Raw genomic sequence first — 104,571 nt, 5'->3', positions numbered from 1 at the left:
TTTTTGTCTTTCCTAAAGCTACCCCACTTCCTAGTTCACACCCATCGGTGGGCCTGTAGCGACGTCTGACGTCGCAGCTTGTCATTGGTTAAAAATTAATTTCTAATCAATGATACGCTGCGACTTCACGACACACCCATCGATGGGTGTGAACTTGAGCTTATCTTGGTTTTTATTGTAGTATAATCAACTGCTTTACCTTTATTTATTTTTTGAAGTGCTTGACCACTGCTGTTACTGCCTCCGTTAGTTGAAATGGTTTTCTGTCAAACTCTTTATTTAATAAACCATCATAGTACTTTTTACCTCTTTGACACCCTTTTCGTTAACTAGTATTTTATTATTTTTGTCCCGTTTATATGGAATCTAATTAAAATCTTTTGCTTTCTTTGCACTATGTTAGGCTATTTTACATACAGTACGCTAAGTTTTCAATTAGATATACACCCTATATACGCTCTAAGGAAGGCACAGAAGAACTGTCAAGTTAAGCAAACAAGGAAAAATGAAAAACTTACAGAAGACACAAGGAACCTAATGCAAAAAAGAAGGGAAATGAAAGATAAGCACACAGTGAACATCGAAGAGCTAAGGAATTTAAATAAAACCATTTCAAAAGCTGTTAGGAAAGACATAAGGGATTTTAACACTAAAGAAACAACTAATACCATAGAACAAAATAAAAGCCTTAAAGTTCTAAAACGAAAGTTGAAGACAGGAACCAGGAACATTTATAAGCTAAAACATAGACAAGGACATGCTGTATATGAACAACAAGAAATTATGAAAATTATCGAAGAGTACTATAGAACATTATATCGTCGAGATGCTCACATTCCAGAGGTGGAAATCCCAGTCATACAAAATCAAGGATCAGAGGAACTTCCAGATATAACCGAAGAGGAAATCGAATCATCGTTGAAAGGTATGAAGAACAGCAAATCACCTGGAGAAGATGGCATTGTAAGTGAAATGCTTAAATTAGGAGGCGAATGCGTCATGAAAGCTTTAAAAACCCTTTATAATGCCTGCCTCTTTGAAGTAGTTACACTAGAAAAATGGAATACTGCCATTATCTCATTTATATAAGCTCTTTATGAGAATAATTACTAACAGACTGGAACCTAAGCTGGATTTTCACCAACCATTAGAGCAAGCCGGATTTAGGAGTGGCTTTGGAACGAATGACTACCTACAAGTAATAAAATCCGTAATAGAGAAAGTTACAGAATACAACAAGCCATTGATATTAATATTTGTAGATTTTGAGAAAGCGTTTGACTCAGTCCAGCATAGGTTAAGAGCTCTTACAGAGTGCAGTATTAATCATAGGTACACAACTTTTCTTCGAAATATATATAATAGCGCAACAGCTGCAGTTAGAATGTATTATGGCAACACTAATACATGTCCCTACGAGAGGGGTATTAGGCAAGGAGATACCATCTCTCCTAAGCTATTCACCGCTTTGTTGCAGAGTGCTATGAGAAACAATAATTGGGAGAATATTGGAGTCAACATAAATGGAGAATTTCTGAACAACTTGAGATTTGCAGACGACATAGTTCTTATTGCAGACCGGGTAGATAATGCCTGCCAGCTTCTTCAAGACCTTCAGAGCTCGTGTACACGAGTTGGACTTAAAATTAATTTCTCCAAAACACAATATATGACCAAGTCTTTAGATCAGATATTCCCATGTGCTTGAAAAGGAAGGTCTTTGATCAATGTGTACTCCCAGTTCTAACGTATGGAGCAAAAACATTGACCCTTACCAGAAAAGTAATCAATAAAATACAAGTGGCACAGAGAGCGATGGAGAGGTCAATCCCTCAGAGACAGAGTATCAAATACAATAATTAGGAGAAAAACTGGTGTTACTGACGTAGTTCAAAGGATTACAACATTGAAATGGAACTGGGCGAGGCATGTTGTCAGATTAAAAGATGGAAGGTGGACGAAGAAAATTCTGGAATGGAGATGCTTATCGTAATCGAGAACGTCCTCCAACAAGGTGGTCAGATGACATCAAGCCCAGTCAGCACTACTGGATTCAGGGTGTTCAAGATAGAATGCATTGGAATTATTTACGGGATGCCTATGTCTAACAGTGGACTCAAAACGGCTGATGATGATACACCCTATAAATGACAACACTGCACGCCGTCGACTTTCTAAGAACCTGTTTCGTTGACCCGTCGCCAATAATTTGTTATTATACAGTGGTTGTTTAAAAACTTGAGTGGTGGTAATTCTGGACAAAAGTGTGCAGATTTATTTTCTGTGTTTTTTTAAGGGAAGACCAATTCCTTGCGTACACTTAATTCATAATAGTGTTAAAAATTTTGTGAGTTCTTATTTCCTCAAAAATTGCAGAAAATGTCACACGCAAGAAGTATCTCTAGAAAAGTGACAGATTTTATGACAGATTGGGATACTGTTCAGTCGTAGGTCAAATATTTCAATCAATCATTTCTCTAGGGCATAAAAATTATTTCTTCTCTTATTGGGAATTATTTTTTATTTTCAATAAGAGTATATTTTTTGTTTTATCTTTTTAAAGAAATGCGCTTTTATTTTTAATTTAATCAGAAAAAATTGTTCTCATTATTAAAATCCGATACAAATGCACCGCTTTATAAAGGCCAGTGTATTTTTATCGAGTTTTGGTACTCTAAGAAATGAACCGGGCATACATAATAAAAACAAACATCAGTTCGAATGACGGGGATGTGCACCCCATCCGTTGTTACGTGCTACTAAATGATTTTCAATTATTTTCTGTCGTGGTGTCGGAGGAGATCGACAATTACCTCGTACGAGGCAATGTTGCCGATTTTAGCGCTTTATGTAGTGTACAATATCTAATCCAAAACTTAAAGCACTGTATCTTTGCGGTACCCTTTCTGGTATCAAGTTGTTCGTATACGTTAGTATACGCCTCTGCTTTAGCTTTTGCTACTGCTACTTTTGCTTTCTTTTTGACTTCCTTATAGTTTTGAAGATCTCTGTCAGGACTCCAAATATTATTAGGACTTCCTTACGTGTTCCAGTTCAGTTTTTCTACAGTTTTTGCCCTGAGTATATCTCTTTTCTCACCACCCCCACTGGTGGAAATTTTGTTTTAATATCCGCTAATTTTTGAAAAAAGCTTATTGAATTCCTTTCCTCAGAGGGTACAGTACCAAATATTTTAGGACCATGACACTGTTAAAAGAGGTAGTTCCTTTGATATAATTTAGCAGACCTCCAAAAGCTTCACTATTCAGTATGTGTTTGGTTTTATCAGGTTGTACTTAAAAGGAGAATAAATAGTAATCTATTGATATAGCACATTTTAATAACAAAAGAATAATTTACAAAAACACTATTACGAAATAAAAGAGTTTTGTTTTACAAAATTGTTCATTTATACCGGGTTTTTAATATCGTGCGAAATATAATACTGTTCACTGCATTTTAGAGAAGGCGTCATATAAACTTTGCTTAGCGACTTGAGACCAACTGTCATTATTTTTTTGGGCTAGACCCAATTTAAGCGCGATTTTACCTAAGGGTCCGACTTAGTGGCGTCAGTGTTTATAAAACAACGAGCTTATATAGCACTTTAAGACGAATATTTTTGTAGACATGAGGTACAGTCTGTCCCATAAGATTCACACCAATATTTATAAACGAAAAGTCAACTAAAATGAATTTACATTGTTGTTTTTACAACACCCACATTTCTATTTTGACATAATTTTCTTTGTATTCTTTGAATATTACATTTATTTTCTAGCTGACATCGATATGGGCGCTTTAATGACGGTTTGTACGTTATCCATTACTCTTCTTATGGTCTATGGAACAATTAAAGGAAAACCGACACATGTTCTGCCTTTCTTCTGCCTACAACTTTTTGATTTTGCCATTACAGCGTAAGTAACACTGATTTTTTTGTTGGGTAAGAGGACCGTTTAATAGTAGATTATTTTATATTTCAGTCTAACTGCAACTGGATACTTTTGCTATTTGAGATCTGCTCATCGCCTTATCGCAGAAAACTGGAACCTTCCTCTGCGCCAAGAACTACTTCAGTTGAGTCCGCAAGTTTTGACGCTCATAGTATTATTGGCCTTCTTGTTTTCAATGCTATGGAAAGTAAGTATTACCTCGTATTATTAACCTCGTAAAAACAGGAGGTTGACACTTCAAGAAGTATTAGTAGTTAAGTGTTTGAATAGTTCTGTCATTCACTTAGAGTTGTTAACAAGTATTGTAAGAAATGGATAGGTCCGGACCACCGGCATGATTTTAAAAATGGAAGAGCAAAAGGAAAAAAATAGTCAAGAAGATCAAGAGCTGAGGAGGAAGCGTAGCAAGAGCTGAGAGGGAAGCGTAGGCAAGAGGAGGAAGAGGTAAAGAAGCGCAGACAAGAGGAAGAGAAAAAGGCGGAAGATGCCTAGGAAAATAGAGATAGAAATCATAAATCGTTTATCTCAAATTCATGAAAAATATAAAAAGTCAAATTAGAACAACAAAACAATATAAAAACCGATTTAAAAAACAAATTAGAAAAAACAACAAAACTATTTAGAAAATAAAGTAGAACAACAACAAAATGATTTAAAATCTAATTTAGAAAGAAAAATAGTAGTAGAAAGAAAAATTTGTACCCAATCTTCCATATCTAATATTGCTTCAGTAAGTAATATCGAATCTGAACAAACAGCGTCTTTTTTCTTCTTTGTACATGGTTTAAGGTTTATGAGCATTTCTTGGTGCTTCTGCAAATACGTTCCTTAATTAGAAACCTGTTTTTTTAATTGTTCACTTAAATCCATAAATTCCCTTTCTCCTTGGTACCTTAGTAATGTTTTTTCTTTTTTCTATCGCATTTGTAGGATAATGTTTCTGTGCCTTTGTGAAAAGTATTCTTACTTTTATCTGAAGAGTTGTCGTAATTTAAGTTTACAAGTTCAAAGTACAAAGGGATCTTCAAATTCTATCTATAAGAGCAGAAGTCACAAGTGACGTCAGCTCTTATAGATGGAATTTGAAGATCCCTTTCTATTATATTGTCTGTAGAGTTGTCGTAGGAACGCAGCGACTCTAAACAAATTATTTATCACCATTTTTAAGGGTATGCATTTTATACTTCATGCCAGGTGCCAGTTTTTTTTTACGGCAGGTTTCCTTGTTACCCTCTGGATATCGGTGCTATTTAGCCATACGGCTCACACTCTCTCTGACACCTACGGTATCAAAAGGATTGAGCTCTGGTGGGACTCTTTCCGTGTTATCGAAGCCTAGGTAGGTGACTTGGTATGCTGAAGTATCTCCCAAAAATTTTCGTACACATCTGGACGTCCCGAGGAGTACAGCTTTATTCATGGCCTTATAGAGATGTTCTTTTAGATCCAGCTGTTTTATGTTCTCTATGTGGTTTTTTGGAATAACACCAGTAGTAGATAGAGTAATAGGTACTGTCTCGGTAATTTCCATTCTCCATTGTTTCCTGATTTCTATTTCTAGATCTGTGTACTTGGCGATATTTTTGTTGTATTTAACACGCAAATTATTGGTACTGCGTATCGCCACAGCAATAAGGATTAAGATCTATTAGTAATAAGGTTATTAAGGTCTATTATGTGCCACTGGTTGGTCTGATCTTATTGTGATCTCGCCCATGAAGAGGTTTACTTATCCAGGTGCGCATTTTTTCTTGTCAGGTGATTTATGCGCAAATTGCTCGATGTAAAGTAGATGTCTTAGTCTGAAGTCTGACCTGAAAATAAGTTCTTAAATTAGCAACCTAAAAAAAATCTGTTTATCCAGTTGCTCAATTGTTTCCATAAGTCCTTTTCCCCCTTGATATCGCGGTAATGATGTTCTCTCTACTGCACTGCTTGGATGGTGTTTTTGCGCCTTTGTGAGAAGTGTTCTTACTTTCCACTGAAGACTCTCTATATCCGTTTTTGATCACTTTATAATACCAAATGAGTAGCTCAGAGCGAAACAGGCGTACGTATTTAATGCCTTAAACAAATTTTTTCTATTAAGATATGACCGATTTAGTTTTGTTACTCTTCGTACGGAAGTTAGTTCGGTTTTCATGTGTTTATGTTCAATTCTCCACGCTTGCTTTACTCCGAAATATTTGTACATATCATTTTCACCCATTGCCTCAATGTTTTGCCAATCTTGCATATCGAAACATCCGGGCTGAACCTTCCCTCTGACTATATTTAGTATACTGCACTTGTCTAGTCCAAAATGCATACTGATATTATTTGAGACAGTTTCTACAGTTGTTAGCATCTGATCTACGTTGTTTCGAGTGGAAGCCATTAATTTCAAATCACCCATAAACAACACATGATTAAGCTTCGCCATACTAGTATTGTTATTTTTAATGCTAAAGCCTGTGTCAGTGGAGTTCAGTAGATGAGGTAGTGGGTTCATCGCTAAACAGAACCAAAGTGAACTCAACTAGTCCCTCTGGAAAAGGACCGGGTTGTTTTCACCGGGTATTTGAAAGTGAATTTTAGTCTTCCACTCCGTCCTTATATTCTTCAAAAAGGCCACTATATTGTCATGGACTTTATATATTTTTAATATATCTATAAGCCATTTTTGCGGTACTCAATCAAAGGCCTTCTTGTAGTCAATGAAAGCGGTAAAAAGGTTCCTTTTTTTGGTGTACGCCTGGTTGGAAATGACTGAGTCGATTATAAGTTGTTCTTTGCAACCCATGGAACCCTTAGCGCATCCTTTCTGTTGAGGCTGTATGATATTATTTAGAGAACAGTGTTGGTAGATACGCTGGACTACACAGGATGTGACCAATTTGTTCAAAGTTGGAAGACAAGTAATTGGTCGGTACTTGACTGGATCTTGGGTGTTATTTTGATCCTTCGGTATTAGATAAGTGATTCCCTGAGTAACAAATGGTGGTATTTCCTGTGGATTAGAAATAACATGATTAATTACTACTGTTAAAAACTCATGGACGTTCCAAAACTTCTCTAGCCAGAAGTTTTGAACTCCGTCTGGTCCAGGAGATTTCCAGTTATGAAGCTCTTTGATAATGTTCTAGACTTCTTCAGTGGTGAAAGGTGCATAGGTCCACAGGCTATTATTATTATGTTATTATCCAGGTTTAAAGCATACATCTTTCACCCCTTTAAGGAACAAATTCATTCATCCTAGGCATAAAAAGGATTGAGCTCTGGTGGGACTCTTTCCGTATTATCGAGACCTAGTTGATATGACAAATGGTTATACGCATCTGTCTGTCGAAAGTAGTACGGCTTTCTGCATGGTCTTATAAAAATTTTCATACCAGTAGTAGAGAGAATAATACTAATTTCTGTACTCAAGATCTTTGTACTTAGCGTTTTTTTTGTTTGTATTTAACACACTGATTATTGTTGTTAGGTATCGTCAATTAGTGTTGTTTGTGTACTTAATTTAATATACTCTAGGAGCGTGTTGATAATATGGGAGATGATTGGATTGAAGGAGTCACAGTTTATTAGCTATCTCTTGATGAAGGATACTGAGTCATGGCGTTCCTTATATTCAGTTGCTTGGCAGGCCTCGGTAAGATGTTGGATGTTTCTTGGGCTTGACATCCATATCGGAATTTGTCATTTTGGACCTGAGGGTATTTGGCGATATATTTCAGGTAATTTTTGGTTGGTATAACCTGATCCTGAATGGCGAGTCTGAAACCTTCTGTTTCAGGGAATATCTTTCCTAATATCAACTAATAGTTCGACGCTATATTGTCGATATAGTCTTGGTTGACTTCATAGGGATGTCGCTTATCCTGAGGTTTACCCATTCAGTTGCGCATATGTCGCTCCTTAGAAAGGTAGTTCATGTGCATTTCTGGTTCTCTAAGTTTAAGCGGTGTCGTGTCATCTACTGCACAGATTGTGCCATGTAAAGTAGGTCTCTCAGCCTGCTTCCGAAAATAAGTTCTTAAATTAGCAATCTGTATTTCTAATTGCTTACCTATATCCACAAGTCCTCTTCACCCTAAATACTGACAGACGGTAATGTCGTTCTTTCTAATGCGCTACGAGGATGATATTTTTCTGCACTTGTGAGAAGTGTTCGCACTTTTCGCTGAAGGTATTCCATGTCCGTTTTTACATGAACTTTTAAGTTAGCTTAGTTAGTTAGATGTTTTGACCATTTTGCATATCGACTCCTTCGGGTCGAACCTTTCCCTTAACTATATTATCTAATCCGAAGTGCATACTAATATAAATAGAGAAAGTTTTTAGCATCTGATCTACGTGGCTTCGAGTGGAAGCTATTTATTTCAAAACCGCAACTACAGGCAGTATGGTTATTTTTGATGCTAGTGGTGGCAGTGGAGTTCAGTAACTGGGCTAGAGATTATTACTATTATTAAACATATACTTACACGTACTTAACACGTTTTTCACTAATGGTCATATATTGTGTAGAGTTGTGGATTCTTAATATTAGTTGTAAATAAAAATTACATTTTTCATGCGAACATGAACACAAGAATATAAATACTATCTTTCTTAAGGCATACTGGATTAGTGTAGTTTGGAGATGTTACAAGTACCTAACCTTCCGCCAACAAACAAACCGAAACGCCATTCGATACATCATTCCTGAATCGGACCACCGTGGTATCACCGATCCAGATTACCCTAATCTGTTCCGCGATCAGGAGGCTGTCTTTGGTGTTTTGAAACAGACTCCACCACCATCATATCAAGATGTTATGGACGAACAACCGCCACCATATCCTTGCACTACGCAAGTCGTACAGGAGACGCCAAACAGATTTAGGATTATACAGAATTCTACAGAAAACCAGGTAAGTTTGTATGGGTCTTTTTTAATTTGAATATATTTATACTCGAACTAAACATACAGCAGATATATATTGTAACTTTGCAAAGCATTCAGTTCGTTTCTCGTGTCACATTTTATAGTCCTAGAACTAGACGCCAGGTCGGCAATGCTACTTTTCCAAATTTCATCATTAGCAATGTTTAAAAACAAAATCTAAGACCTAACTAAATGATACTATACTGCGTTTCTATACTTGATACTATATTTTAAGCAATTGATATTTTTCTTTTCTAAGAAGTAAACATCAGCGTTTGTTAGCGTAATACCTTTTGTTTATCGTTTAGCTTATGAGCAGTACTCGAAAATTTGAAACACCCGTTTAATTTAATTATAAAATAGATTCAATAGTAAATTGTTAGAATGTAAAGCTTAAGAACAATAAAAAATTGATACTGGTAGCACGAAAAATAATTCATTGTGGACCTAATTATAGAAAATAAGGTAGAATTGTAAATATGTATGTATGTATGTAATTACGAACATATCTACGTTATAAATCTTAAGAATAACGTTAATTAGCCAGAACCACATTATATTAAGTTAAATACATATAATTTAAATTACTTATGCTTCAGTAAATTAAAATGTTTTTTTACAGTTCACTTTCACTGTCATCACTCTCACTACTGTTAATATTGTCGTCACATTGTTAATGTGAATTGAAACACTGGATCTATTTCTTCCATTAAATTATCGATTTCCTACATACTTTGTTCCACTTTAATCACGTGATTCACGTAGTTGTTCCACTTTTCTGGAGTAACTTGATTATAACCTTCACAGATTAAGTTACTCACTTCAGACTCTTTAAAGTTGGGAGTTTTTGCCTGCTGCATATCATTTTACTTTACTTCATACCAGTTCAATTGGATTCAATTCGTAGTAATATGGAGGTAGTCGTAACAATTTAACATTGTTCTGTTTTGAAATATCAACTGTAATATAACTGCCATACTGTGACTTAAAAGTAACAATTCATATTTCATGTAATCTTCTTCAAAATACAAATCTTTTTTCAGTAACCATTTCTTTATTTCCTCTTTGTTAGTACTTGTATTGGGAATTTTTTCGAATTTCCTCGAATGATAGGATGCATTATCCATTACCACAACCGTTTTTTCCGGGAGGTTTGGTATCTTTTTTTATAGAAGTTAGGTCTTAAACTAACTTTCAAAAACAGGGTCATCCATTTCTTCTTGGTAATATGCGGTGTTCTTTTTTGCGAAAAAAGTGTATTCGGCTCCGTCGACAAATCCATCTTTAGTTCCTGCGTGCACTGATCGTGGACCACGAGCAGTAGGAGCTTTTAATCCTGTAGTGAAACCACGAATAAATACGTCCTGGTGTGATTTTACAATACTTTTCACCTAGACACTACCAATGCTGTGTCCGATATTTACCCCCGATTCGTTACTATAAATTATGTTGTAACTTTATTCGCAACACCTGCGAATTTGACGAAAATACTGATGGCGCCAAGATATAATCTCAGGTTTTTCTATTGATTGACTTTCACCTCCTTTTGCAAATACAAATCCCATATCCTTCATCAATCTATACAGCGTTGTTCTTAAAAAATGGGCTAAATACTCATCCTCATTTACTGTAGCTACCACAGGAGACAACGTAGGATGTTTTTCAAGAAAAATCCGTGGATTTTTATACGGATATAACGCTTCTAGTTCCTTCGTCGTAGGTTTTATCTTGCGATGTAGAAATCTCACTACTTGTTCATTTCTTTGCTGGTTGCAATCTAATAGCCGAAGAATTTTCTTTTCGTACAGCATAAATTGTACTTTTGGAAATGCCTGTTTCTTCAGATATCTATTTGAAAGTGAATGATTTCCTTGGTTTATTCGGTAATTCACCAGATTTGTCAACATCTGTTTTTCCCCAACGTGTAATGCCTTCCCCTGCGAATGTTTCACAATATTCTCCATGGCAAAATAACAAAAAACAAATAAATACGGACTAACAATTTTCTAAACATGATCTCTTTTAGTTAAACAATCGTCTGTATCATTGAAAACAGAATATTGATATTATCGCGAGAGGTCCGAAACCCTATCCGTAGGCGCAATGCCATTTTATTTAATTAATTAATGCCTGGACCTAATGAAAACGACCACCAGGTTATATCAAACTGTTAATTGAAGAATAATTAATTAAATAAAATGGCATTGCGCCTACGGATAGGGTTTCGGAACTCTCGCGATAATATCAATATTCTGTTTTCAATGATACAGACGATTGTTTAACAAAAAGTCCAAAGTGGTTAGTCTCGGCCGACAATAAATCAATAAACTGATTAAACTTAATTAAATGATCTCTTTTAAATGTAATTTTTCTTGTCCCCACTAACTAATATTCTCTCCGATAAACTGTATAAACGTAGTTACACTAATAGTCGTAATAATTAAACAGCAATTTAGGTGAAAACAACAGATGCACTTAAATCGTACTAATTATCAGAGGAATTTATGTGAATAAGCAAAGACAATTAGAAAATGGATATTTAGTTAAATATTAATAACAGGCTAATTATAATATTCAAATGCTATATCGTTAATATCGTATAGTATCTATAAATTAGTTTAAAGTAATAAAACCCAAACACAGATTTTAAAATCAATGTGTTTGGGACTTCTGGAATATTCTATTTAGACGGACTTCAAGTATTTCCGCCTACTTAAAACCGGCAACACTGAGCTCCAAGGTTCCATAAGATTTACATAGCCACAGCCACCTAAAGTTTACAAGCCGTGAAATAAAAATGGCAACGCCGCATCAGCTGTTAGAAGTAGTCCGACTGTAAAGAGCCCAACAAAATAATAAATAAAAGAGGAACATCATAATATTCGCTATAAAGTTAGAATTAAGTAAAAAAATCGTACAAAATAGTCTGATAAGGTACATATATATCACATCTATTAAAACTGCAAAACATTGAATACAATGAGGTGTAATATTAATAGAATTTAAAAGTAATACAAGTGCATTCAGCTTACATTATTTACATAATTTATGTTAAAAAAAAGAAAATAATCTTTTAATATTTTTGTAAACAACTTGCAGTTTATTGAATTCTAGTATCCCTTGAGCGAATATTATATGTATTAAGAGTGGCTTAAAAAAATGTTATTGAAATTCCAGGTATTTATTTTTTTAAAGTTGAAAGCTTGCGCTTTTTAGATAAACTTTTAGTTAGTTTCTTTGTCATAATTTCATTATTCTTGTTTTTTGTGAAGTTATTTAACAAAGTATTGGAGAAAATCACAGAAATTTTAAAATATAGTTCTCTAACAGCTGTTCCACAAACATCTGTTTATGTCCTTCACATAAACAGATACAAGTAATTCCTTCATAATGTTAATGTTTGAAATAACTTTTATACACTCATCACTGCACTGATTGTCAATATTTAATAAATAAAAACAAATCCTTTCTTCTACAACTTTTATTTGCCAGTTTTTTAACTCAACCCTCTCACTAACACTTTGTAAAAATTTCTTGAAATCCACGATAAGGTCTTTGTTTTCGAGTTATTTTATATTATTTTCTTCCCGGAGACTTATTTCTGCTCGTCTAGTTTCAGGATTTTTTCTTGTTGGTGGTTTTGGGTTAGATAAATATGACGGTTGGTTTTCAAAAATTCTTGGTATCGCATTCTCTTTCAACTTGGGAAAAACCAAATTTCGTTGAAGAACCCTACCATTTTTATCAATGAATGACTCACTTTCAATAATATCCCTTGCATCAAAATGTTTTTTACATACTACCGAACTAGAAGTTACTGTGAAATCTTCACGGTTAATAGATCTAACCCACTGAGTACGAAGGTGATCGTTTTTGGGAAAAGAGAATGTACTTTGGGCCTTTTCATACTTTAAAGTAGTTGCATAATTTGATTTGCAATTTGGTACACTGCAGTGTCTCGGCATCTGCAATTAAAAAAATAAATTAGAATATCATATTACTACTCCCTGTACCAATAAATTAACATCGACTTGGGGTTTGTAATTACTAAAGCAGTGTCTGAATTTGTGAATTTAACAGTTTGTACGTATTATTTGTCTGAATAATATATATATATCTAAATGCTTCATACAATTATTACAATATACTTAAAAAATACATACCTTTTTTTTAATCGAATAATTTACCAATAATACAAGAAATACAACCAAAATTAGCATAATCTCTCCAAGTAAACACAGGGCTATCGGACCACTATCGGACTACCTCCAACGTTGCCAATTTTCTCACTTCACGGCTTGTAAGCTTTAGGTGGCTGTGACATAGCCCTATGCTGCTCCTTCTGCAAAGTGACTGCGAAACGCGCTATAGACTCAGAACTTTCCACATTGCGACCTATAGATACTTTTTTTATACCCTACATATACGTTTATGGTTTTTGGATTTGCTTTAGTCCCCGTTGTTGAGCCTCTTAAGTATCTAGGTCTTACTAAAACAAGTACCTTTCTTTAACTTTTTCTCCAATCCTAGAGAAAGCTAATAAGCCATTCTTTCCGCTCGGTTGTGCTTACCTTTTATAATTATTTATCACTACTGAACATAAAAATCCCACTACGACAAAGTTATTGGAAATTAAATACATTCAATTATATGTATTATATCAGTAAAATGGGGCTGTAGTGGCTAGTTTGGGTAACATGGTGGGAAATAAATTACGCAAAATGGTTAAAGTATGAATTTAAGATAATTATATATTAGTCTATATCTATTCGCCGCGCAGGTAGCTTCTCGAAGGCACACCGCTGTTGATAACGCCTTTGATCGTATATTCTGGAGCAATTTTTCTGAGAATTGTGACACGTGATCAGTCGGTACGCTATTTCATTACAATATTTTCAACATTAATTGAAAAATGTTATAAATGACATCTTCCTCCTGTGTATGGCAGAGTTTCCTTCAGTTCTGGTCCAGTCATTATATTCCAGTGCCACTATTTCTTCTTTCTTCCTATTCACGTTTTTTTTTTCAATTTTTCCCTATATGAGATATGAGGTTTTCCTAACTTTGTCGATCGTGATGTGGCGAGTATTCATCCTTGACAATACTTCTACGTTGGTGATTTTTGAGGTCCAATTTATTCGCAACATTCTTCTGTACAGCCACATTTTCATAAATACGTTTGACTTAATGATTAAATAACGCCTTGTTTGAGTGTCCATGTTTCGCAGCCATGTAAAAGTCGGGACCATATATAACATTTGAATGTTCTCAGTCTTATTGGTATGGCCCATTTTTGGGTTGCAAAGAATGTTTCTCATGTTCATGAATCTTGTTCTGGCTATTTCAATTCTTCTTCGAATTTCCTTTAAGTGGTTCTGGTTGGAAATTTATTTATTTTTGAACGGTTTGCAGATTAATGCCATGAACGTTTTTCTATTTTATTGTATTAATTGCAACCCCATTCTGGTACATGTGATATATGATCACATATGGCTTCTTGGCTTCTTTCGTTTTATCTTTCTTGTTTGGTGCACCATAGAAACTTTTCAATTTTGACTACCACGATGCCCTAACACAAATTTATATGCTGGTTATCTTCGTCAATTAAATTACAAGATGAGGTACTTGTGGCCGCGATATGAGTATACATATGTACCGCTGAACTTAAAAACTTTGTTGATAGTCCAGTGTATATATATACTGGCGGGCTAACAATTTTAGATCACATTCAAATGTGTTTTGAGGTAGTAATTTGTTGAGTTGTATCGGTTTCTTTATTGCTTTCCGAGAATTGTTATTGCAAGAATGGGGTAACATCGACCAGAATGTGATCCGTAATTTAATTGAAAGTATGCCTCGTCGCCTACAAGGTGTTATTAATGCAAGAGGGGGAAATCCACGCTATTGATGAAGATTTTAATAATTTTTTTTGTTTTAACCTGTTTTGTTTTAGCTCAAAAACCAAAATATTGCTATTAATTCAATATTGAAAATTAAAGTTAGTTTACAAAATACAGTAACAATGGTTTACAACCGAAAATGTCAACGAGACATCACAATTTTCGACGTTGATAACAACGTCGTTTCGAGAAAAAATAGTGTAGCACTGTTGCCGATATTAAATATACATTGTGCCTGTCCCAGTTTAAAGATAGGCATCAAATCCAATGTTAAATAATACATGTTCATGTCTTTAGCTTCCGACGTGTATAGAGTTGCAATTTTTAATAATTGTATTTCTTTTATTATAGGAACCTAGCACCTCCGCCGAAGCTGTCAACGTCACACCCGTAATCGAAACTAGTGCTGAAGTATTACCTGCTGTAGTACCAGAATCTCCCGTGTCCCAACAACCCGAAGAGTCTGAATTAAAAGTAGAAGTTGGTAAGGCTGAAGCAGTAGAACCCGTAGTTGAAGCTGATGAGCTAAAGAAGGAGAACGAGGAAGACCTAAAAGTTGAGTCACCCACTAAGAATGTTGCTGTCGTCCCACAAAACGAAAACTAGATCTAACATCTTCAAAATTTAATTCACTTTTTGGGATTTTGTATATCACCCAATTTGCTCCAATTTTTAGCTAGTTCTCATAAATAAATTAAAAAAAAATGTTTTAACTTTTAATCACTTTTGCAATGTGATTTTTATTTTGGGTATACATGTTAAATAAGAGTCCGTTAATGACAGTTGATTAGTGTTAAACTATGAGCTGTCGTTGAGTCACTCTATAATTCGTACAGAATCATATTCTGTCGTGCACTGTTATTATATGTAGAGATATTTATTTGGTTACTTAATGTTATGATAGTGTAAATGAAAAGCCTGTACTTTAAATATATAATAATATCTTCTAGAGTTAATATAATTGATCTTAGTTATTATCGTGGGTATTTTAGAGTGAAATAAATAATGTAGTTTAAGTGTTATTGTTTTTTGTTTCTTTTATCGTATTCTTCCAACTAAAAACTTACGAAAAAAAAAAACGAATGTAAAAGAAGCGTATGCAATTTGTTCATCATATCCTTACCCAAGCATGACATTATTCATGAAAAGTTTTTGAATCTAAAACCATGTAATTAAGTCGCTTGATAGCAGAATACATCAAAAGACAACAAGATGGAGATGGATGCTGTTGGTTGGTTCACATACTGAAAATTTCGAGTTTTATAACAGTTAAATGTAGCGCATTTTGTACTGAGTTTACAAATGATTTTCGTATTATTTAAATGTTTAATCCATTTTCGTGCTTTGACTTTATAAATGTAGATGTAAAGGAAAACTATCGCAACCTATCAAATATGAAACTGGCATTAGACAAGGAGATTCGCGGAGCCTATTAATATTTAATCTGAGAATGGATGAAATCATAAAGAAAGTTAAAAAAAGAAGAGAATATTTAATGGGAGAAAAGGAAATAAGGATAATATGCTACGCCGACGACGCCATAATAACAGCCGAAAATGAAGATGACCTACAAAGATTAATTAAAGAATTCGAAGATACGGCGCTCATATACAACATGGAGATCTCAACAGAGAAAACTAAAGCGATAATGATATCAGCGGAACCGAGAAGATGTAAACTAGTCGTAAATAACAAAATAATAGAACAAGTGATGGAAACTGAATACTTGGGAATAAAATTGTCATGCTACGGAAAAGTGGAAGAAGAAGTACAAAAACAAGTGAACATGGCCAACAGAGCAGCAGGATGTCTCAATAACACAATCTGGAGAAACAAATACCTCACAACGGAAACGAAAACCAGGATATATAAATCAACAATAAGACCGATAATGACGTACACAGCGGAAACAAGAGCAGATACGGCGAAAACACAAAGACTACTGGAAACAACAGAAATGAAAGTCTTACGAAAAATAACAAACCAAACTCAAGAGACAGAGTAAGAAGTGAGGAAATACGAGCGAGATGTGGTATAGAGGAAATAAACGCGTGGACCAAAAGAAGAAAAGTGGAATGGAATCAACACATCGAAAGAATGCCAGAAAATAGAATAGTACAAATAGCAAGAGACAAATCGCCAAATGTAAGAAGATCATTGGGACGACCGAGGAAAAGATGGTCAGACAACGTCAATTGAGGCTAAAAACCGAAGTAAAACAGGCATTTTGCCTATTTATAAAGTAGGAAGAAGAAGAAGACTTTATAAATGTTTTCAAAAAGAATGGTTATAACGACTATTACCTCAGTGTCCAATTGATATATATATATATATATATATATATATATATATATATATATATATATATATATATATATATATTTATATACTTACCCAATAACTGGACATCTAATGCCACAATACAACATTGAAGACCTTACAAAGGTAGATGAATGTGTGTCAACCTTACAAATTATATGTTGCTCGGGATAGAGATAGATGGGAAGGCTTGGGAGAAAACCTGTCTCTTCGAAAAATTTGAAAAAAAAAACATTTTGTAATAATATGACCACATTTCTGGTATATATAATAGGCTCCTCAATAAGTTTTGCCGTTCGATAAGAAAAACACTATTTTATGGTATGAAATACACTTTATTATTTAGTATAGTCTCCCTGGACGTCAATACACTTTTTCCAACGAGATTACAATTTATGAATTCCACTCCTGAAATGAGAATCTGAAAGGGCTGCAATATACACTTCTACAACTGTTATGACCTATTCATTTGATGAAAACGCTTTACACGCATAAATTTTTTTAGGTATTGAAACAGATGAAAGTCGCCACTGGCCAAATCTGATGACTATGATGGATGTTCCTCCAATAATTCGAACTCTAATTCATGGATTATCATTATCAAAATGCTCATGTGACAAGATGCATTGTCCTGATGAAAAAGAATTTTTTTCTTCCGCAAACCGAGGTCATTTTTCTTAATTTTTTCCTTACAGTAGAAAGATGGGTTGCTGAATTTAAATGTTGTACAAGTTTTGAAGACAATCCACGTCAAGGACGTCCAAAAACATCACCAACACCCAAAATGGTAGAAAAAATACAGGATATCTTATCGGAAAATTGTCGAGTGATGAATATTTAGTAGAAACCCTAGGCATCTCACTGGACGATGTACGCAATATTTTGACTGAAGTATTGGGTTTCAGAAAGCTTGTTCACAATGGATGCCGCATTCGCTAATAATAGAACAAAAACACATTCGAATGCTACTTTCTCAGTAACATTTGGAGCATTTTCGAAAGGATAAAGTGGACTTTTTACATCTATTCATCACTATGGATGAGACTTGGGTCCATCATCATGATCTTGAAACTTTTTAAACCTACATGTAGACCACGTTACAACATCAGAGAATGACATTTTGGTCCACTGAGCCTTAGTCGTTTATGTCTTCCATTGGCTTTACCACAATTGGAGTATATGTGATCTTAGTTCAGACTTTAAGTGTCCACTTTCTCAATTATATAGAATTTCTTTCTCTTTGGCTAGGAGATGAACAGGGAGCGTACCTTTTATAACCTGTAGGACAATCGTTAAAGTAGTCTTGTTGCTTGTACGTAAAAGAGACTTTCTCTGTGGTTTTGTAAGCATATTATTATATTGGTAACACCATTATACTAAGGTATGTCCTAAAAGTTTTGGCAGAAAATCCATCGGCTTTAATATTAATAAAAACAAAATAATATCAAGTTGAATTTGGAAACAACAGTATGTTTATCATCAGTGTAAATTTACTTATTTTGAAGGTTTCGCTTTAAGATGTCGTATAAATTAAAGATAAGAACAAGTATCTACAAGTTGGTTGAGCGCGCAGTCAAAGCTGAAATCTGTCGAATATCCCAGAATAAAAACATTTCACGTAGAACCATTTATAGAACAATAGCGGAGTGAGAGCAGGGAATACCATGTATGAATCCCCCAAAAAGTGGAAGACCATGTTCACTTATTGCACAGAGGTCAGAGACATGGGTGAGAAGAGCAAAAAACCAGATTGGAATGTCAACGAGGAGACTGACTCGTCAATATAGCTCTTCTAAGAGTACGATATCGTTGGAATGGTCTTTAATATCGAAAGCCATGTAAGTGCCGAATTCTTGCAAAAAACAAGTTATTTCTAAATTCGTTGTAAGTATCTTGTATCCGTAGCTAGAGTTGTGCACGATTTTGTATCGGAACGAAATAAACAAATGCTTGTATGTATTATCAAACACAATAATCGCAAGGATTAAGGCCAAGCAACTGGACCCCCTCTTCCAATCCAATGGTCTTTGTAGTTATTATCAAGAAAGTCTCGTACATTTCTGCTAAAGTGGACCGGACAGCCGTCATGTAGAAACCATAAGTTTTGTCGAATCCACACCATCTAACTCGTTCACTGCTCATGACTCGGATCCGAGTCAGCTGTGTTTATCTCTGTATGCTCGTGACTCGGATCCGAGTCGTCGGGAGTCCCAAATTAAAACGCGTCAGTATTCTTTTAGCGCTTGAATAAGAACGTTGTATTCGGACGAGCGTGTTTGTATACCCTTTTATAATTGAAAAGTGCTTTTCGTTTTTGAATCGTAGTATAAAGTGTACGAATATGGATGAACAACAACCGGGCCCTTCGGGAATTAAAAAACCTAAATTACAAAGTGCAAAATTCACACAAGACGAATTATTTAAAATTCTAAATTAATCATTTAGTGATCACGACATAGAGATTAGCGACAAAGAGTCTGAGCCTTCTGAAAATGACTATTCTGATAAGCTATGAGTGAGCGATTACACGAAATCCACTTTAACTTAAGAATATCCGTCAGAATTTAATTTCAAACCTAAATTGTGGCTTTATTCCAAAATAAAATAGTAAATTATTTTATTGTCGTACAGATGATGAAATATTTACTGAAATGTAGGATATCAAAATATGGCTGATATAGGAGAAGAAAACACTGCTGAAGTTTCGACAGATGGGGTTTCGGAAATGCAGAGATTTCCTTTTATCAGAAATAACGGACTTTTGATAGATCTTCCAAAAAACTCTTAACCAAGACTATCTTCGAATGATATTCGATGATGAGTTTTTGAATATGGTGGTAGATGAAACCAATTATTATGCTGAACAAACATTCTTGTCCTAAGTTGGTGCTCTGGAACATAGCCGGATTTCTAGATCTAAACCACTTTCCATACTAGAATTTTTGGTGTTTATTGGATTAATTTTCCATACTGGTAACATACGCATGTCAAAATTGGAAGATTACTGGAAAACAGATCCAATATTTAAGCTGAAATATGTTTTCAAAACATGAGCAGAGATCGTTTTCTGCTAATCTTGAGATGCTTACACTTCGCTCACAATCCGATAACACTAAATGATGTGCCTGCATATCGGCTGTATAAAATTAGACCAGTCATTAATTTTTTTAATAATATAATGGCTGCTCTATATTATCCAGCTAGGGACTTATCTCTAGACGAATCCATGGCACTATGGAAGGGCAGACTTAGTTTCAAGCAGTATATTAAGCAGAAAAAAAAATAAATTTGGCATCAAACTGTATATTATAACAGAACCTTTTGGTATTATCCAAAACATCGTACTCATAATAGGCGCCTCGGACCCGGCGATAGGAGGAAAATGACATTCTCCACCAAGGTATTATTGGAAGTAGCGAAAAGATTTCTCGACTCGGGACATGCCATCTACATGGATAACTTTTATAATAGTTATTTATTGGCCATGGACTGGTACATTCCAGGTCGAATTAGAAACCCCTCAGAAGTAACCAATGCTAAACTATCCAAAGAAGAAACCACAGTATAATATTAAAATGGAGTAATGATTGGTAAATGGCATGACAAAAGATGTGGTTATACATATATTCTGAATTTCCCAATACTTTGACTGAACATACAACCAGGAGAGGATGGAATGTTGTCAGACTATTACCAATATTGAAATATAACCAGTACATGGCAGGTATAAATAAACAAGATCAAATGTTGTCGTACTACCCATGTTCCAGAAAAACGTTACAGTGGTACAAACAACTTGGGCTCCACTTTTTCCAGTTAATGTTGCTTGACGCCTTTTTTCTATATAACAGATATTCTGGAACAAAATTCCCCCTCTCAGATTTTCGCTTAGAAGTCATTTGCGAATTACTCTATAAAACAAATAAAAGTAAAGAACGTAATCTTGCTCACGAACATTTGCCTCAAGTAATTGCTAGTAAATCTAAAAAGGGAGAAACAAAAATGAAATAAGGTAGAATATCTTCCATCGATAAAATTAGAAAAAACACAATTTACGAGTGTGCAGATTGTGACGAAAAACCTGGCCTATGCATAGATTGTTTTCGCAAATACCATTTAAACAACAGATATATTGCTTTCAGTATATTAGTTTAGATAAAATTTTCATTTTCTAAAGACCTTTTAATTGTTACCTGATTTCATACATTATAGTCTGAAAATATAAATATCTAGAAAACTTTCACAAGTGTTATGGGTAATAAATTGAAATCCCTCAATAAAAGACTACAATAGATAGGTACCTTATACTTTGAATAAGTTTGTTTTGCCGATACAGTAAAACCTCGGTATAACGGATCTCTATTTAACGGACTTAGGATATAACGGACAAAAAATCCGGTCAAATGTAAAAAAATAAAAACATACTGTTAATATTACACATGCGTCTCATATATGTAATCAATATGACATAAAAAAGCAAACTTTCGGACATAAAAAAAACAAATACAAAATAAATAAATTTGCATTCATGTGTGATGTAGGAGAGCATAGCAATCTTGGAAAACGAATGAAATTGGCTCGTGAAACTTCACTGGAAGAAGCAATCTTAAAATGGTATGGGTAACAACGTTCTAGTGGGATCCTGGTCCGAGCAGTCGAATTGAAATTTTCTGCAATTAAATTAGCAAATCATATGGACATACCATTCAGAGCAAGCTTCAACTGCACCAAAAGAAGAAACAGAAGCTTTTAGGCAAAAATGAGTAGCAAATATAGCAAGTAAGTAACGAAATGCTATTAGAATATCAGATTTACAATGTTGACGAAACTGGTTTGTTATGGCGTACTTTGCCTGAAAGCGCACAGGCCTCCAAATATGAAAAATCGGATTCTGATAGAAAAATCAGCAAGGACAGGATCTTGGCACTGCTTTGTGCTAACGCTGATGGATCGCATAGATTGACACCTGTAGTGGTTGACAAATCTCTTAAACCTAGAGTTTTAAAAGACATAATGCATCATATGCCCCTTTCATACTATACCTCTAAGAAGGCATGGTTCACCTCAGATATTTTCAAAAATTGGTTTTTCAAAGAAATTGTACCTTCAGTGAGAAAATTTCAAGAGAAGAAATTGGGAATACCGTCAGAAGAGGTGAAATGTTTCTTGCTTTTAAACAACGCTCCTGCTCACCCATCTGAAAATATTCTACGTTCAGAAGATGGAAACTTCAGGTGTATGTTTTTGCCAAAAAATACAACATCGCTTATTTAACCCATGGATCAGGGAATAATTTTGGCAGCCAAACGAATATATCGCAGAAAGTTTTTAGACGAAGTAATGGTTGTATTGTACGATGGAGATAATGCAGAAGATACAAGAGCGCAACGTACCTTGCAAAACTTAAGGTCTTACAATTTAAAATCAACAATTTTTAATTTTGCTGCAGCATGGGAGGAGGTGAAAGAGCAAACATTAAAAATGGTTGGTAGAATTTGTTTGATGGCCTAGATGAACACAGATTTAGAAGGGTTGAAAGTTACTAATTTCTGTAGGACAATACATAATAATGCCGGAGAACATGTAGCTGAGGAAGATGTTTTACAATCGCTAGAAGTAGATGAAGGTGACCCTGGGTATAACATCATAACTAAAAGTGAAATAGCAGATGAAGATATGAACCTTAAAAATGAGGACGGAAGTAAATATAGCAAACAAGGCGACAAAACAAGACTGTTAAAAATGAAGTTATCAGAGGTAAGATCGCATATCGACGATCTAACAACATTTATTGATTATTCATCCAACTGTTTTTAGGGAGTTGATCATAGAAAAACAGCAAACATGGAAAGTGCAAACGAAACTTGTTCAAAACGGGATTACCAACAGCAAGCGCGTCAATATCTACAGCAACATCACTTCACTACGAATGACCGAAGACAATTACTTAAATAGAATTTTGTTTGTATGTTGTATTTTTTATATATATCTAATTACAGTGTACATATATATTTAAAAAAAAAGTATTTTGATTTATTTTAACCATATTTTTATATAACGGACTTTCGGCTTTAACGGACACCCCCTCCCCCCAAGTAGTCCGTTATATCGAGGTTTTACTGTATTGTCTTTCTGATTACTAATTTGCATAACAGTCAGATATTGTACCTGGTTACAATGTTGTTGAATATTAGAATTTTCATTTCGCTTGTTGAAACTCCATACAATATTTACAAAATTGCCTGTACTCTCGTTCCAGATCGTATTTTATTTTCGAGATAAATTTAAATTTGGGAATTTTTTATTATTTTTCCACTTTTTTTATGTTCTTTTTTAATTTAATTTACCATTAAATAGTAACCAGTAAAGTAAAGTACCATTAAATTTTATTTGGAAGTTTTGATCTTAAGTGTTCATAAACAATTTGCTAGGAAATGAAAATTTGTTTTTTTCCTTAGTTCTCGATTTGTTACATTTCTCATTTGATTTAATAAAAAATTATTGTAAATTAATTTTTTTGAATAATTATATCAACGACTCACATCCGAGTCGCTTAGCACAAATAAAGAACATATAAGGAATATGGTCACGACTCGGATCCGAGTCTTTTCTTCTTTTCGCATAAAATATTACAAATTTATTTAAAATACCCTTTATTTATTCATAAATATTTTTTAAAAAATACTAGTCAGCACGGCGGTTGATTTCCATGAAAATGCGCTGAGCAGTAAATCAGGTAAAACATGTTGCAGGAAATGCAAGTAATCAGCACCATTTAAACGGACAGGCAATTCCACAGATCCAAGTAGAAAACCGTAAACTACTCCTATTCAAACTTTTATGCTAAACATACGAATTATTTTGTGCATTATGCACACTAAAAATTCTATTTTTTGTGAATGTAGCTTTGTCGAAAACAAAATGTACCTGAAAAAAATTATCATTTTGATTTTTCTGATTTTTTTATCCATCTAGCGAATTCTTCACGAGCAGGAAAATATCCTTGTAGCAGTACTTATCTATCTTAGGTATGTTTGTAAAATGAGAAGGATATAAATTTTCGTTGTGTAAAATATTTCCTACGGAAGATTTTAAAATTGTGAGATACAATACATATGGCAGATAGTCTTCGAACGCTAGTTTCTGGATTTTCCTCAACTTCCATTTAAATAACATCTTCATGTGCTGCTGTTGTATAATCATTTCGTCCTCTTTCATTATTTTTTTGGGACCACTGAATCTGTTTCTCTTAATCGTTGATAAAGAGCTATAAATATGGAGATAGTGGGATCACGATTGGGAAATTTTTCAGGGTATCTACGTTGTGCTGCTCGAGCTTTACACCCCATTTCGCCATAAACTAAAGCATATTAGTGAATTCCTTATTAGTAAAAGCCATTTTTGTTGAATTGAAATTGTTATATTTGAATGGCACAAAGTAAAAAACTAAAAGATAAACTTCGAATCGACCACAATTTGACAATTAAAACGTATAGTTCTGTTGACAGGTCAAAGCCAACTACTGCAAAACATATTAATTTAAAAAAGAGGTTAAATCTTTGTAAATGGGTATATTTTTAAAAAACCCTTAAAAGGGCTACATCAAAAACACGAACGTTTTCGGAACAACAGTTCCATCATCAGGTTAAAAATACAGGTTACCATGCCTGAGCCACCAAAATATTAGGGTAATTTTGCCACCAAAATATTAGGGTGGCCTGAGCCACCATTTTGGTGGCTCAGGCATGGTAACCTGTATTTTTAACCTGATGATGGAACTGTTGTTCCGAAAACGTTCGTGTTTTTGATGTAGCCCTTTTAAGGGTTTTTTTTTTTTAAATATACCCATTTACAAAGATTTAACCTCTTTTTTGTGATACGTGGTATACAGCCAGCTGCAGGAATTATTTTCCTTGTGGATTATATTAATTTAACTTTCCTGACTAAAAAACGAAAAATTTTCAAATCGACTTTTCTGAACAACGGTGAATCCTATCGACTTGGAGTAAGAGTACCTTTTAGTACTAGAATACCTGCAAATTTATACCTGCTTATAATCGGTACTAGAAATTAGCAATTTATAAAATCGATTCAACTCTGGAGGATAAATAATAGGACCAGTTTTCGTTTTTCTAAATGGAAGCGTTCTGGAGGCATTAAAAAAAACTAATTACAAGCAGCCATTTTCAAAGTGTTCTAGCTCCATTAGGAAGTATTTTTGGACTAGGTAAATTGGGTTAAATTATCTTAAAATTATCTGGGGATTCTCCGGTCTTCGTTTGTCAAGAGTGTTTCTAGACACCCTGTATACGTTTTCTGAATTATTTTTCATAATTTCGAAGTTTGGATAAATCGAATTGTTTTTTGTTCCCTTAGCTTCGAATTATCCATGTTACACTAATGAGGATTTTCTTGACTAATACGAGTAGTAAAGGTTTCATTGCCAACCACCCGAACTATTTTAAGTGATTGACAAAAATGACAGTTTACGCCATGATGGGTTAAAAAGAAAGGATACTTGAAAAAAAAAACAACTACTATTCAGTTCTTTATTGTTTGGAATGAAACACAAATCTTATACTACTTAAAATAGTTTGTACTAAACAAGTATCCCGTACATGTCATTCATTCATAATTACTTCATTCTACAGGATACAATACTGTTCTATAAAGTCTATATTATTGACAAAATAATGCTGTAAACAATAAACGAAAAATATAAACAAAACTGAGAATCATTTCCTAACATAATATTATACGAAATAAAATTTTAAAATACAAAATTGAAACGTATATTGCAAACCTAATATCACACGACCAAAAATTGCCACGAAATTAAAAAAATACATTATAATCAGCTGAAAAAACAAAAAACTGCATGGAAATGAAGTTAGATACAAGCATAGCAGTATCTTACATAATGAGCATAATAAAGAGTTATTACCCAAGACTGAAAAAAACTAATAGGTTCACCATAAGAGTTGTCCCAGATTACTCAAATAAAAAATATATCTGAGCCGAGATTTGAACTCACCTTCGGGCTACTAGACCGGAAGGCTATTATTCCAATTTTCCAAGAGTTCATTCGTTGGTTGTTTATTTCCCGTACTTTGGGAGATTCTTGCAGACGTTTCGTCAATATCGCATTTGACATTCTCGATCCCTTTTTCGGTAATTACTTACATTAGTAAGGCTAGTCGGATTAGTCTGAAATTTGAACAGTGGATTGTGGTTAATTTTTTATTAACTTTACAATCTATACATTTCTTCACGCTGAGTTATATTTTCCGTATTTCCCATTCAAAAAACTGATATTTTGACATAAATTTCAAACTGCATCCACCATTACATCTGCTGTCAATGATATGCGTAGTGCATACTTTTGGAACCAATGTTGCCACACTTTTCAAATATATTGTTTATTGCGAAAATACTAATTCTCGAGTACGCTCATCAAGGAATAAAGATAATGAATATGATTTTAGTTTACTGTTTCTAAGGGATGCATATAACTGTATTTTATGTGTTATTAACTTATGTTATTATACATAGATTAGATTTAATTTCTTTAGTTTAGGTTTTAAATTGATTATGATAAATGAGTTTTTGCGAAATACTTTCAATTTCCATTTGCTCTTTGCGCCGTTGCTATTAAACTGGTGAATATTTCGTTTTCTGTTGTATTTCATTGGATGCATTGGTTATTCACTCCTTTTTGGAAGCAGAGCTTTCTTATCGCGGGCTAGGTGTGAAAAAATAAAAACAAAAGAAACGCAATGTAACGAGAGATCACGCGACCAAACACTACGTGGAGCAGTAGTGAACGCAGTCCCATGCGCGTTCCTTAATAAAATAAAATAATATAATACGAATCCTATTCCAAATCCGATCGAATAGAAAGGAATTGAATGGAACTGACTTTAATTAAAAACCATAAAAAAGCTATGCTTCCCTTCCTCAGTCACTCCCGGAGTGCCACACCCCGTTTTTAATTTAAATTTTTAGATGTGATTGGATTAGGTTAGGTTAGGTTTTATTTTGTTGTTAAAAAAATTACATTCAATATATTTACTCCGCAAAAAACAATAGTAACTCATATGTAGTATACTCATTAAAATTTGGTTAATTTAATTTAAAATAACATTGGTTATTAACTTCTTTATTAATTTAAATTTTTTAGATGTGATTCAACTAGGTTAGATTTTATTTTGTTATTAAAAATTTAAACTGAACATATTTACGCAAAAAACAATAGTAACTCATATGAAGTATACTCTTATTAAAATTTAACTTCAACATATTTACTTAAAACACAAAAGTATATGTGGCAACATTTTACATTTTTGTATAATTTAACAGGGAAAAAAATTGGTATTTACAATTGGTTTATGCATTTTATATAACTAAGGCTATTTCGTATTTTGATAACATTTTCCTCTTCTTAATTTTCGATTTCACATTTTTTAAAACTTTTTGTATGTTTCCGTAATAAAAAACACGAAAATTTTGCCTTTTTTCCATTTTTCAGGCTAAGTAAGAAAAATCGCAGTTTTAGCGACCCTTACTAATGTAAACAAATATACAGGCAAAGGTAAAGGCATTCTAAATCCTTCCAAAATAAAAAAAAATGTTGCAAATTAAAAAAGATATGACTATCTTCCACCTTGAGAAGAGATGAAATGTAAAAACACAGTGATTATATTTCTCATAATAAAATCTGATTCTTATAGATTTGAAGTAGTAACTAACGTTTTGAATAAAAACAAAACAATAAATAATCAATAAAAATCATTTCTCTTAACGATATTACAAATTAGCCTGTTCAAATGTGCCCGTTTCGCTTTAATTTTATTGATATATTTTTTTAAGTAATCGACTAAGATAATCACGTGAGGGTATTAAAGACAGTTGCCGCGACAGCTGTAACGTTTCCATCTGAACAAACTGTTCTTCCTTCTTTTGTAGTGGATAGCCTTCAAACTTGCATTCTGTCTGAATTATTATGTATAATGGTGGGCCTCATTTTCCGTAACATTTAGGCAAAACGTGTAGAAATGTCTTAACAAAAATTAATAATTTATTGTTTTCATTAACAGTTCCGGTGTGACCTAATGAGCCTAATATTTTTTCATTTCCCATTATGTGGTAAAAATTGATGTGCACACTCATATTTGATATACATACTATGTCTGTTATTTGGTGTACTTCTAAGTGACCATCATTAAATAGAATACGCTGTAAACTCTGGATGATATCCAGGACCGTGTAAAAGACTTTCCATTTTTTGTTATAATAGGAGCACGTTTAAATTCGCCAACTCAGTTTGACAAAAAACAACATATTCCAATGGTTTTAAGCTTAAACAATGTAAGTAACATATGACTGTTATCAATTCAGTTTTTCCCGTGGTTACAAAATCACATGAGATTTTCACTTTGGCGTACTGCCAAAAGTATAGTAATTGGCAGACTGCTATTTAACATTTTAAGATTGCAAAGATTCTTCCATTCAATTCGCACCATATCTGAGACAGGCATATAGAAAAATCATAACAGTTCTAGTTAAGAACACTTATTTTATTACTGCCACGATTAGCCTACCATATGTCACTAAAACTAAGGAAACGTGCAAAAGAAATCATGATTTCTAAACTTACACTTAAAAATCTTTGTAGGACTAATATTATCACTACTTATAAAATTCAAAATAGCAATAAAATAGCTCCAAAACAATATCAATCCTCTTTTAGATCATCTATAAATATAACCCGTATATATGATAATTTGTTTATAAATAAATCTTTTCGTCCATTTCCATAATAGCTTTTTCTTTATTGCAACTCTTCTAAACTAATTTTAAAATAGGATATGTATCAGATTACTGCATATTAGAAATAAATATTTGATATAAGTTAACCAAAGAAAAAAAAACAAGCATACATTATTTCCTCTAAGTCCGCTGCACCTCATTAATACGGCATTTTTATGTCGTTGTAGTACACCAAATTATAGAAATTCTCTAACGATAATTTTAGAATTACTTTTCAAGTAATCACCAGTTGGTAAAAATGATGAAGACTATGCATGTATAATGTATATCCATGATACGTGCTGTGCAAGAGGATTCGCGGATTTCTTCACAAAAATTAATGAGATAAATCCTGGCAATAGGTTTGTTTTGTATTTAAATTTAAAGTGAAATAGAAATCTGAACACCCATTATAAATTATTATATTTTGAAAATATTTTGTACAATTATACAGGGTAGGAAAATAAACAAATTTCAACACTATTACAAAGGTAAATCAATTAATAATGTGTTGATGCATCTCGGTGGACAAAATACTCTTGGATGCGCCTAGGCTCGCTTCTGATTAGGAGGTCAATATCCGCATGGGATATCTCGTTTAAATTCGCTAATTAACGTCTCCCGAAGTGCTCCAAAAGTTTGAGAAGGATGCTCTAAATTAATAAGTCTCCGACCCCTAATATTTCACACGTGTTCAATTGGTGATAAATCTAGGGATCTCAGGAAACAAGATTGACTAACCTATTTAAAGTAATCCATCATAAGATATGAGATGAGATTTCAGAATTTTCTAGATCTTCTAACTCAGCCATCATGCATCCCTAAACAGGATCGACATTCACCACTACTAAAGACAGCCCTATTCTATTCCTGGTTCCAAGCTAACCCTTCCTTGTGTTGCTATTACAATTCTATATTGTATATTTTTTATTTGTTAAGTGTTAGCACCACCTGTTAGTGATACTAGTGTCAACGTCAACAAGTAAAACCTAGAGAGATTGTAATCAGGAATTTGTGTTAAAATAAAAACGTTTATTTTTGTCAACGTATCGTTTAGTATTCCATCTATAAGCAGACTTTTTCCATCACGTATTCCTAAACTCTGCACCATTTAAGACGATTACGTCGACGTTCAGGGGTAAGAGGCATAAGAGGAGTGTGATCGAAATGAAAAAATGCCACAGCTGCCAATTCCACAATAAATTGTTCGCATCTACCTGGTAGCAGAGAAGCGGTCTCTTAGAGACATCAACCTCAGGCGAAGATACTGAAGCTCTGTTGTTCTTCGGCGCTGCTTCTGCCCCTCGATCTTCGTGACCGACGTGCTTGATGTCATGCCAGATAAGCCTGTACGCCAAATTTTATTACAATAAAATAATTTCTAATGTGTTCGGATTTCTATGTCACTTAACATAATTACTGATCATGTTCCTATAAACAGATGAATTAATAGTAATAATAATTTTACACTTTTAGTATTTATTAATTCTCTACTTTTTCTACCAACTCGACAACAAACTGACAACGCCAAACTAGATAGCGTGCAACGGATTCACGAGGAAATTACCAATACTAAATCTTTTATTGAACTGTTTTCCTTTATATCTTAGTCTTAACTATATATAGTATTCCAAATTAATTATTTACCTAAAAATATTTTTATCAGACTTAAACATACAATAGTACTGGTTCTTAAAAAATATTACAAAATATATTCATCACAGTTAGTTTTAGAGTTGATTACAATCATTACTGGAAGCTCATGGTTAAAAGTAATAGAAAAAGAAAATTTTACTTCTCTAATTAGAAAAAACGCTATATTTAAGTGTTTAGGGTGTAACAGAAATGAATTATTACTTCTGATCAATCCAACAAAATGAGTGAATAATTGTAACAACTCTAAATTTTATAAATTTTCTGTTCTGTACTACGATTATATTTACAATGTATATTTGATATAAAAATATGTGCTTTCCACAAAAATGTGCTATATTTGGAAGACACTTGAACGAATATTGTTTTAATATCAAAGATATAACACACATTACGTTGTCCTAATCGAACTCTACTGTTCTAATCGAAATATATTTTAGTAATGACTAAAAAATTTCAACTTATACTAACAGACGTTAATACCTCATGAATAAAAATTGATTTGAGAACAGCTAAGTTGATTCTGATGTTATCATTTTATACAAATTTCATTATATATGGCCTGCAAAAAACCGACCTTACCTCTTATTTTCTTCCTCTACAATGCCTAATGCTTCGAGCTCTCTAATCACATTATTTAAATAATTCGGATCGGGATAACTGTGGCTATTCGTGCTAGGACCCATTTCAGTCTTGTGCGGAATGTTCCACGATACTACATCTTCGCAACCGGTGGTATGGGATCTACTTACTGTGAAGATGAGTTTCCGTTGCCACGCAGTGTACAATAGCCTGAGAACTTTTTTACCTTTGGGGTTATCCGGAAGATATGCCACTCTGGGGAAGCCCACGGCGTAGTACTCACGGCCTGGGTTGGGATGATCAGGTCCTTGTATACCAGACTGTATACTGAAAAAAATATAAGTAGAACATAAAGAAGTGACAATATTAACATTTAAAGAACGTTGGAGTTCTCACATAAATTCCATGTATTAAAATTGAAATAGAAGAAAAGGCAGTAATTATCTGGGTATTAGTATTACATCGTCCATTAGGAAAGTTTTACCAAAGACTTAAAAACGGATAATTCCTGGGAGTTGGCTGTATACCATATTAGTTAAAAAACTCGAACATCGAAGTAAAAAACTTCTGTTGTAAGTGGTATATTTGATTAAAAAATTAAGTTAAAAAATCCAAATGGATTAAAAAGTTCAGACCAATTTTGGACTAATCAGTCCATCTTTAGTGTACTTTGGAGTACTTGCATCAATAACCGCAAAACCAAACAATGGTTGGGTTTACATTCATCAAAACACGCTTGAAAGTATTTCGGCTCCTTCCCTTTACAGCAACTATGGATAGTAATAAAAGAAGCAGGTATAAATTGTGTATATATAAACGCCGTCAAAGTATACAGAGATAACCAAACGGTTGTTAAAGTTGGAAATCAAATTTCTGGGATTTTCATACAAACAAAAGGTCTTAAACAAAGCTCCTGCCTCTCTCCAGCTCTGTTTAAAATTTATCTATGCAGCGGTTTAAAACAGTGGATAAGAATAAATGTAGGCCCATGGAGATCCTAACAGAAGACATTTGTGTACAATCCTCTTTCTGATGATCAAGTATTTCTTGCCGAAGGCATGCACGACATGACATAGATGATGAACAAATTCATAGACGATTTTACAAAATGGAGTTTAGATATAAATATACAGAAGACACAATACATGACTATAGGAGGCACAGAAAAAGATATCAAACCGGAAAATGGAATAAAAAAAATTTTGGACAGTATGAATACTTGTAATAAATGAAGACAGAAAAAATAATAAAGATATACTACACAAAATAAGAAAAGGGAAAAACATAAAAGCACTACATCCAATCTTATAAAAAAAACCCTAACAAAAAGAAATTGAAATAGAGGCTTTTTTATTCATTTCCTGGATTTGTTGGTCTGTTATACATAAAATACTTAACTATTGCTTAAACTTTTCGGCTATTTGCCATTCTCAATAAGCACTTTCATTACTTAAACATTACATAATACACAATTATATATTATCAAAGAATATAGACGCTTAGGTTAGGTTTTATAGTGTTTCAACTTCCATACATTTCTCCGTACTCTTTGATTGCGTACTTCTCCGTTTTTCCTTATGGATGGATGAAATGGTAGTTTGGAAGTTTCGGCGAAATGGAAAATTTCATAATTTAGTAAAAAGTTTCATTGAATACTTTTTCGAACAGGACAATTGTTCAATGAAATAATTTGGAAAATTTTCTAAAAAGTTTGATGAAAAGTCCTAGAAAAATTAAATTTTTGGTTGAAAAATTTTGAAATTTTTTAAAAATGTTTCGTTAATTTTTGGACAGAAAAACAGTATAATAAAAAGTTATGTGACGGTTTTTCGTTGTGTTGGAACAAACCTATTTTTAATTCAAAGTTATAAAATTAAAAAAATAAATTGTTTGAATATTGTAAATATCATACATTTTTAAGTTTTAAAATTAAAAATTTAACAATTTAATATATTAAAAATAAAGATTTTATTGTGAAAAAACAAAAAAAAAAGACAGTTTGCAAATCAACGGCATCGAAATTTGTTTAGGCGTATATGCAAAGTTACCCGTTCGTACTCCTTTCCCACTTCCCCCTAACTACATATTTCATCATGAAATTTTCATGATAGTTTTAAGCCGACGGCCACGGCGCCACGCTTTGAGTTTATGCAGGCACCCTCTAAAGGTGGGTACACATATGCGAGCCGAACGGTATACGTACCGTACGCGTACAGATACTTGAAAAATATTCTACATCGTACTGATCGCATACTTATCTCGATCCACGGAAAGCGACAAACCAACAACGAAAACACATGTGCGAAATGATTCATTTTATTTATAATTTGGGTACTGATTTATGTTCCTGTTTTTGCTTGTTTAACAAAAATAAAAATATGTACAATAATCAGTTTACTGTTTTCTCACGTCTCTCTAGGAAGGAACACGTCACTCACACAATGTCGATTTGATGACACAATAAAAATGTTCGCTGCGTCTAGTAAGCGCCGTCCAAACTGAAAGACAAGCTTCCTTTGAAGTCGTGAAATAAACCGCAACAATTTGGTTCGCGACGAGTCACGATGAAACAGTACGCAAGCGGTTTTTTCTGCCGTACACATTACCGAATATAGCGTTCGCATACCGTATGCATACCGTTTGGCTCATATATGTGTACCGACCTAAAGGTGGGTATGCATACAGTATGCGAACGCTATATTCGGTAATTTGTACGGCAGAAAAAACCGCTTGCGTACTGTTTCATCGTGACTCGTCGCGAACCAAATTGTTGCGGTTTATTTCACGACTTCAAAGGAAGCTCGTCTTTCAGTTTGGACGGCGCTTACTAGACGCAGCGAACATTTTTATTGTGTCATCAAATCGATATTGTGTGAATGACGTGTTCCTTCCTAGAGAGAAAACTGAGAAAACAATAAACTGATTATTGTACATATTTTTATTTTTGTTAAACAAGCAAAAACAGAAACATAAATCAGTACCCAAATTATAAATAAAATGAATCATTTCGCACATGTGTGTTCGTTGTTGGTTTGTCGCTTTCCATGGATCGAGATAAGTATGCGATCAGTACGATGTAGAATATTTTTCAAGGATCTGTACGCGTACGGTACGTATACCGTTCGGCTCGCATATGTGTACCCACCTTTAAGGAGTGTTTTGAAGTATAAACCCTAACCAAATCGCCCATTTGAACTGCTCTTCTATAAGCGTCTATATTCTTTGATATTATGTCTGCACTTTTTGATAGTTTAACATGGAATGCGAAAGTGGTATCTGACCCTAAAAATATATGGCAGGTACTTCAAAATACCAGTGGTTCAGGGTCGTATTTTAAATATCGCTAATGGTGCATTTAAAAAACAACTCAATTTAATAAATTATGATACATATTGGAAAGATCTTCGATATCAGTCTTATTATTAATATAATTTTGATCTTTTTTTATGCAAATCATCTCCAATATGCATCTTGTGTTGTAGTTTTGTTCTTTTTCCAAAATTTGTACATTTTCAAAATCAAAGAACGGCTACTTTCTAGAGAATACTTGGCTAAGGCTACAGTGTTTCATTTGTTCGTTTTACACTATATTTGTGTACAACAACCCTTCTATGTATATATTTATGTGTTTGCCCAATATATGTTAAATTACAGTCTTTACAATTTATTTTATAAATAGCATCCGACTGATGATCTATATTAACATTGGGTTTAAATTTTCAAAAATATTTTCCGGATGTTTTTGACGATTTATGTCCAACATTGATGCCATATTTGCCAAAAAGAATGCCAAAAAGAATTTGCCATTTATTAAGTGAATCCATTAATGTATGGTAATGATATATAATGTGGTTTAATTTAGTAACATTACTATTATTATTCCTAGGTATGGGTTGGGTTTGTTTTGGATTGGTATTGGAATTAGATTGATTTCTGTTAATGTAACTTTTAAATGCACTCTTCTTCTTGATGTGCCTATCCGTTACGAATGCTGGCGATCATCATGGCAATCTTTATCTTATCTGCAGCAGCGCGGAAAAGCTGCACATATGTTGTATTGAACCAGATTCTGAGGTTCTTTAACCAAGATGTTCTTCTTCCTGGACCTCGTTTTCCAAATATTTTTCCTTGCAGCATGGCTTGAAGGAGAGCATATCTGGATTCATTTCGCATAATATATGCAAAGAACTGTAACTTTCGAGATTTGGTGGTGGTCAGTACTTCTCGATTCTTATGCATTCTGAGGACCTCCTCGTTTGTGACTTGGTCAGTCCACGGGATCTTAAGCATTCTCCGATATAGGCACATCTCAAATGCTTCCAGTTTTCTGCACATATCTTCGTTCAAGGTCCACGATTCAACACCATAAAAAAGGACAGAGAAGACGTAGCATCGCAGCATTCTTACTTTTGTATCAAGAGAGAGGTTGTGACTCTTGAAAAAGGCCCCCATCCGATTGAAGGTGGATCTAGCTTTTCCGATGCGTGCTTTAATCTCCTGGTTGTTGGTCCATTCTTCATTTATTATGGTGCCGAGGTAGTTGTAGCGCGTCACTCTTTCTACAGGGGATTGGTTGACGTAGAGTTGACCTTCTGTTATTCTTTTCTTGCTAATTATCATAAGCTTTAACGTTTATATTGAGCCCATATTGTTGACTGTAATACGTGATTTTGTTCATAAGAACTTGTAGGTCTTCTAAGTTGTCCGCAAATACTATGGTGTCATCTGCATATCTGATGTTGTTTAGCCGGTAACCATTTAGTAGAATACCTTTTCCAGTTTCGTGCAAAGCTTCGATAAATATTCTTTCAGAGTACAGATTGAAGATTAGAGGAGACAAAATACAGCCTTGCCTCACTCCACGCATGATTTTCACATAGTCAGTGTGTTCACCTTCAACTCTGAGATTTGCTGTCTGATTCCAGTAGAGACTTCTAATTATTTTCAGATCCTGGTTGTTAATTCCTGTTTCTAAACAGGAAAACTTCTTGGTGTTAAATGCACCATTGGCAGGTATTTAAAATGGCGCTCCTCTTCCTAAATTTTGCAGCAGTAATTGGAAGCTAACCTCTATATTTCTGTTAGAATCATTAAAGTGTTTGCTATTTTGTGATTTTTATATTATTTATCATTTTTTTAACTTTTATTGTTGAAAGCGTAAGTACTGATAATGTTTATTTAAACAGTAAAAGAATTTTTTTATTATTGTTGTTTTTATGTTACAAAATAGACATGTACTCATTTGAGTACAGTGGATTTATATGAGGTCAAATGCGTTTATTTGGTTTTTTTATTCTTTCAGGTTCAATATTTCTATTGGAATGGATTTTCAAGAATTGCCGCCTATGAGTCCCATTGGATTTTATGGAAAATCTTATAAAACACTCGCTTTAGCTTCAGCTAACATAGCGAGTCCGACCTTCCTTGGAGGTTGGACTAAAGATTCATATGAACAAGACGCAAATAGTGACTAATCTGGTGCTAAATCGAAATATTGCTGTTGATGGAAGTGATATTGTGCAGACTACATCGTATAAGTACCTAGGACATGAAATTCGGTTGGGCAGAGATAACCAGACATGTGAGCTCCCACGTCGCATAGGATTAGCCTGGACAGCGTTTAGTAAATTAAACTATGTATTCAAATCGGATCTACTCATATGCCTCAAAACGAAAATCTTTGACCAATGTGTATTACCTGTACTCACTTCTGGAGCGTAAACATTAACACTCACAAAAAAGGTAGTTAATAAGATTCGCGTGACTCAGGTGGCTATGGAGCGATGTCTCTCTGAGAGACCGAATCCCAAACGAAGAAATACGTCTTAGAACAAAAACAACAGACGCTATCGAAAAAATCGCGTCGTTAAAATGGAATTGGACAGGACACCTCGCCAGATTATCAGACAACCGATGGACAAAACGTATTTTAGAGTGGAGACCAACACAAGAAGCAATACGGAGCAGAGGACGCCCACCAACTAGATGGACTGACGACCTGAAGCGTGTTAGCAATAACTGGATGCAAGCCGCACAAGACAGAGACAGATGGAAAGAGCTGAAGGAAACCTTTGTAAAGCAGTGGACGCATACAGGTTGATGATGATGATGAACATAGCGAGTTCCACTCATAAAGATGTATCGGTGGTGGTTATTCCTTCTGAGGTCGACTATCAAACTCACGATGAAGATATAGATACGGATGATCTTTAAACCCAAAGCTTTAAAAATGAAGTTGCCGTAGAAATAGAGGTTCATTACATAAGTGATGACTCTGGCAACGACGAAGAAGACAATCTTCACCTTGCCATTACAAAACGTGTCCACACAATTACCATCAGCTTCCCCTCATATACCTTTTAGAAAGTTTAGATACCTGTATAAGATAATTTTTTTCAGATTTTTTTTTCATTACTTGGGTAGACAAGTCTAATTTGAAAAACTGTGAAAAGATCACATAAAAATCTTATACAGATATTTAAAGGTTCTAAAAGCTATATGAAGGGTAGCGGATCAGAAATCCGTGAAGACGTACAACTGGTTTTGCTTTGTTTTTTTTTAACATAAAAAATTAAAAAATGTATTTTTTGTCTATAAAACGTTTCTTATACATATTAGCGTAAAATGGTTCAAATAAAAGTTGTAGATCATAAAAAGTTATGTAATATTGAGGGTATCTCTATCAAATTAAAATACACACACAATTGACCGAAACAATTTGCAAAAACCATTATTTTTGCAGTAATTTATAAACTTTGTTTTTTGAATAATGACAAGTAATATAACTACTTGAAATTGTTGCAATTAATGAGTTATTAAAGTTATTCAATTTGTTTATCCCTGAGTCATTATTTGAAAAACTGTACTTCCCCAAACAGTAACTAAATACATAAGTTAAATAGCTTACTTGTAAATAATCTGTATTGTCCTGCAATTTTGATGTCCAGGTAAGCTCCTGTCAACTCTTCTCCACTCCATTGTACCAGGTGGCTGATTTCCATGTTTCTCTCCATATATACATCCACAAACAGCACACTGTATATGTAAGTGTGTGCCAAGTTCCTGTTGTTCCGTCAGAGCATAGTTCAGGCAATCCAAATGTAGAACATGATTGCATGGAAGAGCAATCACTACTATAGAAGGTTTGAGAGGTTGTCGACAAACAGGACATGGTTGTCTTGGAGCCCATTCACTCGATTTTGAGATTCTTACAAATCGTGATATAGTTGCACTAGCTGGATCTAAACCTATACAGAAACATTTTAATTATTATAGTACTATTTATAAAACTTCTCTGTCTACAGTATCTACAATGTTGTATAGTGTCATCATAACTTACCAACAATAGCTGGCAAATCTTCTACAATTCCATCATCACTACCACTACAATTAATCAAATCCGCCGTGGAAGCTGTAGCTTGACTATCTCTACTCTCTTGACTCAGATAGGTTGAAACAGTGTCCAAACTTGGCCTTCTACCTGATTTGGTACTGCTGCTATCTGCGTCCAATAATGTTTTATTTTCTGTACTTTGGAATAATGGTGTTACATTTGATTTGTGACCTTAAATAACAAGAGAAAATTATTTACTACTTTTAACAGCGGAAGAGAATAATATATAGCTATACACAGATAAAATATAATGTATCGTACCATCACATGTTCTCACACACAAAGCGAAAATCATACCCCTATACCACTGAGTAGGTACATTTTGTTTATTTACTTTATAGTTAAAAATAAACCTTCATATATTATAAATATTTTTTTATATTTGCATTGTATTGACAACAATTTCAATAAAGTCCTTGGACCAAGACTTGGATCTTTAAGAGAATTCCTAAACACAGATAAACACAATTTGTATCATTAGGTCAGGGCGAATATGTGAAAAAACGACTACATTTGGATGTGAGGTAGCATTCGGACTTTTGTAGAAAAAGTGGTGTGATGACTTCAGTAATAATAATTAACTCATCCTCCCTCTCAAATAGATAGGGAATATTAATAAAATATTTTAATTATTTAACAATTACTACAAACATCACTTTTTTCTACTTTCCTTGGATATAACTTTAAAACAATTCATTTTGGAGCAGGTTGTAATGAAATAAAATAACATTAAAAATGTTTTAATGTATTGCCCTTGCTGCAAAATAGCAATAAATACAACAAAAGGTTGCGAAACAAGCCTTTTGTTATTCCCCTACACCACTGAGTAGGAACATCCTCTACACCAGCGTTTCCCAAAAGGCGGGTCGCGACCCGGTACCGAAAGTTCGGGTCATGAAAGCAAAATTCCGGGTCGCCTCGCCGTTTCACATCTTGTTTTTTAAGGCCGCGCTATGACTGATGCCACCACTTTTATTTTAACCTCCCACTACCACATTCACAAAATCCCAAATTTCGGTCAGCTGCTTTTTTTATTCTATTCAGTTTAAGCTTAGTGTCAAGACAGAGAGAGCGTATTTTTCGTGCATATTGATAACGTTGAATTTGGCGATGGATAAATTTGTTACAAGACCAAGTACAAGTTCTAAGACTTGCACAAACAGACCGTCGAGTGATCTGCAGCCGGGTACAAGTTCAAAGAGCGACGAAATAGGAAGTGAACATGAACATTTTCTTTTACACTGCGAAGTGAGTTGGCTATCAAAAGGGAATGTTTTAAAAAGACTTATTGAATTGAAGGAAGAAATTTCAATATTCTGAGAACAACATCTACCAACGGCTAGGGATGCAATATTTTAATTTAAAGAGTTTTCATGATGTCAATTGGTTAATCAAGGTAGCCTATCTTTGTAATATTTTTGACTTCTTGAACAATTTAAATATGACATTACAAGGTAGAAATGTAACTGTATTTAAAGTGCAAGAGAAGGTGGAAGCTGCAACAAAAAAAATTAATTTGTGGACATGAAGCAGGAAATTACAAAGCTAATAGAACTACAAAAAGAGTATAACGTGAATCCATTGTCTGATGAGATTTCAGCAACTTTCAAGGAATACCTACTAGGACTGGAGGCAAATATGAAGGAATATTTCCCCCCATCCACAGCAACAAAGCATGGATAAGGAATCCATTTACAATGGACGTAGAATCCGAGACAGGACTTCCTGATTTCGATATTGAGTCAGTAATTGAACTATCGTGTGATAGGGCACTCAAAGACATATTTGACAAAATACCACTGGTATATTTTTGGCCGTCTTGCCGCCAATAGTACCCAGTTTTAGTAGAAAAAGCGATAAAGTTTCTAATTCCTTTTATAATTACCTATATGTGTGAGGCAGGGTTTTATTAATATCTACCTGTACCTACATAAATTACACTTATATGCATAACATGTTGCATACCATTAAGACAGGTAAAAATTAAAATCACCTAAGATGGGCCTCTAGTATTTCTTAAAAAGAAATATAATATTAAGTACACCTAATTACTTTTTAATCATAGGGTTTTTTCTTTTTGTTCTCTATGTGTCAGAGTTAAAACACAGTTTTACTATCTGTACCTAAATTTTAAAAATTTTAGAATGTATTTTGTCCATTATTTTATATTTTATATGTGTGTTATTAATGTTGAGTGTCAATGCTTTTACAAATAATCTCAACGACTAGTAAGTTGCACTGAAGAATTGTGATATTGTAAGCCATTTTTTCTTAGAGCTGTTTTGACTTTGTATATTTCTTCGTTCTTATGGTCCTCATCTGCAAGTTTCTCATATCTTGTTATTAAGGTTTTTATTACCAAATTTAATTGTGCAGGATGATGGTGTGAGTCTGCGTGTAAGTACCTGTCAGTATGGTTTGGTTTTCGGTATACTGTATGTCCTATACTTCCGTCTTCTTTCTTAATAACTAGCACATCTAGGAATGGAAGTTGTTGGTTATTCTCCCGTTTCATGGTAAACTGTATTTTTGGATGGATATTATTAATGTGTTGTAGGAATTCATTAAGTTTCTCTTCTCCATGCGTCCAGATAATAAATGTGTCGTCAACATACCTAAGCCACAGTTTGGGTTTATACTCTGATGTTTCTATTGCTTTCGATTCCATATCTTGCATAAAAAGGTTGGCTATTACGGTTTTCTATGTATAATTTCTAATGATTCTTCTACTGGGACATTGGTGAATAATAAGATTACATCAAAACTCACTAATAAATGTTCAGGTTCAAGAATAACATACTTTATACGGTCGATAAAGTGGCTTGCGTTCTTGACGTACGAATCCGCCTCTTCCGCATATGGTTGTAGCTGGTCAGCCAGTGATTGTAACGGTGATCCGATAGAGCTGACTATTGGTCGTAATGGTAGCTCTGCCTTATGTACTTTGGGTAAACCGTAAAGTTTTGGACATCTTGACGACTTTTCTCGTGGAATAAGCTGGAACTGTTGTTCTTTCTTGATGTTTGACGCTTGTATCTTGGCTTTCGTTGTTTTCTCCAGATACGTTGTTGGGATTGTTGCGATTTTTTGATACGCACTGTCGTTTAGAATGTTCTTTATTTGTGTGTCGTAGTCTTCATTATTTAAACAGACCGTGCAGCGAGAAATCAGTTCTCCTGGAACATCAAGAAGAAGCAGAACTAATCTGAAAGTATATATTTATATTCTAAACTTTAAACAAAATCAAAAAACACTTTTTTTTAACTGATGAAATTGTTGAGGCTTGTTATAGGAGAAATTTCAGTACTATTGTAAAATAAAGGTATTTTTATAAACTTATTTTACATAATACTTATATAAATACCTATGAGCGAATAAAGTTCATCCAGTTGTAACTTATTTCAGTGAAATTTTTTCATATACCTAAGTTTTTTAAAATTTTTTAAAAAGGAATCCATGGGACTCCACATCAAGCTCAATGTAACTGAAATACGGGTTAAAAATATAAAACTAAGCCAACTAAACTTACTAAATATATTTAAATTGTTGAGAATCTGCCTTGCCAAATTGGCAGGTGTGGTTTCATTCCCAGTTTTTGTTTTACTGCTTGTTTTCTTCTTATTGGTAGATTTTTTATTGCCATCAGTTTGATTCAAAATTGCACTACTGCCTATCACTTTGGTACCATTACCTTGCTGAGAACTATTTGGTGTCCTAGATGAGTTTCTTATATTTGAACTTCTACGTCCTATAAAAAAAATAACTAATAAGTAAACTTCGTTAATGTGGGTGTCTTACACAATATTTTGTAATGGTTACTGGATAGCAAGATATTCATATCCACTAAAGCCCTTTTGTAGAGCCAATAAAAATCTATTTAGAGTAGAAACAACTCTTTAACATTTTAAGTTATTAACAAATTTCAACCAAAGATGTACTTTGGGACAAAATTTGAAATGTATATTTAAAATTATACTTTAATTAAAAATATTACTATAATACTAATATCTATTAAAAAAAAAATACTTTTTGTAATCAAAAATAGATAATTTTTGTTAAAAAATTATTACTGCAATGAATTCAGACTACCCCAAATATCAATGACCAAAATTTCATAAAAGTATATTTATTATATCGAAGTTACAATAAAGTTTGTAAAACAGTCAAAAATTAACTCTCTGTATCAACAAATAGCAATGGAAACTTTAAAAACTTAAAATGTTTCTTCCAATTTTGGGGGCATATACAGGGTGTCACTAAAATATTGGTCATAAAGTATACCATGATTTTTGGAGATAAAAATAACTGTTAAAAGTTAAAAAATAAACCAAATTTTTAAATATTGCTCCAAAATTTTTTTATGAAAATTTATATTATATGGTTAGCATGCCATGGCCACTAAACTGAAGTAGTCAAAATTATTTTTTTTTTGTTTTTTATGGATGTTTAGAGGTGGCCTATAAACCCATTGCCCCCTATTAATAGTATAATATTGGAATAGAAACGGAATGTCAGTGGAATGAAATATATATTTTACAACTTTTTTTTCTTTTAGTATTTGTTTGTAAAATCATTAACTTAGAAGATACAGCCACATTTTCTGAAATGGCAGATCTGCACTTAGTCTTAGATAAGAATAACAACTATGGAAATATTTCGGATGTACAGTCCATCTAATTTAGATAACGATTTACGTCATTATATACGTCAGAGATTGAAGTTGACATAGTTGCCAAAGTATAAAAAAATCCTGAATCCATTTTAAATCAAATAGGTCACATAATTATTAATATACTCTTTACAACGACTATTTAAATTCTTACATGACATTTTTGAAATAAAACACACTAATTTTGTTCTAAAAAGAACAGATTTTATGAAATAGTTAAAAATATAAAACAAGAGGTATTCACTTTAAGATTTAAAATAATAAAGTACAAAAAGTGTCAACACCGCAACTGTCAAATAGGTGTTACCAATTTATGTCAAAATTTTACCTTCGTTCAATTACAGTTACAGTGTGTTCCGAACAAATGTTCTTGATAAAAACGCTTTATAATGCATTTATACAAATTACATGAAACATATTATTGTGTATTTCTTTAAGTTAACATTAATAGAAACTTTTAAATATTAGTTCTACGCGTATATAATAAAATATGTCTAGTGGCTGTAATGCCAGTGTACTCGGTAAAGTGATTCTAAAAAAGAACACACCTACCGCCTAAATATTTCGTGTTGGTATCATGTGACATCACACGCTATGACGCCGATGACGTACATCGTTAACTAAATTAGATGAAGTGTAACTAATATTTTACGTAATCTTGAAATTAGTAAAAAGGCGGCATAAAGTACCGATAGCGCGCCCGCCGTAGGGTTAAAGTAGATTAATGGTAAACAACACATTTTTAACATAGCATGAGCAACATTCGTTAAATTTCAGAGGCTTCAATGGGCTGGTCATGAAGTGAGAATGGAGACTAGAAGATTGCCAAAAAAGAGCCTTAGATAGTAAAATACAGGGCGCAAGACCAAAACGAAGGCCACGGAAAAGGTGGGAGGATGAAGTGGCAGTAGATTCGCAAAATTTGCTAGACGTGAGAACCTGGAGAAGATCGGCACGGAACCGGTAAGGTTGAAGGCATAGTTTGGACGAGGCCAAGGCTCAATTTGGGCTGTAGCGCCATTGGAGCAACATTACAAATATTTTGCTTTCTTACAATATGTGTAAAACATGATCTAAAATGATTTAATCATTCCACTTTTTCTTTTAAGAATCTATTAAGATCGATTAATATAATATCTTATATGCCAGGAGCAACATGGGTTTTCCAAAAACAAATCAACTTTGACTAATCTATTAACCTATCAACTTGATATTCTAAACAACATTGAAAGCAAGAAGCAAACTGATTCAATTTACACCGATTTCTCTAAGGCGTTTGATAATGTTTATCAGGAAATACTGTATACTAGATAGATAGATAAATAAATTTAGAGAAGCGTCCTTTTGGCCTATTCCACTGCAACCTTATCAGATCTGTTGTGGTCCTCTAGTCCTAGATAACATTCTCTAGCCTGACCCTTTTTAAAAAGTCCAATAGCTTCGAGACTGTACCTTCCATATAGCTATTTGCCGGTGGATTTTCTTCTACTAATGCAAAGAACCGCTCATTTGCCAGACTGTCACACTGACGTAGAATGTGCTCTGATGTTCCTTCTTCGAGGTGACAGAATCTGCACAGGTCATCATCTGATAATCCCATCAGCTTCAAGTGCCTATTCACCTTACAGTGCCCTGTTAGAAGACCTACTATGACCTTGACTGTTTTCCTGTCTTTGCTGATTAGGTCTGCCGTAAATTTTGGCGAATGTTCTGTTCTGAACTGTTTCGCCTGTCTTTGGCTTAGTAGGTCAGCCGTAAATTTTGGCGAATGTTCTGTTCTGAACTGTTTCGCCTGTCTTTGTCCTGGTGAATTCCTCCACCATTTCAGAGATTTGTGAGCTACCCACTTCCTTGTAGCCGTTCTTGTTACTGTCTTTGCAACGCCGCAGAGGGGTTCCGGTCTAATTGATAACATTGATGAGCCTTGTTTGGCCATTTTATCTGCTTTTTCATTGCCCTTATGACCCTCGTGCCCCGGTAGTCAGGCTACCATAACCTTGCTACGGTCTCCTAGTTTATTTAGGACACACACAATCCCATACTAGCTTAGAATTTACCTCTACAGAATTGAGTGCATGACTATCTGTGAAGATGGCAACTGAACGGAACATTCTTTCCTGCCTTTCTATTTCTTCCACGCAGTGATGGATTGCTGTTATTTCCGCCAGGAAAACTGTCACATCTTTAGATAGACTTACCGGGAAATGTATCCCTTGATTTGTCCCTACTATGCCGGCTCCCACACCCTCCGATGTTTTTGAGCCATCCGTGTACCAGGTAGCAGCAGCTTGTATGGGTACACCTTTATTCCAGTCTTCCCTGCCTGGTATCTTAATTGTGAACTTATTCTTAAAGCTATATATTGTAGCTGTTGCATCGATAGGTTGCCCCATCACAATATTGGCTTTTAGTTCCTCGATTAGTTTTCTCTTGTCAGCACCATGCATCTGGCTTATATGTCGCTGACTATGGATTAATCTGTGCATCACTGATCTGCCTTCGCCCTGTATAAAGATATGCAATGGTGGTAGATTCAGTAGGACTTATATAATAGAATAAAGTCCCTAGTGATGCTGAAAAACAAATACTAGGACTAACTATAAATATTGGATGAAAAATAAAGAATACACATTCAGAATATTTACTTTACACACTCCACTGCAATTTTTTTAAATAAAGATGGCAAGTTGTTACGATATCTGAAATCAACAATGCCTTTTTTCTTAAACCTAATATTAGAGTAGTTGGAAAATTTATTTTACCAGTAACAGGAGCCAATTCTTCAAGTTTTACTTTAACCAAAGGGTAAGGGGCCTGCTTGATTCTTCTCACATTCCTTAGATATCCATTATTTAACCATCTTTGAGTTAAATTACTAAAATTTATGAGGTATGGAAAGCCTAGGTGTGTTTTGCTCATATCCAACATTTCATCACCCTTAAAATAAAAAAAAGACATGTAAAAATTGCATAAGCTTATTTTTTTTTGTGGCTTACTGTGGCCCAAGCTTCCTCAATCAAACACTGTATATCCATATCAAAAGGATGCCATTCTTGACTGTGTTCTGTTCCTGAACATTCCCATCTAGCACCCTTGCCAGCAGGGGAAGAAGGAGAGTAGCATTTTCTTCTAACAGGCACCACATCATCTGAAATATTTGTTAAAAATATAAATTAAATTAAAATTTAACTTGAATATACACTGATACAAGGGATACGTTTTCTCCCTGAGAAATATTAATATTTAGTGATGAGAAAGTCACGAACGATCCGTTCACAAAGATCTGATCTTTTTGAAGAACTGTGATTGATACTGTGATAATCACATTCTGTGACTCTATCGTTTGAATGACCCTATGAATCATGCCTATGAAAGACGCTGTCTAGTGTTTATGAAACGATTTGTGTGATCGCGACATCGCGAACCGAAAAGGATCGTTCAAACGCTGACTTCAGTTGCTAACTCCCAGAACGGCGAAACCCTTACGCTGCAAAACTGTAAAATTATATACATTGTTTATAATTGTTTATTCTAGTTACAGTTCTAAATAAAATGTAAAAAGAAAAAAAGGATTACGTGGAATTTTTTTGATCAAAGAGGGTGAAGTAAGGCGAAATGTAAATTTTGTTCTAAGATAATATCTTTTAAAGGAGGTGCGACAGGTAATTTGATTCGTCATTTAAAATTAGTTCATCCTTCAGTAAAATTAATGGGCGAAAAAGTGCCTTCTTCATCACGGAGTAACATAAGTTCAACTGGTGAATGCAGTTCAAGTTCAAATACAAATGCATTAGTATTAGACGATAAATAAGGAAAAGTTAACACAAGTGTTTTGAAACCTAAAATAAATTTAAACCTGCAAAGTTCCTTGGCTTCGTTTGTTAAACGACTGTTATCAGACAGAAAAACTCAAGAACTACATAATAGTTTAGTAAAAGTGCTCGTTAAAAATTATTTACCCATTCAGTTAGTAGACAATTCATAATTTCGTTCGTTTATTAATAACTTGAATAAAAGTTACCAAGTGCCATCACGTAAGACTGTTTCTAACACATTAATACCACAATTGTACAACTTGACACAAGAAAAAAATTAGAGATACTTTGTATTCTGTTGTAGCATGCTGTTTAACAACTGACGGATGGACGTCGTGTGTAAATACAAGCTACATAAGTGTTTTAAACATTAAGCATAAGCGCATTATATTACCAAAGACAATAAATTAGAATCTAGTCTGTTAGACTGTTACAAATATAGTGAGAGACATACTGCAGAAAATTTAAGTAGTGAACTACTAAGAGTAGTTCGAGAATGGAATATTCAAAACAAAATTGTAGCTGTTGCAAGTGACAATGCAGACAATATTAGAGCTGTGATATGATTGAAAGAAGGGAAGCTTGTTCCATGTTTTGTGCATACGCTAAACTTAATTGTTAAATCTGGTCTTGCAGTAGTTATGGTGACACAGTCTAAAATAAAAAAAATTGTAGAGCATTTTCAACGAAGTACTCAAGCTAGTACAAAATTAAAAGACATCATCATCATCTTAGACTCCATTCCCCCCTATCTTTCGCAATGACTTTCCAATTTCTGACCCCTAGATTCCTCAAGTCATCTTCGACTTGAGTTTTAAATTTAGATTTTGGCCTGCCTCTCTTCCTTGTTCCTACTGGCTCTTGATAGAATATCTGTCTTTGGGGGTCTCCAGTGTCCATTCTTTCAAGGTGTCCTAGCCACCTTGATCTATTAATTTTAATACACCAGACGATGTTGCATTTTTCATAGCATTGATACAACTCAAAATTGTAGCGCCTGAGCCATATCCCGCTTTCTTGTACTCCTCCGTATAAGTGCCTAATTATTCTTCTTTCAAAGCGGCCTAACAGTTCTTCGTCGCTTTTTACCATAGTCTATGTCTCTGATGCGTATGTCAGGACAGGTTTAATAAGAGTTTCATATATTAGTATCTTGGTTTATCTGCTAATTATGTGTGATGTTAAGAGCTGTTTTAGCCCAAAGTAAGCTCTGTTCGCCAGGTATATTCTTCTCTTAATTTCTACTCTTAAAATCTATGAAGAGGTGGTGGGTATCGATTCCATATTCATATGTCTTTTCTAAGGTTTGTCTGAGAAGGAAAATCTGATAATTGTTGATCTTTCTGTTCGGAATCCACATTGGTATTTGCCTATTTTTTCCTCAGTATATACTAGTAAACGATCATAAAGTATATAAGCCAGTACTTTGTAAGCTGTATTTAAGAGGATAATGCCTCAATAGTTGTCACATTTTAGTGGATCCCCTTTCTTGTGAATAGGTATTATAATACCTACATTCCAACTGTCTGGGAGTTTTCCTTCTCTCCACATGGATGCAACAAGTTTTATTATTTATTTTTTTAGCACGTTTTAAGGATTCAAAATGGAGATAACCTCATAAAAAAATTTTGGTGACTAACCAAAACCCCCTCAGAGACAAATTCTAGGTGCGCTACTGTCACGGGGTATACCATCTTCTCCATGGGATTTGTTGTTTTTTAACCTTTTTATTGCCTTGGCAACTTCTTCTTCTGTTGGTATATTATTTTTTTCCCTCTCATCATCTATGTCTCCACTGTGGTCATTTATGTCAGTCACTTCTCAGTTGCCTATATTTAATTTCTCAGCATAATTCTCGCCCATCTCTCCACTATTTGATCCGGCTCATTGATAATTTCGGCTTACTTACTTTTTATTATGGTTATTCTAGGTTTAAATTCTTTTCTGTTGTGTGTTTTCTGTAAAATTTTCGCGCTTCGCTTTGTGAATTGAGCCTTTCTAGTTCCTGTAGCTGGTTTTCTAAATGTCCTTTTTTCTTTTGTTTTAGTATCTTTTTCTCTGCTTGTCTCATCTGTTGATTTTGTCTTGTCCTTCTGTTTTGGAGTTTCCCATATGCCTGATTCTTTTTTTGAGTTGCCTGTGCGCATTCCGCATCATACCATTCTGTCCCCTTCCTTTCTTGTTTCCTCTTTCCTAAAACTGTTGTTGCTACTTCTTTCAGGATATTTTAGCACTCATTCCAGTAATTATCTATGTTTTCAACAGTATTACTCATTTGGCCTTCTAGTTTTTCTTTAAGTTTGTGTTCAAATTTTCTAACTATCTCAGGGTTTCATAGTCTCTCCACCTCGAATTTATCTTCTTTGCTTCCTTTACCTTTTTTTTGCATAAGAGATTCATGACCTTAGTTTAGCCTGGACCAGGTAGTGATCGGAGTGAATGTTTGCTCCATGTCTGGTACTTACATTCATAACATCGCTGTAATGTCTTGCATCCACAACAACATGGTCAATTTGATTGATTGTGTTACCGTCTGGGCTAACCCAAGTGCCTTTGTGTATATTTTTATGCTCAAAGCATATGCTGGCTATCACCATATTCATTGAGGCCGCAAGGTGTATTAAGTGTGTTCCATTGTTGTTCGACTCGTTATGGAGGCTATATTTTCCAATGGTGTGTAGGTAATCGTTTCCTTTTCCTATTTTGGGGTTGAAATCTCCAAGTACTATTTTTATATCATTTCTAGGGCAGTTCTGTATTATTTCTTCCAGTTTTCCGTAAAATTCATCCTTTTCTTTATCTAGCTTATCTTCTGTGGGTGCATGGGCATTGACTACTGAATATTTGAAAAATTTTCCCCTAATTCTTATTTTGCATATTCTATCGCTTATGGCTTCGAAGTCTATTACTAGGTGCTTCACTCTGCTGCTGACTATGAATCCTGTTCCAAGTTTATGCTCTGTTGGGTGGCAGCTATAGTACATTGTATATTTCTTTTTCTCATATATTTTTTTCCCAACCACCTAACTTCTTGAGGCGCTATTATGTCTGTTATATTTATCCAGGACGTCAAGTAGTTCCAGCAATGCTGCAGTTCTGTATTCTAAATATCTAAATCTATATCTAAATTAAAAGACATGCAAATTCAATTAAACCAACTGGTACTCAAATTAAAACAAGACTGCCATACTAGATGGAACTCTACATTTGATATGTTCAGTAGAATACTGAAAATAAAGGAATCGCTTATGTCTGTCATAGCGATACATTAAAAAAACATTTAAAATATTGACAATACTGATATTTTACTTAATTATTCCAAGGGTTTGTGGTTTATGAAGTATGTTTAAAGATGTTACCGAGGAAATGAGCAGCAAATAACAGATTACAGCGTCAAAAGTAATTTTATTAAGCAATGTTTCCACCTTATAGAGGAAAATAAAATATATGCGGAAGCCACTTTATAGGGTCCTCGTTTTAAAAGGCATGGCTTCAACAATGAATCCGCTTTTGAACAAGCAAAGTAATCTTTAGTCACACAAGTGACTGCTTTAATAAGTTTAACTAAAGAACAAAATTCAATGAACCCTACACCACAAACCGAAGATCATGGTGTGGAAGAGACACATAAGTGTGGGCCGGTTTTGACAAAAAAGTAAGTAATCTTGTGCAAACAAATAGTATCAAAGTTGATACCTTGGTGAACCTCTACAGGCTAGAAAGGACAATTCTGTTGCAACGGTGGGATCAAAGGAGTCATATTTATCCCCATCTATTTGAGTTGGTCAGGAAAAAACTCTGCATTGTTGCTAAGTCGGTTCCATTAGATAGAATTTGTTCAAAAGTGGGACATAATTTGACAGATCAACAAAATAGATTAAGGGAAAATAAAGTTTCACAAATTTTATTTGTACACATAAATTTATAATTATTTTTGTTTGACACGAAGTGCTCACAGTTCTTTAGAGTATTTTTTGTCTTTTGTTATTTTTTGTTTATAAATTTGTAGGAAATAAAATCCATTTTAATTGTTGCATTATCATTCATTCATAAACATAACAATATGGAATTTGTAATTTTACCTAAGTATTTTTTTTTATATCTTAATGATTTCTGAAGATGATTTGAGAAATGCAAATCTTAATGTCAACCTTAAACTATATTTCATTCTTAAATTTATAGTAACAATATCGAATTCTACATGTAAACAACAATATAATTAAAGTCATTTTAATGAACTAATCTCAATGAACGGGTCCTGCATTATCATTACTTCACATACTCTCAGAAAGATTCATAAACATATCAATATTTAACTCTACACACTTGACCTTTACACAACAAATTTAATTAATGATTGACCTGGATCAAAACAAACCAGGTCTTCCCAGTGGCGCAACCAGGGGAGTTAAACCATCCCCCCCCCCAGGACCCTATTCCGACACTATTACTCACACATTTTAAGGTCTCAAAATGGAGGTAGCATCATAAAAAAATTCAGTGACCAATCAAAACCCTCCCCCAGAGGCAAATTCTAGGTGCGCTACTGGGTCTTCCCATTACTATTAATATTATATAATGGAAAAAAATTACAAGGATATGAAGAGATTTTAGGCAGACAAACCTTAAAAAAATACACTTTTCATAAGGGCAACTAGTGAATTTATACAAGATTATGTTTAGTTAAAAAGACATTAGGTACTACTATGGTCAAGCAAAACTGTCTACAATGGACAGCAAGTCCATTGTAGACATGCAAGAATTGCATGTGATAAAAAAAAAGAATTTCAACAGTGGAACTAGTAGGAATATGAAAATTGGTTACACAAAAGTTAAGGTGGCTAGACAGTGTAACATAACAAAATCAGTGCTTTAAACTGGAAAACCTGAACAACAAACATTATAGAATGGCACATGACCCTTGAACTCTAGCTCATGATCATAATGATGAGCATACTTGAACACTAATAAAAAACAATTTCAAAATAAACCAAATTAAAAATACTAAAAGTTCAAACATAAAAAATAAGACTATTAACCAGAGTACAAAAGTTGTATAACTAAAATATTATAGTTAAATAGCAAGATAGCAAACCTAATTTCTAGTTAATAATTGTTGTTTCATGGATAAACTGTAAAAGTAAATTAAATTGAGGAGGTATGACATCCCTATCTTTCTAAAATGTACAATTTTTTTATTCTACTATGGTAAACGCCTGAGTGCAAGAAAACAGAAAGACACACTTTTCAGGCAAGTAGAAGAGTTAAGACAACTGTGGCAACAAAGAGGCGGGAAATATCCTTTAAAATTATTTAAAAGATGATTAATCTTAGCATGTCAGTATTTTTCACACTAAGAATTTAATTATTTACTTTAAACTACAACCGGTATATTAAAAACAGATCTTATTTAAATTTTCTTAACATGTGATTTCAAATTAACTACCTGTATCTTCAAGTTCTTGGGTCAGGGTTCTTAAATTAATATAGTAATTCTGTAATGTGGGATCAGCATCAGAAAGTATTACTCGAGTTAATTGTTTTCCTTTAGCTCTTTCTAAATGTTGACTAACTGCAGGACTATAGGGCTTCCAGTAGCCTGACCTAATTTCGTATTCCCACACGACCACTGCGTGACCAGTCATTATTATGGTAAATGGCTAATTATCTGTTGATCATTTTAATTTTTAGATTGTTTACTAGGTTCTTCCAACACTAAAAAATATGCTTGTCACCGACAAAGCTCTTCCAAGTAATTATCGCACCATTGTATTAAACATGTACGTTACTTAATTTATATGCAAAAATTTTATTTGTTTATTTTCTTTTTACAAGCGAGGACATCTCCATCAGCAACTCTAATGTCTTCATGTCAATTGTCATTCAATTCATCTTATCTTAGGCAAATTTTAAACTGGTATTTGGGCTAATCTCGCTTATTTTCACACGTGCTATATTCAAAGAATAATAAACAATTGTTATTTATTCTATGCTATATTAAAGTATATTGTTATAAAATTAATTAACGTCAAGATTTTTTTTATATTTTGAGTGCATAACAATAAAATAAACAACAAAAATTTCAAGTCAGTATCACAGAATATGTTATTTATTTCACAGAATAAATTTCTGCGTCTTTCATAAAGATAAATTTCCACTATAACAACTTATTTGTGAAAATGCATTTGGTGAATTGGCATATTGGCATGCATAATAAATACCACAGAATAATAAACAATTGTTATTTATTCTGTGGTAACACTTATAAATTCATGACATTTTGAAACGTATTCTATGTTGGTAACATCTATTTTGATTAATTAATTGAGCTGGCGTATCACCATGACGTGAAAACCATAGAAACAAAAGAAGAAGAAGAAGTACCTGTGACTTTAGACACTTTAGAGGTTATAAGTTATAAAATATATTGGTTTCAAAGTATATCATAATTATTTAATGATATCTAACACAAAATGTTATGTTCGTGTGTAAGTCGTTTACTATTGAAACAAAACTTATTAGTTTATCATTGTAAAGCTTTATTATCAACTGTCAATGAAAACATACTAAGTTCTTCCATGCCAACAATAACCGAATCTACAGATCCAATTTGTGATACGAATATATTAAAAGTAGCAATTATAGGAATGCCAAATGCTGGCAAAAGCACCTTAATAAATGGTTTAATGGATAGAAAGGTACGTTTTTACGGATATGTCTTCAATTGTATTTTGCAAGTATATTTTTTTGTAGGTATGTCCAGCCTCATCAAAAGTACATACTACTAGAACACAAGCAAAAGCAATATTTACCGCTGAAGATACACAAATAATTTTTACCGACACACCTGGACTTGTTAATGATAGGGAGCAAAAGAAGTAAAAGGTTTTTCTATTCATTTGTTTACATGTATAGATTTTAATTATTTTCAGATTTAATTTACAAAAGACCTTCTTAAGGGATTATAAAAGAGTTTCTAGGGAAGCTGATATTATTGGAGTTATTCATGATGTTTCAAATATCTGGACTAGAGAAAGACTGGATATAAAAATTATAAAGCTATTAGAAGCACATAAAACAAAACCCAGCTTTCTAGTACTAAATAAGGTAATATTGCTTATTTTGTTTTTGAATTTTTTACAGAGTAATCACACAATTTTATGACAATGTGAATATGTTTTATACTTGTACAACATTTTTTGTTTTTAATACATATTACAGACATATTACATCATATTCATTCAACCATGTTTTGACTCCTCAGTATAAATTTAAAATAAACTTTAGTAATTCTCCTAATTGTTCATATATACAATGAAGCACATTATATTAGGCTGTTCTAAAATAATTAATGAAGTAAAATTGTCATTGGAAAGAACTATACCTCAAATAACCCAAATACACCAAATTACCATCCTGTATAACCTAATCCAATTATTAATATCAGAAGATTATAATATTTATCCAATTGTTTATTATCAATTTATCAAAGCATATCTTATGTATTTCTTCTATTGATTTTTTGATCGTGTAAATATGCAGATAGGTAAAAGTCAGGCTAAAACAAAAAACGGATGGTATAACCACGAATGTAGAGAACTAACAGGAAAAAAAGTGCAAGCCAGAAATAAATGGCTAAGAATTGATAAAGAGGAAGACAGAGAAGAATATGAAAAATTAAGAAGGAATGCTAAGAAAGCGATAAGGCAAAATAAAAGAAGATGGGTAGACAAAAAAATGCAGGAAATAGAGCAGGAAAGAACAAACAGAAATACGAAAAGTTTTTACAAAAAGATTAAAGAACAAAACAAAATATACAAAGGCAAAACAAACGGAATAAAAAATAGAGAGGGAACAGTGATAATAGAGGATCAAGAATACAAGCAAGTATGGAGTGATTACTACATAGAGCTCTTGACAGAGGAAACAACAGAAGAAGAAATGCATAACGAGGAGGAAACAATGCATGAAGAAGAAGCAGATGAAGTAGACATCGAAATTTCAAAAGAACCAACATTAGAGAAATTGGATGAAGTAATACAGAGAAGCAAAAATGGAAAAGCCCCTGGTAAAGATGGAATTAATATGGAACTAATAAAATACGGAGGAAAGGAACTAAGAGGAAAAATACTGACACTATTGAAAAATATATGGAAAAAAGAAATGCCAGGGGACTGGGACGTAGGACAGATCATAACAATACATAAAAAGGGAGACCAACAAATCTGTGAAAATTATAGAGGAATAACATTACTAAATACAACATATAAAATATTGACATCAATAATAAAGTCATCTTTTAGGCTATCTATAACTTTCCAAAATTTCAAGTCATCTGCCAACAGTAGACATTTGCTATTTCATAAACAGGAAGTGATGTTGTTAATAAAGATCTTAACTCTTTGACTTCTATCACATATAGAGTTTTTAATCCATTCACCAAACTTTACATGGATGTCTACATTAATTAATTTGCCCAAAAGTATTTGGTGACCTACACAATCAAATGCTTTGGAAAAATCTGTGTATATTGCATATACCTGTTTGGCTGCCATTTCAGATAATGTATGAGATTGATAGTAAACCAAGTTTGTTGCAGTGGATCTTTTGCTATGAAAACCATGTTGTGATTGAGATATTAAGCCTTTACAGAACCAATAAAGTTGCTTTATTTTAAGACAGTCGAAGAGCTTAGGGATTGCAAATTGTATACAAATGGTACAATAATTTTCAGTTGTCTTTCTGAACATTTTTAAATATAGAAAAAACATAACTTTCTTTCCATGAAGAAGGACACATAGAGGTTTGCAGAGATCTATTAAACAATATAACAAACAGCATTTGTGCCAGCAGCAAGCTTATTGCGCAGCTTACTTATGCCATTAAAAATATCAGTCATGGTAATTTTAGAAGGACAAATATTTGTACTAAAGTCGCTATTTAATGGATGGATAGGTATGTAAAGTTTGTTGTTATTTGGCAAATATACAGTTTGGAAGAAGTTCGTAAATAAATTCGCTATGTTTTGACCATTTGTTGCTGATTGGGCTTTATAGAATAGGGAGTTAGGTACTTTATGACTAGATCGCTTACCATTGATGTACTTCCAAAATGATTTTGGATCATGTTTTAGGCCAGTATCTATACCTTTGACATAGTTGATAAAGCAAATGTCAGACAGTTGTTTACATTCAGCTCTTAGGTGGGAAAATCTAATATAATCATAATCAGAACAATTATTAACATAAATATAATGAGCATGTGTTTTCTCCAGAGTCAGTCGTCTAAGATTAGCAGAGAACCACTTGAGAAAAGTTGAAGTTCTATATTTCTTCAATGGCGCAAAATAAGCAATTCCTATAGAAATAACTTCATAGAATAATGTTGTAGCAACATCAATATTATTAACCATACATGCCTGCCAGTCTATGGAAGCAAAGAAGTTGTTAAGTGCTATGTAATCGCCATTCCGAAAATCATAAAACAACTCATCATAAACCAACTTATTTCTATTTGTTTATTTCACATCTAGGCTTAAGCAACATTTATAACCCATATGATGGATGCTAGAATCTACAAGGGGATATTTACTTAACGCTTTTAAGATATTTAGCTTCCTAACATTAGAAAAAACTAAATCTAAAAATCGTGAGATCGTGAGCTAACGTAGCCGTCTCCACATTTATTTGCAGCACTCTTAAAACACGCTGTGTTTTACGCTTATTCGCCATTTTGCCGCCCAGTAACCTCTTACCCTTCTTTCAACTTCAACTTTCACTCTTCTGATAAATTCCCTGAACTTGAGACACCAAGTAGACATTGATCTCGGACCACCCTCGTCATAGTTGAAGCACCTTACAGTGTTACTCTGACACTGGGATTGTACATAACCCTCCATGCAGCATTTATAGCAGCACCCTTGTGCTTTTCCCTCACAGCTTCTTACTATCTGGCCATGTGCTTGGCATCTATAACATCATGTCACCTTTACCCTCTCCTTCACTGTGACATGGACCATCCCGATCTTTATCCTTTCTGCCAGTAAAAGTCCACATTAGTAATTTTATTTTCTCCCCATCTTATGTTTTTCCCTATTTTTGCAACTACTTCACATACTTCCTGCCAGCAAACTTCTCCACCAATTCGATGATATCTTTTTCTTCGGTTACACCATCTATGTCCTTTAGCAGCAACCTCTTCTTCATTCTTCCACCTTTTACTAGCACTTTTTTGCACATCCTTGTCTTGATGCCACTAAATTCTTGACTTGCTTCGCCATTTTTCTACCTCTCCTAATTCCAGGACCACACCTTTTTGTCTGGGTTGTGGTTTTGTAGCAGACAAAAGGCACCAATTGAGAATCATTACAGGTTAACATAATTTGTTAAATAATAAAAATGTTTTGAAAACGATTTACGCATTGGAAATCGAAACGTCAAAAACAAATGTAAAATGTCATTTTCACTTCAATCAATTGTGGTTTAAATATAAATACAATATTTAAAAGTTACATAGTGTGTATAACTCTTTTACAGACTATAATCTTTTAAGTGCGTCGTTAACTAAAAAAGTTTAGAAACCTGATAGGAACCTTGTGTCTTATTAGTTCCATTATTTTATACTATGCTCTCTTTTTAATATACTTTTTTTTCTTATTAGATTGATGTATTGAAATCAAAAAGAAAGTTGTTAGATATTACTCGAAATTTAACAGAAAATTCTCTTGGAGGAAAACCTATAGAATCTAGAAAATTTATAGAAGATGACGTTGAAAGTAAAGGATGGCCATATTTTAATCATATTTTTATGGTATCTTCATTAACAGGTAGGGTAACTAACTCTAAAAAGATGATTGCAATATACATATGTATATACAGTACATAAATCTTTCAGCTGGATATAGGTAATATACATTAAGATAATTGTGGCAACAGCGCTTTCTTAAGCCCACTGCTGTGGTCAAGGCCACCTGTTGGAAAATCATACAATTCCAGCGGCGTGGTTATTTGATTTTTGTTTTAGAATTTTGAATTATTTTATTATAAATTAATTCTCTGTCATTATGTCTCTGTTAGTGCCTTTGCCATTCTGCGAATTTCGTAAGTACCCGACCTTGCCTTACTAATATGGGAATATAGGTTCGTGACTTCCTACGATTAAAGCTTTTGCAGAATGAATTTCTTAAATCTGCACATATCATTGAAAAATGATAACAAGTAAATATGTGCCGCGACGGCGAAGATAGTACTACCATGAAATTCATACTTGTCATTGTATTACATTTTTGTTGATTATTGAAAATTAAATGGCCTGGATAATATTTTAGTGGGAATTGTATAATCGGTAAATGGTCAATCAATCAGCAAAAATGATTTAAAATATGCGAATAGTTTTTGCGATCGGTGATTTGAAATATGCGTTATTTAAAATATGCGAACAGTTTTTGCGATCGGTGTTTATCGTTGTTGTTATGGTATCGCTGTTAAATTTGTGTTGGATTGTTTTGTCTTAATAGTTTTCGTACTTATTCTGTTAATTAGTTTTTTATTTTTATTTTGAACTAAGATAAAATATTCGGTTAAAGTAACATGATTTCCCGTATATTGCATCAGTTTTTCGTAGAATAAAAATAGATATAACCAGTGGTATAAGTTCATGACATCCACATCATAGACTCGTCTGACAAGAGAAAAAACAAATTATCTGGAAGGTATATGATCGACTAAAAAACACTACCTTCAACGGAAGCTGTTAGTCGCTGTTCTTTTTTAACATGAGTATCAGTGGGAACAGTTAAACGTATTGTGCGTGAGAAAAAACTAACAAATGGTTTTAAACCTCCAGTTGCAAATCAGTGCTGACGAAAACCTCTTACATGTACATTCATTTTTCTTTGAAAATAGGGCTACAACTCTCAAATCTATGTGAATTATTATGAAAAGCATTACAAGATCTTAACTTTCGATATACAAAACGATGTCGTCGATTTAAATGGCATAGTCCAACCCCATCTCTCATTAAAGATTCTCTAGTCCTCATAAAAAATGAACAATAACCTCTTCGCTGTCAATTGGCCAGAATAATTGAGTTGCATTACGGCACCGACGGTATTGTACGCGTTGTTAGTCTGAGGACAGCTTCAGATGGCATCCTACAACGTCCGGTGATCAAGATCTGTCCACTACCTATTTGTTAACAACTATATTTTTCTTCATTTCTATTATTATTACATTAATAGTTCAGTGTTTGTTTTTTATCCTTATCATTGTAGTTGTTTTTAAAAACATTCGTTTTGGGGCGGAGAATGTTTGGAAAAGTGTTAACTATTCTGATGTTTTGGCAACGCTGTTGGGTTCTGACGTCGTAAATCTTGAATGACGTGCAATCATTTTTATATGAAAAATTCTATAATAAAAAATTCACATAAATTGTGCTAACCAAATATTAATTGGCTAAAACTTATCGTGAATTCGTCTGTTGATATAGCTGGCTCATTGAGAAAGACAGCATATTACCCAATAAAATGTAAGGCGTGCTATCAAAATGTTGTGAATTGATATTATTTTGATTTTCTTATTAGTAAACGGCATATTTGATTTATACCTCGTACAATTCGAATATGGTATTATATTTATTAGTCACATTTTTTAATTTATTATCAGAATAATTGTTGGCTTTCGCTGAGTGTCGTGGGATATTGGCATAGACTCGAGAAAGCGCAGTTACCACACTTACTTCAATGTATATTACCTATGTCCAGCTGAAAGATTTACGCACTATATATATATATATATATATATATATATATATATATATATATATATATATATATATATATATATTAGTAAAATTTAGACAACCACTACAAAGAAATTTATAATGTTTGTTTCCAGGTGATGGTTTGGACGAAATACGAGAATATCTGATTTACAATGCAAAACCAGGAGAGTGGATGTTCCCAGGGGATACTTGGACTGATCAAAAAGCAGAGTCTTTGGTAATAAACACAGTAAAAGCTGTTTTATTAAACCATATGCCCCAGGAAATACCTTACAAGCTTCAACCAAAACTAGAATATTTTAATGTTGACGAAGTTACAGGTAAGACTTTCTTTAAGACATCGAGCCTTTTACTTTATTAACTTTCCTTATATTGATTATGTTCCGATGCGTACGAGTCACTTTAAATCATTAAAGCACTGCATCATATATGCCTTCGTAAGAACAAAGCCGTTTTTTTCTGGTGATTGGAGCGTTACTAACTTTTTGCTATTTATGTTTTACTTTTACAGTTTACATATATAAAACTACAAAACGCTAATAATAATAATCATAAATAAGAACAAACAATAAATTAATATGTAGCGGTAGGCCTATAAATAGGGTTTTTTGATTCTAAACTTACCTGTATTAGTTTAATGACAATTATTATCTTTAATGGTAATTCTAGGATAGTTTAAATATGGGATTTGGAGTGTTGTCTGAGCCGCCGACGAGTGAACATCGTAAGCGTTCAGCATCGAATATATCGTTTAAAAACTTGTGTAGTGTGCCCGATGTGGTTTTTGTACGATAAGAACAATTAATACCTTTTTATCAGAAAGTGATTTAAAACTTTATCATATAAAAACAGTTAATACAAATAATTTGCCGGCCCTATAGGCCAGGCATTGAGTTCATTAAAAATTAAATTGTTAGTTAACACCAACAATTGACGTGCAGCTTATGTGTACATGAGCAGCACAGGAAATACCATTAAACCAACTGTTTCTTCCACAACAATGTCACAACAAGATTCAACAATCCGCAACAAACAAGATACATCAAACAACAACATTTCTACAATGTCATATGTAACAGCAGCAAAAACAACACCGAAAACAAAGAAAGAACAAGCAATCATACTCCATGCCGAAGACAGCCTCAAATTATTTGATTATGTAAAAGAAATTGGTGATATTATCGAACCCAAGAACATCTGCTTCGCCTCCAGAATCTCCAACAATAGGGTTTGTATATATTTAACTAATAAAAACATAGTAGATGAACTTGTAAAATCTCATCCTACCATACAAATCGGCTCCCTAACTTTAAACATACGTAAACTCGTTTCTCATACAAAGAGAATCTTAATATCCAATGTCTCCCCGTGTATCCCACATGAAATTATCGAAACTGCTGTTAAAAGCCTAGGCCTAAAAATTGCTTCTCCAGTATCATTTCTTAAAGCAGGCATTCCAGGAGAGGAATTCTCACATATTCTTAGCTTTAGGAGACAAGTTTATGCGTTCCCGCCCTCCGAAACTTTTGAGCTTCAAACCTCTCTTGTGCTCTCTTTCGAAGATAATGAAAACCGCATCTTCCTTTCTACTGACAAAATGGAATGTTTCGTCTGTAAAAGATCAGTGCATGTCACTTCAAATTGCACAAATCCACCAGAAAGTACCTCTTCTGACCAGACAATTGTTTCATCTCCTTTAAGAGCCGAATCCACATCTACTGAAAAAAGCCCAGAAACCAACACTGTACCTTTCACACTAACAGAGATATCTCCTCCAGTCAATAATGTACCACTTACATCCTCAAATAACAACTCCTCATTACAACAACCAAGTCAACATATGACAGATACACAAACACATTATAAACGCACACACTCAGAACTTTCTTCTCCTAGCGATATAACTAGCATAACTGAAGAATCTACTCATAGTGAACAAACTAATATCCATGCCGTATTTTCCAAACCACAAATCAAGAAAAAACTTAAACGGTCAAATTGTGACTCAACTCTATCCGAAATGGCAAAAACAATCATACGCGAACTTTATAAAGAAACTCCACAGATATTCATAATCCCAGCAGATAACATAATTGCTCTTCTTGAAAACTGTTACGGTAGTAGCGATCCATACGCAGAAGCATTAAAATTCACACCAGACATCAAATCACTCATTTCTACGTTATACCAAATATATCCCAACCTTAATGAGAAATCAATCAAAAATAGATTAATTAATTTAAGGACAAAACCGAACTCTTAATGGGTGATTCTACAAAATTATCCAATCTTGACTTTTCACACGAAACAACTGATGATGAGTACATCTCTGACACATCTCAAAACTCACAGACGTCTCAAAAATTTTCTTATTTAACAAATTCATAATTATTCAATGGAATTGCGATGTATTCTATCCTCGCCTGGCACGCATACAACAACTTATTTCCGAAACCAATCCTGACTTTATTTGTTTACAAGAAACAAACTTTACAGAAACACACAACCCTCTAACACAACCCACAACAATCTAAAAATTTTTGTTAGTTATCACCATATCAGAACTACACACCGACGCGCTAGCGGAGGGACATCAATTTTCGTATCAACTGAAATTTTTCACCGTAAACTTCACCTAAACACTACATTAGAAGCTGTTGCTATAACAGCATGGTGTCCAGAACAAATCACAATATGTAGCTTATATATTCCTCCTAATTATACATTGACAAGCACTGAATTAGAAAACCTAATATCTCAAATTTCTGGCCCATTTATTATGGTTGGAGATTTTAATGCACACAACACTATGTGGGGCTCCAAAAATACATATGGTAGAGGTAAAATAATCGAAAATGTCATTAATAATACTGATATTAACTTATTAAATACAGGAAATAGTACATACTTTCATATTCAGTGAGGAAGCTTCTCATCAATAGACTTAAGCTTATGTGATCCCAAAATACACCCGTTACTAACTTGGCATACTCTAGATAGCTTATTCGATAGCAATTATTTTCCCATTATCATTACTAACAATGCAGTCAAATCGGAATATACAAAACCGAGATGGAAAATCTCAGATGCTAATTGGGAACTCTTCAAACTAACTGTAAAAGAACGCACAGATGTACTCAAATATCAAAATAACATAGACGAAGACATAAAACAACTAAATCATTGCATAGTTTCCTCTGCAGAGGAGTGTATCGGCAAATACAAAATTAACCCAATAAAAAAACACGTTCCCTGGTGGAATGGCTCATGCAAAACAGCAATTCAAGAAAGCAAAAGAGCTTTAAACAGATTCCGAAAATCGCGCACTCTATCTGACTTAGTAGATTTTAAAAGGCTCAGAGCAAAAACAAAACGCATAATAAAAAACAGTAAACAAAATTCATGGAATCATTTTACCAGCTCTATTACAAAAGATACCCCACCGACTCAAGTATGGTCAAAAATAAAGAGAATGAAAGGACATTACACATCATACAAAATTCCAGCTCTCACCATTCAAGACAAAATAATTACAGATGACCAACAAATCAGTGATATGCTTTCCCAACACTTTCTCAATAAATCAAATAATCCTACTAATCCACATAACGAAATTGATGCTACTCACAAAACTTGCAATACTAATCATCCCATTAATATACCTTTCAGTTTCCAAGAACTAAATGATGCCATTTTTTCGACAAAAAGCTCAGCTGCAGGCCCTGACGATATTCCCTCTATCTTTTTAAAAAACCTTCACCAAAATACATACGAGAAAATACTCCAACTGTTCAACAACATTTGGTCTTCCCAAAAATTCCCATCACTATGGAAACAATCCATAACGATTCCTATCAAAAAAGGCGATCAATCCCTAGACACGCTAAACTCATACAGGCCAATCTCTCTCACCTGTACATTATGTAAACTTCTAGAAAAAATGGTTAATAAAAGATTACTTTGGTACCTTGAACAAAATAAAATCCTCGACCAATTTCAATCAGGCTTCAGACCAAATCGATGCACCATGGACAATCTTATACTTCTGCAATCAACAATTGCGACTGCGCTATCTAACAAAAATGAAGTCATTGCAATCTCCCTTGACATCGAAAGCGCTTTTGACTCCATACCGATTTCTGTAATACTAAACAAACTAAACCAGAACAAGTTATCCGGTAATATATATTCGTTTATAAAAAATTTTCTCACAGAGCGATCCTTTAAAGTAATTACTAATGGCAAAACTTCCTCACAGCACACAACCACAAACGGTGTCCCACAAGGGTCTGTCCCTTAAGAGTTCCCTTAATATACTTTTTCTTAATTTTATCCTTTTTTATTACTTCACTCATCCATCTAAGCGTTCTCATGAATTCGTTATCTCTCTTTTCTTTACATGCTTAACATTCAGTTCCGTATATCACAGCAGTAGTTTTATAGAAATATCACTTCAGCTTTATTGGAATCTCTCTGTCACACAACATACCACTCGCTTTCTTTCACTTGATCCATCATACATTACTGCATGCATCTTTATATATTTCCCCATCACTCTAAAATACCGATCCCAGTTACTTAAAATCATTACGTTTCATAATAATTTCATCATCCAGTTTTCATTAGTAACTCCATCTGCACATTCCACATACAAGATGGGACAAAAGTAATCACTCGATGTTCTTTTGCTGTATTTTTTTTTAATGAAAAACTTTGGTTCTGCTGTGAAATTTGTTTATTTAATCCATCAGAATTTATTCTGTCAAGTCGAGAAAATTATATCGGTCAAGTGGCCTCCACCAGAGTTGATTACCATACGAGCCCATTTTATGGCATTTTTCATCATTCTTGCCAGATCTTCGGGCGACCGATTCTCGCATTCCTGGCGAGATTCTCCTTAAAAGCTTCAAGAGTCAGGCTTGTTCACGTAAACGCACGACTTCAAAAAACCCCATAAAAATAAAACTGGCCTGGTCGGCCAGTGCAAATGGCCAAAACGAGGGATTAGTGACCCGATGTTTCCTTCAGAATATTGGTTGTTGTCCAATATCAAATCTTCAGAATTCATATCCGAAATTGGACAGTATAATTTTATCACCCAGTAGACCGAATGAATTTATTTGTTATTAAATACACACACGTAGTTAATTAGGTTACATACACATTTGGTCAATTATCAATAATATAATTTGGACATCAGTCAAAAGTTCTGACAAAGTTAAACAATTTACATAAATTAGATACACATATCACGCGAGGTCCGCGAAAATATTGACCCAATTAAAACTTATATAAAACTAAGATCTCTTGCCTAGAGAAGCACTCAATCAATATTCATTCAACAAACTTGATAGTCTTCAACGATCAACTTCATCAGTTTCTACTCAAAGTAATCCCGGGTCAACACCCATAGTGTACGTCTCATCAATAAACTCTGCTACTATTATTTGGTGTTTCCATTACAACTGAACGAACATCTTCACTGATCCAACGAAGGGGATTTGTTCAGTTGTACCTCGAGAAGTGCGCACCGTTGTACCGTTCTGTCGGAACCACATGGTCTCCAGTCCTAATTGATCCAATTGAGGAAGAAAAATTTCAGTAATCATGGCTCTGTAGCGCGCGCCGTACACAGTGGATTGGCCGTTGTTTGGCCTGCGGCGTTTTTAAATAAAAATGGCCCGATAACTCCTCCAGCGTAAACAGCACACCACGCAGTAACTTTGAGAGGGTCTAATGGTTCTTCGTGGGCGATAAATGGATTTTTGGTGCCCCAGAAATGATAATTTTGTTTATTGAAATGACCCTCATCGCTCATGATAAATTTCGATGAATAATCGTCCTCCTGTTAGATGAGATTCAGGATGACTCCAGGGTAGGTTAGAGGTTAGAGTTTGGCGATCAACAGCTAACAGCGGATGCACCGTCTGCACTTTGTAAGGGAATATTTTCAAATCTTTCACCAAAATTCGGCGTAGGGACAACGGCTAATGCCCAATTGCGTGGCACGTCGTCTTGTCGATGTTCTGGGCTCCTCTTCGATATATTGGACAACAGCAGCGATATTCTCAGCACAACGGCTGCTCCGGGGCCGGCCAGCCTTGGCACCTCGTGGAAGGTCGGCATCTCCCGTTGTCCCACTCTCTTTAAGGCAAGAGGCCATACCATTCATGGCTTGTCTATTTGTATCCTGCGATTGTTTACTTCACAAATTTCAAAACCGAATTACCATTTGGCGCCACTTGCAAAAGTTATAGCGTTTCCAATAGGGTGATTACTTTTGTCCCACCTTGTAGTTGTTTTTGTCCTACTAAGTTTTAAACCTTTTTTATCAAGAACTTTCCTCCACCGTTCTAAATCCCTTGCAGTATTTCCTACTTATACTGCATCATAAGTATACATTATACATCAGGAAATGATATCATGTAGTTTCGCTGTTATCTGATCCAATAATAATAACAATCCCTGGTGCAATCCTACTTTCACATAAAATTTATTAGTCTCTTCCACACGTGTCCTAGAACTAGTTGTTACTCTCTCCTACATGTTACTCCTCCTACATGTCTGAAAATTACTTTGATTTAATCAAACGAATTATCGGATATTTCGGTTTTTTCACGTATCCGTCTATCAGTCTCTCTACAATATTTTTGTCGTGTGTTTGTTGTTGTTTTATGGCGCTTTGGTCTGTGCATTTCTGTTTATCCTTCTTGTTTTTGTAAACGGGTACTAATATATTGTTTTTCCATTCATCTGACATCTGTCTCACTTCGATAATTCTACTTAATAAACCTGTTATAAACCTGTTTTTCATTTCTTTATTTTTTAAAGTGCTTGTACAACTTCCTTGTTTGTTATTTTGGTGACCATTGCTGTTACTGTCTCCGTTAGCTGAACTGGTTTTTCTGTCAGATTCTTCATTTAATAAACTATCCAAGTACTTTTGACATCCTTTTTTGACATATTTTTGCATCATGTATTTGTATAATTCAGTCCTCTCATAATTATACCACAGAGGATGTATTCAAGCTTTCCCTTTAGTATTCTAACAATGCGATAATATTAGCCTTTTCAAATCTTAATTTCAAATTTTAGTGATTTTTTACATTTTACAAAAAAAAATTAATCTTGATTCATAAGACATTTGAGGAATATTGAAATATGATGATTTCTAGTGCATTAAACGCAAACTAGCTGTAAAAATGCATCCATATCCTCATCATTTTCAATGATTTGTGCCAACTCGTCGTATGTCAGGACTTTCTTTTGCTAACCTGCGGTTTGCAGCCATACTAAAAATTAAAAGAAAAATCATTATAATTGGCTCCTACATTTTTGTGTACAATTTTTTTGTTGTTTAACAAGCATTCTTGTAAAAAGAGTTAAATTACTAAATATGGAAAATCTATCGTGGCATCAAAACAACACAATTAGTCCTAACGGTACGTAGAAGTACCAGTTAAACTTAAGTGTTTTTGTATTATTTACGTGCCTATATATTGTGAACCCAATTGTATGTGTGAAGAAAATATAACTTACCTACTGATAGTCTCCAAACAAAATCGTAACGACGAAGAAATCAGCAAACAATAAATATCAAATAATGTATAAAAATATAATCTCAAATACATTTACACTGACAAATCTCAACGGTCACTGACGCATCAAAAACCCGCCAAGCAGATCGTGTGACGTTGCAATAATTTAAAAGAGCTGGACGAATATGTACCTTTGGCAAAAATAGACTAAGTTGGTTTATATTTCATTGTAACGTCGATTTATTTTGATGGTACTTACGCGTACCGCTGGTAGCTAAAGGGAATATTTTTTGAGATAGGTCCGCTAGTTAAAGGGTTAAGCTATTTTTTCATCATTTTTTGTATGTCTTCTCTTAGTCTCTCTTCATCTTCTAGGACTACCTCAATTCCTGATATGATTAATTTATTGCATATTTTTTCTTTACCGATCTTCTCTAATCTATTCTTCATGAGTGTTAAAGTTTTTTGAGTTCTTCGTTTTCTTTCTCGTTTTTTTTCTTTCTTTTCTACTTATCTTTTTAAATTTTCAGTTTATACTTTGTTTTGCCTAAGTTTCTGCTTTATATCTTCTTATATAGATCGTTTTTCATATCCTTGATTTCATCTTTAATTTATGTTTTGCTTTTTAGGATGTCTTCTTTAATTTCTTGCCTCATCTAGCTCAGCAGTTTCTTAATCTCTTCCATGTCCGTTAATATTGTACTTGCTTTTTTTATGCACTTGTCTGGAGCTTTCTTACTTTTATGTTACCCTTTTTTGTCCTCTTCAATTGGGCTGTCGTGTTCCGGTTTGTATATTTTTCCTCCGTTTTTATTTTCTTTGTTGTTCATCTATTTGTATTGTTGTTTGCTTTGTAGACTAAAAATTCTATTCTAATAATTGCCCTGTAATAAATTTGGTTTTATCAAAATAAAGCCCTAAAAATATATTTTGGTTTCACTTAAAACATTTCCATATTTTTTTGCATGTAAATAATACTATATAACGACGTTATCCATATAGACGTGAAAACAGCCCAAAACAATACAAAATACACATTATTGCTGCCAGAAAACAAAAAAAATGTTGATTTCACAAATAAAAATTTCCTTTCGTTTAAATTAAATGTTCAAATTGCCACACACCTGCCTCTTGGCAGTATTGGAACTGACGACTACAATCTTCTTAAACATTGTGGATAATTTCTGGAGTTATATTACGAATTTCCGTAGGATTACGAATTTCTTTCCTACGGAAAGATGTGTGGTTGTTGTGTTGAACCACGTACGCGAATTTTCCAGCCAGGAAATGCTTCACCTTCCTGAGCCTCGTTTTCCCTTCTACTTTTCTCTGTAAAATTTATTGCAGCAACCTTATTAAACGTATTGTTCATCCTCTACTAATCCATCTCCCTATAAGCTCCTCAACACACATAAGTTTATTTTCTAATACGATACGAAATCTATAAAATAGTAAATACAATACTATTTTTTTGTTTAAGAATATTTCAAAAGTCAAAACTTTGTGATTTTATAAGTTTTTTAAGGAAAACATGCTAACTTAATTTTTTTATATAAAAACATAATTGAAAATTGATTTTTATGTTAAAATATATTCTATTGAATATATTTTAATTTTGTTATTACGTTTTTCTGTTTTCCTGCAAAGTTAAGCAAAATAACGCAAGCAGGTTTACTCTTTTCAACGACGAATAGTTTTCTCTGCTTTATTTAATATATTTTTTAATGTCCTCAAAATATAGTCTATAAATATTTACTCCTATTCCCTATTTAAAGATAAACTTTTAAAATTTACATGAGACATAAGTCACTCAATAAAACTCACTGTCCCAATTGTCTTTGTGAGTATCCCTAGAGAATAGAGCTTGTTAAATAAATCCAGTGATTTCCTGAGTTATTTCGGTTTCACGTCGACAATTGAATCTTTTAAAAAGCCGTTGGAATGAGTCCAAATTTATCGTCAGCAGGAAACTAGTCTAATGTAAATGCTTTTGCTATTCCGATGGAAATTTTCACATCGAAGTGTATTTATAGTACTCTAGCTTGATGCGCTATTCCCTACAGATAATGTTCTATTACAGTTGAAGTTTTAGTTTTTAAAACAATTAACTCCGGGCTCTAATTAGAACAGTTTTGCTATTTTTAGTTTGATGTAAAGAGTCTCACAAAAAGTAGGTCTTGTATTAAACTACATACTTTGGAGCTAAAAATAGCTAAATTGGACTTAACTAATCTTTGTACAAATGTGAGCATAAAAAGGTCATAGTGCCTTTTTGAAATTTTGAAAAATTCTAGTGGGAAAGTCTATGTTATCTGATTATGTTATCTGAATACTTTACACTTGAAACCATTCACTTGTTTATCAGAATTGACACCGAGTGGTTGCCTACACAGCCAAAGTGAGGTTTAGATGGTGTTTTTGTTTTAATAGTTTTTTACTTTTGTTTTTTTCTTCAGATAATTGAGCAGTATTATGAGATGGTAGATGAATAAAATACTTTAGCCCATTTTGCATGATATTTATTGTTATTCTTGGAATTAAAACTTGGGGAAACATGTCCCGCAAGAATTCTAAGATGGGACGTAATTATCCCTCTTGAATCATACTGCAACAGACCTTCAGTACTACGCTGATAATTTATTAGAAATTTCAGATAATGAGTACACACCATCTGAATGTGATATAAACGATGAATGTCTTCCTGAAAATATTATGGAATGTGATAGTGACGTTGAACTTAAACAACTCGAAGAATTGCTCAACCAAGGACCTAATGATACTCCTGTGCAATCTGTTGCCAGTCTAAACGTCTCTTAAATTGACTGGCACGTATTGGCAATAGTACATAAGTAGGTACCAGAATTCACGAAAAAATTTTAGTTTATCGTGACTTTAGACGAACAACTAATACGCTTTGGCAGAGAAATTGTTTAGATAAAACGACGCAGATTATATGGGATACCACCAAAAACCAAAAAAATGCTGTCTGCAGGACAGCATTTGCCTATTGAAGAGACAACTCGGCGAAGATGCTACCGATGTAATAAAATGAAAAAGGAACAAAGATCTCTTGTTGCCAGTGTAACGTTGCGTTAAGCATGGATTGTTTTAAAATATTTCACATTTTTATTATTAACATAATTACAGTTAGTTATGCGTCTACTGGGACACATATATATATATATATATATATATATATATATATATATATATATCCCACCATAATGACGTAGAGGTATTGGGACGTGTATGTCCCATAGTAATAATGGACAGAAGATATACAAATAAATTTAACAGATTGTGCAGAGGGTTTAAAAATAACATCATTTGTCTAAATAATTAAAAACGTTCCAAGTTTACAGAAATTAAAAAGTTGCCGCTTTTGAAACATTTTTGCTTTTTGCTAGTATTTTCAAGTAGGAAAAGTACTAGCAAAAAAAAAAACATTTTTTGCTAGTACTTTTCCTACTTGAAAAATTCGGTAGTCCGCAGTTATGATGAACTGGATAGTATTAACACAGTGGCATCAGCTATCTTGTAGATACAGTAGAGCGTCGATTATCCGAACTAATTGGGGGACATATGTAGGTGTTCGGAAAATCGATTTGTTCGTATAATCGAACCATATTGATTATAGTCATACATATTTATCCACAAGTGAATAAAAGCCATATTTATATTCGCTCCGTGCGTGACTGACGCGACACCTACCGCCTTCATCTGACAGTTTTGGACCTCCCAATTTGAGGTTAAACATATGATAAATACATACCAAATTAAAAAATATTAATAATTAGTTTTTTAATTATATTTTTCCAGTTTATGTATGAAACGAATATAGTATTAAGAACTGGGTTTCCAAAAATTCATCATTTATCTTTTTAACGCCAAAACAGAAAAGAAATGGAAAAATCTAGTACTGACAAATCACGTTTGTCATATGGCAGAGCATGTAATTAAAAACAATAATAGTTAAAGGTATGAAATAAAACTCAAGTCATCAGGCAGGCAATTTGATCATAAAATTTTGGAGTCCAATCTGAACCGTCAGCATCAAAAAATGAGAAACAACTGTTTTGATATATATCTACACCTATTTTATGTATCTCCTGTATAAAGAGACATAATATGTAAGCATAATATTATCTTAAATATTTTTTTATTATAAAATAGATGACTCAGTCAGTATTGAGTTCCTTTAAAATATATTTATTCTCTAATAACTTGCAATTTGCAATCGTCACCATTGATAACCGATATTATTGTCGAACTTTTGTTTTTGTACAAGCCTTCTGTCTTGCCGGTGTAAAGTCGTCTGCTGAAGTTGATATTTATTGTGTTTTTGCGTTTGAACTAATTTGTACCTTACTTTCATCATTATTATTATATTGTTTGGTAAGTAAATTTTGCATATAATAATCGGTAGGTTATAGTAATATATATATTTTTTATTTTACTAAATTTCATTATAATTTTTTTCTAAAATACTATTTGAATTATAAATCAGAACTTTTCTTTATTGCAATATATTTTGTTTTTATTTCAGTAAAACCGCTTGGAAATGAGTGACAGTGAATCAGAATACGCAAACCACTGTTGGGTATGGGTTATTGCCTAACAGATAATTTGTATACATCTTCTCAGTTGGCAGACATACTAATAAAACAGAAAACAGATGTGTACGGAACTTTGCGTTCGAATCGTAAAGAAGTTCCCATAGAATTACAACGGAAAAAGTTGAAGAAGGAAGAAACGATCGCGTTTCAAAAGGGGAAAGTAATGGTGCTGAAATGGAAGGACAAGAAAGATGTTTGTCTTTTATCTACAGTTCACAACCCACAACTGGAGATTACAAGAAAAAGAGATAGAGAAGCAAATCACATTTTTAAACCGAAAGTAGTCATCGACTATAATGATACAATGGGAGGTGTTGATTGGCTAGATCAACATTTTCATGACTACCCAATAACGAGAAAGAGGGGAAAAAAGTACTACAAAAAGATATTTTTTCATTTATTGGATATTTCGGTATGGAACGCATTTGTGTTGTACCAAAAAAATGGGGGCCAAAAAAGAAATTTGGAATTTAAAAAAAATTTAGTGGCGAGAATAATTGAAACTTATCATACACCCACTAAAAAAGCTGGAAGACGTAGCATACAACCTGGACCTTTGCGTCTAACTGAGAAGCACTTTCCGGAATATGTTCCGCCAACCGAGAAAAAGGCTAATCCATGTAGGTATTGTGCAGTATGTTGCAACAAAAGAGACGAAAAAGGATAGAAAAAGCGAAAAGAAACCAGATACTTTTGCAAAAATTGTAATGTGGGATTATGTGCTGTGCCGTGTTTTATGGTGTAGCATACACAATTGAATTTTTAATTTTAATTTTTTTTATGTGTGTATGTGTCAATAAAATATTTTGAATTATTTATATTTTTCATATAAATCATACTACGATTTACCTATTCACAGTATTTCCTCTGCACAAAATTTTTAAATTTCAACGGAATTGCATACAAAAAGAGTGCGCCATTTTCATCTATAGTAATTTGTAGGACTATTGGCATTATATATATATATATATATATATATATATATATATATATATATATATATAATATGCTATATTATTAGTATATGTATGAAAACAAAAATAAATATTTCGCCTGACCCCCCAGGAAAAGTAAATGTTCTACGCCACTGAAAATATTTTTTTTATTTAATTATAATCAAAACAAAACATTTTTACTAAAAAAAAATTCCATCATTTTTTGACCATAACTTCAAAATTAATGTGTACGTTAAGGGGTTAATTGCATAAAAATGAGGGGCGAACGTATATAGAAAGTGCCGGTTTAGTTAGCTACAAATGAACCCTCAAAATTGCGTTTGCGGTATTGCCATGTCCTTATTATGTATATGTTTTATGCGTCGAATATGCTTTGAAACAGTACATTTTTATTATATTATTTTATGGAATCTGGTTTTTTTTTTTAATTTATATAAAACACGAACGAATGATTATTTGTTTCATTTGATAAATAAATATTTCGCCTGACCCCTCCCGAAAAAATAAAGGTTCTACGCCACTGAAAATATTTTTTTTACTCAATTATAATCAAAACAAAACATTTTTACTAAAGAAAAAATTCCATCATATTTTGACCATAACTTCAAAATTAATGTGTACGTTAAGGGGTTAATTGCATAAAAATGAGGGGCGAACGTATATAGAAAGTGCCGGTTTAGTTAGCTACAAATAAACCCTCAAAATTGCGTTTGCGGTATTGCCATGTCCTTATTATGTATATGTTTTATGCGTCGAATATGCTTTGAAACAGTACATTTTTATTATATTATTTTATGGAATCTGGTATTTTTTTTTAATTTATATAAAACACGAATGAATGATTATTTGTTTCATTTGATATTAGTTGCAGTTAGTTATTAGAAAATAATTTTATAATTGGCCGTTGGTAGATTAGCGGATAAACTTGGCAATACTGTCAAAACTTTCAAAACACTAGATGCCAGATTGCAACAGATGTTCAACAGATTTCAATTTTATGACTATTTTCTTATAATTTTGGGATGAAATGGTACCTGAATACCGTTTTGTTAATGTATTAGTTAGTAACTGGAGCTTGTTCAGATCGTCACTACATTTAAATTGTGTGAATTTGTGTGTTCGGTAAACAAAATTTCAATTTAAAATAATGCATCTTCTTCTTCTTAAAGTGCCTATCCGTTCCGGACGTTGGCGATCATCACGGCTATCTTCACTTTGCTTATTGCAGCGCGGAACAGTTCAGTGGTAGTCGTGTTATACCACTTTCGCAAATTTTGAAGCCAGGAAATGCGTCTTCTTCCCGGTCCTCTCTTACCATTTACTTTCCCTTGGAGAATCAGCTGGAGAAGGCCGTAACGTTCTTGGTTTCTCATTACATGACCTAGATATTCCAACTTTTTAGTTTTGACGGTCATGAGAATTTCACATTCTTTCCCCATTCTACGCAGGACCTCCACATTAGTAACTCTGCCAACCCAGGATATACGTAAGATGCGCCTATAACACCACATTTCGAAAGCTTCGAGCCGATTCATAGATGCAACAGTCAGTGTCCATGCTTCCATTCCGTAGAGCAGAACTGTGAATATGTAGCAGTTCAATAGACGGCATTTTGTTTTTAATGATATGTCTCGACTGTTGAAAATAGTTCTCATGAGAACTATAAAATAATGCATAAAATTGATTATTATATCGCATGCTCTTTCGTTATTTATTAAAACGACACGGCAACACTGTCAAATACAAAACTTTCCTTCATTTGTAGCTAACTTCACCGGTACTTTCTATATACTTTTGCCAAATGAGGTTATGTGATATATACTTTCTTATATTAATAGTACCAATCCATCTTCTTCTTTTCTCTAATTTAGATGTAATCTTTGGAAACCTATAAAAACTACACTGACTATTTTTGCTATTACTAACACAATTAAATACGCAACATTTATTTGCACTTATTTTTGATAAAGTTTATGCGTAAAAAGATACGTTCAATTTTGTCATATTTCTCCGCTAGGCACGCTGGCATCGTTTTAAGGTACCCCTACCATGATTACGCATGGAGCCAATACCTACATATTTATTTATATCTTTAATGACAAATAGAAATTAAACAAAAAAGTGCAGTCTTTGCAACAACATATTTTTAGATACAATATTGAAGAAAATTCAAGATATTTTAAGCGTTAATTACTAACACTTAAAAAATCTTCAATTTTCGTCTCCTACCCGTTTACGAGCGGTTAGGTCCCGTATTTTTTTACGGACAGTTATTTAATACTGGCCACTTTCAGCTTGTGTTTCAAACCAACGCACGGCCATATCTAAGCAAAAAAAGCTTCTGAAGCACCAATTAAGTATGTTTTCATTTTCATTATCTGAACTTGCAGTTGATGAGGTGCTAGATGTGGTGTCAGTTTTATTATTTATTTGCTCCATAATTTCACCTACTTGCATAATTCGGTACCTGGCATCATCATCGTCGAAATCCATCCATTGTTGAATTTATTCATCACATCCGTAGCAATTGAATTTTTTTAGCATATCAATCCTTTCAGACTTATGTTTCTGTTTTTCTTTTGCATATTCGCTTATTTCCACTATTTCACTATTTTCCATTAAACACAAAACTTTATTCCACGCTTTTTTCAAGTTCTGCTCTTTTACACTGTTCCATGCTGCTCCGATCATGGGACTTCAAATCATGGACAAATCGGGACATGCACTTCAAATCAATTTTTCCATGATTTATCAGGCTTTCTTTTCCCTCCTCTTCTTTTTCCAAAAGTAACTTACGTAACAATTCTTTCAAATTGAGCCCAGTTTCGTCTGCATTATAAACGTTTTCGAGTGCGTAAGTTTCTTCCTTCAGTTATTCACTTAGTCTTATTTTGAATGACTCTGCTGCTGATGAATCAGCAGATAGTTTTTCTCCTTGTATTTGAAGCTCACAAATGCCATGTCTCGACTTAAATCGTTTTAACCAGCCTGTACTTGCTTGAAAATTTGACGAATCTCTGAGTTTTTCATTGAATTGAACTGCTTTTTCACACAGAATCGGACCAGAAACAGGTTCTGCCTGGGATCTTTTTTAAGTTAACCACTTATATACAGCATAGACCGACAATACTTTCAAGAATATGATGCATACACTATTTTGACCGATATTAAATAACTCTCTTATCTATGTTAAATGACGAGTGGCAATGAATTAATGAATCAGCGTCTTGTAAAAATTGTGGGAGTCGGGAATTCGGATAACGGGTCGTTCGGTTGATCGAAGTTCGAATAATCGACGCTCTACTGTAGTACATATTAAATTTTCCGATTATTGTGCATGTAAGGTTAATAAGAAAAGATTAACGTTGTATTTCGATGGTGTACACATTTTCAGAAATGGTAGATGTACATTTACTTTTGGGTAAGTTTGGTCAGATTAAATTAGGGATTCAGATAATTATCGGCAATCACGAGAGAATACCACGTGAATAGTGAAAAGAAACCTTGCCGCTGGATCAACCCAAAATCTTTTTACCTTCTATTAAAGGTGTCACTGACCAGCAGAAAGATCAGCAGAACTCTTATCCCAGCTTAACATCAAAACTATCTTCACTACTCACTCCAAGTTGTCCAACCTCGTCAGATCCGTAAACGACCAAATCCCCAATGAAGACCATGGTGTCTACGAAATACCTTGTTCCAGTTGCCCACGTTCATACATAGGACAGACAAATCGACGAATCCATAACCGCATTTACGAACATTCTCTATCAGTCAAACATTCCGATACTACTTCAGCCCTAGCCCAACATCATATTCAGACAGTTCACAAAATAGATTTCGAAAAAGCAAAAACCATAGCTCCCATCCGCTCCTTAAAATCGAGAATCATTCGTGAAGCCCTATATATATATATATATATATATATATATATATATATATATATATATATATATATATAAATAATGTTATGTGTACGTATGTATGTTAGCCTTCCAACCTTATTTGCAACAAGTTTCGTATTGCATAATTTCGCCCAAAGTCGATTTAGCAAATACATTGTTGTTAATTTCAAAGTTTCTCTACTATATCACACCCCTCGCTGGCACAGTTCCGAAATTATTATTTGCAAAGTAAACTTACAAGCCAAAGTTTCAAGCCAACCTTAATCCGAATTGAAAACAAAGTAAATATGACATAATTTCGGCGCTGTGCGTATCGCTCAAACTTCGTATTTCCACGCGTACCTTTTGATATACTTTAGAAGTGTATTTTGTAGGTACCCTTTCTTGTTTTCTTAATCCTCTTTTCTCAAACCGATCTAAATGTGGAAAGCCACTTGTTTCTGCTTAAATATTATTGGATGTAGAATTTATCTTTATTACTGGGAATTCAATGTATACACTCACTGGCAAACGGACCGACACCCTTATAATTTCTAAAGAAATTGCTTTGATCTTTTGATTTTTTTTTTTGGTTATTTTTACAAATTTGGTAAACGATACTTAGTTCAGCAGAATATCTAAAGATAGTTTTTAACGAGAAATGTCTTTTAAATCGAAATTTTCCAGATATTGTTAGAAAATTTTGAAAGTATTATAGTTATCATCTTACCTTTACTTCAGTGTTAGAAGGAGTCTGCGCATTTTCAATTGTTTTTACTATGAAATTTCTGTTTATTAATGTCAAAAGTGTTTATTATTATCGTGCTCGTGAAAATTCCTAAATGTCTTTGAGTGCAGATATTGTTGCATCTATTTTGCTCTTATTCAGGACGGAGGTCAAGTTTACGTAAACAGATACGGAGTTTCACGCAGTACAGTGCAACGTGTATTTTCTTGTTTTATAGAGACAGGAGATTACACTCGACGTCCTGAAGCAGGTCCCCAGAGAAGAACTACTCACCAAGATGACCGTTTTATAGTGTTTTATAGTGTCTTCAGTACTAAGAAATCGTCATTCAATAACTAAGAGCTTAGAAACAGTCTGCAATATGTCAGAAAGGTAAATATTAGTAAACGAACCATTAGAAGATGGTTAAATGAGGCTAATATAAATACTCGAAGACTCACTACAGGACCCGACCTTTCCAGGGGACATTGTATAACCAGATTATATTTCACTAGGGAGCATCGTAATTGGAATGTAGACGACTGGAGAAATGTGATGTTTACTGATGATTCTACGCTGAATTTTGTCTACGTCTCCGGATGGTCGCAGAAGAGTCTGTCTGGAGAAAAGATAGTGCACTTTTTAGTAAGTTTTCAAGGAAGTTCTGTTATGCTATTGGCTGATATATCTTCGAAGTCGCGTACAGAATTGTTGTACGTTGTCACTAGGGCATCTCGGACCGCTGATAGGTATACATATGAGATACTGCAAAATTATGTTTTACCATTTGAACCATTTATTGAGATAACTTTACATTTATTCATGACAATACACGCTCACATGCTGCCCGCATTGTCAGATTATCTATAATATAAAAATGAATCGCAAAATGTGTTGGTAAGTGCATAACTCAACAACGCATGGACCAATCTTAAAAATTCTTTTTTAAAATGTTCCTTGAAGTCTAAGGATGGTTTTTACGACAAGAAAAATTCGAATAATTTTCGGAAAAACCCTAAAACAGCCCTTTTCTTTTTCCCATACAAATATTTTCTAACTAAATGTAGAGTCAATTTGAACTTTATTGCTATTCAATAAAGTTTATATTAAATTACAAGCACTCACTGTTATCGTTGTGTTCATCACACAACCGTGTTAGGAACACACCAATGTTGGTGTGTTCCTAACGTCGAAGAGTCAATTTGCGCTTTATTGTCGCTGCACAAAATTCAAATTCAATCAAATGTATGTGTGTGCGTATGAGTGCGTGTTCGCGTTGGAGGATCTAATGCGATCACACAAAAGTGATAATATCGAAAAGTCAAAAAATGTAAGAGCTATAGATTTGATTGGGCTCGCAATATTCTTTCCTTTGTTTTAGTTTCGGAACGCGACATAAATTTCATTAGTTTCACGTCATTGCATATGTCAAACAAACCGCGTTAAAAAGCTTGTATATTATCTTTAATAATTAATTTATTATTAATTTAATATACTCTATACACATACAACATTGTTTTGGCTTAAAGGACTTGACTCCAAGTCATATCAAATTTAAAAAAAGTTAAAAAAAACTAAAACGTAGTGTTATATCCTCTTTGATTATATTCTCTTTCACAGATAAAGTAGAGATACTTTAACAGCAGACAACAACAATCTGTCAATTTGCCGGTGTACATAAGAGTACACACACGTGTTGTTTTTCTTGGATTTTCTGTTACCTTATCTACTCAGTTTTCTTTTGTCAACTTGATAAACGAAACAAATTCTCCAGTTTTCTTCGATTTATTTTTGATTGATTGTTTTATATCGTGTTTTGTGCAGTGTTTTTCTTGGTGTTTTATTTATTATTATTTAAATCAGATTGAGATATATTTTATTTAAGTTCTGTGTATCTTTTTCGTCATTGATTGCGTTGGTATTTCTTTTTATTTCTATTGATTCGTATATCTCCCTCTTCTTTATGTTTTGTTCGGTTTTTAAAATTTTTATGTTTTCGAAGTCAAATTTATGCTTCTTCTTATTTTCATGTTTTGTGAGCGCAGTGATGTTGTTCCTGTCATATTTGAGAGAACGAATTCTGGATTGAAACAGTTGACTGGTTTGCCCGATATAGACAACAATAGATCTATAAAAAAACTTACTGTATGATAACTTTTTTAATACAAGTTATACAATACTTTAATACAAGTCAAGGGGCTTTTTCTATATGGAATAAATCTCAAAGAACTGTTGTAACACTGCTCCCTCCTTTATAATTATTTGCCTCGAATAACTGCTCTATTAGGAACCGATTCAAGCTAACAGGATGGATCAGTTCCATGGTATGGAGCTAAGTTCTCGATATGAACTAACTTGGGTTTACTTCTAGCTGAAAAGTGGATACGGTAGATAAGATCGTGTATTTTCTACAGGACTGTACACAGTCCTTACAGTTTCGTTGAAGTTTCGGACAAAGTCCTTTTTTACGTTTGGTATTGTGGGTCTCTTCTTGGACTTAGCTTTATTACTTTGAAGCTTCAAACTTTTACGAGCAAATTCGTAGACTTTCTCCAATTTTTCTTTAAAATTTCTGATGTACATCAGGTATGAACTTTCTTGTTCGCAGGGAGCAATCTTCCGAAAATAAGATCTTGAGGAAGCTTCATTTCTATTCCGGTGATCATCATCGATGAAGAATAACCGGTTGCTTATTATTCGGAACTGCTACCAGGAATAGAGGTATCCCAATCATTTTGATTATCAGCGACAAACGTTAAAAGGTATTGACAAACAGTTCTATTATGTGTTTCGACCATTTCGTCTGGTTGTGGATGGAAACCCGTAGTGCGAGTTTTCTTAATACCCAAGATTTTCATTAATTCTTACCATAATTCTGATTCAAAATTTCGTCCTTGATCAGAATGGAACTCTAAAGAAACTCCATGTCTTGATATGACGTATGTTATGAATGTTTCTACTAATAAAGTTGCTTCCCCTTGTTGATAACAAGGGGTGCAATTTCAGGCTATTTTGAAAAATAATCTATTGGGACCATTAAGTACTTGTTTCCTCTCTCTGTTATCGGAAGTGGACCGAGAATATCCACTGCAAAGTAGTTCAAAAAGCTCTTCGTAAATATAATGTGCCATTTTACCACGACTTCTTGTTCTAAGGCCTTTTCTACCGTTACATAAATCACATTTCTTACACCAATCTTCTACATCTCGTCGACAATTGATTCAGTAATATCCGTCTCGAATCCGTCTATGAATGCAAGAATAGGACGAGAGCATGTTTTTATGCCGACTATAGGAAGGCATAGCCTACACAACATCAGTAGCGATAATGGATTACGACTGATAAACTTAGCAGCAGCACTGAACATAACCGTCGCTAGCACCTATTTTGAACACAAGAATATACACAAGGTAACCTGGACCTCCCCTGATTTAAGAACAACTAGTCAGATTGATCACATCTTAATAGATTCAAGACACGGAACGGACATAATAAACTGCAAAAGTTATAGAGGCGCAAACATAGACTCAGACCATTGTTTAGTGATCTCAACACTAAGGGCTAGAATTTCAAACTCCAACAAAGAAAAAGAAATAAATAGAAAGAAATGGAATGTACAGAAGCTGAGAGATGCAACTGTTGCAAAACAGTACTGGGAAAATGTTACCAATAGGTTAAGGAATCAAAGTCTAGGCGAAGAAGACCAGAGAGATAGACTCATTCTGGAACAGGATAAGGGAAGATATTGAGTCAGCAGCACAAGATGAAATAGGAACAGAAACTTGTACCCAAAAAAATCACTGGTTTGACGATGAATGCAAAGACGCAACACAGAAAAAAAATGAAGCCTATGCAAAAATGCTTACCCGCCGAACTAGAACAAGTATAGAGAATTACCAAACAAAGAGAAGAGAAGAAAAGAAAATACACAGAATGAAGAAACGAAACCACTTAAAAAAGGAACTTCAATATATAGAAAACCTCAACAGAGAGAAAGAATTCAGAACATTCTATAAGAAAGTTAACATCAACAGAAAAGAATTTAAGGCAAACACAAATCAATGTAGCAGTTTAAATGGCGATCTCTTAACAACAAGAACAGACCTACTAAACCGATGGACGGAATATTTTAACCAGATACTTAATATAGAGGAAGAAGAAAACTCGGAAGACGAAAGCTGCGAGGTAAGCGGAGCAGACGAGAGATCCTGGAAGTTAAAGACACTGTAAACAAACTAGCCAGTAACAAATCACCCGGAATAGATAATCTCCCAGCGGAATTATATAAAGAAGGTGGCCACGATATCATAATAGCCCTACAGCAGCTTATAAAAGAAATATGGATACAGAAGTCCCTTCCCAATGATTGGAATATTGGAATACTTTGCACCATACACAAAAAGGGTGATATCTTTGAATGCTCTAACTATCGAGGAATTATGTTCCTAAATGCAGCGTATAAAATATTCTCCAATATACTATGCCATCGTATGGCACCATATGCAGAGCGAATAATAGGACAATACCAGGCTGGTTTCAGAGGTGGTAAATCAACAATTCATCAGATTTCAACCCTAAGACAAATTCTAGAGAAAACACTGGAATACGGTGTAGACACGCACCACATATTTATAGACTACAAGGCAGCCTACGACTCTGTAAATAGAAGAGAATTGTTTAGAGCAATGATAGACCTAGGAGTACCAAATCAGTTGGTAAGTTTAACCAAACTAACCCTTGAAAAAGTTGAATGCAAAGTACGAATCCAGGGGGAACTCTCTGAAAAAGTAATACGTACGTCACAAATCACAACTACCGGTTCAATATAAAACAAATCTGTGCAAATCTTAGCATATGCTGATGATATCAATATTGTTGGGAGAACGGAAAACGCAGCACGAGAGGCGTACGTAGCATTAAAGGAAGCGGCTACAAAAATGGGTTTAATAATAAACACCAACAAAACAAAATACATGAAAATAGGTACGCAACCACAAACACTACGGCCACTTGTTATAGAAAATGACGTCATCGAAGCAGTTAACGAATTTGTATACCTGGAAACGCTCGTCAATACTGAAAATGACACTACCGCAGAGATAAACCGCAGAATTTGCACGGCTAATAGATGCTATTTTGGGCTTAATCTCCTTTTTAAATCTACAGTTATATCAAGAAATACAAAAGTAAAACTCTACAAAACAATAATACGCCCAGTCCTAACATATGGTTCAGAAACCTGGACTTTAACAAAAAGCAATGAAAGCATGTTAGGATGTTTCGAAAGAAAAATACTAAGGCGCATCTATGGAGCGGTAAATGAAAATGGTGTCTGGAGAAGACGATACAACTTCGAACTCTATAGGATATACCAGGAACCAGATATCGTAAAACACATAAAGATAGGACGTCTGAGGTGGGTAGGCCATGTAATGCGGATGGAGCAAACCGACCCAGCTAGAAAAACGCTCCTTGATAGACCTATTGGTCAAAGAAGAAGAGGAAGACCCAGAACAAGATTCCTAGATAACATAGACCAAGATATGAGAAATATGGAAATACGTGCTTGGCGGAGGAAGGCGATGGATAGGGACGACTGGAGAAAAATTCTTGAGGAGGCTAGAACCCACACAGGGTTGTAAAGCCAAAATGATGAATATCCGTCTCGAACTCTGGCCAGTGTTCTTTTGACTCTAAAATGTCTTCCAGAAAGAATAGTCAAGTATTATGTTATTATTGAAAAACGAAACTTTTACCTTCTATAATTTTTTTGTAGAAGCAATATCTCTCGAGTAATAGGCGAAAATATGGGTGCAAAATGCAAAAATTTCGATTTTTTTTTTCAGATTTTGTTACATAAAAAATTAAGCGAAAGGTTTGCGACTGGCGCATATCGTGATTATTGATATAAGGTACATCCTGAAGGGCTTCCATCAAAAAATAGACTTAATGGACTACTTGAAATTTTTACATGATCAAAATTTTTTTTTATATGTAGATAAACTCCAATATTTGTAACATATTAGTATTCGTTCATCTTTAAAATTTTTTCAAAATATCGAATTTTGTATTTTGTAAAATCGAATTTGGTTGTTTTGTAACATAGTTTTCACATGAAGAAAAAATATTTCGCATTCCTTATGTTGTTTTTTTATGTTTTACGTAAGGATTTTCGCCATCTACTTTTTGTTTTCTTGATCCTCATTATATATTTATGTTAGCTACAACCTGTTACATTCTAGATATCTTATTTCAGTATTTAAAATACAGAAAAATAAACTGAACAATAAAAAAAACTTGCTTTACTTTGCTCCGACTACTCATTTTTAGTTTTGTAAACTTCTTTTTACGTAAATACAAATAGACAGTTAAAACGTCTAACCTCTAATGTGAAAACTACTAAACATGTACATTACATAAAAAACTTTCTAAACAACATAGAAAAATCAAATTGTTGTCAATTTAAAATTAGTATTCTTCTTTCTTTTAAATAATTTTTATAGCATCCAAATGGTAAATCAACTATTACCGAAGTTTTTGTTTTTAGGTAAAATAAATGCAGTTGTTTTAATAATGTGCCCCACTTCAAGGATTGCAAAACTATTAGCAGGCTCATCCGATGGAAGACTCAGATTGATCACGGAAAATGTCCAGAGGGATTTGCAAAGCTCATTCCAGAATTTCGTTAAAATACAAATTGTACCAACACCCTTAGCAGATAACAAATAAATTTAATTTAAGATAACGTTCTTTCATTTTATTTATGGTATATCCACCCAGGGCTTAAAGGGATAGTGTCCTAGTATATACTAGTAGTCCCCTACTCAATTCCTATCCTCACCTCCACGAAGTGTTGTCTTGACCACACGGGTGAATTCCGGCCACCTGAGCAACCTTGCTGGAGATTAGGTATCCAATGGAAGGTAGGTTTAGGGCAAACTGGAAACGGAGACATGGTCCTCCGAAAATGAAGTTTTGCTACGGGCCAGGGGTTCTTACATGTAAAACACTAATGCTACGAAATGAATAATATTGCCTCAGAATAAGACAGATATCAAAATAACAGAAAAGCTACGAACAAATGATATTCCATTGGAGGAATATGGAACGTTTTAAATTGGTACCAATCTAGAATCGCCACGAGAGCGATAAACTAGAAGATCTGAGATATGATGTAACAGCCATTTAGGTAATGAGATTGACAGAGTATGGAACAATACGCGTGGAGAAGTCCTTAGTATTGTGTTCTGAACACGAAACTTGGCATAAAAAGGATAACATTCAACAATTTGAGAAGCTAAAATACGAAACAGAACACATACAACCAATTACAGTTTCTGTCAAACTCAAAACGAATTGCGAAAATAATTTAATCTCAATTTATAGCCCCCTAAGCATTCCATTAAAAAAGAACATTATGTAGAGTATATGAAAAGTTTGGGAAAGAGATTTATCATTGGAGATAGAAATAAATTTGTAATTAAATAATTTCTTGTTTGCAAATAACTGTCTAAGAAAAATTTAGAAAAAGTTAAATCACCAAAGTAGAATGCAAAGATTTCTAGGTTGACGCATCCAAAATTCAGATTTTTGCTTTAATCTGTGCCTTCTATAAATTGCAAGGCAAGACAGACGATGCTAAAGGTGTAATAGAGGTATGGGTAATCTAAAAGTTGCATTCAACAACATATCTCCTCATCTAAGTAAAAATCCTTGGCGAATTGGTTTCTAGTACTCGTACAGAGTATATCGGAATAAAAAGGAAAAGACAGTTAAGATTTGATTTCACGTATAGTACCTCTGTATACGCTTATACGTATTGCATCCTAAAAGAATCATCAGAGTGACTGGTACATAAGCTCTAATAGTGAAATCAAATCTTTTCTGTCAAAATTTAAATTTTGGTTTCGTCAATAGAAATCGTCGCATTTATACTTTGGTGATTTATTCTCAGATGTCGCTATAGCGTTCATATTAAAGCCATTTTATTGTTGCTTCTTTTGACGAAAATATTTCATTTCAGTTTTAGAGCTTCTGTCCTATTATATACTAGTAGTCCCCTACTCAATTCCTATCCTCACCTCCACGAAGTGTTGTCTTGACCACACGGGTGAATTCCGGCCACCTGAGCAACCTTGCTGGAGATTAGGTATCCAATGGAAGGTAGGTTTAGGGCAAACTGGAAACGGAGACATGGTCCTCCGAAAATGAGGTTTTGCTACGGGCCAGGGGTTCTTACATGTAAAACACTAATGCTACGAAATGAATAATATTGCCTCAGAATAAGACAGATATCAAAATAACAGAGAAAAGCTACGAACAAATGATATTCCATTGGAGGAATATGGAACGTTTTAAATTGGTACCAATCTAGAATCGCCACGAGAGCGATAAACTAGAAGATCTGAGATATGATGTAACAGCCATTTAGGTAATGAGATGGACAGAGTATGGAACAATACGCGTGGAGAAGTCCTTAGTGTTGTGTTCTGAACACGAAACTTGACATAAAAAGGATAACATTCAACAATTTGAGAAGCTAAAATACGAAACAGAACACATACAACCAATTACAGTTTCTGTCAAACTCAAAACGAATTGCGAAAATAATGTAATCTCAATTTATAGCCCCCTAAGCATTCCATTAAAAAAGAACATTATGTAGAGTATATGAAAAGTTTGGGAAAGAGATTTATCATTGGAGATAGAAATAAATTTCTATCTGTCTAAGAAAAATTTAGAAAAAGTTAAATCACCAAAGTAGAAATGCAAAGATTTCTAGGTTGACGCATCCAAAATTCAGATTTTTGCTTTAATCTGTGCCTTCTATAAATTGCAAGGCAAGACAGACGATGCTAAAGGTGTAATAGAGGTATGAGTAATCTAAAAGTTGCATTCCACAACATATCTCCTCATCTAAGTAAAAATCCTTGGCGAATTGGTTTCTTGTACTCATAAAGAGTAAACCGAAATAAAAGAAAAGGCAGTTAAGATTTGATTTCACGTATAGTACCTCTGTATACGCTTATACGTATTGCATCCTACAAGAATCATCAGAGTGACTGGTACATAAGCTCTAATAGTGAAATCAAATCTTTTCTGTCAAAATTTAAATTTTGGTTTCGTCAATAGAAATCGTCGCATTTATACTTTGGTGATTTATTCTCAGATGTCGCTATAGCGTCCATATTGAAGCCATTTTATTGTTGCTTCTTTTGACGAAAATATTTGATTTCAGTTTTAGAGCTTCTGTACCAGTGGCTCTGATGAATCCTGATAGGATGAAATACGTATAAGCGAATATACAGAGGCACTATACATGAAATCAAATCTTAATTGCCTTTTCTTTTAGAAAAAGTTCTTGAGCCTCTTGCTAGAATGGTCTGTTTTGATAATGATAGAATTGTTCCTAAACAAATTTTTATTTGACTTTCCCAAAAGACAATTCATAAGGACAAAAAGAGGAATTGGTATGAACTAATATTGGTGGCTCCTAACCTTTTGTCAATGTATTGGTTACAGCAGATCAATAATTGTTGCAACTCGCACAATATCTAGAATTAGAATAGAAATTATCATAGCTATTATCAACAGCTAAATCTGGAGACGGTACTCAAGTGAAGAAGAAGGTTGCCAAATTAGAAGATGAAGTTGCCAAAAGAAGAAGAATAAAAGACGAGGGTTGGGCAACTGATATTTCTGTCTAGAAGAACACATTAAAACTGTTTTATCTTTAAACTTAAAAACGGATAATTCCCAGGAGTTGGCTGTATACTATATAGTTAAAAAACTCGAACATCGAAGTAAAACACTTCTGTTGTAAGTGCTATATTTAATTACAATTAAATTTAAAAATCCAAATTGATTAAAAGCTCAGAACCTAAAGTAATCCCACTAGATTAATAAAAACGTAAGGTAAAATTTCAATTATAATCTGCAAAGATGTGATTTAGATTACTTACTTTTGTATGACTTGCCTAAATAACCACAAAACGACCAATCGTAAACCCAACCCCACATTTGTTGGGTTTACATTATTGAAACCATGCTAGAAAGTATTAAATTATACGGAAGTATGCCGATGAAATTGAATTACTAACTGGGAACATAAGTCCCTATTCGAAAAAATTATTTCTACATCCAAACTGTCGGAATGGAAAATGCCAACTAACCTGAGAATCCGGAAGGAATAATTGACTGTTTTCAATGACAATGACATTCGGAACAAGATTGATAGTTCGTTTTTAAAAAGTAAACCAGGTCAAGGAACCATATATGTTAAACTCTATATAAAATTTTTATTAGATTAGTTTACTAAAATTAAGACAGTATTATCATTTTTATTTATATTTTATGAATTTACTACAAAATTAAATGGATCAGTCGAATTGGAAGCTGACGTTAGAAAAAAAAAAACGAAATTAAAAATGTGATAAGAGAAAGTGCGTGAATTAAGCATGAGATAAATGGTTGAATAATTAAATGTAAACGAAAAGAAATTTATCTTATAGGCCACTTAGACCAAACTCTAAAAATTTACGTTTTATCGGGAAAACTGTTAAGCTATGAAATGAAGCTTATAAAACAAAGAGATTCGTTTTTGTTATAACCGTAAACTTAATACTAACAAAGTTATGGCTGTTCGAAAGTAGACTTTTATTCATCAAGTACAAGAATCCGAACATATGATGTTGAATAACCGGAAAACGGTTATTCATGGAAAACTTATAGGAACTTTATAACTCAACTTTGCCTGGAAGGGATATTGGGGGATTAAAAGAGAAATGAGAACTCCAGGTGCAAGAATGTTCACCTTGCAAACCGGCGCTCAGCTGTTTTGAAGGAGACTACGGTGAGCTTTGGGACGTGGGTCTATTGATCTAGCATGGGGTATATTTGAATAAAAAATTGGGAATTGAAATGTATCAATGGAAATGAAAGAATTTGGTACAAAAAGAGAGGGGAAAATAAAAGGACGCCACCTTGTCCTTTTTCGAGGGACGAGGAAAATTCCACACTTGACATATGAGGAGATTGATTTAAGAAACATACTAAAAAAGTTGCAAATACGCTAAACCTCTCTATAAAACCAAAATGCATACCTAGTCAAAAGGAACGAATAACAAACATACTTACCTTATATGGTCGCTCTACATTCCTGTCAGAATTATCTTATTATTTTCCAAAAGGAAGGAAGATTATGAAGAGTGATAAATAAATAATTGTTACTAATTAACAATTTTTATTTCTTATATGGTGATAAGTGCAGCCAAGTAAAAGTTAATATAGAAATACAAACATATTAACAAAATAGATATAACCCAAATAATGCAAAAAGTAAAATCAAAACCTTAAATTAAAACAAATCAGGTTTTAAACAATTATTACTATAATTATTATATGGAATACCTTTATAACTGGGTAAAAGTGTGAGTTTCGTTTTAAATTAAAAATACTTAAATTAAATAGTAAATATAACAAAATTTTTATGGCATTACCTTAGTAGCATTATCATGATATGTAAGTATAATTTATTATCTAGTAACATATAGTTACAAATATAGCTGAACAAAAAGTATAGTAATTATATTTTAATTACTAAAGTATTGAACAAACAAAATGTTTTGTTGTCCATCAACAGAAAAAAATTCAAGTCAACCTCAAGACAATGCAGAAGTCAGAATGGCGACCTATTAACAACAAGAAAAAATGTATTAAATAGATGGGTGGAATACTTTAACCAGGCACATAATATAGAGGAAGAAGAAGAAAACTTGGAAGACGAAAGAGATGAGCTAAGGGGAACATACGAGAGGGAAGAGAAAGCACCAACGATTCTTGAAGTTAAAGATGCAGTTAAAAAGCTAGCCAGAATCAAATTACCCGAAATAGATAATCTTCCAGCTGAACTATATAAAGAAGGTGGCCATGATACCATAATGGCATTAAAGCAGCTTATAAAATAATTATGGACACAGAAATCCCTCCCCAATGATTGGAATATTGGAATACTTTGCACCATACACAAAAAAGGAGATATCTTTGACGGCTCTAACCACAGAGGAATTACGCTTCTAAATGCAGCGTATAAAATATTTTCCACAGTACTATGTCACCGTATGGTACCATATGCAGTACGGATAGTAGGAAAATACCAGGCTGGTTTCAGAGGTGGTAAATCGACAATTGATCAGATTGCAACACTGAAACAAATTTTGGAAAAAACACTGGAATATGGCATTGATACTCATCACATATTTATAGACTACAAAGCAGCCTACGACTCTGTGAATGGAAGATAAATGTTCAAAGAGATGAAAGAGCTAGGGATACCAAATCAGTTGGTAAATTTAACAAAACTAACTCTTTGAAAAAGTGGAATGTAGAGTACTAATTCAAGGGAAACTGAACCTTTTAAAACAAACACCGGGCTGCTCCAAGGAGACCCTTTCTCCTGTATACTGTTCAATCTGGCTCTGGAAAAAGTAATACCTATGTCACAAATCACAACTACTGGTGCAATATATAATAAATCAGTGCAAATCGTGGCATATGCTGATGATATTAATATTGTTGAAAAATGGGTTTAATAAACACTAATAAAACGAATTATATGAAAATAAGCACGTAACCACAAATCCTACGACCACTTGTTACAGAAAACGACGTCATCGAAGCAGTGAACGAATTTGTATACCTGGGAGCGCTCCCACTTAACACTGAAAATAATACTACCACAGAGATAAACCGCAGAATTTGCACGGCTAATAGATGTTATTTTGGGCTTAATCTCTTCCTTAAATCCACAGAAATATCGAGAAATACAAAAACAAAACTCTACAGAACAATAATACGCCCAGTCCTAACATATGGTTCAGAGACCTGAACTCTAACAAAAAATAATGAAAACATGTTAGAATGTTTCGAAAAAAAAATACTAAGGCGAATCTATGGAGCAGTGAACGCCAATTGAGTGTGGAGAAGACGATACAACTTCGAACTTTATAGAATATACCAGGAACCTGATATCGTAAAACATTAAGATTGGACGTTTGAAGTGGATAGGGCATGTAATGCGGATGGAACAAAATGACCCGGCTAGAAAAACGCTCCTTGATAGACCCATTGGTCAGAGAAGAAGAGAAAAACACAGAACAAGGTTCTTTGATAACATCGATGAAGACATGAGAAATATGGGAATACGTGCAGAATGATGATAATAACATATAGCTACAAATATAGCTGAACAAAAAGTATGGTAATTATCCTTTAATTCCTAAAGTATTGAACATACAAAATGTTTTGTTTTCCATAAAAAACACAGGGTATTCTTTTATACAAAAACATTGGGGAACATACCCTATACAAAAAACGAGGCACTTCACTGCACTTAATAAATATGGAACAAAAATTAAAAATAAAATCAGGTATATTTTCTTCGTTCATCATTACAAAATATTCGTCATTGTGTTTCCAACTATTTTGACAGGTTTTAAATCAATTTAAATAAAAAAACTTACACAAAGAATTCTGCTTATTTTCATTTAGTCCACTTATATAAATTCTGCGTCAATCGCGTACCACATATTATAAAAAAGTATATAATAAAATTTACTAATTTTGCCAAAAACGTATTTATTTAAAAAAAAATTATAAATGTTACAAAATAAAACTTACAGTCTAACCCAGTCCAAAAATTCAGTGAGAAGGATGGTTCCGCATAGCTGCAACAAGTGAATCGATATTAGGATCAATTGTGCTTACTTTCATTAATAAATTTGACACTTCAACGCCACTTCAATACAAAACTGAATGTTTTGTATTGAAGTGGCGTTTTAATAGCGACGGTTTCATACACTGGTTAGAAAGAATTTCCGAACAGATTACACATTGGGGCCTTGGCTCATCATTTATATTCGTGAATGTAAATCCCATATTAATGTATTCTGAATCATATTTTCAAACCGCCACTTTTAGTTTTTTGAAAGAACTCTTTTTGTCATCACTTTGGATAGGCTCCAACTCTGAAGTGGAGCTCAATGGACCGGGATTTTCAGATGTTCTGTTGACTCTTTAAAGCCACTTATCCATTTTTTATATGCAAAAATTAGCACTAATCAGTAACAGCAAATTACTTGTTTCGACAAAACCAACCACAACGACTGACGGCCACGAGGAAACTGATGACGTGAATGGACGTCATCGAGTTAGAATCTATGGAGAAGCTATGAGCATATTAACGTGTGTATTAAAAACGGCGTAGGTAGGCGTGGCTAACGGTGATAACAATATGGCGGTGGGATCATGGCCGGACTCAATAATATTAAAACTACTATAAAAATGTGACTAGTTATTCAGAAGATTTAATCATAATCTAAAAAATTGCAATACATTTTTAATAAACTATGATTTATTTATCCCGCGGTAAACACTAAAAACACGATATATTATACATAAAGATAAATTAATACACTCAAATACTATTAATTTATTCTCTAAAGTACGGGCCATTGCGTTGTTTACATATTTGTATACTAACCTGTAGAATGTTATTCCTGAAGATTTTTTAATAACATTGCTTCTGCTACTACAACTACGTTGAGAACAAGAAACCATTATTATGCACAATCACAATATATTATTACAGTTTCTATAAAAGTATTATAAAACTAAAAATATTCGAAAAACAATAAAGGTGAACAAACATATACGATCTGTCAAAAGTGTCAAAACAATCTTAACAATATGGCCGAAGTGAGGTCGTTCATAGTCACGTGATGCCCTCTCCATAGATTCTAACTCGATGATGGACGTGAATCAAGGAGGTGACAATTTGCCGTGATTCCAGTGTTGCCAACAATGAATAAGACATTACGCGTTTGTGGTTTCAAACTCAGAGCGTTGCCATGCACAACGTAAAAGATAACATTTGTTAGATAACATGTATTAAAATTCTTCGTTTCTTCTAGTTTATAGAGTACCACCTTTAAGTGCTTTGCGTACGACCAGTGGTACGCGTACCACAGTTTGAGTACGGTTGCTCTAAAGACTCCATTTCTAAGTGTCTGAATATCTACCATAATCATAACCATGACCATAAGACTCTATTCCTGCTTTGCTGCTAAAACGGTATATCTTTAAATGAGAATAACAACTTGTGCACTTTACTGACTGTTACATTTAGCTGGTAATTATCAGACATTTATATCTTTTTCCCGCTCCTTTCAGACCAAAACTGACTTTCTATCTCGGCCGCTCAACGGAAAGTAATGGAAATGGCTCTAGGCTAACCAAAAACGTAGAACAGATCAGTGTTAAAGTGTCTGGAAGCAAAAGGAGGAGGGCTTCCATCTCAACAAAGGCGAGTAACCAACAGCTTCGCTATGGTTATCCACTGCACTGGTTGAAGTTCGCATTTATACACTCTTATCTAAAAAGAAGAAGAAACAAGATGGCCAGAAAATCTGTAAAAATCTTCAGGGATTAATCGCTGAAAATTTCCCATCCCTGGAAATTCCCAGAGGGACAAAAAATGTATTTAAAACCAAAACGTTAATAAAAATTAAAATAAAGTGTTCGTTCCCGAAATGTTTCCCAGGGAACAAAAAGAATCGTCATATTCGATAATCAATAATCGAAGATTATTGAGGTTATTGAGGTTGGATGTAATACATCCCAAAAATAGAGCATCAAAAATTAAACAGTAAGACATTTCCTAACACCTAAAGGAATCCAATATCAGTAATAACTAGTATTTGAGATAATCCTGAGCTCGATGGCAAGAAGAGTAAAGAAAATGACTTAAGAGTTATAGATCAGCAAGGTTCTTAAAGGATTGATAACTACGCGTATCACATGCCTAAAATGGTTTAGGGGCAAAATCGGTTAAATAAAGTTAAATAAAATAAATGTTAAATTCAGGATGAAATTTTCACTTGGACAACTGTGTCACAATCTTGTCACATCTTTGTACCAAACCAAATCTTCCGTATACATACGAATATGCATGAGACTTTGCAACCCTTGGAAGTGTTACAGCATATAAAGTATATATAGTAGCTTAGACTGAATACGAATATTTGTATGTGTATAGTTGAATCCGTGGTTCTTTACAAGTGCGTCATCATTAAATGCATACGAGATAATCGGAAATTTACTCCACGCTTCGAGAAAGTGGCTACTGCCCCGGTCACGGATTATATTATAAAATTTGACATTATCAAATAAATAGAATGTAAAATGTTTTGTTTTAAAATTTTGGTGCAGGATTACAGCTACATTTGAAGTAGCTTAATAAATTCTTTTAATATCAGAGACATAGAAAAACTAAATAAAATAAAACGATGTACATACGTAATACATTTTGAACATAAAAAAAACAACAGAAAATACTTTTATAAGTTACTTAGCCACACTCTTTTTTTCTTTCATTTTTTGCATAAGAGCAAAGAGCTATGAAATACCTACAAATTATTTATCTCAGGTACAGAAGAAAGACGGCTTTTCTAAATGTACTGAGGCGGTGCAATTAAACAAACACTTTTTTGATAATGATATCTTATTTTTTTCATAGCTTTGATGTTGAATTTATCTTCTGTTATTTCTTCTACTACTCCTGGAAAATGTTTCTTCTCGTAAACTACAATGACGTAGTAATCTAGTTCGTAGATGCCCACCTTTAAACCCATAGAATTGTTAGCTTTCGGCTTTCTAGTTCTTTCACCTGTTTTTCTGCCAGAACCAACATTTTTGTTTAAAAGTTCATTTTCTTTTTTATTTGCTTCATCTATCTCTCCTCTTGTATATGTTTTTCTTCATTCTCAATGTTTAGGTTTAATTTGATATCTTTCGAAGTTTTAATTTTTTCTGTTCCTTTGCCATCAGATTCTGTATTTTTCTTCGTAACGTTAGGTGCTTTTTTTTTCTTTTTCTTCAAGCTTTTTGTGTTTGCCTTGCTTTCTTTTCAATTTTTTAGCTTCTACTCTTCTCCGGTACTCCATGAAATCATCAGTAATCGTTACTACAGGTGTTAATTTTTTGTTGCCTTCCTTTTGGACGTTTGAGATATTTTTCTGGAGAAATAAAATGCATTATTAAATGGCGTTGGAAATTTTGGAGAAGTGACAAAATAGTATTCAGCAGAATTTATGAAAGATTGATTTTCTAAATTGGTTCAGAAATCAAGAACTATTTTGCGGCATGTAGCTTTGACAGGTCTGAATATAGCAACAACATCAAGCGGCTGCATGATATGTATGGAATTTGGAACCAATGCTACCAAAACAATTCCATTTTCACAAAACTCACTCAATGCCAGAGATATATGGCTAACATGTTCATCCAAAAATAACACGACAGGTCGCTTAATGTTTTTTTTCCTTCAACCATTCATTAAAATAGTTTGCGACGTACCCATAAAACGTTTCTGTATTCATCCATCCACTTTTATTTTATCCGATACCCCAACCTATTGAAATAGTTGGAACTAAATGTTTTGGTAGCCTTGTATAGGGAAACAAAACCATTGGTGGTGGGATATCTCCACTAGCGCACATGGTTGCTAATACGGTCAGACATTATTTTTCGTCGTTAGCAATTCTATTATTATACAGTTTTAGACCTTCTTTTAACTAACACTTGTTTGTAATGTGGGACCATGAAAAAGGCTGTCTCGTTGCAGTTGAATATTCAGCTTGGACCTTTAAACACATCTGTGATACCATTTTGACTAAAATAATCATATACTTTCTTGAATAAATTGCTTATCCTTTCCTCTGTATCGATGGAAAGGTTAGCTATCAGATTTTGCGATTCACGAGGTCTTACTTCTGGATGCTGGGTTAGGAAATGTTAGTACCATCTATTTCCAGAAATTCTATTCTTAAATAAATTGGCTCAGTTTAGATTTTTAATGAGCACTGCTACAGCGTTAATAAGCTGATCACGTGTGACGAGAAAATCCGCGACAGCACGTGTCACAGGTAAACCCGTGACAGCCAAAAACAGTATCTATTTTATGATTAGTTTTTCCTCATCACTAGTTAAAACTGGTTGTCTCCCAATATTTTCGTGCACATACTTTTGTATTATTTTATCTTTCAATGTACTTTTTGGTATACAATACATCTTGGATGCCTTGTAGGCAGACATGCCAGGTTTCATGTCATTTATGGTCCGATTCAGTAGCTCTTGTGAATATTTTTTTCTTAGCATTAGCTTAGGCCTTAGTTCTGAAAATGATTATAGAAAAAAAATCAAATGTGAATAATTGAGTCTTTTTTTGTAGATACCATGTCAATCTAATACCACCCAGAATAAAATAAAATTAATTTAATATTTTTTTGAAATTAATTAATTGTCAGACTATATATTTTAACTTGCGTAAGTTACAAAAAAAAATATTTTTTTTGGGAACAAATTTGAGATTTTTTTCCATTTTCCTCCATTAGAAATAACCACCTGGCTTTCATAGTTGTAAATTTCCTTTTTTGTTTTTATAGAAAAAAAAGTATGGGACGGAATTTGATAGTATGTTTTTGTTAATATTTTTTAAAAAGAATATATTACTTTTATTTAATAATTCGTAATTACGGCCCATTGGGCTGGAATTAGATTAGCTACTAAAATTGTGCCTCAATACCGGCTTAATCTATTTTTGTAAATTCTACTTTGTTTTGGCCCAAACACTAAAGTTTTTTATAAAAAATACAACTATTAACCATTTACAATGAACAAACTACTGCATGTAGGTGAAAAAATATTTTCTGTCATAATTTGCAAGCAAATACTGTAACCAATGAAGTTCTTAATGCTTACCTGAAACATTAAGGATTGACAACCGCTCTCGAACTGATTGCGTCGCTTGATTAAATCAAACTAGCTAAAACAAAAGCTACAACATGTCACCCCACCATTTATACATAAAACAATGGCCTAATAAATTTCTCGCTAGGATACACACAAAAGAATTTCAATTTCTTGAATAGGCCAAATTTTTAAAATTTTACCTTATTAAAATAAAATGTAATTGCATGTCTCGCAAAATAGGAAAACAAAAATCAAAATATTCATATCGATGGAAGCCAACCGTTTATACGTATTTCTCATTATTGGTCGTCTTTAGTACGGTGCAGCCAATTTAGAAAAGGAGCATGTTAACTTGGGAAAGGATCACGACAGGAGCATTGCCACCAATTTGTGACATTAGAGTTAGAAGACCCTGATGGTTTCCAGGGCAACAACTAACAATAACCGCGAAGGAAGCTACAGCTCTCTGAGGAGTGAAAGGAATGCCAAACGTTAAATCCTTTAAAACAAATAGAAAAGGTTAATGCGAGTGAATAATAAAAGTAAAGTGTAATGGCTTGTCTCGCAAAACAGAAAAACAAAAAGCAAAATTATATCGATGGAAGGCAACCACATATACGTCTTTCTGACTATTGGTCGTATTCAGTACGGTGAAGCAAGCTAGAAAAGGAGCATGTTAACTTGGAAAATAATCACTACAGGAGCAATGTAAGCAATTTGTGGCATTAGAGTTAGAAAACCCTGATGGTTTCCAGGGCAACAACTAACAATAACCATGAAGGAAGCTACAGCTCTCTGAGGAGTGAAAGGAATGCCAAATGTTAAATCCTTTAAAACAAATAGAAAAGGCTAATACGAGTGAATAATAAAAGTAAAATGTAAAGCAACAGTAACAGGAAAACAAAAAGTAAAATAGGTATATCAATGGAAGGCAACCGCATATACGTATTTCTGACTATTGATCGTCTTCAGTACGGTGCAGCCAATTTAGAAAAGGAGGATGTTAATTTGGGAAAAGATCACTACAGGAGCAATGCGACCAATTTGTGGAATTAGAGTTAGAAGACCCTGATGATTTCCAGGAACTGCACAATTTTTAAAATTAACTTTTTTTTGAAAACCATTTCCGACGTGGAAATTTTTTATTACATATAGGTTTATTGGTTTCAATAACACACTTCTACTGTGGTCTCAAAATATTATTATTTTTAAACCTTTACGCAATCTAGATGGTGAACATTTTAGAGCATTTTAAACCGTTTATTTTCTTTCGCTTTCTATAATGTAATTTTTATTTGATAAAAGTCTACCAAAAATATGTTATATACGATACTTTACTATTCTATACTAATATCGCTGATGTATCCGTTTTTGCAAGTCTATAAAATTTATTTTATGCCCTAATAAAATTTAAGCGAAGTGTGTGGTTTTACAATCAATACAAATTCGCTGGTTTGGAAGGTTGGATTTCACTTTTACGGCTTTGTTCTTATTTACCTTTCAAACTCTTCTCATTAGACATAAAAGTAAAATTCACCAAAATGTTAAATTTAGATCATTTCTTTTATTTCCTTTTACAGCATCGTCATAAAAGTTGTGTGTAAAATAAAAACAAAAGATTAATGAATACTAAGTTTATTTGAGTTCTCGATATTGCCGAAAAAGTTGTAAAAGTTAGGATGGGTGCTTTCAGAAATCAAAACAAAACGTTGTGTTTACTGTAAAATATTTTAGAGCATTTTATTCAGTGGCACATCTAAACATTTGCCTTGGAGAGAACTTACAACTTAAACTTCCAATGAAACACCACCAAAAGACTAAAAAAAAAAAAATAAACCCAAACTTCACAAAATACATAAATAATAGGATTTCTTTAATTTTGGACCTTCTGAGGGGAGAAAAGAATTTTCCTATATTCACCCCCGTGTATTCGCCCCTGATTCCATTCATTCGCCCCTGATTTATATAATCTATATAATATATAATATAAAACAAGGAACTAGATTTAAAACACTTGGTGGTCAAACTAAATATTATAGCTCATCACCAGCATCATCAGCATTGCTGTTGGGTCAGCATCGGCATCAGCATCATTCCGACCTTTAATCCGTTTTGTTTTTAGTTGTTTATATTTAAAATATTCAGGTGTTATTTCGCTTGTATTGTTTTCTTCCAATTAGTGTGTGTTTAGTTAGTTTCGTTTTCCTGAATTTGAATCGTCCAAAATATTCATACATGTACATGATATCTATGATTATAACTTATAACAATCGTACATATGACAAGTAGTCATAGCACATAATGGAATATGGATCTAATAAATTATCGACGATATAATTTCACACCCTACACAGTTTATGAGGAACCAAACATTTATAACCTGATTCAGGAAAACGAAACTAACTTAATAGGCACTAATCGGAAGAAAACAATACAAGTACAGTAAAACCTGAATATTTTAAATATAAACAACTAAAAAACAAAACAGATTAAAGGTTGGAATGATGCTGACCCAATGCATTTTAAAAATATTTGAATTATAAAATGGTAGATTTACTGCAAAGCAGAGTATGGGTCATAGGCACAAGAAAGCCAGAAACTCTAAAAAATATAATAAAATTTTTCATTGGAATCAATAAATTAATCAATCAATCAATGGAATCTTTCATTATTTTTTACTATTTGGACTTAAAAGTATATCACAGCTTTTCATTTCCTCAACTTGTAAGCGCCTGAATAATATATTGTTTATGTCTTTAATTTGTTGTTGACGATTACGTTTTGTGTGGGTTCTTTTGTCAATTTGGTGGTCACAGCGACAATTGCATTGCTTTCCTTTTTCAGGTATGACGGATACTTGGAACTGCATCTTTGTGCTTTCTTAAATAATATATACATCTCCTTATATTTTTATATTTTATATTCCTTTGAATATTCAAATGAATGAGCTTTTCATTTCAGAACCTTTGTTAACAGACCAAAGTTGTTCAGATTTCTGTTTTTCTGGTGCCTATGACCCATACTCTGCTTTGCCGCAAATTTACCTGTAAATTACCATATTATTTTGTGAAACAGAGATTAGTATTCGAATGCGTATGAATAGAATATGCGGCACTCAAACCAGACAGACACTACACAATTGTCAACACAGACCCAGACATAGCGCCAATGTCGGTAAGCATTGCATCTGACTGAAATCATATACAATAACGTTATGGCGTCAACCTGTCATCTTTTTCCATCCTTTTTAATTTTTATTAAACATGCATTCTCACAATATTTTGTAAATTAAAGAAAAAAGTTTTTCAGAGGTAGGACTTAAACTCGGATGAAATATTTACTAGACCAGCATTCTACACGCGACACCACATGCGATTGATTATATGCGCTTCAAACAGTATAATATAAAGCCAAGCTAGAAATTTTTTTTTATTGAAATTAACGTGTCTCGAGATCTATGGCCATTGACACGGATACAAAAACCTGAAGTATTACATTATATATATATATATATATATATATATATATATATATATATATATATATATATATATATATATATATTTATATATATATATATATATATATATATATATATTTATATATATATATATATATATATATATATATATATATATATATATATAAGATTATTACATTATATAAGATAAATACAGTAAGTTACATTAGATTTGGAACAATGTAGTATTACAAACTTTGTTTTTTTAACAATGTTACGATAATATAATCTGCAATCTTTTAAAAAGTGAATTAGAGCACTGTACACATTTGGCGAACTAAGCATTTGTTTCAAGTTACCGGTTATATTATGTCTATATAATCTATAATAACTGCACTCACCGAGTAAGTGTTCTACTGTAAAGCGGTGAGAATCACAATGTTCATAAGCAGGTGAGTTTTCGGAAGTCATCACGTATCCGTGAGTAAAGCGAGTGTATCCCATTCAAAGTCTTCGAATGATGAGTTTGTCACTCTTAGTCATTATAGGTTTCTTAAACCTATACCGTACCATACAGCTTGGCATCGATAAACTGGATGAGTCAGTTTCCAAACGTCTAACATGCTCTTAATGGCAAAGAATTAAATATATGTGGTGCTAAAGTAGATGGTTATGACTCCACCACAAATACCGTATACCAGTACCACTGTTGTTTCTGGCATGGCCACCCTGAGTGTTTTGCGCCCGATACGATTAACCACGTTAATAATGAAACAATGAGTGACTTGTATGAAGAAACTGTACGGAGAGCCACACAACTAAAAGAAGCTGGCTATAACTTATTTGAAATTTGGGAATGTGAGTGGTTGAAATCAAAAGAATGTAAAAATGTTTGATTTTTATTCCCGATTCCTCAAATTGTTGAGCCTTTAAAGCCTCGCGAAACATTCTTTGGAGGTCGAACAAATGCTATAAAGCTATAAGTAACAGGCAAAAAACTCAGATATATAGATATTGTATCACTGGATCCAACCGTACAATATTATAACCGCTACCCTGTAGGCCACCCTGCAAAAATACATGTCCCTGAAATATACAACTCTAAATAGTTTGGTCTAGTACATTGCCAAATACTACCGCCCACCAGCCTATATCACCCCGTCCTACCTGTAATGTTTCCTCTACGTAACCAGTGTGTTATAGATAGACCAGAAGAATGCAATACTGAATCTGAAAGAATATTGACGGGTACGTGGACCACTTTGGAAATTAATAAGGTCTTAGAGAAAGGGCATAAAATACAAAATATATATGAGGTCTGGCATTTTAAGCAAACATTGACTAATTTCTTCAAGGGTTATATCGAAGACTTTATAAAGATAAAACTAGAGGCTAGTCCGCATACTTACGCCTCAAACAAAGAGTACGCCGCGGCTATTAAAGAACAAATGTGCATAGAGCTCGATTTATCGAAAATAACACCTAATTCGTGTAGAAAAGCAGTCGCTAAAATTTGTCTAAACAGTCTTTGGGGTAAGTTTGGTCAAAGGATGAATATGAACCAGACAGAGTACGTCGTGGACCCCAAAAGATGGTACAAAATTTTGTTGGATGATAAAGTCAATACAAAAAATGTCATATTTATTAATGACCATATTGCACAAGTCTCTTATGATTATAAAGACGTATTTGTGTAAGACAACACATCTACCAATATTTTTGTGACTTTATTTACGACAAGTAACGCTCGTCCTAGACTGTACGATATGCTTGATAGGCTAGGAGAGGCTATATAGAAGTTTAGCTTATTTCGACACAGACTCCATTATTTATATTGATGATGGTCTAAACACTGTCGAAACAGGGGATATGCTGGGTGAATGGAGTGACGAGTTATTATAAAACAGCCAAGGGCAAAGAGGTGACTAATATCAAAGAAATTACTTTAAACTACGAAAATAGTCAGTTACTTAAGATACAAGCTATGCGTAGTTTCTGATCAGATCGGTCGGGACACACAGTCCAAAGATATAGTTACTAGGAAGTGCGTGTCTAAAACATTTAAAATGGATTATAAAAAACGAAAAATTGACACCGTTGATAATCACTGCATACCGCATAGATACACTGCCTCTAGGTTTTGGAAAAAGTATATAAAGACATTGTGTGAAAAATAGTCGCTATTGATGAAACACTTATTGATACTTTAAGGACTCACGATTGAGTAGCTTATTTATTCTACTTTGAACAGTCACAGTGTTCGGGCGTACCTCTCTACAGTTCTTTTTTAAGATAGCGTGATCTTGTAATGTAACAAATCATCGAGAAATTAAAAAATTCAATGCTCATCAGTGCACTTTCCAACTATGTTGCGAAAACTATGTAGGTGGCGCCCTTATCACGTCTCTAAGAAATAAATTAGAGGCATATTAGAGGATACTCTTAACGACATAAAAAAACAAATTGGTTAAAAAAAGGGTGACAGAATCCATATTGTAGCATTTAATGATAATTTCAATCATTCTATTTCGACATCAACTATAGTTTATTTTTATGAACGAGAGAGTAATTAGCATAATTTTAACTGGTAGCTCCGACCACTCCATGGGCGTGCTCAAGATTAATTGAAAAATTACTTTGAATAATTGTAAAAAATAAATGAATTATTTCAGTGTTATAAAGTGTTATGTGTATGTAAACAAAAGTGACCTCTTTTATCACACACTATATTAGAACTGACTGGCCTACATTAAAAAGGGTTTTAAAAAATTCACATTTTTTTTAATTTTTAAAAATTACAAAAGAGAAAAAGAGTTTTTAAAACCGTCTAAGGTATGTTAAATAGATGAATAAAAATATTAATATAAAACCTACAGCTACTTGTTACAAATCCAAATCAGATTCAGAAGATGAACTTTCAGAACCAAGATTTATAATAACTGGCTCGATCATTTTATCAGTAATATTGTCCAGCTTCCACATTTTTTCCTCTTCTTTAATAGTGTGATTTACTGCCTTTTCCCAGTTTTCAGGTTTTACATTATTTACGGCCTCCAAAAACAACTGTTTAACATCATGAATTTTAAAAGTGGTATTTTTTCTTGAAACTTCACTCTTTATCTGTGCCCATACCAGTTCAATCGGGTTTAATTCACAATGATATGGTGGGGATCTAAGTACTGTCATTCCACGATTTTTGGCAATTTCATCAATTTCGTATTTTTTAAATTTTTCTTTATGAAGGGCACACAACGAATAAAGTTCCTTTCTTATAGATCCGGGATGGTACGTAATATTTTTTGAACTCAGCCAATTCTGCAAGTCTTTTTTTAACCACTTGGTTGTGGGCAGTCCTTCTATAAGTCTGGAGTGATAACTTGCATTATCCATTACTATTACACAGTTCTTAGGAAGAAGATCTATCATTTGTTCGAACCATTCTTGAAAGACATCAGCGTTCATGTCTTCATGGTAGTCACCGGTACGAGTTGATTCAAAAGTTAATAAACCACCTTCAACAAAACCGTCTGAACTGCCAATGTGTACTATTATCAGCCTGCGTCCCTTTCCTGATGGTGGGTTTAAACCAGTAGATAAGTTATTTACAAAAGCGTGCCTTTGACTTGTAACAGTTTCATCCTGCCAAAATTTATTTGGTGTATGACCCTCGTTGATCCATGTTTCATCAAGATAAAATATTTTGTTTTTTTGGTTTCTCATTTCCTTTATGGTTCTTAGAAAATGTCTTCTCCATATGACAATATCGCTTCTTTCTAATAAAATAGACTTTCTGGGATTCTTTTTCCAGCAGAAGCCTATTTCTTTTAAAAGTTTCCATAACGTACTTCGACTCATTTCTGGGTAATCCTTATCATCTCGAACTGAGACAAGAACTTTATCCAATGTTGGAAATTCTTGTCTAAAGAAGAATTCATGTACTTTCCGTCGAAGTCCTTCTTTAAAATGATATTCTATTTGAAATTTTGGTTTCCCTGGAGCATTACGTGGCATTTCAAAACTACCACATTTCTCTTCTTTAATAACTCTGTAAATCGTAGATTTCCCAACACCAAGTGTACTGCTAACTAACTCAACGGTCTCATCAACACTTTCACATAAACGTTTGTCTATAAATGATTTAAAACAATTAAATATTAATGTTTTTTCATTAACTGTTAGAGGACCAATTTTTCGGCGTTTACACGGCACTTCCAAATTTTCCATAACACTAGTATACACAATAAACTGCACCTTGCAACTGAAGTACCTACTTTTAGTGAACTGTTAAGAATTTTGAATACGCCACTTGGACCTTCCTATATACAAAATGGAAAAACCCACTATCACATTTTCTGTGGAATAAGTTTAGAAGGTAATTATCTAGTCAATTACTGTCGTAGATTCCTGGAATTAAAGAATTAAATGTTTGATTGTTGAAACCCTTACTTCGTGGAATGCACTCATTTCAGATAAAATAAAACGTTTTATTTTATCTAAAGAATTAAACTTTATTTTGCAAATAGGCCAAGAATTAAACTTTATTTTGCAAATAGATAAAATAAAACGTTTTATTTTATCTAAAGAATTAAACTTTATTTTGCAAATAGGTAGGTACTTATTAAACTTTTATTGGTTATATATAACCAATAAAATAAACATCTTACATTTCTTGCAAATTCATTAGTACCTGTTAACCTCCATCACTCCGACACTGGCAACCTTATTTAGGGATTAGTATCACAACTATTGTATTCTATTCTGCTCCAACCTTTATACCTGGTGGTCATACTCAATTTAAA

General features: G+C 33.6%; 3 protein-coding genes across 3 annotated transcripts in view; 2 read left to right on the top strand and 1 right to left on the bottom strand.

Moving 5' to 3' along the window:
• Positions 1-15,787, top strand: part of LOC140436777 (lysosomal-associated transmembrane protein 4B) — a 31,170-nt gene extending 15,383 nt beyond the window's left edge. The window contains exons 4-7 of the mRNA XM_072525863.1: positions 3,782-3,920; positions 3,987-4,143; positions 8,555-8,851; positions 15,117-15,787. Coding sequence (XP_072381964.1) covers positions 3,782-3,920; positions 3,987-4,143; positions 8,555-8,851; positions 15,117-15,371 — 848 coding nt within the window. The 3' untranslated portion in view covers positions 15,372-15,787. The remainder of the gene's footprint in view (positions 1-3,781; positions 3,921-3,986; positions 4,144-8,554; positions 8,852-15,116) is intronic.
• Positions 15,788-25,625: 9,838 nt separating this feature from the next.
• On the bottom strand, positions 25,626-52,885 carry dx (deltex E3 ubiquitin ligase). The gene is made up of 7 exons (XM_072525862.1): positions 52,451-52,885; positions 46,186-46,337; positions 45,952-46,126; positions 42,050-42,268; positions 38,467-38,691; positions 38,035-38,374; positions 25,626-31,454 (listed from the first exon to the last, which is right to left on the bottom strand). The coding sequence occupies exons 1-7, from the start codon at positions 52,647-52,649 to the stop codon at positions 31,124-31,126; spliced, it is 1,641 nt and encodes a 546-aa protein (XP_072381963.1). The 5' UTR covers positions 52,650-52,885; the 3' UTR covers positions 25,626-31,123.
• A 496-nt stretch (positions 52,886-53,381) lies between these two features.
• Positions 53,382-84,250, top strand: LOC140436775 (GTPase Era, mitochondrial). Its single transcript, XM_072525861.1, has 6 exons — positions 53,382-53,702; positions 53,758-53,882; positions 53,937-54,111; positions 57,664-57,829; positions 59,898-60,104; positions 84,053-84,250. Exons 1-6 carry the CDS (start codon positions 53,478-53,480, stop codon positions 84,232-84,234), a joined length of 1,080 nt encoding a protein of 359 aa, XP_072381962.1. The 5' UTR covers positions 53,382-53,477; the 3' UTR covers positions 84,235-84,250.
• Positions 84,251-104,571: the final 20,321 nt, after the last annotated feature.

This window comes from Diabrotica undecimpunctata, chromosome 3 (genome assembly GCF_040954645.1).
Source record: "Diabrotica undecimpunctata isolate CICGRU chromosome 3, icDiaUnde3, whole genome shotgun sequence".
In the NCBI taxonomy this organism is placed as follows: Eukaryota; Metazoa; Arthropoda; class Insecta; order Coleoptera; family Chrysomelidae; genus Diabrotica; species Diabrotica undecimpunctata.
This window is presented reverse-complemented; position numbering and strand designations above follow the sequence as displayed.

Excerpts from the sequence above, each read along its gene's own strand:
- dx (XM_072525862.1), bottom strand. The coding sequence starts at position 52,649 with ATGACTGGTCACGCAGTGGTCGTGTGGGAATACGAAATTAGGTCAGGC. Across the intron at positions 46,127-46,185 it reads TTGAGGAAGCTTGGGCCACA|GGTGATGAAATGTTGGATAT; the intron begins GTAAGCCACAAA and ends TTTTATTTTAAG. Across the intron at positions 31,455-38,034 it reads ACAATACAGATTATTTACAA|TATACAGTCTGGTATACAAG; the intron begins GTAAGCTATTTA and ends TATTTTTTTCAG.
- LOC140436775 (XM_072525861.1), top strand. The coding sequence starts at position 53,478 with ATGTTATGTTCGTGTGTAAGTCGTTTACTATTGAAACAAAACTTATTA. Across the intron at positions 53,883-53,936 it reads AATGATAGGGAGCAAAAGAA|ATTTAATTTACAAAAGACCT; the intron begins GTAAAAGGTTTT and ends AATTATTTTCAG. Across the intron at positions 60,105-84,052 it reads TAATGTTGACGAAGTTACAG|GTAAAATAAATGCAGTTGTT; the intron begins GTAAGACTTTCT and ends TTTTGTTTTTAG.